We start from the raw sequence: 144,179 nt of genomic DNA, 5'->3' as shown, positions 1-144,179 counted from the left end.
ACAGTATAGTGTAGCTGTGCCCACAACATACAATACTTCTGTGGCTCTGGGAGCAGAAAAGGACAGAGGCAGGTTGAGGACAGATGAGGGCACAGGGCTTGCTCCCAGGCCATGCCAACTAAGGTTTCTGTCTGACGAACTCACCGACTCTTGGCTGGGGGTGTCTGATGTCAGATGGGGCTTACAGCCTTATCATCTCTCCCACTACATGAATGATTTCACTATGGAGGTATGTGGGAGCTTGGCTGTAAATTGTATCTTACGACCTCTCAGACCGTGTTCACACACCATAGGTAGTCTAGTGGTAGGAACCCATGCCACACTGAGATACCTTGACGGTGGTGCAAAAAGGCCCTGATATGTTCCTGACAGGAATACATTGGCTAAAGTCTCAGTTCTTAACATCAACTTGAGGGATTTTTAGCCAGTATTGTCAGTTGCATATCATTGTGGTGCACCTTTCGCAGTGATTTATGTATTTTTATATTTGCATATACATATTATCCCATCTTATGTAGGATGCTTTTGTGGTGCTTGTGGTCCGCTGCCGACATCCTCCATTGTATGCATTTTTGCTGGGGATTGCCGTTAGGAACGGATCACATGCGGAGGAATTGCTCCCCCGATTATAAACACGCCACAGTGTTTGGGGTTTTTGAGCATTTCCTCCCATTTAAGCCACTTTATTTTAGTTCTTTTTCTTGGGTGTCTGATGTCTCTTGCGACGAAGTCGAAGATCGAGTTAACGACTCAAGACCTGCTAGGTTTGTGGTCACGATTATTGATGGACGGACATCTAAAGGGACGGTTCGCGAACGCGATCGCTCGAGCTTGCTCAAATGTTCGCAAACCGCAGGTTCACGGCTGGTCCCATTAAATTTAATGGCAGGCGAACATGAAAAACCTCCAGGTCATATTTGCAGCCACAAAATACTTAGTAGATGTGCACACATAGTCCCACAACATGGACACTGACATACCAGAAGTATTAAGCGAATTTGCAATCGACAAGCATTCTTTTTTATTGGCAAAATTTCGGCTAAGTATTAATTGCAAGAGCACATGCGCTAGAAAGGCGTGGCCTACAGCAACTGGTTTGCACCGACTAGCAATTAGATGGATGCCATGGTTGGAGTGAAGTTCAACGATGAAGAGGAAAAACTCCTGGTGACTGTAAGTAATCTTACATTAAAGTAGTGTATTTGATTACATTTCACCTGCATGCCTGAACAATCGCTTTATATGCATAAAGAGTGTTATAAAAAAAATTGCCAGTGCGACCTTCTGCGATTCTAATTTTTCTTAAGTGCACCAAACTTCACATTTTATTAGGTCTCACTAGATATTATTGATTTTTGCACTAAGTATTCCTGTGACATCACACCCACTCTGTTAGTAGCATATTTGTATGGACAGCAAAGAAATAGATTTAACATGCACATTGCACATCCATTGTCATGCCGCACACTATATACCACACACACACACACACACACTATACCGCACACACACACGATATACCGCACACACACATGATATACCGCACACACACACGATATACCACACACACACACACACACTATATACTGCAAACACTCACTATATACCGCACACACACAGACACACACTATATACCGCACACACACACAGAGTCTATAGATTATAGTTTGTATCCTGTTGGTCAGGACTCAGGAGAAGCTTTCTTAGTCAGACCGCCAGTATTTGCTGGTTCATTTAGAGGAACCCAGGGTGCATCCCAGGGAGACGAACCAGCTGTACACCCCATACCGTACCGTCACTTCACTAGACAGGTACATCTCTGCTTAGCTGGACAGTATCTGATAGCTCAGACCCCACCCACATACAGTCGTAATACAATCCCATCTTCTAACTGTAACCCTGGGTTCACACCTGAGCGTTTTACAGCGCGTTCAAACGCGCTGTAAAACGCTCAAGACATGAAATCCAATGCTTCCCTATGGGAATGGTTCACACCTGGGCGTTTTACAGCGCGTACGAACGCGCTGTAAAACGCCCGACGCTCAAACAAGTACTTGAGCTTCTTTGGGGTGTTTTGACGCGCGTTTGTGGCCATAGGACACTGCAGTCAATGACACAAACGCGCGTTTACTATTACAAAAAACGCGCATAAAAACGCGCGACAAAGACGCGCGTAAAACGCGCGTTTGCGCAATGCTCAGGTGTGAACCCAGGGTAAAAGTAAGGCTGCATGCATACAAACCCGTCCTGCCGTCCTGCAGAGTGGACGAGCGCACGGCATCATTGGTTGCTAACTCGCTATGTCGCCGTGCGCTTCTTGCCGCCACCACTGTACAGTAATACACTTGTATAGATCATACAAGTGTATCACAGTACAGCGATGGTGGCCAGAAGCGCACGTCGTCATAGCAACCAATGACGCTGTGTGCTTATCCACTCTGCAGGACAGGTTTGTACGGGTTTGAAAAAACACGCCCGTGTGCAGGCGGCCTAAATCTAATATTTCAACCTCAAAGCATTAAATACTTTTTGGAGTTTACTTGAGTAAATTATTTTCCATTCTATTATTGTAAAAAATTGGGATTATATGCTTGCATTTTTCTCTTGCAGCCGATGTTGGGGCGGGGATATGACCACACCTGGTCCCACGCCGAGAAACAGAGGATAGTGCGGGAGTTGGCCTATGAAATGTGGCGCCAAATGGGTTGCAAACACCGCTGTCTGGCCATTATAAAAAAAATGGTCAGACATGAAGAAAAGACAGCCCCCGTTTATAAAAAGAATCCGGGACGAAAAATGCCCAGGTACATGCGTAAATAACTTTTGGATGTTTTGCCAACAGTTTGTAATGTATACAGTGCTAAGCAAAAGTATTCACCCCCTTGACTTCATTCTTTTTTTGTCGACTCACCCCCTGGAATTAACATGGATTGTTTGAGGATTTCCATCATGTAATTTGTAGAACATGCCCACAACTTAGACCTTCTTTTAAATTGGTAATTGTAAAGCATACAACTAATAGGACAAAATAACAGAAAAGGTCAATGTGCATAACTATTCACCCCCCTAAGTCAATACTTAGTAGAGCCACCTTTTGCGGCAATCACAGCTCCAAATCGCTTTGGATAAGTCTCTATGAGCAGTTGCCACATCTTACCACTGGCGATTTTGCCCATTCCTCCATGCAATACTGATTCTGCTCCTTCCAATTTGATGGTTTGCGCTTGTGAACAGCAATCTTTAAGTCTGACCACAGATTTTCTATTGGATTGAGATCTTGGCTTTGACTAGGCCATTCCCACACATTTACATGTTTCCCCTTAAACCACTCAAGTGTTGCTGTAGCAGTGTGTTTGGGGTCATTGTCCTGCTGGAAGGTGAACCTCCATCTTACCCTCAAATCACGCACAGAGTGGTACAGGTTTTGCTCAAGAATATCCCTGTCCATGTTTCCCTTAACTCAGTATATTCTTAGATAGCACCCCGCTTCAATATGTCGTTTTGGGGGCCACTGGCCACACCAGTTATAAAAAAAAATTCCTTTAAATTTTCTCACTGTGTGTAGCAGAGGTAACGCAGTGAAATCGGATACATTTCTGCAGCACACAAATACACTATTTGAAAAGTATATTCTTATATAACGGTGTGGGGAACTGCCACATGTGTCTATGCGATCACTAAAATAACTGTTTGCACTGGCGTTCAAAAAACTTTGCGGTGGTGCTCTTTCGGTGACTATAGTCCTTGCAATAATGTGTACTGGATAGAAAGAAAGCATCGTTGCACTCACCATTAATCTTGAATTGCAGTTGCAGTTTATTACATTGCTACACAAAAGTGGTGGACGCGGACGATACACAGGTGCATGAATCGGCTACAGCTGTTTCGTGCTGTCTTGCGCTTTGTCAAGCCACCTGTGATGTAGAGGGGAGGGGGCTATAAATACCCCCACCCCACATACGTCACTGTGTCCATATACAGTTGCAAGAAAAAGTATGTGAACCCTTTGGAATGGAATATGGATTTCTGCACAAATTGGTCATAAAATGTGATCTGGTCTTCGTCACAACAATAGAAAATCACAGTCTGCTTAAACTAATAACACACAAAGAATTAAATGTTACCATGTTTTTATTGAACACCCCATGTAAACATTCACAGTGCAGGTGGAAAAAGTATGTGAACCCCTAGACTAATGACATCTCCAAGAGCTAATTGAGTGAGGTGTCAGCCAACTGGAGTCCAATCAATGAGATGAGATTGGAGGTGTTGGTTACAGCCGCCCTGCCCTATAAAAAAAAAAAAAAACACACACACACCAGTTCTGGGTTTGCTTTTCAAAAGAAGCATTGCCTGATGTGAATGATGCCTCGCACAAAAGAGCTCTCAGAAGACCTACGATTAAGAATTGTTGACTTGCATAAAGCTGGAAAGGGTTATAAAAGTATCTCCAAAAGCCTTGCTGTTCATCTATAAATGGAGAAAGTTCAGCACTGCTGCTGCTCTCCCTAGGAGTGGCTGTTCTGTATAGATTACTGCAAGAGCACAGGCTGCTCAATGAGGTGAAGAAGAATCCTAGAGTGTCAGCTAAAGATTTACAAAAGTCTCTGGCATATGCTAACATCCCTGTTAGCGAATCTACGATACGTAAAACACTAAACAAGAATGGATTTCATGGGAGGATACCACAGAGGAAGCCACTGCTGTCCAAAAAAAAAAAAGTATGGTGGTGGGGGCATCATGGTTTGGGGCTGCTTTGCTGCATCAGGGCCTGGACAGATTGCTATCATCAAAGGAAAAATGAACTCCTAAGTTTATCAAGACATTTTGCAGGAGAACTTAAGGCCATCTGTTCACCAGCTGAAGCTCAACAGAAGATGGGAGTTGCAACAGGACAACGACCCATAGCATAGAAGTAAATCAACAACAGAATGGCTTAAACAGAAGAAAGTACGCCTTCTGGAGTGGCCCAGTCAGAGTCCTGACCTCAACCCGATTGAGATGCTGTGGCATGACCTCAAGAAAGCGATTCACACCAGACATCCCAAGAATATTGCTGAACTAAAACAGTTCTGTAAAGAGGAATGGTCAAGAATTACTCCTGACCGCTGTGCACGTCTGATCTGCAACTACAGGAAACGTTTGGTTGAAGTTATTGCTGCCAAAAGGAGGTTCAACCAGTTATTAAATCCAAGGGTTCACATACTTTTTCCACCTGCACTGTAAATGTTTACATGGTGTTTTTAATAAAAACATGGTAACATTTAATGCTTTGTGTGTTATTAGTTCAAGCAGACTGTGATTGTCTATTGTTGTGACTTAGATGAAGATCAGATCACATTTTATGACCAATTTGTGCAGAAATCCATATCATTCCAAAGGGTTTGCATACTTTTTCTTGCAACTGTATGTGAAATACAAAAAACATATACACTTAAAACTAAATCAAATGCAGACAGCCAAATAATTTTTATCATTTAACCCTAAAGGTCCCATGGTTTGCGTTCTGATTATCCATGCGGCTTCTCACTGTAAAAGGATGCGTTTCTTATCCCCTCCTCTCGTGGGGGGCTGGACTCTTTCAATACCTGCACATTTTAAAACTTCACTCCTCCCCCCATGTTCCGCATGTACAGGTCCTTCTAAAAAAATTAGCATATTGTGATAAAGTTCATTATTTTCTGTAATGTACTGATAAACATTAGACTTTCATATATTTTAGATTCATTACACACCAACTGAAGTAGTTCAAGCCTTTTATTGTTTTAATATTGATGATTTTGGCATACAGCTCATGAAAACCCAAAATTCCTATCTAAAAAAATTAGCATATCATGAAAAGGTTCTCTAAACGAGCTATTAACCTAATCATCTGAATCAACTAATCAACTCTAAACACCTGCAAAAGATTCCTGAGGCTTTTAAAAACTCCCAGCCTGGTTCATTACTCCAAACGGCAATCATGGGTAAGACTGCCGACCTGACTGCTGTCCAGAAGGCCATCATTGACACCCTCAAGCAAGAGGGTAAGACACAGAAAGACATTTCTGAACGAATAGGCTGTTCCCAGAGTGCTGTATCAAGGCACCTCAGTGGGAAGTCTGTGGGAAGGAAAAAGTGTGGCAGAAAACGCTGCACAACGAGAAGAGGTGACCGGACCCTGAGGAAGATTGTGGAGAAGGACCGATTCCAGACCTTGGGGGACCTGCAGAAGCAGTGGACTGAGTCTGGAGTGTGCAGGAAATGGGCTACAGGTGCCGCATTCCCCAGGTCAAGCCACTTTTGAACCAGAAACTGCGGCAGAAGCGCCTGACCAGGGCTACAGAGAAGCAGCACTGGACTGTTGCTCAGTGGTCCAAAGTACTTTTTCGGGATAAAAGCAAATTTTGCATGTCATTCGGAAATCAAGGTGCCAGAGTCTGGAGGAAGACTGGGGAGAGGGAAATGCCAAAATGCCTGAAGTCCAGTGTCAAGTACCCACAGTCAGTGATGGTCTTGGGTGCCATGTCAGCTGCTGGTGTTGGTCCACTGTGTTTTATCAAGGGCAGGGTCAATGCAGCTAGCTATCAGGAGATTTTGGAGCACTTCATGCTTCCATCTGCTGAAAAGCTTTATGGAGATGAAGATTTCATTTTTCAGCACGACCTGGCACCTGCTCACAGTGCCAAAACCACTGGTAAATGGTTTACTGACCATGGTATTACTGGGCTCAATTGGCCTGCCAACTCTCCTGACCTGAACCCCATAGAGAATCTGTGGGATATTGGGAAGAGAAAGTTGAGAGACGCAAGACCCAACACTCTGGATGAGCTTAAGGCCGCTATCGAAGCATCCTGGGCCTCCATAACACCTCAGCAGTGCCACAGGCTGATTGCCTCCATGCCACGCCGCATTGAAGCAGTCATTTCTGCAAAAGGATTCCCGACCAAGTATTGAGTGCATAACTGAACATAATTATTTGAAGGTTGACTTTTTTTGTATTAAAAACACTTTTCTTTTATTGGTCGGATGAAATATGCTAATTTTTTGAGATAGGAAATTTGGGTTTTCATGAGCTGTATGCCAAAATCATCAATATTAAAACAATAAAAGGCTTGAACTACTTCAGTTGGTGTGTAATGAATCTAAAATATATGAAAGTCTAATGTTTATCAGTACATTACAGAAAATAATGAACTTTATCACAATATGCTAATTTTTTTAGAAGGACCTGTATATGTTCAATTAGCCTAGTTGCCCAGTTCTTAGTTGTTATTGATTTTTTGTGCTCCCTAAAGCGTACATATAAGCACCTGTGTAATGTAAAACCTCCCACATGGGCAAAAGATCACATATACTACATACTGGGTTTTGCAATGTATGAATTGTTTAACTATATGTCCTACATTGCCCATCTGCAGATATTTCTGTTTATATACATATTCACACATAGACCAGTGTCCACATGCATAATTTTCTTTAGGAGCACTCTTTCCCAGCCAGTTATCAACTGGACGGGGAAGGTTGCTCCTAACAATGGCATCTCCTATAGTTTTGCTCCTACGGAAACTGACAATGGGATAATGGTCTACTTTGGCTGCCAGAGAGGCATACCTCTGTACCATTTGCCAATTGTTTAAAATGACTTTTTTAATTGTGGAGGCCATCGGGGAATAGTCGAACGTGAACACTGCTCTGTCTTCATCACCTTTGTTGTACTGTCTCCTCTTTCTCTTCTTTATATTTATGCTTTTGCCTAACATCTGCCTTTTTTGTATGATTTTTATAAATGCATTATTCACTACTCTCTGGGTAGCCCCTTTGCAGGAAACGTTTCTTCAGATCTCTACATTGTTCTGTGAATTCAGCATCATCTTTGACAATTCTGGCAAGAGGCATAAATTGGCCGTATGGAATTGCGGTTTTGATATGCGGCGGGTGGTAGCTTGTGTAGTGTAACAATGCATTTGTGGATGTTGCTTTCCTGTGGATGGTGGGATGTAACTGACCATCTCTCACCCTTATTTTAACATCCAGAAAATCCAATTCATCTTCACTCAAAGTGCTGGTGAATCACATATTCTTCTTTTTTGCGTTATTCAAATAATCCACAAATGCATTGAACATGTGTTTCTCCCCCGTCCAGACAATAAATATATTGTCTATATATCTTAAAAAAAACTTTGATGTACCGTATAAATGGGCTTTGGACGGTGTAAATGTGCCTCTCTTCAAACATGGCAAAAAATTAGCACAGAGGGAGAACCCGCGATGACTAAATTCCTACCTTTAAGGATACTAATACCATCATACTATACATGGCATGTCATCACATGTGATTGCTTAGTGGTTGTTCTAATACCTCTATTTTCCTTTGATCTTACAGCACTTATTAAGTATAAACTCTTGTTCTATCGAAAGTGCATGTAACAGTTATAACCAGTGAATAATAATGCGGTCTGTTATATGAGTGCTAGACACTTACAGTTATGTGCCCAGCTTGGTCCGTTTCTAGAAATCCACTGTTGGTGATGTTCCTGTTGTTGTCTCTGCTTTTATTATTTACCTAAGATCCACAAATCAGATTCACAACGACCTGGGCGCCCAATAATTAGTGGTATAGGCAGTCTAACCAGTAATCTGTCTAAATATGTGGACACCATTCTTCAAAAACATGTCCAAGAATTGCCGGCCTACCTAAAAGATACACAACATATCTTACAAATTTTGGAAACAGTAAAATGGGAACCTGATTACATCTTGGGGACACTCGACGTCACCTCCCTATATACGGTGATAGAAAATAACAAAGGAAAGGAAGCAGCCCAACATTTCCTAAACAAAGAGGGAAATATTCCAATAGAACAAATTGACTTCCTTGGGGAATGCATTTTATTTATTTTGGATCACAACTATTTTAAATTTGAGGACAATTTTTTTCCTCCAGACGTGGGGGACCACCATGGGGACCAGATTTGCGCGGAGCTTCGCTAATCTCTATATGGGAAGGTGGGAGGAGTTACCATCTTTCCCAAAGGCGAGCTCCGCGCGAACCTGGTCCTCTGGAGATTTATAGACGATATTGTTTTTATATGGAAAGGGGGGATGCCATCCCTACTAAACTTTTTAAATGAAATAAATAAAAATGATTTTTATCTACAGTTCACGTCCACGCATAGTACCCAGGAAATCAATTTCCTGGATTTAACTATTAAAATTCAGAACAATACAATACTAACCCAGACATACACTAAGCCGACAGACAGTAATGGCTTTATTGCCTTAGATAGTTGCCATCTCCCAGTATGGCTCAAAAATATTCCACGGAGCCAATACATCCGCTTACGGAGGAATTGCACTTTAAAGGAACAGTTTGAACAAGAGGCCAACAATCTGCAGAAAAAATTCCTGGAAAAGGGGTACAATGTCACCAAATTAGAGGAAATTAAAAATGAGGTTATGAAAATAGACCGACAATCACTTATCCAAAAAAATAAAAAAAATCAAGAAAAAAATTACTATTAGTGAGAAAAACACACTAAAGGATAATATTGAGTTCAATGTACCCATAATAACCCAATATCATGAAAAAGAATACGAGTTTAGACAAATCATAAAAAAACACTGGGACATTTTGAAGCATGATAAAATCATTGGGGAAAAATTACCAAAGGCTCCCAAATTCATTTTCAGGAAATCAAAAAATTTGGGAAATTTAATAGCCCCATCAGTTAGAACTACAACAGAGGGGAAAAACAAAAAAGTATCTATCCCAGATGACGAAAAAGGCTTTTTTCCCTGCAGAACATGCAAGGCCTGCCTAGCGTCTAAACAAAAAGATATTATCAAGGAAATTAACACAGATAACAATTCATACAAAATAAAAAATCACTTGTCCTGGTTTTCAAAGGGGGTCATTTATTATATAAAGTGTCCGTGCGGGAAAGTGTATGTAGGGAGAACAAAACTGAAGGTTAGAATATGGGAACATGTAAAAAAAAAAAATATAAGTAAAAAATTTGTAGGTCACCCACTATCACGCCATTTCAAGGAGAAACATAAGGGCAAATTTGAAGGCTCATCCTTTGGGGGTATTGAGCAAGTTAGGCAAGATCCCAGAGGAGAAGACTATGTAAAAGCAATGTCCCGCAAAGAGAGCGAGTGGATCTACAACCTAAACACCCTGGCTCCTACAGGCCTAAACCAAGAAATCAAATTATTTGCATTTTGTAAATTTCCCCATATACATAGCAATCAGTGAGACACCATGTAATGCCAATAACAAAAAGCCTATTAAAACAATCAGTCACTTTCCCAAACAAGGAGTCTGATAATCTGGGGAAAAACAATCCAAAAGAACCCCTGCACCCTCCTTTCTATGTCCCCTTATACCCTTTGAAGGTTTTGCATTGTTTCTATATTGTCCTGCAAACAAAGGACGTCTCCATGGAAACCAGTATGCTTAAAGATCGGCTCTACAGCTATCCCTGAGGAAGGAATATGTCTATTCCGAAACGCGTCAGAGGATTTGTGGACCCTAGAGGCTTCCATAGCTTCGGGTGTGACGTCACATCACAGGTTTCCAGGACGACAAACCTAATACGGCTGCTCTGTGCGCGCGCAAGCTACCGGCCAGAGCTACGCACGCCAGGCAAGCTGAAGACAGGACCAGATAGAGACAACAACAGGATCATCACCAACAGTGGATTTCTAGAAACGGACCAAGCTGGGCACATAACTGTAAGTGTCTAGCACTCATATAACAGACCGCATTATTATTCACTGGTTATAACTGTTACGTGCACTTTCGATAGAACAAGAGTTTATACTTAATAAGTGCTGTAAGATCAAAGGAAAATAGAGGTATTAGAACAACCACTAAGCAATCACATGTGATGACATGCCATGTATAGTATGATGGTATTAGTATCCTTAAAGGTAGGAATTTAGTCAGCGCGGGTTCTCCCTCTGTGCTTCTTTTTATACTAGGTCTTTTCCTATTCTGTGGGTCTTTTTTGGCAATTAACCCCACAGTAGAACCCTGCAGCGACGGGGCACACACACAATTCAATAGTGTGGGCTCACTCTCCTACTTCAGTGCATCCAGACGGCAGCGCGAGTATTTATTTATTGCTTTTGTATGGCTAAAAATTAATTTGCGAAGGTGCATGAGACTGGTGTCCCCATCGCGGTTCCAGACAATTGTTTAAATTATTCCTGGTTGAAACTGAAGGCGTTATGTGTCAGTATGAATGACAGAGAGTCCGTAACAAAATCAATGTATGGATCACTTTTACCTATCTTCCGCAAAATGTCGCGGACCGTCTCTTACCCCAGCTCTTGTGGAATCTTGGTATACAGGCTTTCCACATCCACCGCGGCTAAGAAAAAGCCATCCTGCCATTGTATTTCTCCCAAGGCCTCCCAAAAATCAGTGGTATCCTCAAAATATGAAGGAACCCCTTTTAACACCGGGTGCAGCAACCAATCCAGATATTGGGAAAGGGGTTCGGTCAAAGAACCGTTCCCCGACACAATGGGACGCCCGGGTGGGTGTACCACCGATTTATGGATCTTGGGTACTATATACCACACTGGTCTGATGGGGCACTGAGGGTAGAGTCCCTCAGCCATACACTTGGTCAAAAATCCTTTGTCTACATACTTCCACAATAACGCTTTAAGTTGTTGCAGATATTTTATGGTGGGGTCTGAGGTTTGGGGGGCATAGGTATTGGTGTCTCTAAGTTGTCTATCTTCCTCTTGCATATAATGAATTTTATACATCACAACCACATTGCCCCCCTTATCGGCTGGTTTGATAATGATCTCTTTACAATTCACTAGCCAATTTAGTGCTTTTTTCTCACCTTCGCTGAGATTAGATTTAATCTGTGGATATATCAGAGCCTTGGTTTCTTTTAAAACCTGCTTCTGTAATAGATACAGACTACCTCCAGCCGGCAAGGGGGGGGGGGGGGGGGAGTGGATTTTATCCCCTGTGTGAAGGGCTCTGATTCCTCTATGCCACCCTATGCCTCTGGATCCCCACTACTCTGTAGATCTAACAATGTGAGAACCACTTGTCTGTCCTGCTCCTCCACCCCATATCCTAAATGAAACCCCAAGGGGCCTATGAATGTGGATTGTGTTGTTTGTGCATGCTCTTCTTTGTTATATTTATTTGTCTAAAAATGTTTGAATAAATTCAGTTTTCTTATAGCTTTGAACATGTCCACTTCAAAATTTACTACATTAAATTCCGATACCAGTCCATAGTTCAAACCCTTGGATAATAATGAGAGACAATCACTGTTCAAAACAATATCAGTCAAATTCACCACATTATGTCCCAAAGGGGGATGGAATATCTCACCCACATCTAGTAGCGTCTCCACGCCACCTGCTTCCTCTTGTACCCGCTCTTGCGTGGCCCTGCGTCTTGTCCTCCCCCTTCGAGTCCTTCTCCTAAAGGGGATTGTTGTGTTGCTGTGTCTTGGCTCGATGTTTGTTCATCATTTGTATTCGCTCTGGCGCTGTTAAACTCCTCTGATGTGCTTGAGTCGGACTCAGAGGTCCAATAATCGCGTGATCGCTTGTTTCTCCTGCCTCGGCCTCTCCCATTGTAGCGTTTTCTGGCTGGTTTCCATTCAAAGACATGATTGTTATCAAAGTCATTTTTGTCCCGCAAGAATTTGTCTTTTTTGCATTCTTATTACTGCTTGTGTAGGCATTAAGTGTTTTTCCAACTTCTTTATAAACACTTTATATTGATTTTCTGTGCGTCTCATTTTCAAATCATTTTTTACTTTATTCAACTCCATCAACACATTATCATATTCTTTCTCATTGCGGGACAAAACCAATCGCATCAATTTAAAGGAGTGTTCAAGGTGTATGGATTTCCATTGTTCCATTGTAGTCATAAAACTGGGACACCTCTTTGTACATCCTGAGCCCCCTAGGGACTCTGTTTTGGACAACGTGGGATTTGAGGGAGTGGACCGTCCAGAACAAACGCATCTCTCTTTCTGCCAAATGTGTGACCTTCAGTTCCAAAGCTTTTATGCTCATAAGGCTACTTTCACACTAGCGTTCGGCTGTCCGCTCGTGAGCTCCGTTTGAAGGGGCTCACGAGCGGACCCGAACGCTTCCGTCCAGCCCTGATGCAGTCTGAATGGAAGCGGATCCGCTCAGACTGCATCAGTCTGGCGGCGTTCAGCCTCCGCTCCGCTCAGCAGGCGGACACCTGAACGGAGCCTCCGTCTGCATTAATATGATCGGATCCGTTCAGAACGGATCCGATCGAACGCTAGTGTGAAAGTAGCCTAACTTGTGTGCTGTCTTCACTTTCACACTGTGTAAAAAATGTGCCTGCGTCCACACGTCCTTCATTGATCGCTGCATCACATGAATCCAGTGCTACAAAATTTGTTATGTCCATCGTGATCTCGACACTCATGCTGCGTAGCGTGCACTGGCTGCCCGGAATCAAGATTCATAGAATGGTGTGGGGAACAAGAGATATTGCAGCCGGCGCTGCCACATGTGTCTATGCGATCACTAAAATAACTGTTTGCACTGGCTTTCAAAAAACTTTGCGGTGGTGCTCTGTCGGTGAATATAGTCCTTGTAATAATGTGTACTGGATAGAAAGAAGGCACCGCGGAACTCACCATTAATCTTGAATTGCAGTTGCAGTGTATTCCATTGTTACCCAAAAGTGGTGGACGCGGACGATACACAGGTGCATGAATCGGCTACAGCTGTTTTGCGCTGTGTTGCACTTTGTCAAGCCTCTTGTGATGTAGAGGGGAGGGGGCTATAAATACCCCCACCCCATATACGTCACCGGTGTACATATATGTGAAATACAAAAAACATATACACTTAAAACCAAATCAAATGAAGACAGCCAAATCATTTTTATCATTTAACCCTAAAGGTCCCATGGCTTGCGTTCTGATTATCCTTGTGGCTTCTCGCTGTAAAAGGATGCGTTTCTTATCCCCTCCTCTCGTGGGGGCTGGACTCTTTCAATACCTGCACATTTTAAAACTTCACTCCTCCCCCATGTTCCGCATGTATATGTTCAATTAGCCTAGTTGCCCCGTTCTTAGATGTTATTGATTTCTTGTGCTCCCTAAAGCGTACATATAAGCACCTGTGTAATGTAAAACCTCCCACATGGGCAAAAGATCACATATACTACACACTGGGTTTTGCAATGTATGAATTGTTTAACTATATGTCCTACATTGCCCATCTGCAGATATTTCTGTTTATATACATGTTCACACATAAACCAGTGTCCACATGCGTAATTTCCTTTACCCTAAGTTCACACCTGAGCGTTTTACAGCGCGTTCAAACGCGCTGTAAAACGCTCAACACATGAAAACCAATGCTTCACTATGGGAATGGTTCTCACCTGGGCGTTTTACAGCGCGTACGATCGCGCTGTAAAACGCCCGACGCATAATCAAGTACTTGAGCTTCTTTGGGGCGTTTTGACGCGCGTTTGTGGCCATAGGACACTGCAGTCAATCACACAAACGCGCGTCAAACGCGCGTTTACTATTACAAAAAACATGCATAAAAACGTGCGACAAAAACGCGCGTAAAACGCGCGTTTGAGAAACGCTCAGGTGTGAAAGCAGGGTTAGGAGCACTCTTTCCCAGCCAGTTATCAACTGGACGGGGAAGGTTGCTCCTAACAATGGCATCTCCTATAGTTTTGCTCCTATGGAAGCTGACAATGGGATAATTGTCTACTTTGGCTCCCAGCGACGCATACCTCAGTACTATTTGCCAATTGTTTAAAATCACTTTTTTAATTGTTTAATAAGTGTATATGTTTTTTGTATTTCACATATATGTACACCGGTGACGTATATAGGGTGGGGGTATTTATAGCCCCCTCCCCTCTACATCACAGGAGGCTTGACAAAGCGCGAAACAGCTGTAGCCGATTCATGCACCTGTGCATCGTCCGCGTCCACCAGTTTTTTGTAACAATGGAATAAACTGCAACTGCAATTCAAGATTAATGGTGAGTGCCACGGTGCTTTCTTTCTATCCAGTACTTATTGTTATATAGCACCCCTCTTCAATATGTGGTTTTGGGGGCCACTGGTCTATCACACCAGTTACAAAAAAAAAATTCCTTTAAATTCTATCACTGTGTGTAGCAGAGGTAACGCGGTGAAAGCGGATACATTTCTGCAGCACACAAATACACTATTTGAGTAGTATATTCTTAGATAACACCCCACTTCTATATGTTGTTTTTGGCGCCACTGGTCTATCACACCAGTTATAATACTATTTTATAATTGCGTTTGTCACTCTTTGTAGTTGTAGTATCGCTGCAGAACCGATCACCAGTCACAATGCTGCACTATACAAATCCACTATAATATGCTTTCTATATTAGAAAGTATATTATAAGTGTATTACACCCCTATATACTGCACACCAATCAATAGCACACCTATACCAGTCCTTAAAAGGACTTTTGTGGACCTATTAGCTAGCGATTTGTGTCACTATTAACCCTCTAACAGTCTGTCCCTGCTCCACACAGCAACCTCTCCCTACACTGACAAAAGACAGAATGTAAAATGGCAGCCAGATCGGGTCTATTTATAAGGCATGGGGTATGTCCATGTGCTGAAATGTCTAAATTGTCTGTCCTTTCCCACCTGATGGATTTGTCATGGGTCAAAGTTCTTCACAATGTAAAAGAATATGGCGTCAGCGAATATCGCCATATGCTTGCATGTCCGGTGAACCGCAAATGAGTAAATTTTGCCGCAAACCGACCGCCAGGGAAACCGCAAGGCCATCTCTAGTCGCGACCACTAGCTGACACTGGGAGCTCAAGCCTCTCAAAGTGACCCCTGATGCCACGGCCCCTTACTCTTCTGCGACCTCTGCCTGTGCCAGAGACATTAAGGACTCGGACACTCCCCTGTGCAGGGCCTGGCACTTCTGTGTTTGACATACTGTTAGATCAAATAAATAAAAAGGAAATTCAAACAACCCACAAAAGCCTTTACAACAGAAAAACTGCACAGCAGAGCGGCAAATGTGTTTTTCCTTTTTGCGCTAATACATGTCACAAAAGGCTTAAATGCAATAACTGCACCATTGAGCGTCAAATATATTTTTTATTTTTCCGCTAAAACACCCCACAATAGACTTTACTACAGATAAGTGCACCACACAAGAGCAAATAAGACAGAAATATTGCCTTGCAATAGGCCCTGTTAATGCCTGTATCAAACAGCACATGCATCCTAATAAGAACGGTTTGCTGGAATTACAGAGCTGGATAATGGCAATTTGGGTCCCCAGTCAGTGCTGCCAGGTCTAATAGGGATGTCGCTATTACCCAGGCTGTCACCTCCCTGAATGAACTCTGTTTAAAAGAAATGCTGTGGATTTATTCCTCCCTATCCTTTCCCTATGCCTTGAATAATTTTTTCCTGCACTTGTAAATCTTTCTTTTTTTTTTTTTCAGCACATTGACATTTTTTCTATCACTGTCCCTAGAGCCTGCAGACACCTCTCTCCCTGCACTACAGTACTCTGGTGAATAGCAGAATCTAAGATGGCTGTTGTATTTATAGGGCTGTGACATCACAGGGCTGGCCGACTGCTGATTGGCTGCAAGCATGTCCGTCTGGGTGATCCCGCCTTCCCAGAGCTATTTGCTCCATGTCCTCACACGTGCAGCAGCCATTTTAGGAAAAATGGGATTCGTTACCACGAAGCGTGAGGAAATTCGCATTTGGCGCAAATTGAATTTTTCCTGAAATTCTGATCGAATTCCACTTCGTCAGCTTTGATTCGCTAATCTCTAATCATATGCATACAAATTTTAAAAAAAGTACAATTTGTCCTTAAAAAAACAAGCCCTCAAATACCTATCTATATGAAAAGATAAAAAAGTTGACCAACAAATTGCAAGGGGCAAAAAAATAATTCTTGGTGCTTGAGGCCAAATGGCTTCATTTTTAAGTGGTTAATAATGAACATAATTTTGCTACTGCTGTACATAATCTAGAGCTCGTTGACAGGTCAATGAGAATATGGATTATTTTCTTAGCGGCAATCACTAGTCCTGTTGTGCTGTGTAACTGATACTATACAAGATCGCAGAAGCTGCTGTTTTCATGTTAGCTTTTCTTATAGATGGGTGAAATTCTCTGAGTGAGAACAATATTGATTTACCAGGATTTCTTCCATTTGTAGAGAAGAGCCTTGTGCTCAATCAATCTTACTTTAGATATTATAGACAGTGCATGACCCAGGATACCTGATATGATGGATTGAATTACATTAATACACTAACAACATTAGGTGTGAACTAAAAACTTCTGGGTCAGAGTGAAGTTCTACTGAACATATCGCCAGCAGTAAAGCTTTTGCTGTTTAATTGCTAAACATCACGATTTGAAAACCCCTTGCGGGTATGCATCATTAATGATATCACATAAAGCCGTGCTAATACCTCATGTCAAGAAGGAATACTTGAAATATTGTACCATTGGAACCAGTGATGTGCATAGAAGGGGCTTTATAGCAAAGATCAGAATGAGCTCCTCCTTATCATACTTGGGTTTGTTACCCAGAAAAGAATGTCATGGAGTTAGCACCCATTCTAATGACCTATGGCTATATTTCCATCTCTTTGCTTGCTAACAATGCACATCCTATGGAGACTGAAACCCACTTCTGGTTCTTGCCAAAAAATAGTTAGATTGGATAAAATGACGCTCGTTGCAACAACACTGCAGAAATCACCTATAAGAGTCGCTTTTCCCAAATCCTAATCAACGGCTCTTTAAACTCAGATAACCCAATGGCTTAAAGAGTAGAGATGGCCTTGGGGTTCGCCTGGCGGTCGTTTCACTGTGAACTTTGCGCGTCCGCGATTCGCGAAACATGCCAACATATGACGATGTCCGCAGGCTCCATATTCTTTTGCATTGCGCCGAACTTTGACCCATGACACATCCATCAAGTGGGACAGGACAGCCAATTGAGATGTTTCAGCACATGGACACACCCCCACCCTATCAAAGAACCCGATCTGGCACCCATTTTACATTCTGTGCTTTCCCAGTGTAGGGAGAGGTTGCTTTGTGGAGCAGGGACAAGCTGTTAGGGACACCAAACGCTAGCTAATAGGGCCACAAAAGTCCTTTTAAAGACAGGTATAAGTGTGCTATTGATAGGTGTGATATACCGAGGGGAGTGATCAAGGGGCTAGCCTAGGGTGTTTGGCACCCGAGGCGGGTCCTTTCTCTGGCACCCCCCTGCCCCCCAATACTTGACCATATACCTCTTATATCCAGGGACATCTCCTGTCATGTAGACCTTCTCTTTCCTCTTCTCCTCCGTTAGACCGCCATGACAAATTCTTTCAGCTGCATCTCGAGTTTGTAACACAGACACGTTGAATTTCTCAGTTTTTCCATCAACCTCCCCATCCTGTTGTCCCCACAGTGTCATTCTGCTGCCACCCTAAAAACCGTGCCCGTTGAGCCCTCCAATGCCCCAGGTACTATACTGCTGAAAAAATAGTGACCCCAGTAGACATAATTGGGGTCATTTATCAAACTGGTGTAAAGTAGAACTGGATTTCCAAAAGAGCTGTCAAAAATGAAAGGTGGAATCTGATTGGCTGCTATGGGCAACTAAGCAAGTTCTACTTTACACCAGTTTGATAAATTGCCCCAAATGTCCCTATAGTGTCTACAGCAGCTATAATGTCCCCTGGAGTGCCCCCAGTAATAATAACATCCTATATTGTGCTCCAGGTAATGATCCCTGTATAGTGTCCCCAGAAATAATAGAATTTTCCCTACAGTGCCTCCCAATAGCAATGCCCCCCACGCTGCCATCATATAGTAATTTCCCACACACTGTCCCTATAGTAATCCCCCATAGTAATTTACCCCCCACACACAGTAATTTCCCCCACACTGCCCCATACGGTAATTTCCTCAACACTGCTCCCCTCACAGTAATTTCCCCCACACTATTCCCATATAGTAATTTGCCCCACACAGTAGTTTCCCCCACACTGCCCCCCATATTAAGTTCCCCCACACAGTAATTTACCACACACAGTAGTTTCCACTGCAGTAATTTCCCCCACACTGCCCCCATATAGTAATTTGCCCCACACAGTAGTTTCCCACACACTGCCCCCACAGTAAGTTCCCCCACACAATTTCCCACACACAGTAGTTTCCCCCACAGTATTTTCCCCCACACTGCCCCCCATAGTAAGTTCCCCAACACAGTAATTTCCCACACACAGTAGTTTCCCCAACATTGCCCCATATAGCAATTTACCCCCCACATAGTAATCCCTCCCAGTTAGTTGAGTGGCTCACTCACCCTTCCGCTACTGCACCCTACTTGTTCTCTGTATCTGCACCCTCCTCACTCTCTGCTATGTGCACACCCAAAAACACCACCATCACCACTACCACCATAGCTCCTCCACTCGAGTCAGAGGAATTATGTTCCCATCCATTCCAGAACCTGTTGCTGCCAACTCCGAGATCTCAAATGTCAGTGGTGGTGAAGGTGACGATTTATGACGTGTCGATGGATGTCCTGTGGGTGCCCACAAGAGAGGAATAGAAGGGGAGTTCTGAGGGAGAGACAGAGCAGCAGATAGGGAGGAGAAAGAGGAGAAGCAGGCAGAGCTCACAGGGTACAGGGCACAGGAGGCAAAAACCAGACTGCAAATGTATCTGGAGTGAGCCATCCACCATGCACAGTCACATCTGGCGCTCCCAGGACGCAGGCACATGGCTCCGTAGTGTGGGCTTTTTTTTTTTTTTTTTTATGTGTCAGCTGTAGACAATAGTGTTCTCACCTGCAGCCTGTGCTGTCAACACATAAGTCGCTGTAAGCCCAACACTCTCCTAGAAACGACCGCCTGTCACTGCAAGTGGGGATAAGAGGAACACCAAGTAAACAAACAACAACAACAGGTAAACAGACTAGGCCCCAAAGCTAGGAAGGAGGGAATGGTAACCTCCTAACAATCCCTGAGCCTCTCCCTGACTGCTGACAGTATGAGCAAGTCCTGATGGTAAAATAAAAAATATATCACATGAAGTGGTGGACCAATATTAAAACATAACATTTAATAAATGTACGCAATAAAAAATGAGCCCCCAAAAAAATTTTATGTGCAATATACATTATATAAAAATTGCGCCTAGTCATCCAGTACTGTATGATAAGTGTGCAAAGGAATGACTAAATGCAAATGGCAAGAAGGAAATAGCAAGGACAGTAGCTAAGCGATAAGGTATTGGGTCTATGCCCCTATATATCCCTATATGCTAATCCTCCAACCCGTAAGATTAAAAGGGCCCTTCCTCTCTCTCCTAAAGACAGGACAGTGACTGCCCAGCTTCATCAAGATGTATAAGGAAATGAGAGGAGAAGCAATGATAGTAAGTAAAGGTATCCCAATGCATTTCTTTGGCTCAGGCCAAGTAATCAGGGGACAGATACATACAATTATGTTAAATATAATGCTAAGTGTAAAAAGTTTTATAAAGCGGGGATTAGTCGCCTAATAGGACTACTGAGTTGTCCGATGAAGTTCAGGTAAAGGTCAGCTGTACCGTTTCAGAGATTCTGCGTATGGCAGTCCATGGTGGCCTTCCGCGTGTGGCAACAAGTCCTGATGGTGAACGAACTCATACGCTGGAACCTAAGCCCTGCTGACATTGTAGCAAACCCTAACTTAGGGAGAGGGGAATGAGATGGCTGGTACCTTCCACCGTGAAGGGCCCAGCGTCTCCCTGAGACCTAGCAGCAACACACGCACAAAGGAGAAAACAGGAGGACTTAGCTTGAGACGAACGGGAAGTAGAGGAGCCACAAACAACCAGTATAGAACTCCAGAAGTAAAATATCAAACGCAAAGTCAGCAGTAAGAGGCAGACTTAAATAGAGCCTCTTAAACAGCTAACGAGCATAACCTATAGAGAGGTGGGATCCAGCCTACAACAACAAACAGAAAGGAAACACAGAAAGACCTGTAAGATAGCCTCACATGCTGCAAGTCTATCCGATCTTTTCAGATCTCTCACAGGGCAGGCAGTGACACGGCCTTAAGAAGGCAACTGGCCTCCCATCACTGAGCCCAGTGGGAGCAACGCTGTCAGAATCCACAAAGCCACACTCCTGGGCCTCCTTGTCCTGCATCTTCTCCTTCTCCTCTCTCCTCCCATATGTCCTCCACTCCACCTCCCACTGTTCCGTCATCGCGTTCATCTGGCAGAAGACAGTCTTCAGTGGCCCAAATGTTTAAGCGTAAAAAGTTGATGACGCCGGTTAACACTCTTGCCCAACGGCTGACAGCTGGCTTTTCGGAGCTGCTAGTCAGCCAACTATTGCCATATAAACTGTGGACTCGAAGGCCTTTAGAAAATTTGTGGAACTTGGCACAACGCATCTCAAAGCTATATGTCCACGTTCAGCGGCAAGTAAATATATCTCTGGCACACTGTGTCGGTGCCAAGATACATCTGACCACAGACACGTGGTCTATCAAACTCGGGCAGGGAAGGTACATAACTTTTACTGCCCACTGGGTGAACCTTCTGACAGCCGTCAAGCATGTAACCTGTGGCTCACGTGTGGATTTGGTGTTACCGCCAAGAATGGCATGCAGGCCTGCCTCCTCTTCTCCACCTCCTACTTCATCCTATTCGGCTGAATCCTTCTTTTCCACTGCTACCGCCTCTTCTGCTGCACCCCAAAGCTCCCCAGAACCTATTTGACGTCCCAGGTAAGACGTTGTCATGCTGTGCTGCGGCTGTTGTTCCTGGATGCCAAGAGCCACACCAATCCTGCACTGCTTTCAGCTTTGCGGTCACAGGCCTATCAGTGGCTAACCCCGCTAAATTTAAACAGTTGTTATAGTGCTGTGCGACAATAGTGCTAATTTGTTGGGAGCGCTGAAACAGAGAAAAATTACACACGTGCCATGCATGGCACACATCCTGAAGTTAGTTGTGCAGCGATTCTTTGCCAAATACCCCAGGGTCCAGGACATCTTGTGGCAGGCCAGGAAAATCTCTGGCCATTTTAGAAGATCTTACACGGCCATGGCTCGCCTTGCTGATGTTCAGAGGCGACACAACTTGCCTGTCAGATGCCTGATTTGTGACAGCGCAAAGCGCTTAAACTCCACCTTGTATATGCTTGATAGGCTGCTCCAGCAGCAACGTGCTGTTAATGAGTACCTGTATGAACTCTGCAGCAGGACAGGTTCTGGGGAGCTTGGTTACTTTTCACTGTGCCAGTGGCTGCTTATGCACGACGCATGCAGACTTCTGCGGCCATTTGATGACATGACCAAACTGGTCAGTGGCAGCCAGGGCGCCATCAGTAACATCGTACCTTACGCCTTCTTTCTGGAGCGTGCCCTCTCTGCCCTCTGACCCTACATTGGTCTTTAAAAAGAAATTGGATCAGTTATTGAAGGCAGCTAGGGAGATGTTCATCATTACTAAAAAGGAATATCAATTCTTGGAGGTTAGTCAACCAATTATTCCAACATTTTACATGCTTCCTAAAGTCCACAAGGACCTCCATAACCCTCCAGGGTGACCAATTGTGGCCGGCATTGGTGGCTTATGTTAACAGGCCTGCACCTACATAGATTTTTTTCCTCCAACCTATGGTTTTAGGATTATCATCCTATGTACGGGACTCTCCATCTGATTGAGATGCTGGAACATATTCTAATTACATCTGACGTATTATTAGTGACCTGTGACGTTGAATCTTTATATACCAGCAGCGCACACAAAGATGGTATTGGAGCTACTACCTATTTCTTGGAGAAATCGGATTCTGGGGAGCCAGCCCACCACACATTCTTAGTGAGTCTTCTGCAATTTATTTTACATCACAATTATTTTGTTTTTGATCGGATTTTTTTATAGTCAGGAGTCTGGAACGGCGATGGGGGCGTGTTGTGCACCCTCGTATGCAAACCTATTTTTGGGTTGGTGGGAGGAGGCATGCGTGTACCCGTCGCCGTTTTTCCGCGACTGTGTGGTGGGCTGGTTCCGTTATATTGATGATATTTTGTTTCTCTGGCAGGGTTCCAAGGATGCTTGTGTCCAATTCATTGATGCACTAATTGAGAACAATCTGAATATCCGTTTACACATAATATCTCAGAAGATGCAGTGGATTTTTTTAATCTAAAATTATTTTATTTCGAAAGAGCACCGCTACCAACAGTCTGCTACACTACTGGAGTTTTCATCCGGCGCATATGAAGAATGGAATACGACGTAACTGCACCTGGGTGACCGATTTCAGGTCAGCCTCAGTAGATTTGTCATCACGGTTTCGGAACAGGGGTTAGCCCAAGAAGCTGATATCCCGTGCCTATCAGGATGCTAAGGGCTCGGATCGAACAAAGTTGTTTACTCCCAAGCCCAAAATTAGAGATGGTAAGATACATCTCTTCACCCGCTACAATAATTAGTGGACAGCACTTTACAGGATTTTGGAGAATCATTGGTTCTTGCTCACGTCTGATCAAAAATTTACACCTTATGTGGACAATAAACCGAAGATTATTGCACGCAAGGCACCTTCCTTTAAGGATCAACTTTTACGGAGTCATTTCCAGCGCCCTTCACGGGGTTGAATAGAGGCGTCAAACTAAAGGGCACACATCCGTGTGGCCAATGTAATGTTTGTCCATTTATGCTGGGCAAGCACAATTTTCCAAATGATAAGGAGTGTATACGCCTTAAACAATATGTAAATTGCCGTACTAGAAATGTTGTCTATGGAATCATTTGCCCATGCAAGAAATTGTATGTGGGGCAGACTTCACTGGAATTGCGGAAACAGATCCAACAACATATGTCGAATATTGCTTTGGCTGCTCGGGACAGGGCTGAAAAGGAGAAACCACTTACCTCTGTGGCTACACACTTTTTGGACCACCATGTAGGTAAGTATAATGTCCTGCAGGTGGTGGGTCTAGAAAGGGTTTACTATAACAATAGGGGCACACATATGACACAATGTCTGCTTAAAGCTGAATCCTGTTGGATCTACAATTTGTATTGTTTGTCTCCGCAGGGTCTTAATGAAGAACTTTTGTTCACTGGCTTTTATACTAGGTAATGCACTGTATGTTTTGTTTTATTTATACACTTTCTTGTTCACTATTTTTTACAGATGATTTCTTCTTGCAAGTGAATGGTTCTCCTCCTTCTCTTCCCTGGAACATCTCTGCATCGACCATTTTTTGGATCGTCTGCCAATCCTCTGCTTGGATGCATTGTGGAGGACATCCCTTGTTCGTCCGATATACACCTTTTGTACTGTATTGATTTGATGAAGGATTTGTCCCCTACATGTCTTATTATGTGAAGTATCCCTCTTTGGTTCTCAGCTGAGAACTTTTACTTTGTGGGCGACAGGACAAAACACTTTCTTTCTAGCTATTTTTCTCTTTTCCCTCCCTCCTTTTTTTATTTATTTTTTTTTTTTCAGATATATTTTTACAATAGTTAGTAATAAAACTAATAATAATAACAAAAAAACTAAAAATATAATAAAAATAATAAAAAAACAAACAAAAATCAATAATATAAAAAATAAAAAATCAATAATACATAAAAAAACTAAAAATAATAAATAAATATAAAAAATAATAAAAAATTATAAATATAAAATTAAGGGAATGTATTTAATTAAACACAAGAAATAAGAAGAATAAATCATGTAGCTTGTTAAATTCTGTATAGATTAGTTAATATGAGCAATATTAAATAATGGACATAATTGATAGTGAATCTAAAGTGAAGGGTTAATATAAGGGATTATTTTTTTCTTTATATATATTAATCATGGTCATTAATAATATACACTAATTATGGTTATTGTGTTATACATTATACATTAGGTGGATTGTATGCACTCTTAATTTTTTTTTATTTTTTTGATAATTCACAAGCACAATTGATTATGCACTTATATTTGGGTTCACGTCTTCACTTGCCTTGCTATATGATATCTATTCTTTAGTTTGCTTCCTTTCCTGTTTTGTCCTTTCGCCCACATGGTTCTTTATGCGTGCAAGCCGCGCCTCCATTACGTCACGTGGCTTCCGGTCTATGGTACGCAGTGTGCGTTTCCTTATCCTGCCTGGCTCGGCTGCACGCATGCACAGACGGTATTTCCGCCCGCCGTCTGCCTTGGCGTGCACTTGCCTCTGTGTTGAATCCATATTGAAGACCAGCACCTCCTCTCCCTCCCCCGAGTGTGGGGGGCAGCAATTCCAATATACCACATGTACGCCCATACCACAGGTGATGATTAGCATTATTTCATTACTATGTATATATATATATATATATATATATATATATATATATATGAGCTCATATGCGATACAGAAACAGGCACCCCTGAGGATGCCAGCAGAGCCTGGAGATACGCATTGGGCTTTTCTTTCCCTGACCACCACGCATACTCCCACTATGTTACCTCAATGATAAGTATTTTATTCATATCATTCATTTTGACGGATTTCATGCATTTTAAATAGAATTTTACTTATTCATGTGGGAGGATGTTCATGGTTTTGAGGTGAGCCAGGGTGGCGCGTGGCACGTATTTGGTCCACATAGCTATCATTTATTGTATACAAACTACAAATTAGCGTGGTATTAAAAAGCAGAAAGTGCTCAACCCCATATGCAGTGGTGCATCTATACTGGGGTGTAGATCCTGCACTTGTGGCCCGTTGCTAATGGCAATCCCAAGCAAAAATGCATACAATGGAGGATGCCTGCAGTGGACCACAAGTACCACAATGGACATCCTACACAGGATAGCAATTGTGTGGATGTGATAAGCAGTCAAGCTCGGGCTTCTCAAGTAGCACGAGCTACTTGAGAAACCTTGGCGTGGTGCTCGGGCTCAGACATGTCCTCCAAGCAGGATATGTTGGCTAATTCTCAATTTTACACCAGTATGAGGGTTAGTAAGACCGCATAGTGCACCTGTCTCTGTTTTTGTTATGTCATTTTGACTGCTTATCACATCCACACAATTGCTATCCTGTGTAGGATTTCCATTGTGGTACTTGTGGTCTGCTGCAGGCATCCTCCATTGTATGCATTTTTGCTGGGGATTGCCATTAGCAACGGGCCACAAGTGCAGGATCTGCCCCCCCCAGTATAGATGCACCACTGCATATGGGGTTGAGCACTTCCTGCTTTTTAATACCACGCTAATTTGTAGTTTGTATTTTGGATTTTTGGAAACTCCTAGTTTGAATGTGCCTTTATTTCCATCCACAGGCAGCATTCTGGTGCACATGTGAGGCCCGGGCTATATCAGCCAGTCTTGGGTGGGGCTCAGAGCTCTCTGCCTCCTCCCATTGTATGCATGGTCACATGCTGGAGGTTACTAGGAGATTGCTTTGAGTCGGACCTTGCGCACCTGTATTTCGCCCACTGGCTCCTGGTATTGCCCATACGGCTCAGGTAGGTTTAGTGTTAGGTTCCCGAGCTACTTGAGAAACCTTGGTGTGGTGCTCGGGCTCAGACATGTCCTCCAAGCAGGATATGTTGGCTAATTCTCAATTTTATACCAGTATGAGGGTTAGTAAGACCGCATAGTGCACCTGTCTTTGTTTTTGTTATGATTTATTGTATACAATGATTTTAAGCCATTTTTGTTGTGTCTGTTGTCTTGAATAAATTAGATATTTTTTAGATGTGCGGCTCCTATTTCGGTATTCTTTTTCTTTTTTGGATCATATAGTATGCTTCATATCGCGTGCACTCTTATTTGAATATTGATGTGCCCCCGTCTTTTTGGATTACTTGGAGCGTGCATTGCATTGTGTTATTGATCAAGCCGTCGAGGAGCAGGAGCAGGAAGATGAGGAAGTCGCAATGCTGAATGAATTCCCGGGGGGGCTACTCCAACTGAGACAAGTCAGCAGGAGTCTTAAGAGGAGTCAGAGGAGGATGGTGGCGAGTGGGAAGGAGGAGGAGGAGCAAGAAGAGCAGACTTTGAGGGGGACTTTAAACTTTTCGGGGATCCCTGGTGTTGTTCATGGCTGGGGGGAGGAAACCGAGGACAACATTCTCCTGGGCGATGAGCAGGAGCCAGGGTGCTCCACAGCTTCCAATTTAGTGCAAATGGGGGCCTTCATGCTCCAGTGTTTGAAGAGGGACTCCCTTATAAAAAGCATAAAGAGCAAAGACCAGTACTGGGTGGCAACGTACTTAGACCCCCGGTACAAACACAAAATGACAGACATGTTACCATCATCACAGAGGGCTGGCAGAATGCAACATTTCCATGCCTTGCTGCGAGAGATGATGGCAGAGGAATTTCCACCCACAGCTAAACAGGTGCGGGTACCAATCCTATCGCACCTGCAAGAAGACGGCAGTTTGAAGATGTGTTGGTCACTTCAGATATGAGATCATTCTTGTAGCCAACCCATTGACAGCCGCCCTCAGGATCCAGCCTCAGGGATCGCCTAGACTGACAGGTATCCAACTACATTGGGTTAATGGCCGATGTGGACACTCTGAGAAGCAAGAAACCCCTGGACTACTGGGTGTGCAGGCTTGACCTGTGGCCAGAGCGGGCACAAGTTGCCATGAAACTCTTGGCTTGCACCTCATCGAGTGATCGTGACCGATAAGCGCACTTGCCTAACTCACGACAGTGTGGACTACCTCACATTTCTAAAAATGAATGAGTCATGGATCTCGGAGGAATTCAACACCTGTGGTCACCATGTTTAATTTAATTTCCTCATGCCAGCCCACACATATCCGCACCAGCCAAAACAAAGAATGGTCCTTGTTAGTGTTGACCAAGCATGCTCGGCCGGACTGCTCTTCGGCTCGAGTATCACTATGCTCGGCACATCGGAGTGCTTGGCTGAATACTGCGGGTGCTCGAGTACAATTTAATACAATAAAAGTCAATTGGAGAACTGAGCATCAAATCAGGCACCACCTGCTCTGAAGAAGAGAGGGTGTCTGGGTCACAAAAATAGGTTAGAAATTGATGGAAACCCCCATCAAAATGGTTTGGAACCAACATTAAAAGGGGGACTGGATGTGTCTTGCACTCCTATTATCTACAACATACAATAGACAACCACACAAAGACTATATGCAAGCCATCAATCTATCCATGAGACAGATGACAGGCTGAGTCAGCATACCTTACAATGGCAGCCTTGTGCACTATGAGACATTCCAAACCAGCTTTCATCTGACTGAGAGCCAATAAGCCTCAAAGTTACTTCTGATCTGTTGGATGGCTTGGTTGTACTTGCGCACCTAGATCAATATCATTAGGGTGACAAAAAGTTTTCTGATTGTCCTAACATAATATTCAATAACCTTTCTATACAGTTTTGTCATGTAAAAACTAATTTGCATAAACATGGGCATATGGGAAAGACATGCAAATGAGCAGAATCAGCATTGTTTTTTAGCTGAAAAAACATTTGCATGGAAAATTTGCGATCTACACTACTCATGACCAGCACAATCTATTGGTTTCATAGTCTTATGACAAGACTAATAGTCTTGTCATAAGACTCATAGTCTTATAGTCTTGTCATAAGACTCATAGTCTTATAGTCTTGTCATAAGACTATGAAACCAATAGATGGCACTGTTCATGAGTCTTGAATAGCGCCAACTATTGGTTTCATAGTCTTATGATAAGACTTTTAGTCTTGTCATAAGGCTATGAAACCAATAGATGGTGCTGTTTAGGAGTAGTGTAGATCGCAAATTTTCCATGCAAATGGTTTTTCAGCTGAAAAACAAGGCAGATTCAGTTCATTTACATTAGGACAATCAGAAAACTGTCACCCTAATGATATTGATCTAGGTGCACAGGTCCAACCAAGCCATCCAACAGATCTGTAGTAACTTTGAGGCTTACTGGCTCTCAGTCAGATGAGAGCTTGTTTGGAATGTCTCATAGTGCACAAGGCTGCCATTGTAAGGTATGCTGACTAAGCCTGTTATCTGTCTCACGGACAGATTTTTGGCTTGCACATACCTGGCTTTTAGCATATAGCCTTTGTGTGGTTTTCTATTGTATATCGTAGATAATAGGAGTCCAATACGCATCCAGCTATCCTCCTAATGCTGTTTTCAAACTATTTTGATGGGCTTTCCCTCAATTTTTAACCTTTTTTTGTGAACCAGACACCCTTTTCTCTTCTGAGCAGGTGGTGCCTGGGGTTCTCCCATTGACTTCCATTGTACTCGGGTGCTCGGTAGAGCACACGAGCATACCGATGTGTTCGGCCAGATCACCTGAGCACACTAGCACTTTGGTGCTCGATCAACTCTAGTCCATGTCTTATGTATATACAGCAGCATAAAAGGCCTTTAGTGTCAGGTGAATGCCAAATATTTTGGGGCCTGTACTGGCCTGCAGTTAGGTTTTTATCCAGTGACCGCCTAATGTACCTCCAGCCACATAATTACAAGTTATTTTTTGTCAGATGAATGTCTAATTTTTGGGCCTGTACTGGCCTACACTATAATTTGTATCCAGTGACCACCTAATGTACCTCCGGCCACATAATCACAAGTTTATTTCTGTCAGGTGAATGCCTAATTTTGTAGGCCTGTACAGGCCTACACTAAAATGTTTAGCCAGTGACCGTTTAATGTACCTCCAGCCACATAATCAAAAGTTATTTTCTGTCAGGTGAATGCCTAATTTTTGTGACCTGTACTCCAGTGGCCTACATTAAAATTTTTATCTAGTGACCGCCTAATGTACGGTACCTCCAGCCACATCATCACAAGTTATTTTCTGTCAGGTGAAAGCCTCATTTTTGGGGCCTGTACTGGCGGACAGTAACATTTTTAGCCAGTGACCGCCTAATGTACCTCCATCCACATGATACCAAGTTCTTTTCTGTCAGGTGAATGCCTAATTTTTGGGGCCTGTACTCCCGTGGCCTAAAATAAAAAATTTCTAGGCTCCAGCAGGGCACATTTTTGAGAGTTTCCCTTTAAGATGCATAAAAATTGCCCCTGATTAAAATACATTTTTTGTGTGGGAATTTTTTCCAATGACCCCCTCTGGTATGTCACTGTCCATGTTGTGGGACTAATTGTGCACTTCTAGTAAGTATTTGGTGGTTGCAAATATGACCTGAATTGGCTTCACTTTTTTGAAACTTTTGATATGTCATAGCGATATATCAAAAGTTTGTAGCGGTATGGGTACCCAGCACTGAGGTCCCCGTCTATGGCTAGGACAAGGAATTGGAAGCGCTCAGTCGAGTGTACTCCCCCTCGCAGCTGAACGTGATTGTAAAGACCTCTTCAGTAAAATGTAACAACTCTTTAAGGCGTGTATACCACAGAAGAACTTAGTTAGGTGGTACATATAGCTTGCGTGCTCCCCCTCTCATTGGTTGCTTGGTGCAAATAGTGGTAACAAGGAGCAGCACACTATATGTGCAGGGTTTTCTCTCCTGATTGTAGATGCCCAAAGGCAGAGATAGGTTTAGAGTAGTGTTGATCCCGAATATTCAAATTGCTAATTTTTATTGCGAATATCGGCACTTCGAGAATTCGCGAATATTATATTCTGAATTTCGAATATTTGAGATTTTTTTAAAATCAGTACACATGATCCCTCCCTGCTTCCAGCTTGTGGGCTAATGAGAAGGCTGCAATATCTTTGACTTTAGGAGTAGTGTTGATTGCAAATTTTCGTAATGAGAATTTTTGCAATGAGAATCAGTGAGATCGTGAAAACTCAGATCCAATGGTATACTCTAACCCCCAGGCGTTCCCATGGTGACGGGGACGCTTGTCCGGGAGGAGTATGCCAAAGTAAAACTACTGTACAGATAAAAAAATAATAATTACAAATTTTCTAAAAAACATATATTTTTTTTTTTATTTTTTTTTTTTATATTTCTATTATTCTAAAACAAGAATATATAGCAATACGAAAATTCACATTTCGAAAATTCTCATTATAAAAATTAGCATTACGAAAATTTGCAATCAACACTACTCCTAAAGTCAAAGTTATTGCAGCCTTCTCATTGGCCCACAAGCTAGAAGCAGGGAGGGATCATGTGTATTGGTTAAAAAAAATCTTGAATATTCACTATATTGCTATATATTCTTGTTTTAGAATATTACGAATATTCTAAAAAACGAATATAAAGCACTATATCAAATATATTAGTTTTTTTTAGAATATTCGTCTTATTTTCCATCTGTAGTCATGATTCCTCTCTGTTTAAGTTAAGCAGGGTGGAATCATGACTTCAGATGGAAAAAAAAGACTAATATTCTAAAGAACAAATATATTAGATATAGCGCTATATATTTGTTTTTTAGAATATTCGTAATATTCTAAAACAAGAATATATAGCAATATAGTGAATATTCGAGATGTTATTTAAGTTTTTTTTTTTTATCAGTACACATGATCCCTCCCTGTTTCTAGCTTGTGGGCCAATGAGGAGGCCAATGAGAAATGCTAATTTTCATAATGAGAATCAATGAGATCATGAAAACTCAAATCTGATGGTATATTCTAACCCCCACGCGTTCCCATGGTGACGGGGACGCTTGTCGGAGAGGAAAATGCCAATGTGGGACAACTGTACAGGTTAAAAAAAAAGATGAATATTCTAAAAACTAATATATTCATTTTTTAGAATATTCTAAAACAAGAATATATAGCAATATAGCGAATATTCGAAAAAAAAGCAAATGTAGAACAATTCAGCTAATATAGTGCTATAATCTTTTTTTGTTTTTAATAGTTGTAATTTTTTGCCACTCTAAACTTCAAATGAGAAAAAATTACAACTATTAGACAAAAAAGATTATAGCACTATATTAGCTAAATTGCTCTATATTTGTTTTTTTTTTATATTCCCTATATTGCTATACATTAATTTTTTTGATTTATTTGTAATATTCTAAAAAAAGAAGATATAGCAATATAGCGAATTATTATATTGCAAAAATTTGCATTACTAAAATTCTCATTGCAATCAACAATACTCCTAAACTCAAAGATATTGCAGCCTTCTCATTGGCCCACAAGCTAGAAGCTTATATATAGCACTATATCGAATACAGTTGCAAGAAAAAGTATGTGAACCCTTTGGAATGATATGGATTTCTGCACAAATTGGTCATAAAATGTGATCTGATCTTCATCTAAGTCACAACAATAGACAATCACAGTCTGCTTAAACTAATAGCACACAAAGAATTAAATGTTACCATGTTTTTCTTGAACACACCATGCAAATATTCACAGTGCAGGTGGAAAAAATATGTGAACCCTTGGATTTAATAACTGGTTGAACCTCCTTTGGGAGCAATAACTTCAACCAAACATTTCCTGTAGTTGCAGATCAGACGTGAACAACGGTCAGGAGTAATTCTTGACCATTCCTCTTTACAGAACTGTTTCAGTTCAGCAATATTCTTGTGATGTCTGGTGTGAATCGCTTTCTTGAGGTCATGCCACAGCATCTCAATCAGGTAGAGGTCAGGACTCTGACTGGGCCACTCCAGAAGGTGTATATTCTTCTGTTTAGGCCATTCTGTTGTTGATTTACTTCTATGATTTGGGTTGTTGTTCCTGTTGCAACACCCATCTTCTGTTGAGATTCAGCTGGTGGACAGATGGCCTTAAGTTCTCCTGCAAAATGTCTTGATAAACTTGGGAATTCATTTTTCCTTCGACGATAGCAATCCGTCCAGGCCCTAATGCAGCAAAACAGCCCCAAACCATGATGCCCCCACCACCATACTTCACAGTTGGGATGAGGTTTTGATGTTGGTGTGCTGTGCCCCTTTTTCTCCACACATAGTGTTGTGTGTTTCTTCCAAACAACTCCACTTTGGTTTCATCTCTCCACAGAATATTTTGCCAGTACTGCTGTGGAACATCCAGGGGCTCTTGTGTAAACTGTAAACGTGCAGCAATGTTTTTTTTTGGACAGCAGTGGCTTCCTCTGTGGTATCCTCCCATGAAATCCATTCTTGTTTAGTTTTTTACGTATCGTAGATTCACTATCAGGGATGCCAGAGACTTTTAGAGACACTCTAGGATTCTTCTTCACCTCATTGAGCAGTCTGCACTGTGCTCTTGCAGTCATCTTTACAGGACAGCCACTCCTAGGGAGAGTAGCAGCAGAGCTGAACTTTTTCCATTTATAGACAATTTGTCTTATCGTGGACTGATGAACAGCAAGGCTTTTGGAGATACTTTTATAATCCTTTCCAGCTTTATGCAAGTCAACAATTCTTAATCGTAGGTCTTCTGAGAGCTCTTTTGTGCAAGGCATCATTCACATCAGGCAATGCTTCTTGTGAAAAGCAAACTCCGAACTGGTGTGTGTGTTTTTTTTATAAGGCAGGGCAGCTCTAACCAACACCTCCAATCTCATCTCATTAATTGGATTCCAGTTGGCTGACACCTCACTCCAATTAGCTCTTGGAGATGCCATTAGTCTAGAGGTTTGCATATTTTTTCCACCTGCACTGTGAATGTTTACATGGTTTGTTCAATAAAAACATGTTAACATTTAACTATTTGTGTGTTATTAGTTTAAGAAGACTGTGATTGTCTATTGTTGTAACTTAGATGAAGATCAGATCACATTTTATGACCAATTTGTGCAGAAATCCATATCATTCTAAAGGGTTCACATACTTTTTCTTGCAACTGTATATTTGTTTTTTAGAATATTTGTTTTTTTTTTTCCATCTTAAGTTAAGCAGGGAGGAATCATGACTTCAGATGGAAAAAAAAGATTAATATTTTAAAAAACAAATATATTCAATATAGTGATATATATTTGTTTTTTAGAATATTTGTAATATTCTAAAACAAGAATATATAGCAATATAGCGAAGATTTTTTTTTTCAGTAGGTATGATACCTCCCTGCTTCTAGCTTGTGGGCCAATGAGAAGGCTGCAATATCTTTGACTTTAGGAGTGGTGTTGATTGCAATTTTTTAATGCAAATTTTTTTTATGAGAATTTTCGTAATGCAAATTTTCGTAATATAATAATTTGCTATATTGCTATATATTCTTGTTTTAGAATATTACGAATATTCTAAAAAACAAATATATAGCAATATAGCGAATATAAAAAAAATGAATATAGAGCAATTTAGCTAATATAGTGCTATAATCTTCTTTGTCTAATAGTTGTAATTTTTTTCTCATCTGAAGTACAGATTGGAAAAAAAATTACAACTATAAAAAAAGTATATAGCACTATATTAGCTAAATTGTTCTACATTTGTTTTGTTTTTTCGAATATTCATTGTATTGCTATATATTCTTGTTTTAGAATATTACAAATATTCTAAAAAACAAATATATTCCTTTTTAAAATATTCGTCTTTTTTTTTTACCTGTACAGTTGTTCAACTTTGGCATACTCCTTACCGATTAGCGTCCCCATCATCATGGGAACACCTGGGGGTTAGAATATACCATTGGATTTGAGTTTTCACGATCTCATTGATTCTCAGTACAAAAATTTTCATTACGAAAATTCTCATTACAAAAATTTTCATTACGAAAATTTACAATCAATACTACTCCTAACGAATATTCAAATACACAAATATTCTACGAATATTCTATGAATATTCTACAAAATATTCGCTAAATATTGCGAATTTTAATATGACCCCTGATGCTCATCACTAGTTTAGAGTAGGACCTGCCTGACTGAACAAAACACATCTGTGCCCAGATCTGTATATTGGCTTAGAATATCAGATTTTATCATATCAGAATGAGGGCTTAGTCTATATATAATGTTTGCATCTATTGTGTTAGTGCATAATTTTTCTGTAATTTTTCTTTTATAAATGTAGCCATGCACATCACATATTAATTTATTATATTGTGCAGAATGTTTTTTATCTGTTTTTGTGATTTTTGACTAGTTTGCACTAGGAGTTAGCATATTTTTTTAAATTAATTTTGTGTCCAACTAAAAATATATATTTTTAAATAATTTAATTAATCTCTGAATCAATTCTACACAAATCAAAGTTGCTCCTATTGGCCTGAAAATTATATGACACTTTGAGGTCTCCTAGGAATCTGGAATGCAATGACAGCAATAGCAAATAATTTCAGAGTCACTGTGATAGATATAGCTATGGGTAAACGCATGATGACTGTGTAAGCAAACAGCTTGTTTTAAAACAGTACGCCATTGCATGTGTTATGCTTTTTCATATCAAAATGTTTCCAAAAATTGTCCCTTATTTGGGCAGATGGTTTTTAAACATACAGTGTTACGGGGGGAAAAAAAACTGTGGTTTGTTGCAACCAAGCATCCAAAAATTATGCCTTAACACAGGAAGGTATTGAAACATGCATGTTAATGTTATCAAGAAAAAGTGGCTTATTCTGCACAAGAATACAAAATCTATGTGTCAATAAGCACAGATGGCCTGCCCATATTTATATACTCCCAAATGTTAATTGTCAGAAGAAACAATGGCTTGTTCTGAATGTTCTTAGAAAAATGATCCCTTGTAATTGAGAACAGCAGCAGTACAGTATGGAGGAACGTGTAGAGTAGTGGCATGTGGCAACAACTGTATCTGTAGCAACCCAGCATGAAACAGGCAAGACAAAAAATGAGTGTGCGGCTATTTAGATGTTCTAGTAGTTGTGACAGCTTTGTATTGTTAACAGAGGTGGCAGTACTAGAAGTGGCAGTAGGGGGATTAGCAGCAGGGAGTAGCAGCTATGGCTGTGGCGTTAGTGACAGCAGCAGCTATATGGTATGAAACATGAGGATAGGCCGGCAGACAGCAGCATGGTAATGAAAGCAGCAGCAGATATAAGGTACGGAACAAGATGGTAGACAGGCAGGCAGACAGCGAGACGATGGCTGCAGAAGCAGCCATACAATACAGAACAGGATGGTAAACCAGCAGACAGCGGCATGATGGTGGAAAGAGCAGCCATAAGGTACAGAACATGGTGGTAGGTAGGTAGACAGCAGCAGTGACATGATGTTGGCAGCAGACATATGATATGGAACATGATTGTAGGCAGGCAGACAATGGCAGTGAAATTTTAAAGTCGGCTGTCAATAGCTACAATCAGCAATGGCAGATCTAGTCATCAACCTCAGCAGGAGAAATTAAAATCCTGATGGATCCATGTCTCATTGATTTAGAAAAAAAGTGATATTTTGTACACTGGTGGAGGACAACTTAGTCAGTTTGGGTGTCACTATGCCCCTGAAAATCCTCTCTTAGATTACACTGCATGCTGGATAAGACAAAACAGATATAGCATACTAGACCAGTTCAGGCTACTGTTCCAATCTTCCTAGAAGGCCATGGGGTCAGGGTCCAGGTAGGACTGAACCTGGGTGTTGACTATGTGTTGGTATTGATGTACTCAAACTGACCCAGATAATACAGTTATCATCTCATTTATGCTGTGAAGTGAATGTTGCAAAATTTAAAACATAAACAACTAAATAGTATTGCTGTTTTTATTCATCTTCTCAAAAAGAGTCAACAAAAGTTTATGCATTCAGCAAAATGGTGCCACTTTTAATGGCCACATAGATGGAAAAAATAAAAAAGTTATAGCTATTGGAAAGTGATGAAGAAACATGGGACTAAAATATAATTATGGCCCCAAATGCATATAGGGGGAAGAGGTTAAATGAATAAATCACTGGTTATATGATTCTTTCTCACAAATATGTATATCAGTCTGCTTAGGTTTATTAGACTGCATTTTCACAGTGGTAGCCTCACTTTAATGTTAAATCAGTATGCTGCCTTCAACTCTCTTGTATGATTTTGCTAGTATTTGTTAAAAACTGGTAGGAAAGAATTGAAGGAGGTATTGAACAGGTCTGTAACGGACCGTTTCAGCAGACAAGGGGTTAAGATCCGTTTAGGCGATATGCCACTTTCTGAGAGACAGGCACAGCTACTGCAGAACACCAACCTCCCGAACTGGAACCTCGCAAATAGCTGTCAGCAGACGAACAGGAAAAGCGTACAGTCAGCTTACACTCCTGGCAATTAGTCTTCAACAGCATACAGGGAATCCCCCCAATAACGAGACAAGGCTCCGTCTTGAGGGTCAGCAGTGGTCTGATGTGCTGGCAGACCCAGCCTGGTTTTTATTACAGTTTTGCAAATACAGAACAGATACAACACATCCCCACAATGCATCATGGTTTCCTCCTCTCTCTCCCAGAGACAACCAAAGGCAATCCAATTATCTCTCAGGACAAAGGGAGATCACCAATACACATGTGGAGACAACAGGACAGACAACCACCATTTAAACACACAATGGCACACCCCCACAGCAAATACAGACATTTAACATATCCCCAGATAGCTCAAGTCAGAATGCATATCATTAGGTGAATGGCACTCAGAATACACGAATACAATAATATTAGCTATCTGGGTGCCCTCACATAACATACAATTTAACCGAACGCATAATAACATAAAATACAATTCTACAGACAGATTTAAGCTGTGCGGCCGGTCTGTCTTCTCCTTTAAAGTTACTATGGGCCATAATCCTGAGGAAAGAGGCCTTCAAACAGCCCCCTCCAAAACACCGTGGCGAGGGTGGTTTCGCCACACATCTCCCCCCCCCCCAGGGAAGACTAACCAGATACCTGACCTCACGCCGGTCGGTACCTGAGTTAGTCTGGCAGCCCACCCACAACCCAATACTGGACCTGTTGAATTTAGTAGGCTGTCTCTGTCCAGTGAATCCACCAAGGTTATATTGGTAGCTGGTACTCCCGGTCTCTGAGTTGCTCCCTGGCTTGGAGTGGAGGTTGCTTTGTGGGCAGGGATCAGCGGGACTCTGCCCTGGTACCAGCGCTACCATGGAAGAAGCCTGGTTGGAGTCTGGTTGCTGGAGGGGGAAACCGACTGTCTCCCCTTTGGCTAAACAGCCCGGTTGCTGGGGGACAGGAACAACTGTCCCTACCCCTTGTGCTGTAAGTGCAGAGACCACGGTCCCATCTGCACTGTTATGGGGCTTACTGTCTCCCCCTGGTGCGTTAATCTGCCGCTGGGGAGAGGGGGTAACGAGCTCCTCTCCCATACATACTTCCAGCCGCTGGGGAGGGCGACCGACCGCCTCCGCTCCCAATACAGTGTCCTGCTGCTGGGGAAAGGAGACTGGGCTCTCTATTCCCTGTAGGACACTCTGCCGCTGGGGGACAGGACCGACTGTCTCTGCCCCCTGTAACTCCACCTGCCGCTGGGGAATGGAGACTGGGCTCCCAATTCCCTGTACATCACACGGCCGCTGGGTAATGGAGACTGGGCTCTCAATTCCCAAAAAATCATGCTGCTGCTGGGGGGCAGGAACAACTACCTCTGCCCCCTGTAACTCAGCCTGCCGCTGGGGAATGGAGACTAGGCTCCCAATTCCCAAAAAATCATGCTGCTGCTGGGGGGCAGGAACAACTACCTCTGCCCCCTGTAACTCCGCCTGCTGCTGGGGAATGGAGACTCGGCTCCCAATTCCCTGTACATCACACGGCCGCTGGGGAATGGAGACTAGGCTCCCAATTCCCCAAAAATCATGCTGCTGCTGGCGGGCAGGAGCAACTACCTCTGCCCCCTGTAACTCAGCCTGCCGCTGGGGAGGGAGGCCGCTGCTCTCCCCTCCCTGCACTTCACACTGCCGCTGGGGAATGGAGACTGGGATCCCTCTGTCCCGCAACTGTAACTTCCGATGGAGGTCCACCCAACGTGGCAGCTGACCGTCACCTTCTGCCCGGTATAGTAGGGTCTTGAACACTAGACTCCTCACAAACTTCATGGATTTCTCAGCTGGATTGGGTCCGAAGAAGTTCAGCCGCAACCACATCATACGGTCAAATTCCTCCACAGAGTATCTGTACTCCACTGCTGGTTCCATCCTGGTGCTTTTAGGGTCGCTGTACTGAGACATGCGTTGCCCTTAAGTTGTAAAATCCAAAGAAATGGTGTCTCCTGTAGCTGTCCTTCTGGCTGTAGGAACGATCCCGCTGCTTGCCACCAATGTAATGGACCGTTTCAGCAGACAAGGGGTTAAAATCTGTTTAGGTGATATGCCCCTTTCTGAGAGACAGGCACAGCTACTGCAGAACACCAAACTCCCAAACTGGATACAAAATAGCACTCCAAACTGGAACCTCACGAATAGCTGTCAGCAGACGAACAGGAAAAGCGTACAGTCAGCTTACACTCCTGGCAATCAGTCTCCAACAGCATACACGGAATCCCCCCAATAACGAGACAAGGCTCCGTGTTGAGGGTCAAGCAGTGCTATGATGTGCTGGCACACCCAGCCTGGTTTGTATTACAGTTTTGCAAATACAGAACAGATACAACACATCCCCACAATGCATCATGGTTTCCTCCTCTCTGTCCCAGAGACAACCGAAGGCAATCCAATTATCTCTCAGGACAAAGGGAGATCACCAATGCACATGTGGAGACAACAGGACAGACAACCACCATTTAAACACACAATGGCACACCCCCACAGCAAATAAAGACATTTAACATATCCCCAGATAGCTCAAGTCTGAGTGCATATCATTAGGTGAATGGCACTCAGAATACACAAATACAATAATATTAGCTATCTGGGTGCCCTCACATAACATACAATTTAACCGAACGCATAATAACATAAAATACAATTCTACAGACAGATTTAAGCTGTGCGGCCGGTCTGTCTTCTCCTTTAAAGTTACTATGGGCCATAATCCTGAGGCAAGAGGCCTTCAAACAGCCCCCTCCAAAACACCGTGGCGAGGTTGGTTTCGCCACAAGGTCCATGAGCTGTATGGTTGGGTATTTCATATGGTGATAGGAGTAAGAGCTTTCTTGCATATGCAGAAGTTAAGAATTACAATTTCTTTAAATTTGATTCTGGAGAATTTTTACAGAAAGAGAGAGAGAGAGAGAGAGAGAGAGAGAGAGAGAGAGAGAAAGATTTCTTTCTGGAAAACTTTACACCATGGCAAATGGAACCAAATTTATAAACTCAGCTCTACTGCAATTGCTACATTCAGGTCATTTATATAGCCTATATGTTATAGAACTAAGTATTTTATTATATTTTATTATCAATTATTCATAGTGTAGAACCCTGTAATATATTAAAGAGCATTTTGGTGACTCGTTTTAAAGTCTAACAACCTCTTTCCCCTTGAACTCGAAAGAAAACTGTCTGAAAGAAATGGGGTTTCCAGGCCATATATATGAGTCATATCCACATTTAAAATTCTATTTTATTGTGAACCAGCATGCTTTTAATAGACCAACAGCTATGTTCATGAGTGATATGCATTAGTGATAGTATTTAGCAAAATATAAAAAAAAAATTATAATAATAATAATATCCCAATGGGATTTCGTAGATGGAGCTAGTTTGGAATAAAATATACAAGTAATCCATACAACAAGGGCAGAGCTGAATGTACTTTTATTTTAATCTTCCCTGTTGTAATTTAATTAGGCCCCTGGGTACTTCATTATCAGTAGACTATTCGCTGATGATATTGCAGCCGTATAATTCCACCATAAATTTTGCAAACTCCCTGGTTGTTACAGGAAAATAATGGTTATGTGAGCTAATAATTACCCTAAATTCTATTCCTCTGGAAGTTATGTTTATCATTGGGATCTGCTTGGAAATTATGCGTGTGAACCATGTCAACCGGTTTATTCGGTATCATTTCCATCTAGCCAGCACATTTCAAATTTTACTTTAAATAGGAAACACTGAGATCTTCTTACCAGTAAAGTGTTATTTTATCTGGCAAACTATAAATGTAACTAATCTCTCAGGGCCACCATCAAGGAAGTACAGATGGCCCTGTAGTCAAGGGCTCAGTCCAGAAAGTGGCCACCCACCTCCCATGAGTCATTGTGTGACACCTATTGAGTTATATGTATATATAAAATAAATAAAGTCAATTTAATAGACAACTATGGACAAATATGTGGTCTGTTAAGGGGGTTGTACACTTGTATTGTATTGACTTGTCATGTATTCTTTAAACAGTTTACAATATACAATGGCAAAATAAGTAATACTTAACTTACCAATCCTCCATTCTGATGCTTCCTGGTTCCCCATGGGTCTTTGTATCTTAATCTCCTTTAATTGGTAAATTAGCTGTAGCAATCTACTGTCAAGATCATGGAGACCAAAGTAGTGGACAGGAATTTAGTGCAGTGGCCACATAATGTACCTGCATTGGGACATTATCACTGGAAGTCATGATACACGAAGAGGTGGATGACTGGTAAGTGTTGGAATGGCACCATTGAGAGATTGGAAAGGCATATATTACTTCTTTTATTATTTTAGAACATTATTTTGCGACTTCTACAACATTTTGCGTGACCGGACAACCTCTTTATGTGGTACAGGTCTGAAAGAATATATAAAGGTCATATTACAAATTTTCCTATTTGTATTAAAGGAGACCAAAAATCTGGAATTGCATTGAAGACATCGAGTGCTGCAGTACTTCTCCCAAGTCCTTGATCATCAGGGGCCTGCTGGGCTAAGGCCTAACACTGCTGGCACAGCCAACTCATGAACTGTCCAAATTGGACCTAATGGCAGTGCTACTTCGTTTTGGATATTAAAGTGATGGAACATATAAGCTGTGAGTAAAAATGAGCAAATTAAAAAAAATAAAAATTCGGCCGGTTCCGCCAAATTTTCCTTTTTTTTATTTTTTGGATCTGAGGCAGGTAGCCAGAAGGAAACCGGTCTCTTTTGTCAAAGTGTTGGTGTGGCACAATGGATGATCTATTTTGATGCATCAGGCATTGGTGGGTGGAAATCCTGGCTGATTCACACCATGAAGACATCGAGTGCTGCAGTAATTCTCACAAATCCTTGATCATCAGGGGCCTGCTGGGCTAAGGCCTAACACTGCTGGCACCGCCAACTCATGGACTGTACAAATTGGACCAAATGGTAGTGCTACTTCATTTTGGATATTAACATGATGGAACATATGAGCTGTGAGTAAAGATGAGCAAATTTCCCAAAAATTTGATTCGGCCGGTTCGCCAAATTGTCAGATTTAATATTTTTTTAATCCAAATTTATTAGTGGCGAATAGCATAAAAAAATAGCTTTTTCCTCACAGCAGAGAGCCTTTATAGTGGTGTAGAACACTGTCCCTTGCAGTAACATGCACAGGGAGTCTGCTGTGGTAGTGAAACAATACTGTGAGTAGTATGACATGCAGATGACAGGCGCTCTTAGAATCACTGCACACTTAACTTATTTGGGAAGTTACGGGGCCAAAACTGACCAAATAACTCAAGTGTGAACTCAGCCTTACAGGTCAATGTTAGCACCAGGTATAAAGAACCGCGCAGAGGCCCAAGATCTTACTATAGCATGAAAGAGCACTCTCCATTTCACGAATTTACTGATTTCACATAGATTTCTACAGAACCTGTTTTATTAAACGCTTATACAAGTAGAGCCCCCACCGGCAGAGTGCAGTGGGTGTCAGCAGTAAGTTTGTTTTTAAAACCACTGATTATTTTGCCCTTACTCTGATCTGTCAGAACAATAACCCCCCAAAAAATGGATCCTGTATGTGGCTCATCTGCCTTCACTTGGTCAGCATTTGGTTTGTAATCCATCAATAATGCAAAAGCCAAAAAAAAACAGGAGTGGATTCAAACCAGAGATGACACATAAATCAAATATTTGCATGTCTTCTGTGTTTTCTACCCACTCCTGCTTTTGGCTACCAAATCATACGCCAATTCAGATGCTCAATAAGGACCATGTCATGCAGGCCTTTAGATGTTACATAGACAGGGTCAATTGTGTGTCTCATTTTTCCATCATTTTGACAGATCAGAAGAAGGGTAAAAATAATGATATTCTCAGCCAGACAGAAAGGCAAAATAGTGGCCCAGTGATGAAGTGGGGAGGGTGGGAACAGCATGAGAAGTCCACAGAGTGGCCTTATGACATAGTGGTGAGGTGGAAGCAACATGAGGAGACCACAGAGTGGCACAATGACAGAGTTTCGAGGTGGCGGGAGCAGCATCAGAAGGAGGCCACAGGGTGGCACAATGACAGTGTGGAGGTGGCAGCAGCAACATCAGGAGGCCACCAAGTGGCAAGGTGACATAGTGTTGATGTAGCAGCAGCATCAGGAGACCACAGAGTAGCAAGGTGACATAGTGTGGAGGTGGCAGCAGCATCAGGAGACCACAGAGTGGCAAGATGAGATAGTGTGGAGGTGGCAGCAGCATCAGGAGACCACAGAGTTACCAGGTGACAGAGTGGGAAGGTGAATGGCAATACCAGTACCAGCTGAAGATGGTGGGTGAAAGAAGGAACACTTGGCATCAGGTGGGTGGCAGCATCATAATAGTAGCTGAAACAGGTAGCCAGAAGGAAACAGGTCTCTTTTGACAACGGCACCATGGATGATCTAGTCTGATGCATCAGGCATTAGTGGGTGGAAATCCTGGCTGATTCACGCCTGATTCATTTTGCAGTCTCTCCACATTTTGGGTGGACAGACGAGTTCTTCTTGGGGTAACTTTGGCCTCTGCCACACTAAAAAGCCCGCTCTGATGCCACATTACTGGCCGGGCAGGAGGGCTTTTCCAGGGCAAACTCTGCCAGTTGCGGCCACAAATCATGTTTGATTGATCTTCAATGTGGGGTGGCAGGGTGCTGTCCAAGAATGAAAACACCTGCTGGTTCAGGTTCTTCTCCAGGTCTAGATGCTGCTGGTGAGTAGTTTCTTCACTAGGCAAGTGAAGATTGCTGCTTATTAGCGACTCTAGACTCAAGTTGCTACGGATGATGCTAGAACCCTCCCCCACCCTGCCACAGCAGCCATGGCAGGAGAACATGAGCGCAGAGGTCCCCCCGGTCATACCTGCGAGAGGATGGACAATGGCGCTGATAGGCATCTGCTAACTAACTACATAGGATGTCTCTATAGGAGTTTAGTTTGTCCTCCCTCTCAGCGGGTGTAAAAAAGGCCCCTATTTTAAAAAGATAGTGAGGGTCCAACAAGGTGGAGAGTCAGAAGTCAATCCTCTGCCGAATGCTGACAATTTGGCTGTTAACTATGCAAGCAAGTGAGCATGCATTGGTGCATTTGTGCAAGTGACTCGGAGGGATTCCTGCCTCCATCTCCACTGCAAACTGCCACGATGTGTCTGGGTCCTCTGCCTCATTTTCCTCATCACCCTGTAGCTCCTCTGGCTGCTCCTGCTCCTCCTCTCCTGTCACCTGTGTATAAAAAACACCCATTTCTCTACACATTGCTTGTGCTCCAATGTCCTCCTTCTCCTCCTCCAGTTCAGGCCCCAACAGGGCTCATGTGGTCATGAGATTTAGGCACCATGTCTCCAGGACATGAAGCTGTGGATTGACGTTGTTGATCCCGGAGTCCTGACGACTGACAAATAACGTGACCTCCTCATAGGACCAGAGCAAATGGCAGGTGTCACGCATGAGCTTCCACTGGTTGACATCGAAGTTCCACAGTCGAATACTCTTATCTGCTTGGATCAACAAGAAATCGTTTATGACTTTTCTCTGTTCGTGTAGACGGTCCAACATATGGAGGGTGGAATTTAAATGGGTGGAAACGTCTCATATCAGCCTATGTTGGGTGATGCCGTTCTGCCGCTGCAGCTCAAGGAGGGTGTGCTTTCCAGTGTACGAGTGGCTGAATGTCACGGCAGACAGGATACAAGATACACAGGATATAAACAAACCAGTGTCTAGGCAAGAAGCTGGGAATAGAGGTCACCTCCTGACAAATCCCTACCAGCTCTCCCTAGACTTCTATGCCCACGTTCAGACCCTGAAGTTGGGAATAACGTGTCCTCGTGCCTGGACTGAAGATTCCCTTGAATCCTTAAGATGGTGAAAGAGGGAAGGAGGCAGCCTGCTCTCAGGACCTGGAGGGGGCAGGCGTCTCTCTAACAGCCTAGACAGACAACCACAAGAAAACAAAACCAACTTATCTTTTACTGAGCAGGAACAGCAAATACTTCCTTCCTTCCTTCCTTTCTTCCTCTGAGCCAGACAGAAGCTATAACCCGCACAGGACACTGGGAGTGGGCATAATTTAAACTCAAACCAACAACCCCACCCAGTGCACCTGAAGGGAGGCGGATATAGCTCAATTCCAAAACAAAAACAAAAAGGCTACACAAGCGCTGCTAACCTGGCAGACCTCCGCACATAGCCTGAGCAGGGCAAGACAGTACCCCCCTTTCTACGGGTGACCTCTGGACACCCTGGCCCAACTTTATCCGGGTGGGATCTGTGAAAAGCCCTCACCAGTCGGCTGGCACTAACATCCACAGCCGGAACCTACATCCTCTACTCAGGGCCGTCACCCCTCCAGTGTACCAGATACTGAAGGGAACTCCAAAGAACTCTTGAGTCGAGAACCGCCATTGCCTTCCATCAACCAGAGCAGGGGGAGGAGGCAATGGCGATGGTTCCACCGGTTTTACATATTTCTTTAGTAAAGACTTGTGGAACACATCATGGATCCTCCAAGTCTGCGGAAGATCAAGACGAAACGCTACTGGATTGACCACCGCAGATATTTTGTAAGTTCCAATAAGTCTTGGACCCAGTTTCCAAGATGGTACTCTCAGTTTAATATTTTTAGTAGATAACTGTCATGGTCTTACCTTCTCACTGTTCTCCTTCGTTTGACATGTGCTGGCGGCCATCTTGGTTTCTGGGTTTCTTGTAGCCTCCCACCCTGCGGCTTCTCCTTCCCACTGGGAGGAGCTGGATGCCTAGCTCATATATATAGAAGGTCTGTGGCTTCAGTTCCTTGCTTGGTCCTCCTGTGTTCACATGCTTCTAAGACTGCTGCTGCTTCTGGTTCCTGATCCTGGCCTCGTCTGACTACCCCGTTGGTTCCTGATCCTGGCTTCGTCTGACTACCCTGCTGGTTCCTGATCCAGGCTTCGTCTGACTACCCTCCTGGTTCCTGACCTCTGTCTACGCAAGACCCTGCTTCGGTTTAGCCATCCGTTTGGACTTTTGCTACAGCTTGATTTTCAATAAAGCCTTCTTATTTCCACTTATCTCTTGTTGTACGTCTGGTTCATGGTTCCATGACATTAGGACCAAGCCATGAATTCTGACGGTACAGGGCCATCCTCGCTACCTACGCTGGTTGCCAGACTTGATCAGCAGGATCACCTGTTGGGTCGGTTCGCTGTGGCGTTGCAAACCCTGCTTGAACGCACGGCTCATTTCGCTTCCGTTGCCGATGGGTCGGTTGTCGCTCCTGGGCCCGCTCCTACTGCCGCTCCGGTTGTTGCGCCAGAGTCTACCCCGACACCTGTTGCTGCGCCTGCGGTGTCTCGGGGTATGACCGGTTCTGCCCCCCTTCCACAGCGCTTTGGGGGAGAGCCAACTCAGTGCCGAGGTTTCCTTAACCAGGTGGGCATTTATTTCGAGTTGCTGCCACATGCCTTTCCTACTGAGAGATCAAAGGTGGGCTTCTTGATCTCGTTGCTCTCGGACAAGGCCTTGGCCTGGGCCAGCCCTTTATGGGAGAACAACAATCCGGTGGTTGCCGAGTTTTCCGGTTTTGTTGCTTCTCTTCGGAAGGTATTCGATGTGCCGGCTCGTGCTGCCTCTGCTGCGAAGCTCCTTATGTCCATCAGACAGGGTTCACGATCCGTAGCTGAATACGCCATTGAGTTTCGTACCCTGGCAGCAGAGGTGGGCTGGAATAATGAGGCTCTGGTCGCTGCTTTCTCTCATGGTCTCTCGGATGCCTTGAAGGATGAGGTTGCAGCTAAGGACCTACCAGTGGAGCTCAAGTCTCTTATTTCTTTCCTGATTTTGATTGACACCAGACTCAGGGAGAGACCTTCCTTTAAGGAGAGCCTGCGGAGGTCTTCTAACAGATTGGCGCCTACGTTTGCTGTCCCACCCGTGCCTCCCTCTCCTCCCACGCCTCCTGGGGATGACTTGTCTGGGGGTGAACCCATGCAGCTGGGGTTTGCTCGCCTGTCCGAGGGGGAGAGGGTACTCCGGAGACGCGAGGGCCGATGCATGTACTGTGGTCTCGGTGGGCATTTTCGGTTGGCATGTCCGAACCGTCCGGGAAACGCTCGCACCTGAGATCCTGTCGGGGGCAGATCTTGGGTGGAGTCTCCTTGTCCCCGGTTTCCCGTGTTGACAAACCACTGATCACTGTTGTCCTCTCCTGGGTCGGGGGCTCGGTGACGACCCAGGCGTTGGTGGACTCTGGTGCTGGTGGTTTGTTCATTGATAGTGTGTTCGCTGCCGCCAATTCCATTCCTCTGCAGCCTCGAGGTTCCCCACTGGCTCTTGAGGCGATAGACGGCAGACCCCTTCTGCCGCCACACGTGACTCATGAGACCCTTCCAGTGGGGATAGCCATTGGTGCCGTTCACAGAGAGTCGGTCTGTCTCCAGGTGATTTCGTCTCCACACTACTCGGTGGTCTTGGGGTACCCCTGGCTCCAGAAGCATAATCCGACTTTCGATTGGAGATCGGCCGAGATCCTCTCGTGGTCACCGCAGTGTGGGGCTAGTTGCATCCATGGGCCTGTCAAGTTGCTGTGTACTTTCTCGGACTCTCTGTTGCCTCCTGAATACGAAGAGTACCGGGATGTATTCGATAAGGTGCGCGCGGTTGCCCTACCTCCGCACCGCCCATACGATTGTGCCATACAGTTACAATCTGGTGCCGTTCCTCCTCGTGGCAAAGTCTATCCACTGTCGGTAGCGGAGAATGAGGCCATGGAGGAGTACGTGAGGGAGGCGCTTTCACGCGGACACATTCGCAAATCCTCGTCCCCGGCAGGGGCTGGATTTTTCTTTGTGAAAAAGAAGGGCGGTGAGTTGAGGCCTTGCATCGATTACAGGGGTCTCAATCGCATCACGATCAAGAACGCTTACCCGATACCCTTGATTTCCGAGCTGTTCGATCGCCTCAAAGGGGCCACGGTCTTTACCAAACTCGACCTGAGGGCGGCATATAACCTGGTAAGGATCAAGGCGGGCGATGAGTGGAAGACCGCGTTTAACACCAGGACCGGTCATTATGAATCCTTGGTTATGCCCTTTGGGTTGTGCAATGCGCCCGCAGTCTTCCAGGAATTCATCAACGATGTTTTCCGTGACCTGTTGCAGCAGTGTGTGGTGGTCTATTTGGATGACATCTTGATATATTCTGAATCCATGGAGGCCCACATTATGGATGTCAGACGAGTGTTGCAACGGTTACGAGAGAACAGGCTGTTCGGTAAGCTTGAGAAATGCGAATTTCACCGATCCCAGGTAACCTTCTTAGGTTACATCATTTCCGCTGAGGGGTTCTCCATGGATCCTGAGAAGGTTTCGGCTGTCTTACAGTGGCCCCAGCCCAGTGGTCTCCATGCCCTGCAGCGCATTTTGGGCTTCGCCAATTTTTATCGGAAGTTCATCAGGGACTTTTCTATGCTAGCCAAGCCTCTCACGGATCTGACCAGGAAGGGCAGTAATTTCCAGGTCTGGCCGCTCGAGGCCATCCGAGCTTTTGAGGCTCTAAAGTCCGCCTTTGTGTCGGCTCCGATTCTGTCGCATCCCAACCCTGGGTTGCCCTTTGTCCTCGAGGTGGACGCGTCTGAGACGGGAGTAGGCGCCCTTCTGTCTCAGCGTAGAACACCAGAGGGTCCTCTGCTTCCTTGTGGGTTTTACTCCCGGAAACTGTCTTCCGCGGAGTGCAACTATCAGATTGGTGACAGGGAGTTATTGGCCATCGTGCAGGCCCTTAAAGAATGGAGGCACTTGCTCGAGGGATCGGTGGTTCCGGTTCTCATCCTGACGGACCACAAGAATCTGACCTACCTTTCTGAGGCCAAAAGATTGACACCACGTCAGGCCAGATGGGCTCTGTTCTTGTCACGTTTTAATTACGTGGTCTCCTACCTACCCGGTTCCAAGAACATCAGAGCGGATGCCTTATCACGGCAGTACTCCGAGCTGTCCGGGGAGGAGTCGATTCCGACTTTGGTCATACCTCCGAATCAGATCCTGGCCGCCATTCGCACCAGCCTGACCTCTCCCCTGGGTGAGCAGATTTTGGCGGCTCAATCTGGTGCTCCCTCTGGGAGACCCAACGGCAGGTGTTTTGTGCCTGAGGAGTTGCGCACTCGGTTGTTGCGAACCTACCATAACTCCAAGGCCGCGGGGCATCCTGGAAAGAATCAGCTGTCCTGGGCTGTTTCACGTCTGTTCTGGTGGCCTTCTCTACGTTCCGACATCGCCGCATATGTAGCGGCATGCTCCGTTTGTGCCCAGAGTAAGTCCCCTTGGCACCTTCCGTTGGGCCTTTTGCAACCCATAGCCACCGGGGAGCGCCCATGGTCACACCTGGGGATGGATTTCATTGTGGACCTCCCTGCATCCCGAGGCCATACGGTCATTCTCATGATTGTGGATCGGTTTTCCAAAATGTGCCACTGTGTTCCTCTCAAGAAGTTACCCTCTGCACAAGAGTTGGCCACGATTTTCGCCAGGGAGGTCTTCCGGTTGCACGGTTTGCCCAAGGAGATTGTGTCGGATCGGGGGAGTCAGTTTGTGTCCAGGTTCTGGCGCGCCTTTTGCTCCCAGTTGGGGATTCATCTCTCTTTCTCCTCGGCCTACCACCCACAGTCCAATGGGGCCGCAGAACGATCCAATCAGGCCTTGGAGCAATTCCTTCGTTGCTATGTCTCCGATCACCAAGACAATTGGGTTGACCTCCTGCCTTGGGCTGAGTTTGCCAGGAACACGGCGGTGAACTCTTCCTCTGGGACGTCTCCCTTCATGGCCAATTATGGGTTCCAACCTGCCGTGTTACCGGAGGTATTCTCTCCCCAGGATACTCCGGCTGTGGAGGATCACCTTTCCGTCCTACGTGCTTCTTGGGTACAGATCCAGAGGTCCCTTGAGGTCTCTGCGCAGCGCCAGAGACTCCAGGCTGATCGCAGACGAGCGCCCGCTCCTTCCTACCAGGTCGGAGACCGTGTATGGTTGTCCACCCGCAACCTCGACCTTCGAGTGCCCACTCCCAAGCTGGCGCCTCGCTTTGTTGGTCCCTTCCGAGTGCTTCGCAGGGTAAACCCGGTAGCCTATGCCCTTGCGCTTCCTCCTGGCATGCGGATCTCCAACGTGTTTCATGTCTCCCTGTTGAAGCCATTGGTGTGTAATCGTTTCACTTCCTCGGTTCCTCGGCCCCGTCCGGTCCAAGTGGGCAATCGTGAGGAATATGAGGTGAGCAATATCCTGGACTCACGCCTGGTCCGCGGTCGGTTGCAGTTTTTGGTCCATTGGCGTGGTTATGGTCCAGAGGAGCGTTCCTGGGTTCCCTCCGCAGATGTCCATGCTCCTGCTTTGCTCCGAGCCTTCCACGCACGCTTCCCTCAGAAACCGTTCCTTACTCCGCGGAGGAGGGGCCCTTGAGGGGGAGGTACTGTCATGGTCTTACCTTCTCACTGTTCTCCTTCGTTTGACATGTGCTGGCGGCCATCTTGGTTTCTGGGTTTCTTGTAGCCTCCCACCCTGCGGCTTCTCCTTCCCACTGGGAGGAGCTGGATGCCTAGCTCATATATATAGAAGGTCTGTGGCTTCAGTTCCTTGCTTGGTCCTCCTGTGTTCACATGCTTCTAAGACTGCTGCTGCTTCTGGTTCCTGATCCTGGCCTCGTCTGACTACCCCGTTGGTTCCTGATCCTGGCTTCGTCTAACTACCCTGCTGGTTCCTGATCCAGGCTTCGTCTGACTACCCTCCTGGTTCCTGACCTCTGTCTACGCAAGACCCTGCTTCGGTTTAGCCATCCATTTGGACTTTTGCTACAGCTTGATTTTCAATAAAGCCTTCTTATTTCCACTTATCTCTTGTTGTACGTCTGGTTCATGGTTCCATGACAATAACAACACCAGATCACCCACACACAGGTCCGGACCAGTCATACGTCTCTTGTCAGCCATTCGCTTATACCTCTCACCCATCTTCTCCTAATTCATCTGGATCCTCCGCCATAAAGAAGACAAGGCAGAAGAAAATCTCTCCTCCTCTGGCATCCCAGAGAAACTAGTTCCAGAAAGGGTACCAAACTGAGGATGAAAACCGTATGCGCCAAAAAATGGTGACCTAACCCATGGAATCCTGCCTACGGTTATTCAAAGCAAACTCTGCTAGGGACAAGAATGAGGACCAGTCCTCCTGATTCTCAGCCACAAAGCACCTCAAGTAGGTCTCCAGGTTTTGATTAGTACGCTCTGTCTGCCCATTCGACTGCGGATAAAAAGCTGAGGAGAACGAAAGTTGAATGCCAAGCCGAAAGCAGAACGCCCTCCAAAACCTGTAGACAAACTGCGTGCGACTATCAGAAACCACATCCGAGGGAATGCCATGCAATTTCACGATATTATCAACAAAAATCCGAGCAAAAGTCTTGGCATTGGGCAGACTGGCTAACGATACAAAGTGAGCCATTTTACTAAAGCGGTCAACAACCACCAAAATTACTGTTTTCCCGGAGGAAATCGGCAGATCCGTAATAAAGTCCATAGACAAGTATGTCCAAGGACGAGACGGAATAGACAAAGGAATAAGTGAATTAGCAGGTCAAGTATGAGCAACCTTTGACCTTGCACAGGTTTCACAAGCCGCTATGTAATCCTCAACACTCTTGCGTAACCCGGGACACAAGATCAAAGGTGGACTTACCACCAGGATGTCCAGCAAGGACAGTATTGTGATGTTCCTTGAATACCTTGTATCGCAGTTAGGGATGAGCGAACTCGAACTGTATAGTTCGGGTTCGTACCGAATTTTGGGGTGTCCGTGACACGGACCCGAACCCGGACATTTTCGTAAAAGTCCGGGTTCGGGTTCGGTGTTCGTCGCTTTCTTGGCGCTTTTTGAAAGGCTGCAAAGCAGCCAATCAACAAGCGTCATACTACTTGCCCCAAGAGGCCGTCACAGCCATGCCTACTATTGGCATGGCTGTGATTGGCCAGAGCACCATGTGACCCAGCCTCTATTTAAGCTGGAGTCACATAGCGCCGCCCGTCACTCTCTGATTAGCGTAGGGAGAGGTTGCGGCTGCGACAGTAGGGCGAGATTAGGCAGATTAACTCCTCCAAAGGACTTGATTAATCGATCGATCTGCAGCTGTGCATCATTGAGCTGCTGAAATTCAAATGCTCACTGTTTTTAGGCTGCCCAGACCGTTTGTCAGTCACTTTTTTCTGGGGTGATCGGCGGCCATTTTGTGTCTTGTGCGGTGCTGCGACCAAGTGCATCCAAGCTGCGACCAAGTGCATTTAACCCTCAATGGTGTGGTTGTTTTTTGGCTAAAGCCTACATCAGGGTGAAGCTGTCACACCAAGTGCATTTAACCAGCAATAGTCTGTTAATTTTTTGGCCATATACTAAATCAGGGGCAAGCTGCGCCCGTCACCAAGTGCATTTAACCAGCAATAGTCTGTTCATTTTTTGGCCATATACTACATCAGGGGCAAGCTGCGCCTGTCACCAAGTGCATTTAACCCTCAATGGTGTGGTTGTTTTTTGGCTAAAGCCTACATCAGGGTGAAGCTGTCACACCAAGTGCATTTAACCAGCAATAGTCTGTTCATTTTTTGGCCATATACTACATCAGGGGCAAGCTGCGCCCGTCACCAAGTGCATTTAACCCTCAGTAGTGTGGTTGGTCAAGCTGTCACACCAAGTGCATTTAACCAGCAATAGTGTGGTTATTTTTTGGCCATATCCCAGTCTAATTCTGTCACTAAATCCATACCGGTCACCCAGCGCCTAAATACTAGGCCTCAAATTTATATCCCGCTAAATCTGTCGTTACCGCTGTACTGTTGTGGCTGGGCAAGTTATTTAGTGTCCGTCAAAGCACATTTTTTGTTCAGGGTTGAAATACAATTCCCAATTTAGCAATTTCATAATTTAGTGGTTTCTGCTATATCAGAGCTATTTGAAATCTATCCCTAAAAGGGTATATAATATTCAAGGTGCACATAGGGTCATTCAGAATAACTTCACACACACCCGCTACTGTGCATTTCCAAGTCTAATTCTGTTAGTAAATGCATACCGGTCACCCAGCGCCTAAATACTAGGCCTCAAATTTATATCCCGCTAAATCTGTCGTTACCGCTGTCCTGTTGTGGATGGGCAAGTTATTTAGTGTCCGTCAAAGCACATTTTTTGTTCTGGGTTGAAATACAATTCCCAATTTAGCAATTTCATAATTTAGTGGTTTCTGCTATATCAGAGCTATTTGAAATCTATCCCTAAAAGGGTATATAATATTCAAGGTGCACATAGGGTCATTCAGAATAACTTCACACACACGCTACTGTGCATTTCCAAGTCTAATTCTGTTAGTAAATCCATACCGGTCACCCAGCGCCTAAATACTAGGCCTCAAATTTATATCCCGCTAAATCTGTCGTTACCGCTGTCCTGTTGTGGATGGGCAAGTTATTTAGTGTCCGTCAAAGCACATTTTTTGTTCTGGGTTGAAATACAATTCCCAATTTAGCAATTTCATAATTTAGTGGTTTCTGCTATATCAGAGCTATTTGAAATCTATCCCTAAAAGGGTATATAATATTCAAGGTGCACATAGGGTCATTCAGAATAACTTCACACACACGCTACTGTGCATTTCCAAGTCTAATTCTGTTAGTAAATCCATACTGGTCACCCAGCGCCTAAATACTAGGCCTCAAATTTATATCCTGCTACATCTGTCGTTACCGCTGTACTGTTGTGGCTGGGCAAGTTATTTAGTGTCCGTCAAAGCACATTTTTTGTTCTGGGTTGAAATACAATTCCCAATTTAGCAATTTCATAATTTAGTGGTTTCTGCTATATCAGAGCTATTTGAAATCTATCCCTAAAAGGGTATATAATATTCAAGGTGCACATAGGGTCATTCAGAATAACTTCACACACACGCTACTGTGCATTTCCAAGTCTAATTCTGTCACTAAATCCATACCGGTCACCCAGCGCCTAAATACTAGGCCTTAAATTTATATCCCGCTGAATTTGAATACAATACATTGGGCCAAATAATATTTTTGTTGTTGTGGTGAACCATAACAATGAGGAAAACATCTAGTAAGGGACGCGGACGTGGACAAGGTCGTGGTGGTGTTAGTGGACCCTCTGGTGCTGGGAGAGGACGTGGCCGTTCTGCCACATCCACACGTCCTAGTGTACCAACTACCTCAGGTCCCAGTAGCCGCCAGAATTTACAGCGATATATGGTGGGGCCCAATGCCGTTCTAAGGATGGTAAGGCCTGAGCAGGTACAGGCATTAGTCAATTGGGTGGCCGACAGTGGATCCAGCACGTTCACATTATCTCCCACCCAGTCTTCTGTAGAAAGCGCACAGATGACGCCTGAAAACCAAGCCCATCAGTCTGTCACATCACCCCCATGCATACCAGGGAAACTGTCTCACCCTCAAGTTATGCAGCAGTCTCTTATGCTGTTTGAAGACTCCGCTGGCAGGGTTTCCCAAGGGCATCCATCTAGCCCTTACGGGACCTCTCTCCTCTGCCTGGGTGCTGGGCCTAAATTTATGAAAATGGACTGTTGCAGTGGTGGGTGACGTGATGCCTGATTCTCTGCTATGATATAAAGACTGATTCTCTGCTGACATGAAGCCAGATCCTCTGTTACGGGACCTCTCTCCTCTGCCTGTGTGCTGGGCCTAAATATATGCCAATGGACTGTTGCAGTGGTGGCTGACGTGAAGCCTCATTCTCTGCTATGACATGCAGACTAATTCTCTGCTGACGTGAAGCCAGATTGTCTGTTACGGGACCTCTCTCCTCTGCCTGGGTGCTGGGCCTAAATTTATGAAAATGGTCTCTTACAGTGCTGGGTGACGTGAAGCCTGATTTTCTGCTATGACATGCAGACTGATTCTCTGCTGACATGAAGCCAGATCCTCTGTTACGGGACCTCTCTCCTCTGCCTGTGTGCTGGGCCTAAATATATGCCAATGGACTGTTGCAGTGGTGGCTGACGTGAAGCCTCATTCTCTGCTATGACATGCAGACTAATTCTCTGCTGACGTGAAGCCAGATTGTCTGTTACGGGACCTCTCTCCTCTGCCTGGGTGCTGGGCCTAAATTTATGAAAATAGACTCTTACAGTGCTGGGTGACGTGATGCCTGATTCTCTGCTATGATATGAAGACTGATTCTCTGCTGACATGAAGCCAGATCCTCTGTTACGGGACCTCTCTCCTCTGCCTGTGTGCTGGGCCTAAATATATGCCAATGGACTGTTGCAGTGGTGGCTGACGTGAAGCCTCATTCTCTGCTATGACATGCAGACTAATTCTCTGCTGACGTGAAGCCAGATTGTCTGTTACGGGACCTCTCTCCTCTGCCTGGGTGCTGGGCCTAAATTTATGAAAATGGTCTCTTACAGTGCTGGGTGACGTGAAGCCTGATTTTCTGCTATGACATGCAGACTGATTCTCTGCTGACATGAAGCCAGATCCTCTGTTACGGGACCTCTCTCCTCTGCCTGTGTGCTGGGCCTAAATATATGCCAATGGACTGTTGCAGTGGTGGCTGACGTGAAGCCTCATTCTCTGCTATGACATGCAGACTAATTCTCTGCTGACGTGAAGCCAGATTGTCTGTTACGGGACCTCTCTCCTCTGCCTGGGTGCTGGGCCTAAATTTATGAAAATGGACTCTTACAGTGCTGGGTGACGTGATGCCTGATTCTCTGCTATGATATGAAGACTGATTCTCTGCTGACATGAAGCCAGATCCTCTGTTACGGGACCTCTCTCCTCTGCCTGTGTGCTGGGCCTAAATATATGCCAATGGACTGTTGCAGTGGTGGCTGACGTGAAGCCTCATTCTCTGCTATGACATGCAGACTAATTCTCTGCTGACGTGAAGCCAGATTGTCTGTTATGGGACCTCTCTCCTCTGCCTGGGTGCTGGGCCTAAATTTATGAAAATGGACTCTTACAGTGCTGGGTGACGTGAAGCCTGATTTTCTGCTATGACATGCAGACTGATTCTCTGCTGACATGAAGCCAGATCCTCTGTTACGGGACCTCTCTCCTCTGCCTGTGTGCTGGGCCTAAATATATGCCAATGGACTGTTGCAGTGGTGGCTGACGTGAAGCCTCATTCTCTGCTATGACATGCAGACTAATTCTCTGCTGACGTGAAGCCAGATTGTCTGTTACGGGACCTCTCTCCTCTGCCTGGGTGCTGGGCCTAAATTTATGAAAATGGACTCTTACAGTGCTGGGTGACGTGAAGCCTGATTTTCTGCTATGACATGCAGACTGATTCTCTGCTGACATGAAGCCAGATCCTCTGTTACGGGACCTCTCTCCTCTGCCTGTGTGCTGGGCCTAAATATATGCCAATGGACTGTTGCAGTGGTGGCTGACGTGAAGCCTCATTCTCTGCTATGACATGCAGACTAATTCTCTGCTGACGTGAAGCCAGATTGTCTGTTACGGGACCTCTCTCCTCTGCCTGGGTGCTGGGCCTAAATTTATGAAAATGGACTCTTACAGTGCTGGGTGACGTGAAGCCTGATTTTCTGCTATGACATGCAGACTGATTCTCTGCTGACATGAAGCCAGATCCTCTGTTACGGGACCTCTCTCCTCTGCCTGTGTGCTGGGCCTAAATATATGCCAATGGACTGTTGCAGTGGTGGCTGACGTGAAGCCTCATTCTCTGCTATGACATGCAGACTAATTCTCTGCTGACGTGAAGCCAGATTGTCTGTTACGGGACCTCTCTCCTCTGCCTGGGTGCTGGGCCTAAATTTATGAAAATGGACTCTTACAGTGCTGGGTGACGTGAAGCCTGATTTTCTGCTATGACATGCAGACTGATTCTCTGCTGACATGAAGCCAGATCCTCTGTTACGGGACCTCTCTCCTCTGCCTGTGTGCTGGGCCTAAATATATGCCAATGGACTGTTGCAGGGGTGGCTGACGTGAAGCCTCATTCTCTGCTATGACATGCAGACTAATTCTCTGCTGACGTGAAGCCAGATTGTCTGTTACGGGACCTCTCTCCTCTGCCTGGGTGCTGGGCCTAAATTTATGAAAATGGACTCTTACAGTGCTGGGTGACGTGAAGCCTGATTTTCTGCTATGACATGCAGACTGATTCTCTGCTGACATGAAGCCAGATCCTCTGTTACGGGACCTCTCTCCTCTGCCTGTGTGCTGGGCCTAAATATATGCCAATGGACTGTTGCAGTGGTGGCTGACGTGAAGCCTCATTCTCTGCTATGACATGCAGACTAATTCTCTGCTGACGTGAAGCCAGATTGTCTGTTACGGGACCTCTCTCCTCTGCCTGGGTGCTGGGCCTAAATTTATGAAAATGGACTCTTACAGTGCTGGGTGACGTGAAGCCTGATTTTCTGCTATGACATGCAGACTGATTCTCTGCTGACATGAAGCCAGATCCTCTGTTACGGGACCTCTCTCCTCTGCCTGTGTGCTGGGCCTAAATATATGCCAATGGACTGTTGCAGTGGTGGCTGACGTGAAGCCTCATTCTCTGCTATGACATGCAGACTAATTCTCTGCTGACGTGAAGCCAGATTGTCTGTTACGGGACCTCTCTCCTCTGCCTGGGTGCTGGGCCTAAATTTATGAAAATGGACTCTTACAGTGCTGGGTGACGTGAAGCCTGATTTTCTGCTATGACATGCAGACTGATTCTCTGCTGACATGAAGCCAGATCCTCTGTTACGGGACCTCTCTCCTCTGCCTGTGTGCTGGGCCTAAATATATGCCAATGGACTGTTGCAGTGGTGGCTGACGTGAAGCCTCATTCTCTGCTATGACATGCAGACTAATTCTCTGCTGACGTGAAGCCAGATTGTCTGTTACGAGACCTCTCTCCTCTGCCTGGGTGCTGGGCCTAAATTTATGAAAATGGACTCTTACAGTGCTGGGTGACGTGAAGCCTGATTCTCTGCTATGATATGAAGACTGATTCTCTGCTGACATGAAGCCAGATCCTCTGTTACGGGACCTCTCTCCTCTGCCTGTGTGCTGGGCCTAAATATATGCCAATGGACTGTTGCAGTGGTGGCTGATGTGAAGCCTCATTCTCTGCTATGACATGCAGACTAATACTCTGCTGACATGAAGCCAGATTGTCTGTTACGGGACCTCTCTCCTCTGCCTGGGTGCTGGGCCTAAATTTATGAAAATGGACTGTTGCAGTGGTGGGTGACGTGAAGCCTGATTCTCTGCTATGACATGAAGACTGATTCTCTGCTGACATGAAGCCAGATTGTCTGTTACGGGACCTCTCTCCTCTGCCTGGGTGCCGGGGCCTAAATATCTGAGAATGGACTGTTCCAGTGGTGGGTGACGGGAAGCCAGATTCTCTGCTATGGGACCTCTCTCTTATTTATTTAATTTTTATTTTAATTCATTTCCCTATCCACATATGTTAGCAGGGGATTTACCTACATGTTGCTGCCTTTTGCAGCCCTCTAGCCCTTTCCTGGGCTGTTTTACAGCCGTTTTAGTGCCGAAAAGTTCGGGTCCCCATTGACTTCAATGGGGTTCGTGTTCGGGACGAAGTTCGGATCGGGTTCGGATCCCGAACCCGAACATTTCCGGGAAGTTCGGCCGAACTTCTCGAACCCGAACATCCAGGTGTTCGCTCAACTCTAATCGCAGTCCATCAGGAACAAACAACCTCCCTTGGGGACAAGAACCAGGAGCCCCCTCCTGGGCTCCCAACACCTCCATCTCCAATTCGGGATACAGAGCAGAGACCACGACTCCATCAGCCAAAATCAGATCAGGATCCTCTGAATCACATCCCCCAGGAAAACTGCGAGACAACGCATCAGCCTTGACGTTTTTAACCCCCGGGCGAAAAGTAACCACAAAATTGAACCTGGTAAAGAACAGTGACCATCTGGCCTGTCTAGTATTCAGACGCTTGGCAGATTGAAGGTAAGCCAAATTCTTATGATCCGTATATACTGTAACGAGATGGGACGCCCCTTCCAACCAGTGATGCTATTCCTCAAAGGCCAATTTGATGGCCAGCAATTCCGTATCTCCTACATCATAAATACTCTCAGCGACCGAGAGCTTCTTGGAAAAAAATAGCACACAGAACCCATTTGCCAGGGGATGAACCCTGCGACAGCACTGCTCCAACCCCCACCTCTGATGCATCAACCTCCACCACGAATAGCTGAGACACATGGGGCTGCACCAGAATGGGAGCAGATGCAAAACATTCCTTAATAGCTGAAAAGGCCTGCAATGCCTCATCCGACCAGACAGAGATATCGGCGCCCTTCTTAGTCATATCGGTCAGAAGTTTCACAATGGTAGAATAGTTCAAGATACATTTTCTATACTAATTAGTAAACCCCAAAAACCGCATCAAAGCTTTCTGATTCTCCGGTCGTTCCCATTCCAGAACCGCCCGGACCTTTTTGGGATCCATACGAAAACCAGAGTCAGAAAGCAGATATCCCAGAAACGGAAGCTCCTGCACAGAAAACACACATTTCTCCAATTTGGCATATAATTTATTCTCCCGAAGGATCGTCAAAACCTGTCTCACGTGATCATGATGGGTCTTCAGATCAGGAGAGTAAATTAGAATGTCATCCAAGTAAACTACCATGAACCTCCCCACAAAATTATGTAAAATGTCATTGACGAATCGCTGAAATACTGCTGGCGCGTTAGTTAACCCAAAAGGCATAACCAGATTCTCAAAAAGACCCTCGTACGTGTTGAAGGCAGTTTTACTCATCCCCTTCCTTGATTCTGATCAGATTGTAGGCCCCTCTTAAATCCAACTTGGAGGAACCTTGGCTCCAACAATCTGATCAAAAAGATCGGAAATCAAAGGAAGGGGATACGGATCACGGACCGTAATACGGTTCAATTCCCGGAAATCGAAACAAGGTCTCAGGATCCATCCTTTTTCTTCACAAAGAATAAACCCACTGTCACCGGAGACTCAGATGGCCTAATATGACCTTTTGCCAAACTCTCGGCAATATACTTCCGCATGACCTCTCTTTCAGGTTGAGAAAGATTGTAAAGTCGAGACTTTGGCAACTTAGCCCCTGGGATGAGATTAACTGGACAATCATAGTCACGATGAGGGGGCAATTCCTGAGCCCCACCCTCCGAAAAGACATCTGCAAAATCTGAGAGATACTGAGGTAAAGCCATAGTAGACACACCAGAGATAGATGTGCCAAGACAATTGTCCGAACAAAATCCACTCCAACCAATGATCTGTCTTGCTTGCCAATCTATAGTTGGGTTATGTTTTGTCAACCACGGTAACCCTAAGACTATAGGAGCGGGCAAGTCCTTCATGACAAAACAAGACATGATCTTAGCATGTGAATTGCCCACCTTTAACAGTATACCATGAGCAATATGAGTGAGACTCCTTTGAGAAAGAGGGGAAGAATCAATTGCGAAAACCGGAATCTCTCTTTCTAAAGTGCAAGTACTTAGACACAGATATTGAAGAAAAAGAAAATCAATAAGGTTTACCCCTGCACCACAGTCAATGAATACTTCAACAAAAAAAATTCTTGAGTCTAGCGCCACCATAGCTGGAAGGAGAAAACGAGTATTACAGGGAGCTTGCATACCTGCTTGCTCTACCACTCCATTCACACTACCAAGAGTCAGGGATGTTTATTTTTTCTCTTTAAGTAAACCTCTTTGTGATTCTTTCTCATCAACATGCGATTTAACAAAAGGACAAGCAAAAATAAAATGACTTTTTCCACAGTAATAACATAGTTTATGCAACATCCTAAAGTTCCTACTACCAGAACGGAGAGATACCTGACCCAACTGCATGGGTTCCTCCCCTACCCCAGAGTTACATGTCATATCACCCTGGGGAGCACGTGAGACGAAACCACTCACAGAAGGGATCCCTTGTGCGGAGGGAACCTTACACCTCTTTCTAATACGTCTATTAGGCTACTTTCACACTAGCGTTCGGGGCTCCGCTTGTGAGTTCCGTTCAAAGGCTCTCACAAGCGGCCCCGAACGCTTCCGTCCAGCCCTAATGCATTCTGAGTGGATGCGGATCCGCTCAGAATGCATCAGTCTAGCAGCGTTTGGCCTCCGCTCCGCTCAGCAGGCGGACACCTGAACGCTGCTTGCAGCGTTCGGGTGTCCGCCTGGCCGTGCGGAGTCAAACGGATCCGTCCAGACTTACAATGTAAGTCAATGGGGACGGATCCGTTTGAATATGACACACTATGGCTCAAATTTCAAACGGATCCGTCCCCATTGACTTTCAATGTAAAGTCTGGACGGATCCATCTGAGGCTACTTTGACACTTAGAATTTTTTTTTACAATATAATGCAGACGGATCCGTTCTGAATGGATCCACCGTCTGCATTATATGAGCGGATCCGTCTCAGACGGATCCGCTCTGAACACAAGTGCGAAAGTAGCCTAACCGTACTGCCAAAGACATAGCATTCTCCAATGTATCCGGGTACTCATGAAAAGCTAGGGCATCTTCAATCTCTCAGATAACCCCTGACAAAACTGACTATGTAACGCGGGGTCATTCCACTCTGACTCGGTAGCCCATCTCCTAAATTCAACGCAGTAAGCTTCTGCAGTATGTTCACCTTGTAATAAATTACACAATTTAGATTCCGCCATTGAGACCCGATCTGGATCATCATAAATTAATCCCAAGGCTTTAAAAAATTCTTCCACCGACTGGAGGGCCAGAGAACCGGCCGGCAGAGAAAAAGACCCAGGATTGCGCGTCCCCTTTAAGCAGAGAAATGATTATCCCTACCCTCTGACTCTCATCACCAGACGAAGATGGACGCAGTCGAAAATACAACTTGCATGACTCTTTAAAGCGGATAAAGTCATCCATACCCCCTGCAAATCTATCAGGGAGAGCGACTTTAGGCTCAGCATAAATTTGACTTCCTCCTATTGCACTTAATGCCAGAGCATTCTGACACCGTGTGGCCGAATTACGCAGATCCGCAACCTCCAGGGATAATCCCTGCATGCGATCAACTAGTGCATCAATTGACTCCATCTCAAAACAGCTGAGAAATGGCAGTCAAAGTATAGGCGGGTTATAATGTCACGGCAGACAGGATACAAGATACACAGGATATAAACAAACCAGTGTCTAGGCAAGAAGCTGGGGATAGAGGTCACCTCCTGACAAATCCCTACCAGCTCTCCCTAGACTTCTTTGCCCACGTTCAGACCCTGAAGTTGGGAATAATGTGTCATCGTGCCTGGGCTGAAGATTCCCTAGAATCCCTAAGATGGTGAAAGGGGGAAAGAGGCAGCCTGCTCCCTCAGGACCTGGAGGGGGCAGGCGTCTCTCTAACAGCCTAGACAGACAACCACAAGAAAATAAAACCAACTTATCTTTTATTGAGCAGAAACAGCAAACCCTTCCTTCCTTTCTTCCTCTGAGACAGACAGAAGCTATAACCCGCACAGGACTCTGGGAGTGGGCATAATTTAAACTCAAACCAACGACCCCACCCAGTGCACCTGAAGGCAGGCGGATATAGCTCAATTCCAAAACAAAAACAAAAAGGCTACACACGTGCTGCTAACTTGGCAGACCTCCGCACATAGCCTGAGCAGGGCATGACACTGAAATGCATGCAAAGTTTCCTGGCCATTTTTAGGATGTCTTGCAGATGGGTGAAGGACTTCAGGAACCGCTTGACAACTAGATTGAACATTAGTGCCATGCAGGGCGCATGGCTCAGCCCTCCTTGATGCAGCGACACCATGTTCTTCCCATTGTCGCCATATCAACATGGTTCCGATTTTGAGTTGTCATGGAGAAAGCCGGGATTCAAGTTCCTCCCCTGTGTGACTCCATTTGCCCAGACAAACGAGGTGCAGAACAGCATAACACCGCCATGACCTGCACAATTGTTATGCTGGAGAGGCACTATGAACTGTCCATGCAGTGGAGGCTGAGGACACAGTGGAGGATGAGAAGTCATAGGAGGACATTGTAGCAGGACCAACGGCGGTGTCACCTCGCCAAGTTGCTGGTGTGGCTGTGCAGGAACCACTTTCACTCAGTGGGCCATAAAGGACATGTATTGTCCCTGACCGTAGTTAAAGCTCCACACGCAGGCCCGGGCCTTTAATAAGGCAGACCAAGCGGCCGCCTTAGTGCGCTGAGAAGGGGGAGGGGGCGGAAAAATGAAACTTTTTATTTTTTTTCATAATCACTTGCATGCCGCCGGCCTCCTGCGGCTGTTCTCCTCTGTGTGGTGGTCTTCATATCTTCTCTCTAGGCTCCCGTGTCCTGACAAGTTGTTTGTGGACCTTTCCCATTCTGCCAATCAGTGGCCGCAGCTGTGTCACGTGTCAGGGCAGTGATTTCCTGCTGAGCCAATCACTGGTATTACACATGACACAGCTGTGACATGGAGGGGGTTGAAATGTGATATGGAGGGGGTTGAAATGTGACATGGAGGGGGTTGAAATGTGACATGGAGGGGGTTGAAATGTGACATGGAGGGGGGATAAATGTGCCATGGAGGGGGAGAAATGTGACATGGAGGGGGAGATGTGTGACACAAAGGGGGTGACGTAAAAAGCAGGGGGTGATGTGACATGGAGGGGGAGAAATGTGACATGAAGGGTGAGAAATGTCACATTTTTCCCCCTCTATGTCACATCACCCCCCATGTCACATTTCTCCCACTCCATGTCACATCACCCCCTGCTTTTTACATCACCCCCATGTCACATTTCTCCCCCTCCATGTCACATCACCCCCCTATGTCACATTTCTCCCCCCTCCATGTCACATTTCTCCCCCCTCCATGTCACATTTCTCATCCCCCTCTATGTCACATAACGCCCTCCATTTTACATCACCCCCACTGAGTTGTGGGGGGGGGGGGGGCGCAAAAATGTAGCTTCACTTATGTGTGCAAAAATCCTTGCACCGGCCCTATCCACACGTCAGCGCTGCCATGCACTTTGGCAGATACCGACAGGCTCAAGGACTGGCCCACCTTCTGTCTACATGTGTGTGCGAGGCTGGTACTGCATTTTTGGCAAATAAATGACAGCTTAGGACTCTCCACCTCAGCTCATCACAAGCCATCAATTCTCTAAAAGGTGCAGAGTCCACCACTTGGAAAGGGAGGGACTGCAGCACCAGGAACTTGGCCAGGAGTACATTTAGCTGGATAAGTGGATGAGTGCACGCATACTGTTGTCTTTTGGCAATCGCTTCTGTGATCGATTGATGACGGAATGACTGACGAGGAGTAGGAGGAGAAGCAGGAGCATGAGGACAAGCAAATGATGGAAAGGACAGATCCTTGACTGCCTGAAATTGGGTGCGTTCCACTGGGTGATGCAGTGGTTCAGCGGAGGCTGGACCACCACATTGGAGCCCGAATTCTCCCAGGCCACTTTATTGTGATGCTGCATATGTTGACGCAGGGGCCGTGGTGCCATCATTTGCACCCTGGACAAGCTTCACCTTCTGCTCACAGATTCTACAAAAGGCAATGCTCACCTCCTCTAGCGGCTTAACAAAAAACTGCCACACCGCTGAGTAGGTGATTTTACCCCCAACACTGCGCACTGACTGACTGCTACTGCCGCTGCTTCCGTGTGCCCCTGCACCACTGTTTTTCGGGCAGGTAGTCTCCTGCGAAGCGGATAGTCTACCCCGGGCACGTTTGGCTCCTGACCTCCCACTGCTGCCACCCTACTGACTCCCGGCCACGCTAGCCACTTGCTGGCTCTGCCGCTGCCTCATGGGCAATCTGCCACCTTCTTCTCTCGATGATGATGAAGCCGCTAATTCACTCGGCTCCCAAGTGCGATCAGCTACATCATCATCATCATCATCGAGTGCTGTCTGCACATCACTGATGCCCTCCTCAATGGTCTCTGAGTCAGGAGCCTGACCGCTCGCAACACCAGCTCCCATGCCACTCTCCTCATCACTACTTGCCCCCCTACCGGAGGAAGCCGCGGATGTCTCCTCCACATCTTGGCTGGCCAGTATCTGCTGACTGTCCTCTAGTAGCTCGTCCTCACTGTATAGTGTAGCTGTACCCACAGCATATAATACTTCTCTGGCTTAGGTAACAGAAAAGTACAGAGGCAGGTTGAGGACAGGTGAGGGCACTCACCGAGTCTTGGCTGAGGGTGTCTGATGTCACTTGGGACGAAGTGGATGACCGAGTCAACCATTCAAGAACCTCTGGGTCGCTGATCAAGACATGACTGCTAGATGACACCAGGAGCTCAGGCCTTTCACTGCAACTCCTGCCACGCCCCCCTAGTCTGCTGTGACCTATGCCTGCGCTAGAAACATTTAGGCCTCTGCCACTCCACTGTGCAGAGCCTGGCACTTCTCTGTCTGACATACTGTTAGATCAAATAAATTAAAAGCAAATTAAAACACCCCAAATTTTCTAATGGACGCCAAAGAATGCTTTAGAACATGTAAGTACACCGCTGAACAGCAAATAGGCTCTTACTTTTTTTCCACTTATACACGCCACAAAAGGCTTTAGAAAATATAACTGCATCGCTGAACGGCAAATGATATATAATTTTTTTACACTAATACACACCAAAAAAGGGCTTTAGAACATATAACTGCACCGCTGAATGGCAAATAGGCCCTTATTTTATTCCACTTATACACGCCACAAAAGGCTTTAGAACATATAACTGCACAGCTGAACGGCAAATAATATATATTTTTTGCCACTAATACATGCCAAAAAGGTCTGTAGAACATATACATGCACCGCTGAATGGCAAATATATATATATTTTGCCACTTAGGAACGCCAAAAAGGGCTTTAGAACATATAACTGCACCGCTGAATGGCAAATATATTTTTTGCCACTAATGCACGTTAAAAATTGCAGAATTTTCTCACTTCACCACACAACAGCAAATACTTTTTTTGTGCGACTAATACACACAAAAAAAGGGCTTTTGAACATATAACTACACCGCCGAACGTCAAATATGTATTTTTTGGCACTAATAAACGTCAAAAAGGAATGCAATTTTCTCACTTCACCACACAACGGCAAATACTTCTTTTGTGCCACTAATACACACCAAAAATAGCTTCAGAACATATAACTGCACCGCTGAACGGCAAATAATTTATATATATTGTTGTCACTCATACACGCCAAAAAGGGCTTTAGAACATATATTTGCACCACTGAACGGCAAATAGGCCCCTATTTTTTTCCACTTATACACGCCACAAAAGGCTTAAGAACATATAACTGCATCATTGAACTGCAAATAATATATATTTTTTTGCCACCAATACACGCCAAAAAGGGTTTTAGAATTAGTAACTGCACCGCTGATAGGCAAATAATATATATTTTTGTGCCACTAATACACGCCAAAAAGGGCTGTAATTTTGTCACTGAACTTCTATACAGCAAAAAAATAATAATTAAGTCTTTTCTACCACTGTCCCTAGCGCCTGTTGATGTCTCTGCCTGCACTAAGTACACTGGAAAATGGCTGAATCCAAGATGGCTGAGGCGATTTATAGGGCTGTGACATCACAGGCTGGCTGCTGATTGGCTGCATGCATGGCATTGTGGGTGATCCCTTATTCCCAGAGTTCCTTGCTCCATGTCCTTACACGTACAGCAGCCATTTTAGAAACTAGGGTAAAGGAGAAGGCCACCTCCTATAACATCCCTAATCCAAGTCCTTATTAACTATCAGTATGAACTGACCTCGATGGTAGAAAAGTTACACAGGAACCTAGAGTGCTAACACACCTGTATGGCCCTGGTATAGTGACAGGACTTGTCAAAACCTATTACTTCACCAGAAGTATGAACAGGAGTCTCTCAGGCCTAGATACAAAAGACAGGGAAATACAACAAACAAAATACAAATAGGGAAGACGACACTTAACTTCACATGGAGCAAAGGCAGCGGCAGGAGCTCATACGAGATTCAACAACCAGCTAGCCCGGAGTCCAAAATATGAAGCTATAAACCGCACCCCAAAAGGGGTAAGCAGTAATAAATAGGGAAGTTAAATGACCAAACCATCAACACCTGCCAGAGGTCTGGTCATACAAAAACAACACAGACACAAATGATCCACAAGGAACCATTCAGATTAACCCACGTGTTGCCAGTCTCTCTGATCTCCTGGCACCTGTCACGGGAGTGTCTGTGACAGATTAGTCACCATGAAGTGTGAGGAAATTCTGAGCGAATAATTTTTTTCCTGAAATTCGGATCAAATTCCACTTTGTCAACTTTATTTTGCTCATCTCTAGCTGTGAGGGTTTAGTCATATTAAAGTATAGAGCCAAAATATTTTGAATGGAAACCCTGAAAGCCCTATCATGATAAATAGGGATGAACATCTACATACAGGAATTTCATCATCCAGTTTTGGGGTTTGGTTTTCTGTGCGCATTATTGTAAAAGTATAATGCACCAGAATGTTTTTATACGTTTTTACTATATATAGAGGAGGACGTACTTTCAATATACAAAAGGTTTAAACCTTGACATTTGTTTTAGTTCTCTTATGTAAAGCCTCAAGCACATAGATAAATGACATCCATGTTGTATTGATCCATGTAGTGCCAATAGACTGCTATGAGTCCATACTGTTCTTTTGTATGCATTGCATTTGTGACAGTCAAATACAAACTTTAATTACTGCAGTTATTTTCTAGGTTTAAAACAACACCCATTTTTTTGCAGGACCCTACATCTGGGGCCATTACTGCATTTGTCACAGTGAAATAGAACCTTTACATACTTCAATTATATTCTGGATTAAAAAAAAAAAACACCAATTTTCTGCAAGATAATACATTTTGGGTTCTTTGCTGAATTTGTGACAGTCAAATGCAAACTTTAAATACTGCAGTTTTCTGGGTTTAAAAAAAACACCCATTTTTTGCAAGACCCCAATACCCCACATTTGCAGCCTTTGTTGCATTAGTGACAGTCAAATACAAACTTTAAATACTGCAGTTATATTCTGGGTTTAAAAAACACCCATTTTTTGCAAGACCCTACATCTGGGGCCATTGCTGCATTTGTCACATTCAAATACAAGCGTTAGATAATGCAGTTATATTCTAGTATTAAAAAAACACCCATTTTGGGCAAGATAATATATTTGCGGCCTTTGCTGCATTTCTGACAGTCAAATACAAACTTTAAATACTGCAGTTATATTCTGGTATTAAAAAACATCCATTTTAGTCCAGACCCTACATCTGGTGCCTTTGTACATTTATCACAGTCAAATACAAACGTTAGATACTGCTGTTATATTCTGGTATTAAAAAAAACACCCATTTTGGACAGGATAGTATATTATTTTTTAAATTTGTGACAGTCAAATACAAACTTTAAATATTGCAGTTATATTCTGGGTTTAAAAAAAACACCCATTTGGGGCAAGACCCTACATCTGGTGCCTTTGCTGCATTTGTCACAGTCAAATATAATCATTAGATACTGCAGTTATATTCTGGTATTAAAAAAACACCAATTTTGGGCAAGATAATACATTTGCGGCCTTTTCCGAATTTCTGAGAGTCCAATACAAACGTTAGATACTGCAGTTATATTCTGGTATTAAAAAAACACCCATTTTGAGCAAGATAATAAATTTGCAGCCTTTGCTGCATTTGTCACAGTTAAATACAAACGTTAGATACTGCTGTTACATTCTGGTATTAAAAAAACACCAATTTTGTGCAAGACGCTACATTTGGGGCCTTTGCTGCGTTTGTGACAGTCCAATACAACCAGTCAATACTGAAGTTACATTGTTGGTTGACAAATAAAAAAAAATTGTGACTGTGAAGTAATTGTATAAAATTCACCTGTCACACTGATGTGTCACCTCAAGAAATGTTTCCTCTTTATGACACCGGCACTGCCTTACACACAGTGAACTTAATTGTTGACTATTGGCGATTACATTGTCATCTGACATAAACCCTCTGTTGGTTTGGTGGGTGAACGCAAAGAATGAGGAGAGTGTCAAATATGGATGCGACCCCGGTTGTGGTGCTGCTGGTGGGGCTCCTGTTGCAGTGAGAGGACGTGGTCGATCTGTGCCAGCTACAGGCACAAGTGAAACACCTTCCTCAGGTGCGAGAAGGCGTCAGAACCTTCAGCGTTATTTGGTCAGGCCAAATGCGGCTCTACGAATGGTGAGGCCAGAACAAGTAGTACAGGTGATAGTAGATTGGGTGGATGACAGTGCCTCCAGATCATTCACATTGTCTTACACCCAGTCTCCTGCAGCCCATGTCCATCATTCTTTCACCTCACCTCAAGTCATAGAGCAGTCTATTCTGCTTTATGATGACTCTGCTAGCAGGGTTTCCCAGGGCCATCCACATAGCCCTGTCCCAGAAGTGGAAGAGATTAATTGCACCGATGCCCAACCACATAAGTTTCAGGATGAGTACATGGGAGGACCACCGCAGCACGTCTCAGGTAATGACGAAACATAGGTGCCAACTGCTGTGGCGGTGGTTGCACAGAGCCACCAGCACAGCAGAAGAAAGAGCAGAGCGCAAAAGTGGAGCGGCCATCCCCTTGACAGTACGCCTGCTACTTCCCACCGCACCAAGGGACTGAGCACACCAAAGCCAGCTTCAAGGAGTTCCCTGGTGTGGCAGTCTTCAGACAATGTGCTGATGAGAATACACGAGTGGTTTGCACGCTGTGCAATCAGAGCCTGAAGCGAGGCATAAACATTCTAAACCTGAGCACAACCTGCATGACCAGGCATCTAAGTGCAAAGCATGAGCTGCAGTGGAGTAGACACCTCAAAAACCAAGAAAGGTCTCTGGCTCCTCCTGCTTCCTCTTCTGCTGCAGTCTCGGCCTCTTCACCCCCCTCTGGAGTGACAGTGGCACCTGCCACCCCTCAAACAGAGGATCTGCCAGCAATGCCACCACCTGGGTCACAAAGCATCTCCACAATGTCCCATGGAAACATTCAGCTGTCTATCTCCAAAACACTGTAGCGAAAGAGGAAGTACCCCCCTACCCACCCGCGATCCTTGGCCCTGATTGCCAGCATTTCAAAATTACTGGCCTTTGAAATGCTGTCATTCCGTCTGGTGGAGACGGAGAGTTTTAAAAGCCTTATGGTGGTGGCTGTCCCACAGTACGTCGTGCCCAGCCACCACTACTTTTCCAGGTGAGCCATCTCTTCCCTGCACAACCAAGTGGGGGACAAAATCAGGTGTGCACTGCGCAACGCCATCTGTGGCAAGGTCCACCTAACTACAGATACGTGGACCAGTAAGCACGGTCAGGGACATAATATCTCCATAACAGCACACTGGGTAAATGCAGTGGAGGCTGGTCCTGAGGCGGATAGCAGTTTGGCGCATTTCCTTCCACCACCGAGGATCGCAGGGCGCTTCTCTTTGTCTCCTGTTGCTTCCTCTTCCTACTCTGCTTCCTCATCCTCTACCGCCAGGGCCGGCCTTAGGTGTTCAGGCGCCCTGTGCGAGATAACCTTGTGGCGCCCCCCCCCCCCCCCAAAAAAAAAAAAACACTGCTTGTTGCTGGCATCATGGCATAGGCTGGCTGACTATCCAACCAAGTAGTTACCAGCCCTCACACCCCAAAGGCCGGTGTAATGTTATACTTCCCTAGTTCGTGAGATTTCCCTACCCTCGTCACTTCCGGTCGCACCGGACATGACGTGAGGAGGTGTGCCGCGCAGGCGCACAACGACAGGTTAGGGAAATTTCACAGCAGAGTGCGCATGCGCCAGGAGCCTCGCCGGCGGTTAGGGTAGGGAAAAACTATGGGCCAATGCGCAGGCGCAGTGATCGGATGGATGTTCTCAGCTGAACACCGGCCGACACTGCGCATGCATCGGGAGCCTCACCAGCGGTTAGGGAAGGGAAAAATTACGTACGGGCCAGTGCTTTTTCCCTACCCTAACCGCTGGTGAGGCTCCCAGCGCATGCGCAGTGTCGGCCGGTGTCCAGCTGAGAAAATTCGTTTCCAATGTAGTATTAATAACTAAACAATTAAATAATAAACATATTGCATTGTCTACTTACCGCCAGGACAATTAGATGATCTGGACTCTGGCTGCAGTCTGGCTCTGGGGACTCCATTGTCACTCTCTTCCCCCCCCCCCCTCCCTCTCTTGTCACTCTTTCCCCCCCCCCCCCCTTCCCTTGTCACTCTCATTATCCCCCCTCTCCCTTGTCACTCTCATTATTCGGCCTCTTTCACACGACAGTATGTCCATTTCAGTGTTTTGCGGTCCGTTTTTCACGGATCCGTTGTTCCGTTTTTTGCTTCCGTTGTGGTTCCGTTTCCGTTCCGTTGTTCCGTTCCGTTTTTTCCGTATGGCAAATACAGTATACAGTAATTTCATATAAAAAATTGGGCTGGGCATAACTTTTTCAATAGATGGTTCCGCAAAAAACGGAACGGATACGGAAGGCATACGGATGCATTTCCGTATGCATTCCGTTTTTTTGCGGACCCATAGACTTTAATGGAGCCACGGAACGTGATTTGCGGCCAAATATAGGACATGTTCTATCTTTAAACGGAACGGAAAAACGGAAATACGGAAACGGAATGCACACGGAGTACATTCCGTTTTTTTTGCGGAACCATTGAAATGAATGGTTCCGTATACGGACCGTATACGGACCGCAAAAAACGGCCCGCAAAACGGAAAAAAAAAACGGTCGTGTGAAAGAGGCCTTCCACCCGCCCTCCCTTGTCACGCTCATTATTCCCCCCCCCATCACTCTCATTATTTCCCCCCCCCATCACTCTCATTATTCCCCCCCATCACTCTCATTATTTCCCCCCCCCATCACTCATTATTTCCCCCCCCCATCACTCATTATTTCCCCCCCCATCACTCATTATTTCCCCCCCCCATCACTCATTATTCCCCCCCCATCACTCATTATTTCCCCCCCCCATCACTCATTATTCCCCCCCCCATCACTCATTATTCCCCCCCCCATCACTCATTATTCCCCCCCATCACTCATTATTCCCCCCCCATCACTCATTATTCCCCCCCCATCACTCATTATTCCCCCCCCCATCACTCATTATTCCCCCCCCCATCACTCATTATTCCCCCCCCCATCACTCATTATTCCCCCCCCATCACTCATTATTCCCCCCCCCATCACTCATTATTCCCCCCCCCATCACTCATTATTCCCCCCCCCCATCACTCATTATCCCCCCCCCCATCACTCATTATTCCCCCCCCCATCACTCATTATTCCCCCCATCACTCATTATTCCCCCCCCATCACTCATTATTCCCCCCCCCCATCACTCTCATTATTTCCCCCCCATCACTCTCATTATTTCCCCCCCCATGTCACTCTCTTTCTTTCCTCCCCCCTTGTCACTCTCTTTCTTTCCTCCCCCCTCCCCCCTTGTCACTCTCTTTCTTTCCTCCCCCCTCCCCCCTTGTCACTCTCTTTCTTTCCTCCCCCCTTGTCACTCTCTTTCTTTCCTCCCCCCTCCCCCCTTGTCACTCTCTTTCTTTCCTCCCCCCTCCCCCCTTGTCACTCTCTTTCTTTCCTCCCCCCTTGTCACTCTCTTTCTTTCCTCCCCCCTCCCCCCTTGTCACTCTCTTTCTTTCCCCCCCCCCATGTCACTCTCTTTCTTTCCTCCCCCCTCCCCCCTTGTCACTCTCTTTCTTTCCTCCCCCCTTGTCACTCTCTTTCTTTCCTCCCCCCTCCCCCCTTGTCACTCTCTTTCTACTCCCACCTGGCTCCACCTCTAGTGTAGCGTGGCCGAGCTCTGTTAGGTCCGCGGTACAGGAGCATTTGTTTCCTGTACCCGGCCGGACTGAAAGGAAGTGCACACTAAGTGAGCACTTCCTGTCAGTCCGGCCGGGTACAGGAAACAAAAGCTCCTGTACCGCGGACCTAACAGAGCTCGGCCACGCTACATTAACAGGCGCAGGATTCTTTAGAGCGGCAAGCGCTCAGCCTCAGCCACTCAGGCGGCGCAGAATGAGGGGCGCCGCCAGCCGCCCCCAACTTATATAAGTAACTTTTTTTTTTTTAAACCGCAACGGGCGCCGGGCGCCCCCTGCTGAATATAGGAGGAGGGGGGGGGGGGGAGAAAACATAAGTGCCGCCTCGCCTGCCCATATTACATTGCGGGCTGTCGGCCGCCCGGCGCCCCTGTTGCTATGGCGCCCTGTGCGGCCGCACAGCCCGCACACCCCAAAGGCCGGCCCTGTCTACCGCCTCCTCATCCGGTATCAGCGTAACACCTTCAACCACCAACTTCAGCACAGGCAGGGGTAAACAACAGGCAGTTTTAAAATTTATCTGTTTGGGGGACAAACCCCACACCGCGCAAGAGCTGTGGATGGGCATGGAACAACTGACCGATGAGTGGATGGTGCCAGTGAGCCTCAAGCCCAGCCTGGTGGTGTGCGATAATGGGAAAAATCTTGTAGCAGCTCTGGGCCTAGCCGGTTTGACGCACATCCCTTGCCTGGCGTATGTGCTGAATTTGGTGGTGCAGAGGTTCCTTAAAAATTACCCCGATATGTCAGAGCTGCTGCAGAAAGTGCGGTCCGTCTGTGCGCTCTTTCGGTGTTCTCACCCTGCTGCTGCTCGCCTGTCAGTGCTGTAGCGTAACTTTGGCCATCCTGCTCACCGCCTCATATGCGATGTGCCCACAAGGTGGAACTCCACCTTGCACATGCTGGCCAGACTGTGCGAGCAGCAGCAGGCGATAGTGAAGTTTCAGCTGCAGCACGCACGGGTGAGTCGGTCTGTGGAACAGCACCACTTCACTACCAATGACTGGGCCTCCATGCGAGACCTGTATGCCTTGTTGCGCTGTTTTGAGTACTCCACCAAAATGACCAGTGCCGATGATGCCATTCTCAGCGTTACTATCCCACTTCTTTGCCTCTTTAAAAAAATGCTTTGGGCGATGATGGAAGAGGATGTGACACAGGAGGAGGAAGAGGCATCATTTCCAAGGGTTTCAGGCCAGTCATTCACAAGTGGCTCCGAGGGTGGGTTCCTGCACCCACAAACGCCAGGTACACAATTGTCCAGCAAGGGCACAGTTCTGGAGGATGACGAGGTGGAGGATGATGAGGTGGAGGAAGACGAGGTGGAGGATAAGGAGTTGGAGGAGGAGGAACCATGTTCACAGCAGGGTGGCACCCAAACCAGCTCATGGCCATCACTGGTGCATGGCTGGGGGGATACAGAGGACACAGACGATACAACTCCCACATAGGACACCTTTTTGTTGCCTCTGGGCAGCCTGGCACACATTAGTGATTACATGCTGCAGCATCTCCGCAACGAACGCCGAGTTGGCCACAGTCTAACTTGTGCTGATTACTGGGTGGCCACGCTGCTGGATCCCCATTACAAGGACAACTGACCATACTTAATTCCGTCACTGGAGCGTGATCGTAAGATACGCAAGTACAAACGCACGCTGGTAGATGCGCTGCTCTTGGCATTCCCACCTGACAGCGTGGGCACAGTGGAAGCAAAAGCCGAAGGCAGAGAAGGAGGAAAAGTTCGCCAGGCAGGGTTAGCCTGGCCGAAATGTGGAAAAGCTTTGTCAGCACGCCACAACAACCAGCACCACCAGCTGATATGGAACATCTTAGCATTTGCAGCCCTCTAGCCCTTTCCATTACTTTTTTAGAGCCATTTTAGTGCTCCAAAGTTCTGGTCCCCATTGACTTCAATGGAGTTCAGGGTCAAGTTCAGGTCCCGAACTTGAACTTTTTTGTGAAGTTTGGCCAAACCCGTCGAACCCGAACATCCAGGTGTCTGCTCAACTCTAGCATTAAAGTGATTGGCTGGCTGAAACACTTAATTAGGTGCTATATAGCACCCAATGACACGTGTTCGGATCAGTCTTAGTCAGGAAAAGCTGGAGAGCAGAAGGGAGAGATAGTGTAGGGATTGCAATAACAATATTTTAGTTTTTATACTTGTTATAGACCGAAAAGTTATTTTAAGGACTATTGTGTGTGGCAGCAATACATATACAGTTTCAAGAAAAAGTATGTGAACCCTTTGGAATGATATGGATTTCTGCACAAATTGGTCATAAAATGTGATCTGATCTTCATCTAAGTCACAACAATAGACAATCACAGTCTGCTTAAACTAATAACACACAAAGAATTAAATGTTACCATGCTTTTATTGAACACACCATGTAAATGTTCACAGTGCAGGTGGAAAAAGTATGTGAACCCTTGGATTTAATAACTGGTTGAACCTCCTTTGGCAGCAATAACTTCAACCAAACATTTCCTGTAGTTGCAGATCAGACGTGAACAAAGGTCAGGAGTAATTCTTGACCATTCCTCTTTACAGAACTGTTTCAGTTCAGCAATATTCTTGGTATGTCTGGTGTGAATCGCTTTCTTGAGGTCATGCCACAGCATCTCAATCAGGTTGAGGTCAGGACTCTGACTGGGCCACTCCAGAAGGTGTATTTTCTTCTGTTTAGGCCATTCTGTTGTTGATTTACTTCTATGATTTGGGTTGTTGTCCTGTTGCAACACCCATCTTCTGTTGAGATTCAGCTGGTGGACAGATGGCCTTAAGTTCTCCTGCAAAATGTCTTGATAAACTTTTGACTAATGACATCTCCAAGAGCTAATTGAAGTTAGGTGTCAGCCAACTGGAGTCCAATCAATGAGATGAGATTGGAGGTGCTGGTTACAGCTGCCCTGCCCTATAAAAAACACACACCAGTTCTGGGTTTGCATTTCACAAGAAGCATTGCCTGATATGAATGATGCCTCACACAAAAGAGCTCTCAGAAGATCTACGATTAAGAATTGTTGACTTGCATAAAGCTGGAAAGGGTTATAAAAGTATCTCCAAAAGCCTTGCTGTTCATCTATAAATGGAGAAAGTTCAGCACTGCTGCTGCTCTCCCTAGGAGCGGCTGTCCTGTAAAGATTACTGCAAGAGCACAGCGCAGACTGCTCAATGAGGTGAAGAAGAATCCTAGAGTGTCAGCTAAAGACTTACAAAAGTCTCTGGCATATGCTAACATCCCTATTAGTGAATCTACGATGCGTAAAACACAAAACAAGAATGGATTTCATGGGAGGATACCACAGAGGAAGCCATTGCTGTCCAAAAAAAAACATTGCTGCACGTTTACAGTTTGCACAAGAGCACCTGAATGTTCCACAGCAGTACTGTCAAAATATTCTGTGGACAGATAATACCAAAGTTGAGTTGTTTGGAAAAAACACACAACACTATGTGTGGAGAAAAAGAGGCACAGCACACCAACATCAAAACCTCATCCCAACTGTGAAGTATGGTGGTGGGGGCATCATGGTTTGGGGCTGCTTTGCTGCGTCAGGGCCTGGACGGATTGCTATCATTGAAGGAAAAATGAATTCTCAGGTTTATCAAGACATTTTGCAGGAGAACTTAAGGTCATCTGTCCACCAGCTGAAGCTCAACAGAAGATGTGTGTTGCAACAGGACAATGTCCCAAAGCATAGAAGTAAATCAACAACAAAATGGCTTAACCAGTAGAAAATACGCCTTCTGGAGTGGCCCAGTCAGAGTCCTGACCTCAACCCAATTGAGATGCTATGGCATGACCTCATGAAAGCGATTCACACCAGACATCCCAAGAATATTGCTGAACTGAAACAGTTCTGTAAAGAGAAATGGTCAAGAATTACTCCTGACCGTTTTGCAGTCTGATCTGCAACTACAGGAAACGTTTTGTTGAAGTTGTTGCTGCCAAAGGAGGTTCAGCCAGTTATTAAATCCAAGTCTTCACATATTTTAAATGTTAATGCCATTGTATTTCATATGTTATATTTATGCATTACCCATCCCATAGGCTGTGTATGGAGTGGAAGGTTTTTAGTGGCAGGTAAGGCACCACTGACTTCCTCTCTAGGAGAAAGTAGGAAGTGTCGTGTGAGCTGCAGACCTGTGAATAGCTAAAAGGGAGTGTGGAGCTGAATAACAGGGAGGCTAGTTGTCCCTTTGAATTACAAGTAAAAAGGGACAATTTATATGCCAGCCGTTGCAATAAAAAAGACCTTTCAAAAGCTTTAGTGTGCATCCAAAAAGAGGACTGCAGAACACCTTGTTCGAGAGGGTAAAAACACTTACATTGAGGCTAGAGACATCCCTGCATGTGGTGGGGAATCACAAGCTTCCAGATTACCACCATATCAAACAGGACAGAAAGGATCCACTGTTTTCCAATGAGGCTACTGGGGTATCTAAGCTTATCCAGAGATGGAAACATTGCACCTTTTAGGCCTGGAAAGGAAAGATTGTAAGGGGAAGAGATTAGCCCTCCATACACAGCCTTGGGAATTGCATATACTAATTGTGGAAACTAAATTTGATGTAAAACGTGCCTGTGTGACTTATCCATTTACTGATGCAGCAAAGTACAGTATATTGAATTAATTTCAACTAACCCACCCTCATCATTACTTCTTGCACTACTACTACATTACAAAATGTCATGACAACTGGGACCCTGCCTTGCACCTCAAAAGCTTCACCTAAACTATCATCAGGCAGAAGAACGCCAGAGCCACAGTGTGCCCCGAAACAGTGCTCCCTTTCCATCAGTGCATGCCGGTCCAAGGAGCTTTGGAACCATGAGTGCTAAAACTACTACTCCCATCCAGCCACACACTCACATAAACATTCCTGCGGCTGGGTTTGCTGCAAGACCAAGATGTATTTTGCATTCTGCTGCTTTAATTACATTGTAGGATTAGGAGATTCCTGGATTTCTTATTGTTTTGTAAAGGAAACACTTACAGTACTTGTCAAGGTGTCTTGAAGGGGCTGCAGACTTACTTAAATGATTTTTCATCTGAATGCCCTCCGTTGTGGACAGCATGATAATCTCTCCTCAGGAGTGAACTTGACAGTCTTTGTGCTACTTCTGTCTTTGTCCTTTTGAGTACCTATTGTCTCTGTCTGTTCACAGCTAGAATATAGATCGCATAAATGTCCTTTGAGGCAATATGTCTTTCTGTTTACATACATTATTCATTGATACCCTAATGATGAATTTGTTTAAGTAAACACACTCACTGTCAGGAATGTTTTCCATCTTGTGAATTAGCTACAGTGTGATGTCAAAGGGAAAAATAAAACATTATCATTACTTCTGTAGTTATGTATTTGTTAACTTAACTATAATCTGAAATAGACGCTAAAATAATAAATCTTTATTCATAAATCTGTTTAAAATACGGGTAACACCTAAAACAAGGCCAAGGTCTAATGAAAAGGTCCTCTGAACACCAAACGTTTAACCCCTGGTGTGGGGTAGGTGTATAGTCAGAGAAACCAAAGGTGATATTGGATTATTCAGGCTGCTATATGCCAAAAGCCTGTAATTAGTACACCAAGGGCCAAGTGGAAAGTTATGTGCCACTCTTCCAATATAGCCACATTCGCAGAAGCGCACAATAATCACAATACACCTACAAAAAATGCTACAGGGAGCACTAGCCGTCACAACCTATGTGATATTTACCCAGTGCATAGATAGCAACGCACATGTGGTATGAAGTAAGACTCGTGCCTAGGACAGTAGGGGATGCCAAGCTGTAGGTAGAATGTTAATAGTGACATTCACCTATAGCTTATTACATGGCCATCACCTCTGCCAACATGCACAAATCCTTAAAATCCTATGGTCCCAAATTCAAAGTGTTGCTTGCTCCCAGGGACTTATATGGCAAGCAAACACAGAGAAGTTCTCCCCCCCCCCCCCCCCCCAGCTTCTGGTGTAATAGCGCACAGTGGCGCATGAACGAGGCACTGGAGAACATATGCTTAATATGCAGATTTAGTATGCAGGCTCGACACGTTTCAACATAACAGTTTCATCAGGAGCTATCAGGTAGACAGACTAAAGCAAGGTAGGTTAAGTGGTGTGACCACACTGGAGTTGTGTGGCGCTGGGTTCGACGTAGTATGGCCGTAGACCCACCCCCAGATGGAATGGAAAGCGCAGCCAAAGCAACCCAGGGAGTGGGAGTGGGACAGGCTTCCATAAGCTCCGCCCTCCAGTCTATACCCAGCAGGGTGAGCGCTCCCGATAAGGTGATAGTACCTAAGTGAATAGGGGAAACCAAACTGGCGTAAATAAGGTCACAGGAGTGATTGGGACAGCAAAGACAAAAAGAGGATGGGGAGCATTGATGAGCGGCAGGGGAAATATTCAAATTTGTGATATTTTGCTAATATTTGGGCAAATATTCGTCATATATTCGAGAATTTGTGATCTTCAGTTATTATTTTCTTGATTCCATTGTGCTTCTTTCTGGAGAAGAAATTAGTCAAAATCGCCCCCTCTGGGAGAGGGCTGGAACTTTTCGATCCCCTGAAAGCGCAACACCCTAACATCACCGTCATGGCAGCTCATGACGTGTCGCGCAACAGGGGTGTCTGTCATTACGAACATCCCCGAGGTGCTCACCAATCATACGTCTAAATTCACATATAGTCTTGCCCACATATTTGACCCCGCAGATGCAGGAGATCAGATCTATTAACCCTGCAGTTCTGCAATTGATAATGGACTGTATGTGGTACGTTTTGGAATCAGACATACCCGTGAAAGAGTTTCCAGTGCCAATGAATTCACAGGCCACACAATTGCCGTATATAAAAGTGCTGGTCTGGCCATGGGCAAGCCAGCTACTAGGGGTAGATGACTCATATAGGCTGCGTACCAAGAGGTCACACAGGTTGCAACCCCGTCTGTATGTAATTGACGGTGCATACCCTACCAGATGACCAATATCTGGGTCTGCCTGCGAAATGCCCTAATGCTGTCCCAGTATCTGTCACACCTCCTGGTGAGCCGCATCAATTGTGCCCATGATACAGATTGTGCCATTCATCTCCTCCCTAGATCAAGGATGCAAAAGTGATTCCCTATTGCTGCCTAAAGCATGTTGATAGGCAGACTTTAGTCCCGGTCACGGGTAACCCTGCCATTGGAATTTATTGGTGAGGTCACTGGCATCGCTTTGGAAATCAGAAATGGTAGAACTGTTTTGTCGGACCCGTAAGAACTGGTCTTTTGGAATGCTGCATTTTAGTGGTTGTGGGTGCCAGATATCCCACCTTAATCCCACCAACTCTTTGATGATATGTAGGTCCAGAAACGTAATGGTGGTTTCGTGTATTTCAGAGGTGAAAACAGGCCTAGAATATTGTTATTCAAGTCCCCTATGAAACTGACAAATTCCCCCTTAGACCCCCTCCAGAAGATAAGTATATCATCGATATACCTGGCCCAGAGTTTAATCAGGGCCGACCACTTTGCCATGTCTTCACCAAAGACGATCTCCCTCTCCCACCATCCCAGGTACAGGTTGGCATACGTAGGGGCGCAGGGACTACCCATGGCCACACCCCTGAGCTGGTGGAAGAGTCGACGATCAAACATGAAAACATTGTGTTCTAGTATAAATTTGAGCAGGGACACCACAAATTGGTTGTGTGGATGGAATTGTCTGCCCCTTTCACTGAGAAAAGCACTGATCTTATCACATTCCGTGGAGTGGGCGATACTGCTATACAATGCTTCCACGTCCAGGCTAGCCAAATACATCCCAGGTTCCATGCATACGCCATCCAGTTTTTTCAGGATGTCCATGGAATCTTGCACGTACGATGGCAGTGATATAACAAAAGGGCGCAGAATAACATGGATGCCCTTATATAAAGTGTCTTAAATTGTATGGAAACCGGCAGTGCCCGCCACTATAGTTCTACCCTTAAGGGGGGGGGGGGGTAACCCCCTTGTGAATCTTGGGCTGACTCTAGAAGCAGACTACCTTCGGATGTGTGGGCAACAAATAAGCGAATTCAGTTTGACTGGTAAGACCTTCCTTAAGAGCGCTGGTGAGTATGTCGTGTAGCCGTTTCCAATGTTCATTCAATGGATTTGAGGGAATCACTCAATAGCATTCCTTATCCCCCAAAATCGTCAGACACATGTCAGCATAGTCCTTCTTGTCCGTAATCACAATATTGCCCCCCTTGTCTGACGGTTTTATAATGATGGAGGGGTCCCGTTCTAGGCCTCTAAGGGCTTTGGTCTCCACGGGAGTGAGGTTACTTTAACTCCCTCTATATCCCTCTAATCTATTCAGCTGATCAGAGACCACTTTGAGAAAAGTGTCAATGGGGGTATTGTCATTATTGGGAGCCATTCTGGAGGATACTGGCCTGAAGGTAGTAAACCGGCCATGACTTTTATCTCTTTCTCCCTCCTCCAACAAATCAGCTAATGACAGAAAATTTTGAAGATCTGCCATATCAATTCCTAATTGCCTTTTTGCTTATCAGCTGGCTGTGTGGTGCTCATTCTCACGGCCATACTAGCGCCAGACGCCGCAACACACAACACCAGTGTGGTCACACCACTTAGCCTACCTTGCTTTAGTCTGTCTACCTGATGGCTCCTTATGAAACTGTCATGTTGAAACGCGTCGAGCCTGCATACTAAATCTGCATATTAAGCATATGTTCTCCAGTGCCTTGTTCATGCACCACTGTGCGCTATTACACCAGAAGCTGGGGGGGAGAACTTCTCTGTGTTTGCTTGCCATATGAATCCCTGTGAGCAAGCAACACTTTTAATTTGGGACCATGGGAATTCAAGGATTTGTGAATGTTGGCAGAGGTGGTGGCCATGTAAAAACTATAGGTGAATGTCACTATTAACATTCTACCTACATCTTGGCATCACCTAATCTCCTAGGCACAAATCTTACTTCATACCACATGTGCGTTTCTATCTATGCACTGGGTAAATATCACTTAGGTTGTGATTGCTAGTGCTCCCTGTAGCATTTTTGTAGGTGTATTGTGATTATTGTGCGCTTCTGCGAATGTGGCTATAGTGGAAGAGTGGCACAAAACTTTCCACTTGGCCCTTGATGTACTAATTACAGGCTTTTGGCATATACATAGTAGCCTGAATAATCCAATATCAACTTTGGTTTCTCTGACTATACACCTACCCCACATCAGGGGTTAAAAGTCTGGTGTTCAGAGGACCTTTTCGTTAGACGTTGGCCTCTTTTTGGGTGTTACCCGTATATTAACCAGAGTTATGAATAAAGTTTTATTATTTAGCTTTTTAGCGTCTATTTCAGGCAGTGATTAGTAGTTATATATTAGACACACACCCTTCTATCTTTAGTCTATGAATCTGAACTATAATTTCAATGAATATTTTTTCCTTTTTTCTTACATATTCACCAGTTGAAACAATACTTTGCAAATGTGTTATTATTTTGATTATTTTTACTTTTGCGCTCATTTATTTATTTGTTTTCCTTGTCCCCTTTTTATTTAATATAAACATTTATTATATTTTTTATTTATTTATTATACTTTATTGTATTGTATTTTTTATAAACATTTGTTTCATTTATTTATTTTACATCTGTTTTTATCAAATTTTTCACACTTTTTTTATTTCTTTTTTACATGTTAACAAAATGGCTGCAGAAAATAAACTTAGCTCTGTAAATATGGATTTTTTTTCCACTGAAGTACTGATTGTAAACGTTATTACCATTCAATAACAATCCTTTGCTATTCCTTATATGACATGAAACATTTAGGAAAGCATACAATTTTGGAATGTCTCAACATAGTCTATGTATGCTAACCAGACACAATGTCAATTGCATATAAAAATATGTTACAATCTGTACTGTATTATTAGAAATGGTCCACAGAATAATAATTTGTCAAAGTATCGTTCATTTCTAAGAATCTGAATCTCTGTTGACAAGTTATAATTAATATGGCTGAACTTCCTGTTATCCCTGGGGCAAAAATGGCTACCACAATAAAAGAGAAACTTGCCAATAGGTAAAAATTTTGACTACAGCTTTAACTTTTCAATTTATGTACACTAATTGCATCATCTTAATTTTCGGGTGAGAATCCTCTATAAAAATCATACAAGGAGTTATATATCCAACACATATTTAGCTGGAAGGAATAGCAACAGTAATTATCTGGCCTCAAGTGATGCTGGTAAAATCCCATGGATGCATTGACTTCCAGGGGGATGAGATCTCCGTGACTAACCAGATGTTTTGAAAGGTGACATTTGTTTCATCCATGTACAAAGGCTTGGCTTCTGTTTGTTGTAATATAGAGATCAATTGAGGCTTCATATAATTGCTTATGGAATCAGATCATGTAGATAGAAAGCTGCAGGATTATCAGACAGAGCAGGAGCCGACAGAAGTGAATAATTATCAAAAAAATTAGCTTGTGGATTCGTAAGACACTGTTATTAAGCTGCATATTACTCCCATCAGGGATATTTGTACATTCATCTACAAAAATAGCCTTTCTCTGCTTTTTATTCAAAGCTTTTTTTCTCTTTACTTTACTATTCATTACTTATAGTAGAGAGAGTAAGACAGGTAGTTTGGTATCAGTGATGTAACTAGAAATAGCTGGGCCCCACAGCAAATGTTTGAACGTCCCCCCCACCTCCTTCCTCCGAAACTTCTTCATATCTACCCCACTCCTGTGACTAGTCCAGGATCACTCTCTCAGACCTGGTCCAGTAGCTGCTCTGTCCATTTCCTGTCAATAAAATCTTTTCGTCCTCATCCTGGTGGGCCCCTTCTGAGTTTGGGCCCCAAAGCAGCAGCTTCCCCTGCTTCCCCTATAGCTATGCCCCTGTTTGGCATCTTCCTTATTTGTGTTTTAGTTAATGAGGGGTCCACTGCTTAGGATAGAATGGAGAGGGGTTAGAAAAGGTATCTTCTCAAATAGAGAGGCTACAAAGAGCATCTCCCCATCTTTATGCCCTGTCTTGCAGTATACAAACATCCTAGGAAGGTGTTCCCACAAATTACAATAGCTTGCCTGTTTCAGCATATTGTAAAGAGGACCCTCTAACAAAATAGACTTTTCTAGGGGTTGTCCAAAATAGAAAATACCTTTAAGTAAGCAGCTTTTGTTTTTTGGAATACAATGAAAACAATGTTTTTATAAAGAAAAAAAAAATTCTATTAATTCACCATCATAGCTCATAAAATAGGTATATATACTATTTTTTGTTACTTTATGTAGGATTTATTATGAAGTGATTTTTATAATACAATTTAGAATTTTGTGAAAACAGTATAACAGAAATATGCTTTAGAATATGACATCAGAAAGGCTTCTATTTGATGGCTGTATATTGATATTATTTCAGCACTGTACGCCAATATTTGGAAGCGTCATGAGACAGATACAGTAAATAGATAATGAACAAATAACTGCATTCAAATTAAATATAGCACATAAAGGACAATTGCCACCTACTGTTATTTTCATTATTAATTCTGTTTTAATGTGAACCATCAGAACATGGCAAATCACATGGGATGTATTATCATTTACTATAAATCATAGGGGGTACATTTTTACACTACAGTACACTTTTACACTGAACACTTGCATGTATAACAGCACATCACAAATAACAGGCCACCTATTTATAGTCAAATGAACTCCAGGCCCCTGCAGTCATTCAATGACTTTGCTAATATATAATAAATGCTTTACATCTGTGAACATAGCAGGAATACACTACATTATTCAAACCATTAATCCTGACATTTTTGTTTAGACTCTGCTAAGTTATAAGGACATTCATTGATTTATGATACAGAATATCACTCATACAGTATGAACATCTCATGGTTGATTGCTCTAAAGCAGTGATTGAATGAATACAAATTTTATGCAAATTTACATCAGCCTTATTTCAAGGAATAAATATCACTTAGCAGAAAAAGCTATGCAAAACAAAAAAATAAAATAAAATAAAAATATTATTATTATTATTATTATTATTATTATTATTATTATTATTATTATATTATTATCATCATTAACTTACCACTAGGGGCATAGCTATAACTTTTAAAGGCTGTGGTCCACAATTAATACTATGAATGCCCCTAGATTCTTGAATAAATTGTTCCAAAACGTGGTGTACTTTGTTGCATTTTGGCAAATCTAGGCTTAGAGAAATTGTCATTGTCAACAGTCATACAGACATACAGAAAAATAGTTGGGACCTCATGGCAAAGAAAGCTTGGTCTAATATGCAACATTTAGCATTGAAATTGCACCACAACTCTTGTGTAAGATTTATTTTTAGTCTAAGCCAATAACTACTGTAGTTGGTATAGAGTGGGACTTAAGTGTCTATCCATGTACCACATTTATCATCCATCCTGAGCACCTGTGATAAATCTGGTGCAGGTCTAAGTTTACACCATCTATAGGATTAGTAAATCTGGCTCAGTATCTCTTGTATTGGTTGCATTTAATTTTAGTTTTGATGGATTAAATATGTGTGTAGAATAAAAATAATGTATTTATTTTATATGCTACACTTTGGCTACTTATTGTGTTTTACTGAAATACACAATAAGTATCCAAACAATCCAAATAAGTACACTCGAGTTACTTAGTATTTGAGTGTATGAAGTAACTCACCTTTGGCTGTGAAACAACCCCATATCATCAGGCTTCTTCCACAGAACTTGAAAGTTCCTTAATTTTCTCGATCCATTAGCCCCCTTTTCCCTTGTTTCTTCCAGATCAATTTGCACCCATCAGAGCCCAGTCTACTTACTTTCATCTCAACGCTCCAAATCACCCATTTCCAATCTTCTACTGTCAACTCTTCATACTTTTTTGCAAACTTGAGCTGACGCTTCTTATGACAATATTGAAGTTGAGGCTTCTTCAATTTTTTTGGGGCCACCATTCCAGACTTGTGTAATGCATGGTGCTTGCATGGATGTCTGTGATCTCACTATTACAAAGCATATGAGCCACTTCCACTGTCGTGTTTGTTGCACCAGAATTCATAGACCTTGTGATGAGCCGACTTGTTGATTTCGATATTTTGCCTGGACGTCTATATTTTGGCTTTGTAATGGATGGATGGACTCCATTTTGTATTCTTCAAACTGTCATGACACTCACATGGAAATTTTCTTGGCCAAGATACCGCTATCAATGAGCTGGATGATTGTCAAGGCCTCTGTTGTGTGCGTCGTGACACAGTTGCCATGCATGCTGCTGCCTGCGGCAATGTGTTGTTGCAGCATGTAGGTAGCTCCTCCTTTTCCATAGGTACTTCCCTGTCTGGTGCCGGAGGGGTTAATTATCTGGCTGGTGTGGGTTTAGGTGTGTCTTGGGTGTGACCTCTTGGCTCTTTAAATGTTGTGTTGTGAGCTTGATGTCAGTGGCCCTTCAGCCTTTGTGTGAGCTGGAGTGCTGCTTCTATCCTGGATATACCATCTGTCCAGTAAAAGGGCCTCCTAGCAAGACATCAATGTCACCTTGATGTCTCCCCTATGTCTTTATCTTCCCCTGTATCTATGTTTGGTGTGGGTTATGTGTGGGGTCTGTTGTATGTCTAGTGGTTGTTACATGTCTGGCTTGTGGGAATGTAAGAACAGGTTGTAATTTGCAGTATACAAAAAGAAAAAGATTGTTCCACTTCCAGGAGCAAAACAGTAACAATGCAGTTACATGACAAGAATCTGCATAACTAATCATATGCTAAAGTCCAAGTCCAATTGATGTATGAGATAGCCAAGATTGTCTATAAAATTATGATAGTTTTATATTCAAAGCTGTAGTGGATTGTGAGATATGGAGCCTGAAAGTCAAACGTTCAAAACATTGTTACCCAACCTTTTATTGCCCCCATCCCGGGCGGAAAGAGAAGGAGAGGGGTTGGGAGGAGAGGAAATATAAAAAAAAAGGCTAAGCTTGAGACAACTTTTTCTTACTCTGAGGCTCCCCCTTGCCATGCGCTGCATCGCGCATGGCAAGGGCTTTTTCTTTATTGCTGAGTATGCTAGGAGGAGACTTCCACCAAGCAGTGATCCAGATGCCACCGGCACAAATGGGTGGTCTTATAGTGCTGCCCTATGCCACAGCGAGCCTAGGGCAGAGCTATAGGCCACCTATTTGTTCTGGTGATATCACCTGGATCACTGTTAGATGGAAGTCTCCACCTAGAATAGATAAACCTAAACAGGTCTTGCCCTGTGTGGTGCAACGCAGGGCAAGGGGGAGCACTGGACCAATAAATTCTCTGATGTTCCACTCTAACATGCTAAAAGAGTGAAGAGGAGGTTATGTCCAGGAACAGCTCTGAACCTAGACAACCCTTTTAACTAAATACAACCATTTGTCTATAACCATCACTTTAGCTTAAATCCTTCATCACATTGTGATCAAACCATGTAAAAATAAAAGTCTGATTAACCTTTATTTACTGTTCTGGAACCCGGTTAACAATAAATCATCTCCCAAAATCCAAATCTTTGAAGGAGAGAGCAATCTGACTTTTTCCTGCTACTTCTTCAACTATTATATGCCATAATTTAATTATTCGAGCAATTTCATAATTGATGTAATAACTCTGGGTCAGAAAACTGTGGATATCAACAGTTGCATTTTTGTCATATTTTGGAGAATAATACACCCTGTGAACAATGTTCAATTGAACAAGGCAATGGTTTTTATTTTTAGTGATTTTATTGATATTTTGAGATCTATTTGACATGTTTAATTCCCCAAACCTTAGCAGGCCTCTCTCCTATCTGACCTTGCTACTAAAAGGTTTGTTTGCTCTAATATTAGTTGATATTAATTTACAAGTTTATAAAGTATTTTTTTTTTCCATTGCCTGTATCAATTAACATCTTTAAGATCCCTGAGGCACTTTATGGAAGCTGCAAAGAATGGGAGTAAAAAGAAAAATAGAAAATGATTCATAGAATAATACATTCTCCAGAGATAGAACAAACAGCACCTTTCACAGAGACCAGAGGACTCTATGTATAGACTTTTTTATGTGTTTTGTTTTTCCTGGAGCCTTATGTAGGCCTCAAGCAATATAACAGAGCCGACTTTGTCACTGCCATCATTATGTTGGCTTGAAAGGCCAACATATTGTTCTTCGATTTATTGTTTATAATTCAGCGTATCCTTCTTCTTCTCCACCCCCTTTTTTCTATACTCTACTCCTCCTACAGTTTTGGGGGTGCATACGCCAAACTTTCCACACTTCTTCGACCTATAGCGAAGTAAGTTGCTTGTGCTTTAATTTTCAATCCCACCCTCCGGCAGACCACCGAAGACCCCTTTTTTGCCTTTGAATTTGACAGGGAACATTTTCAAATTGCTCCCACTCACACAGTTTTGAAGCTACAGTCCCCACCCTTTGTGCCTGTGGGGCGGCCCCCCGAAGACCCTACTTTTTGCTATAGACTTTTATTGGAAAATTGTAAACTTTTGCCACCCGTACAACTTTGAAGTTAAACTCACCAAACTTGGGTCACTTAGTCATGGGGTCAACCTGAAAATTTCTGTAACATTTCAGGGACTCTAAAAAGTGGGTGAAGCCACAAACAATCAATCAGATTTTCCCTATTGACTTCAATGAGAAAATGTAAAAGAATGTCAGGCGAAAAACATCAGATTTCTTTGATCGATTTAAATGGGAAAAATAAAAAATGTGCCTATTCTCACATTATTGATGTCATGGACCGCAAATATTGCAAATGTGGTCATTGGGTGTTTCCACTTAAAGGTTAGAAAAAGTGGGCGGAGCCACCAACAACCAATCAAATTTTACACATTGATTTTCAGTAGAAAAAAAAAATAAACTGCTGCCATTTTTACATGTTAAATGCCATAATTCCCAAACCTTAAAATGTTAGTCACTGGATGACTGTGGTTCACAATTAGGATAAAAAGGGGCGGGGAAACAACAGCCAATCAGATTTCACTTATTGACTTCAATTAAAAACTTTCAAAGACTACCATTCACAGGTTTAAAGCCAGAGGCCCCAAACTTGGCACAGACCATGACTGGGTGACTGGGGTTAAAATTTTGAAGAATGGGTGGAGCTTAAAACAGGCAATAAAATATTACCTATTGCTATTCAATGGGAATATTTAAATTGCTGCCATTCTTACACTGTGGGTGGAGCCAAACACAGCCAATCAGATTGTTTTATATGGGAAAAACAAAAAATGCTGCCATTCTCACATTATTGATGTCAAGAACCTCTTATATCACAAATGTGGTCATTGGTTGTTTCCGTTTCAAGGTTATAAAAAGTGGGTGGAGCCACCAACAACCAATCAAATTTCTATCATTGATTTTCGATAGAGTGCTACTCCTTCCACAGTTTTAGTAGTACAATTACGAAACTTTGTACACTTCTTCAGCCCATAGCCGTGTAGGCTGCTTGTGCTTTGTTAAGCAATCCCAACCTCTGTGACCCTGGGTGGGCCCCTCAAAGAGCCCATTTTTTTCCATAGGCTTTCCTTGGAAAATTTTAAACTTTCGCCACTCAAACAGCTCTGAAGCTAAACTCCCCAAACTTGGGTCACTTAGTTATGGGGTCAACTTTCAAAAAATTTGTCAAATTTTGGGGACTCAAAATGTGGGGGGAGCCACAAACAACCTATCAGATTTTCCCTATTGATTTCAATGAGAAAATGTAAAAAAAAGTAATTCTTACAATATGAAAGCCAGAGTTCTCAAACTGGCACCGTGGGTCACTGGGTGAGTGTGGATCGAATTTATGAAAAGTGGGTGGAGCCTTCAACAGCCAATCACATTTCAGCCATTCAATTTATATGGGAAAATTTAAATTACAGCCGCTCTTAGACTGTTAATGGCAGGGCTCTAAAATTTGGCACAGTCAGTTATTGGGTGACTTGGGTTCAAATTTTAAAAAGTGGGTGGAGCCACAAACAGCCAATCAGATATCAAGGCAACATCCTGTTATTATTCTTCTCCGCCCACCCTTTTTCTATATGCTATTCCTCCTACAGTTTTGGGGGTGCATACACCAAACTTTCCACATCAAATTTCACTCATTGATTTTCAGTAGAAAAAAATAAAACTGCTGCCACTTTTACACGTTAAATGTCATAATTCCCTTAAAGTGTTAGTCACTGGGTGATTGTGGTTCACAAATAGGAAAAAAAGGGGCAGGGTAACAACAGCCAATCAGATTTCAGCCTTTGACTTAAATGAAAAAAGATAAACTGCTGCTATTATCACAGTTTAAATGCCAAATGTCCCAAACTTAGCACAATTTCTCACTGGGTGACTGCGGTCAAAATTTAGGGAAAGTGGGTGGAGCCTAAATTTCACCTATTGACTTTAATGTAAAACTTTCAAATAATGCCATACTCACAGTTTTAAAGTCAGAGGCCAATAACAATTCAGCCATTTGTTTTATATGGGAAAATTTAAATTGCCGCCACTCTTAGACTGCTACGGGCAGGGTCCTAAAATTTGGCACAGTCAGTCATTGGGTGACTTGGGTTAAAATTTTAATAAACCAGGTTAAACAGACTTTGCTTATATCTCTAGCGTTTTCAAGCTAACACCCTGTGGTTTCTTCAGAAACGACACCATCTAGTTATATTTTTCACCCTGCAATGATAATGAGATGGGTCTACTGACTCTGCCCTACACAGCAAAGCTCCAGAAGAATGAATTTCATGGCATTCTTAAAGCAAAATTACATTTTTAATTGTTATTTATAGCATTAATACACTATTATTCAGGCAAAGATGGCATAAAGAATGGCACATTAGTACAACCACTGGGTCAGCACTGGACATTTTTTTGTCGACTTGAACCTTTTTCTGCAATAATTTTGCAGACCTTGATGTGTGTAAAACAATAGATAGCAAATACAATTTCAGGATGCTCTAAAACAGGTAGGAAATGAGTGTGTGGCTGATTACTGCATGGTTTTATGTTGTGCGAATACGTGTGCATTTGCATATAGATTGACAGATTCGTTTTACCAAATAACCCTCTCTACCCTATGACTATCATGTATGAACAAAGCATCAGATTTTATATGCAGCTCATCTAGTAGAGATATGTCTATCGATTTTATCAAGTCTAAATTCTACCCTAATTACTGAAAAATATATCAAATTCGGTACATTCAAACTTCTTCAGATCTGTTTGGGTAGAATATTTCTGGAGAGAGAACGAAAGAGAAAGAGAGACAGAGAGGGAAGGATGGAGAGTGATAGTGAGAAAGATTGTTCGGGCAGCGAAATCTCTTTCGATTGGGTTGAATTGATTGATACCCAAATAGAATGAATCGGTCAAAAGGAATTTTAGAAAATGTATAAAATTATAAATTTATAAAAAGTACTCACCTCTAGTCCTCAGTTTAATGAAAATCATGCATTATATTAAATATTCCTGCAATCAGCACTTCTGCATCTGCATCTGTATAAGTTTCTACATCTGCATCTGTAAATGTCTTCTTTACCGGTCATGTATTATATATCTCTTGCAGGATGGAATCTCTGAGTAGAACTTGCTCTGACGATAACTAATGTGACACATTCCACACTAAGACCCTATGTATTACATTTTTGAGACTTATTGAAGTTCCCTCAACTCAAAAAAATTTACTTTTTAATCTTCACCATATTAAGCCCTTGAAGAAAGAACAAAAAAAAAAGTTATGTTATCCTCTCATGAATAATTGCCATTAAATATAGACTTTACTGTCTCCATTGACAAGAAGAAGAGTGTGGTTTTGCTGAATACAATTTTGTACAATGCAAGATAGAATAAAAGAACAAGGGTCAGGCAAATAAGTCTGTCTGGCAGAGGGTTCTGCAAAGTGTCCTCGGAAATGTTTGTTAAGTGAAGTAAAAATGAAGAAACAATTAATGCTTAATGTATTTTCCCATATCCATTAACTCTTAGAGACAGGATCATAACTTGTAGCTTCTGGACCCCAGTCTGTACTAGGGTTGAAGGGGGAAGGTACTCTGATGTTGGAAATTACCATAAACATTTATCTGCAAACAGGAAAAAATGTTTTATTCTTACTTAGAGGTCAAATCCTTTTAATAGTTACTATTAGTCCTAGTCCACATTTATTTTATTTGGTCAATAGCCAAAATGAGGAGTGGAACCTACACAGAGATAAGGTGTGATGGAAAGATCTGCACCTGTTTTGTGTTTTTGACCCACTCCTGGTTTTGGATCACAATCACTGAGATGTGAACTAGGCCTCACTATGAGTGGTATACGAGGGTAATTGTATAATTGCAGAATCAATATACAAGTGGTGCTGCTCAAATCTATTACATAGAAGATAAGTAAAATTGGATTTACTTTAGATTTACTTATTTATTTTATTTTTTGGCCATTACTTCACCAGTGTTTTCTATGCTGTTTGTAGACCTGCATTTCCTACCTCTGCAAAGTATGACCCTCTAGTCTCTTGCACAAGTTTTTTATGTTATTTTTTTAATTTTTTGGGGTGTGTGCCCTCTATTGTATTGTATGTATATAACAATTGGAGGAGTGCATGCAGAGTAGTGCATTCTTCTAGTGATTATGGAGTAATATACATGAGAGACTGACTATACTTACAATAAAAATACACAGAGAAATACAGTAATACATACAACGGGCATCATCTTGGCTCAGTGTTTGGCACTGTTACCGTGCAGAACTGGGGTCCTGGGATTGAATCCAGCCGGGGACAACATGGGTAATATCTACATGATGCTTGTATGTACCCCATGTTTGTGTGGTCTCTTTCCATACTCCAAGAAAAAAATTCATAATGACAGGTAAAGTTAGAGTTTAGATTATGAGCCTCAATGGTGGCAGGAACTGATGCCAATGATGACAATCTCTGTACAGCGCTGTGGAATATATTGCTACTCTATGTAAGTGCAGTAAGCATGACAGATATTGAAAGATAGAGTATAATGGAAAATAGTTTTAAATGCTTATATGCTGCTAGGGGATGTGATGAGCTAAAGATTATGATCCATTGTCTCATTATAGCAGAATATTGTGTCAACTTACTATGCACACTTACCATAGGATGATCAGCTCTGGAGCACAAACTGCTGCTTTTGAAAATGACAAACTAGTCTTTAAAGACTTTTTTCTTTTAGATGGTGATGTGTTTCTTAAAGGGCTTGTTCACTTTGTACAATCACTTTTGCTTAGAAAGTTCCCCTGAAATTAAGCTGATACCGTAGGGTTGTGCTGCTGAGCTGCTGATTAGCTGTAATCAGTGGACATTCTTGGTAGCAGGTGTTCATTTTCTCTGCAGCACCACCGCAGGGTAAAAAAAAAGCATTGCACAGTTCTCATTGACATCAACAGGCAGTCCAAACGTTGAGTTACTTTTTGCAGTTGATTGATCTGCTCTCTTCATAATAGATGATGGTTTTGGACAGGAGACCCTATCTATTAAATCAGAATTGCTTAATAGTATGTTTGAAAATATTTTAAACCAGTCAACATTTGGCAAAAGTCCTGACTGCTTTCCACTATAGTCTATGGGAATACTGAGGCCACGTAAAGTCAGAAGGCAGAAGCCAATTTAATAAATTCTTTATTAAAAATAAATAAATAATGTGCATTGTTCCTTGGCCTCTGCGGAACATCATGTTGAAAACTAAGTGAGAGAGTCCTATCCATGTCCTTATTAAGCCCCCGTCAAGCCTTTATAAAGTTAAATTTGCAGCAACAATACTAGGCTCCCATGTAGAGGCAGTATGACAAAACTGCACATGTCCTGGCTACATGGTATTTACATCTGAAATGCATCTTTCAAAGTGTTTAACCTATAAAGATCTCATGGTTAATTGCCAGATTGCAGATCTGTGACAGTTTGCAGTAAAAGGCATGCAGCTTTGTCACACAGTAATTGGTCATGTGGCACACTACCACAACGTGAGAAACCAGCCATAGGCCTTTCACACGTCAGTGAATCATGGATGTGTTCTAACCATGGTCTTCACAGACAGCACACATATTCATTGACTTTAATGTGTAGTTTTCCACAGATTGTGGGCATGTGGTGACACCATGAAAGCTTGTCCTAACTTAGTTCATGATTACGGATCCTTCAAGCTCACCACAACATGGATGCCATCCGGCTTGGTCCATGGTTTTTATGGATCTTTGCTAAGGGATGCTTAGGAAATTAATTTTCAGCCTAGCAATGTCCATGGAATACTGATGACACGCAAAGGACAAAAAAACAGACACATAGATCAAACGTGGATCCTTCACAGATGACCATCTTGTTACCGATGCCATCATGAACGTGTAAAAGAAGTTTTAAAGAGAGAGGCTTCCAGCAAAAACATTTCATAAGACTTGTACTCTAAAATGTACATAGAATGTTGGCAGTAAAATAATACATGTAGCTTTGAAAAGGTTGTAAAAGAACCAAAATTGTAAAGCAAGGATGATTTACTTGCTTCCTGGTGCTGGCTCCCAGCTCCATCTCCTCCAGACTCCGCAGGGCTTCCTAGGTGTCAACAGCCAGTTTGACCAATCACTGTCCGCAACAGAGACCGGATTCCCTTGTGTCAGGTGACCATTTGTCATGATGTAAGTGGAGCCAAACCTACCCCCCTTACTCTTGCTACATATTTTATTAATGTCTCTTGTTATTTTTCAAAGCATATGTTACAAGCATGTATGGTGGAAATAAAAAATTAAAAAATACTATGAACTACTCCCAGCCCTCCATGGCTGACAGAGTAGAAGGAATCATAAGTTGCACTGCTTATCTCTGTCTAATTGTCAGAATGTGACAATTATACAAATACTACTGCAAGTTTCTATAGACATGTATTACGTGTATTCCATATAGAATTTTAACACATGACAACCAAGTATTAGCATGTGCAAATAATTTAGAGGAAAAAAAACAAACTGAGATAAATTATCTGCCTTGTTACCATCTGTGGACTTTTGGTGAAATATGGTACATTGAGATAAAACAGTCAAATTAAGCAGTCACTGGCCAAGAAAAGCCGGTAATGAATGTCTGTCTGATACAAGGACAATTAACAAGGCTATGCTGCAAGATTCTGTCTAGGGACCCATTCTTTTTCTTTCTTATATTAATGACCTACAAAATACGTGCAGGATCTCCAAAGTCTATCTATATGCAGATGACATTGTGCTATTATGTAGGGATAAAGTTGTAAAAGTAATTGAAAATAACCTAAATCATGACATGGCAAATTACACCCTGTGGATTTGAAAACATAATTTAACCTCGAAAACCTTAAGAACTTCATCCATTCTCTATTTGATCAATCCAAAATATGACTAACATTGGTCCAACGGGGAAAACATCACATTGTGGTCATGCTTTTTTATTGTATAAACTCTAGGGAGAATGGTTATAATAATAATTATTACTGAGTGAATTATTGCTGAAGGTTCAATACATTATCAATTCAAGACTGCCATGCTCTGCCATCTAAAACTATATTTTTTCTTGATATTTTTTTCTTATATAAGGAACAGATTTTGAACTTAAGTTTTAATACTTTTTACTTTATTTTTACATTTTGGAGTAATATAAAGTAATATAATTGCATATGTCCTGAAGGAAAAGTCCATGCCTTAGAATTAATGGGTGGACAGGGGGAGGGGGGCAACCCTATCAGACCACTCTCATAAATCATATGGCGTTTTGTTAAACCAAAGCATTAACACAGATTTTTGATCACACAACATTTACCACCTTTCCACAGGATAGATGATACATAGCTGATCACTCAGGACCCCACCACTAGAAGCCACACAGATCAATAAAACAGGGATCCCTCACATCAGGACTGGAATGTGGAAAAGGCATCACTGAGTCCAGAAATGCCAGAACTATTAAGAATATGAAAATGGCTATATGAATATTTTTTTTTTGAAAACATTGTAGTTTTTAGAAGGTATCAAGTAAAAAATTAAAATGCAAAAACAAAAAGTTAGCCCAGGTTTTAAAGGGGTTAATTGAAACACACAGTATGATCAACGATCTATGTGATAGTAAGGCATGAATTAACTGCTTTGGAAATGGTTTAGCTCTCACCAATTAGACAATGTGTTCCTTACTCAGACACTTAGATAACCCAAGAGACTGTTTTTGAGTAAGACTCCTAGACTGGAAAAATCAATATTTAAGTCATGGTCTTTTAGATATGTGTACTTGCAGAATGACAACACAGGCATTGTTTTCTTCATGCTCTGCCTTATGGTTTTTGGTGGCCACAAAAATGCAGAACTACAAAAATAAAATAAAAAACAATACAAAGAAACTGTGCCAATGATCTATGAGCTAAATGTTACTATGCCAAAAAGGATGTGACACTTTCTGAAAAGACAAATCATAGCATCATAAAATATTTATTTAATCAGTGACCTAGTTCAAAATCAGCTGCTTAGCACCACATACAGTAAGGGCTCTTTCACACTTGCGTTCTTTTCTTCCGGCATAGAGTTCCGTCGTCGGGGCTCTATGCCGGAAGAATCCTGATCAGTTTTATCCTAATGCATTCTGAATGGAGAGAAATCCGTTCAGGATGCATCAGGATTAGAGTTGAGCGAACACCTGGATGTTCGGGTTCGAGAAGTTCGGCCGAACATCCCGGAAATGTTCGGGTTCGGGATCCGAACCCGATCCGAACTTCGTCCCGAACCCGAACCCCATTGAAGTCAATGGGGACCCGAACTTTTCGGCACTAAAAAGGCTGTAAAACAGCCCAGGAAAGAGCTAGAGGGCTGCAAAAGGCAGCAACATGTAGGTAAATCCCCTGCAAACAAATGTGGATAGGGAAATGAATAAAAATTAAAATTAAATAAATAAAAATTAACCAAAATCAATTGGAGAGAGGTCCCATAGCAGAGAATCTGGCTTCACGTCACCCACCACTGGAACAGTCCATTCTCAGATATTTAGGCCCCGGCACCCAGGCAGAGGAGAGAGGTCCCGTAACAGAGAATCTGTCTTCATGTCAGCAGAGAATCAGTCTGCATGTCATAGTAGAGAATCAGGCTTCACGTCAGCCACCACTGCAACAGTCCATTGGCATATATTTAGGCCCAGCACCCAGGCAGAGGAGGGAGGTCCCGTAACAGAGAATCTGGCTTCATGTCAGCAGAGAATCAGTCTGCATGTCATAGCAGAGAATCATGCTTCACGTCAGCCACCACTGCAACAGTCCATTGGCATATATTTAGGCCCAGCACACACACAGGCAGAGGAGAGAGGTCCCGTAACAGAGAATCTGTCTTCATGTCAGCAGAGAATTAGTCTGCATGTCATAGCAGAGAATGAGGCTTCACGTCAGCCACCACTGCAACAGTCCATTGGCATATATTTAGGCCCAGCACCCAGGCAGAGGAGGGAGGTCCCGTAACAGAGAATCTGTCTTCATGTCAGCAGAGAATCAGTCTGCATGTCATAGCAGAGAATCAGGCTTCACGTCAGCCACCACTGCAACAGTCCATTGGCATATATTTAGGCCCAGCACACACACAGGCAGAGGAGAGAGGTCCCGTAACAGAGAATCTGTCTTCATGTCAGCAGAGAATTAGTCTGCATGTCATAGCAGAGAATGAGGCTTCACGTCAGCCACCACTGCAACAGTCCATTGGCATATATTTAGGCCCAGCACCCAGGCAGAGGAGGGAGGTCCCGTAACAGAGAATCTGTCTTCATGTCAGCAGAGAATCAGTCTGCATGTCATAGCAGAGAATGAGGCTTCACGTCAGCCACCACTGCAACAGTCCATTGGCATATATTTAGGCCCAGCACCCAGGCAGAGGAGGGAGGTCCCGTAACAGAGAATCTGTCTTCATGTCAGCAGAGAATCAGTCTGCATGTCATAGCAGAGAATCAGGCTTCACGTCAGCCACCACTGCAACAGTCCATTGTCAGATATTTAGGCCCAGCACACAGGCAGAGGAGGGAGGTCCCGTAACAGAGAATCTGGCTTCATGTAAGCAGAGAATCAGTCTGCATGTCATAGCAGAGAATGAGGCTTCACGTCAGCCACCACTGCAACAGTACATTGGCATATATTTAGGCCCAGCACACACACAGGCAGAGGAGAGAGGTCCCGTAACAGAGAATCTGTCTTCATGTCAGCAGAGAATTAGTCTGCATGTCATAGCAGAGAATGAGGCTTCACGTCAGCCACCACTGCAACAGTCCATTGGCATATATTTAGGCCCAGCACCCAGGCAGAGGAGGGAGGTCCCGTAACAGAGAATCTGTCTTCATGTCAGCAGAGAATCAGTCTGCATGTCATAGCAGAGAATCTGGCTTCCCGTCACCCACCACTGGAACAGTCCATTCTCAGATATTTAGGCCCCGGCACCCAGGCAGAGGAGAGAGGTCCCGTAACAGAGAATCTGGCTTCATGTCAGCAGAGAATCAGTCTGCATGTCATAGCAGAGAATGAGGCTTCACGTCAGCCACCACTGCAACAGTCCATTGGAATATATTTAGGCCCAGCACACACACAGGCAGAGGAGAGAGGTCCCGTAACAGAGAATCTGTCTTCATGTCAGCAGAGAATTAGTCTGCATGTCATAGCAGAGAATGAGGCTTCACGTCAGCCACCACTGCAACAGTCCATTGGAATATATTTAGGCCCAGCACCCAGGCAGAGGAGGGAGGTCCCGTAACAGAGAATCTGTCTTCATGTCAGCAGAGAATTAGTCTGCATGTCATAGCAGAGAATCAGGCTTCACGTCAGCCACCACTGCAACAGTCCATTGTCAGATATTTAGGCCCAGCACACACACAGGCAGAGGAGGGAGGTCCCGTAACAGAGAATCTGGCTTCATGTCAGCAGAGAATCAGTCTGCATGTCATAGCAGAGAATGAGGCTTCACATCAGCCACCACTGCAACAGTCCATTGGCATATATTTAGACCCAGCACACACACAGGCAGAGGAGAGAGGTCCCGTAACAGAGAATCTGTCTTCATGTCAGCAGATAATTAGTCTGCATGTCATAGCAGAGAATGAGGCTTCACGTCAGCCACCACTGCAACAGTCCATTGGCATATATTTAGGCCCAGCACACACACAGGCAGAGGAGAGAGGTCCCGTAACAGAGAATCTGTCTTCATGTCAGCAGAGAATTAGTCTGCATGTCATAGCAGAGAATCAGGCTTCACGTCAGCCACCACTGCAACAGTCCATTGGCATATATTTAGGCCCAGCACACACACAGGCAGAGGAGAGAGGTCCCGTAACAGAGAATCTGTCTTCATGTCAGCAGAGAATTAGTCTGCATGTCATAGCAGAGAATGAGGCTTCACGTCAGCCACCACTGCAACAGTCCATTGGCATATATTTAGGCCCAGCACCCAGGCAGAGGAGGGAGGTCCCGTAACAGAGAATCTGTCTTCATGTCAGCAGAGAATCAGTCTGCATGTCATAGCAGAGAATCAGGCTTCACGTCAGCCACCACTGCAACAGTCCATTGTCAGATATTTAGGCCCAGCACACAGGCAGAGGAGGGAGGTCCCGTAACAGAGAATCTGGCTTCATGTCAGCAGAGAATCAGTCTGCATGTCATAGCAGAGAATCAGGCTTCACGTCAGCCACTACTGCAACAGTCCATTGGCATATATTTAGGCCCAGCACCCAGGCAGAGGAGGGAGGTCCCGTAACAGAGAATCTGTCTTCATGTCAGCAGAGAATCAGTCTGCATGTCATAGCAGAGAATCAGGCTTCACGTCAGCCACCACTGCAACAGTCCATTGGCATATATTTAGGCCCAGCACACAGGCAGAGGAGAGAGGTCCCGTAACAGACAATCTGGCTTCATGTCAGCAGAGAATTAGTCTGCATGTCATAGCAGAGAATGAGGCTTCACGTCAGCCACCACTGCAACAGTCCATTGTCAGATATTTAGGCCCAGCACACACAGGCAGAGGAGGGAGGTCCCGTAACAGAGAATCTGGCTTCATGTCAGCAGAGAATCAGTCTGCATGTCATAGCAGAGAATGAGGCTTCACATCAGCCACCACTGCAACAGTCCATTGGCATATATTTAGTCCCAGCACACACACAGGCAGAGGAGAGAGGTCCCGTAACAGAGAATCTGTCTTCATGTCAGCAGATAATTAGTCTGCATGTCATAGCAGAGAATGAGGCTTCACGTCAGCCACCACTGCAACAGTCCATTGGCATATATTTAGGCCCAGCACACACAGGCAGAGGAGAGAGGTCCCGTAACAGAGAATCTGTCTTCATGTCAGCAGAGAATTAGTCTGCATGTCATAGCAGAGAATGAGGCTTCACGTCAGCCACCACTGCAACAGTCCATTGGCATATATTTAGGCCCAGCACACACACAGGCAGAGGAGAGAGGTCCCGTAACAGAGAATCTGTCTTCATGTCAGCAGAGAATTAGTCTGCATGTCATAGCAGAGAATGAGGCTTCACGTCAGCCACCACTGCAACAGTCCATTGGCATATATTTAGGCCCAGCACCCAGGCAGAGGAGGGAGGTCCCGTAACAGAGAATCTGTCTTCATGTCAGCAGAGAATCAGTCTGCATGTCATAGCAGAGAATCAGGCTTCACGTCAGCCACCACTGCAACAGTCCATTGTCAGATATTTAGGCCCAGCACACAGGCAGAGGAGGGAGGTCCCGTAACAGAGAATCTGGCTTCATGTCAGCAGAGAATCAGTCTGCATGTCATAGCAGAGAATCAGGCTTCACGTCAGCCACTACTGCAACAGTCCATTGGCATATATTTAGGCCCAGCACCCAGGCAGAGGAGGGAGGTCCCGTAACAGAGAATCTGTCTTCATGTCAGCAGAGAATCAGTCTGCATGTCATAGCAGAGAATCAGGCTTCACGTCAGCCACCACTGCAACAGTCCATTGGCATATATTTAGGCCCAGCACACAGGCAGAGGAGAGAGGTCCCGTAACAGACAATCTGGCTTCATGTCAGCAGAGAATTAGTCTGCATGTCATAGCAGAGAATGAGGCTTCACGTCAGCCACCACTGCAACAGTCCATTGGCAATATTTAGGCCCAGCACACAGGCAGAGGAGAGAGGTCCCGTAACAGAGAATCTGTCTTCATGTCAGCAGAGAATTAGTCTGCATGTCATAGCAGAGAATGAGGCTTCACGTCAGCCACCACTGCAACAGTCCATTGGCATATATTTAGGCCCAGCACACAGGCAGAGGAGAGAGGTCCCGTAACAGACAATCTGGCTTCATGTCAGCAGAGAATCATTCTGCATGTCATAGCAGAGAATCAGGCTTCACGTCACCCAACATTGGAACAGTCCATTGGCATATATTTAGGCCCCGGCACCCAGACAGAGGAGAGGTTCATTCAACTTTGGGTAGCCTCGCAATATAATGGTAAAATGAAAATAAAAATAGGATTGAATGAGGAAGTGCCCTGGAGTCCAATAATATATGGTTAAGGGGAGGTAGTTAATGTCTAATCTGGACAAGGGACGGACAGATCCTGTGGGATCCATGCCTGGTTCATTTTTATGAACGTCAGCTTGTCCACATTGGCTGTAGACAGGCGGCTGCGTTTGTCTGTAATGACGCCCCCTGCCGTGCTGAATACACGTTCAGACAAAACGCTGGCCGCCGGGCAGGCCAGCACCTCCAAGGCATAAAAGGCTAGCTCTGGCCACGTGGACAATTTAGAGACCCAGAAGTTGAATGGGGCCGAACCATCAGTCAGTACGTGGAGGGGTGTGCACATGTACTGTTCCACCATGTTAGTGAAATGTTGCCTCCTGCTAACACGTTGCGTATCAGGTGGTGGTGCAGTTAGCTGTGGCGTGTTGACAAAAGTTTTCCACATCTCTGCCATGCTAACCCTGCCCTCAAAGGAGCTGGCATTGACACAGCTGCCTTGGCGACCTCTTGCTCCTCCTCTGCCTTGGCCTTGGGCTTCCACTTGTTCCCCTGTGACATTTGGGAATGCTCTCAGTAGCGCGTCTACCAACGTGCGCTTGTACTCGCGCATCTTCCTATCACGCTCCAGTGCAGGAAGTAAGGTGGGCACATTGTCTTTGTAGCGTGGATCCAGCAGGGTGGCAACCCAGTAGTCCGCACAGGTTAAAATGTGGGCAACTCTGCTGTCGTTGCGCAGGCACTGCAGCATGTAGTCGCTCATGTGTGCCAGGCTGCCCAGGGGTAAGGACAAGCTGTCCTCTGTGGGAGGCGTATCGTCATCGTCCTGCCTTTCCCCCCAGCCACGCACCAGTGATGGACCCGAGCTGCGTTGGGTGCCACCCCGCTGTGACCATGCTTCATCCTCATCCTCCTCCACCTCCTCCTCATCCTCGTCCTCCTCGTCCTCCAGTAGTGGGCCCTGTCTGGCCACATTTGTACCTGGCCTCTGCTGTTGCCAAAAACCTCCCTCTGAGTCACTTCGAAGAGACTGGCCTGAAAGTGCTAAAAATGACCCCTCTTCCTCCTCCTCCTCCTCCTCCTCCTCCTGGGCCACCTCCTCTTGCATCATCGCCCTAAGTGTTTTCTCAAGGAGACATAGAAGTGGTATTGTAACGCTGATAACGGCGTCATCGCCACTGGCCATGTTGGTGGAGTACTCGAAACAGCGCAACAGGGCACACAGGTCTCGCATGGAGGCCCAGTCATTGGTGGTGAAGTGGTGCTGTTCTGTAGTGCGACTGACCCGTGCGTGCTGCAGCTGAAACTCCACTATGGCCTGCTGCTGCTCGCACAGTCTGTCCAGCATGTGCAAGGTGGAGTTCCACCTGGTGGGCACGTCGCATATGAGGCGGTGAGCGGGAAGGCCGAAGTTACGCTGTAGCGCAGACAGGCGAGCAGCAGCAGGATGTGAACGCCGGAAGCGCGAACAGACGGCCCGCACTTTATGCAGCAGCTCTGACATGTCGGGGTAGTTGTGAATGAACTTCTGCACCACCAAATTCAGCACATGCGCCAAGCAAGGGATGTGCGTCAAATTGGCTAGTCCCAGAGCTGCAACGAGATTTCGCCCATTATCGCACACCACCAGGCCGGGCTTGAGGCTCACCGGCAGCAACCACTCGTCGGTCTGTTGTTCTATACCCCGCCACAACTCCTGTGCGGTGTGGGGCCTGTCCCCCAAACATATGAGTTTCAGAATGGCCTGCTGACGTTTACCCCGGGCTGTGCTGAAGTTGGTGGTGAAGGTGTGTGGCTGACTGGATGAGCAGGTGGAAGAAGAGGAGGAGGAAGCCGAGAAGGAGGAGGTGGCAACAGGAGGCAAAGAATGTTGCCCTGCGATCCTTGGCGGCGGAAGGACGTGCGCCAAACAGCTCTCCGCCTGGGGCCCAGCTGCCACTACATTTACCCAGTGTGCAGTTAGGGAGATATAGCGTCCCTGGCCGTGCTTACTGGTCCACGTATCTGTGGTTAGGTGGACCTTGCTACAGATGGCGTTGCGCAGTGCACACTTGATTTTATCGGATACTTGGTTGTGCAGGGAAGGCACGGCTCTCTTGGAGAAGTAGTGGCGGCTGGGAACAACATACTGTGGGACAGCAAGCGACATGAGCTGTTTGAAGCTGTCTGTGTCCACCAGCCTAAATGACAGCATTTCATAGGCCAGTAGTTTAGAAATGCTGGCATTCAGGGCCAGGGATCGAGGGTGGCTAGGTGGGAATTTACGCTTTCTCTCAAATGTTTGTGAGATGGAGAGCTGAACGCTGGCGTGTGACATGGTTGAGACGCTTGGTGACGGAGGTGGTGGTGGTGGTGTTGGTGGTACATCCCCTGTTTGCTGGGCGGCAGGTGCCAACGTTCCTCCAGAGGCGGAGGAAGAGGCCGAGGCGGCAGCAGCAGAAGAGGCCGAGGCGGCAGCAGCAGAAGAGGGAGCAGGGGGAGCCTGAGTGACTTCCTTGGTTTTAAGGTGTTTACTCCACTGCAGTTCATGCTTTGCATGCAGGTGCCTGGTCATGCAGGTTGTGCTCAGGTTCAGAACGTTAATGCCTCGCTTCAGGCTCTGATGGCACAGCGTGCAAACCACTCGGGTCTTGTCGTCAGCACATTGTTTGAAGAAGTGCCATGCCAGGGAACTCCTTGAAGCTGCCTTTGGGGTGCTCGGTCCCAGATGGCGGCGGTCAGTAGCAGGCGGAGTCTCTTGGCGGCGGGTGTTCTGCTTTTGCCCACTGCTCCCTCTTTTGCTACGCTGTTGGCTCGGTCTCACCACTGCCTCTTCCTCCGAACTGTGAAAGTCAGTGGCACGACCTTCATTCCATGTGGGGTCTAGGACCTCATCGTCCCCTGCATCGTCTTCCACCCAGTCTTGATCCCTGACCTCCTGTTCGGTCTGCACACTGCAGAAAGACGCAGCAGTTGGCACCTGTGTTTCGTCATCATCAGAGACATGCTGAGGTGGTATTCCCATGTCCTCATCATCAGGAAACATAAGTGGTTGTGCGTCAGTGCATTCTATGTCTTTCACCGCTGGGGAAGGGCTAGGTGGATGCCCTTGGGAAACCCTGCCAGCGGAGTCTTCAAACAGCATAAGAGACTGCTGCATAACTTGAGGCTGAGACAGTTTCCCTGGTATGCATGGGGGTGATGTGACAGACTGATGGGGTTGGTTTTCAGGCGCCATCTGTGCGCTTTCTGCAGAAGACTGGGTGGGAGATAATGTGAACGTGCTGGATCCACTGTCGGCCACCCAATTGACTAATGCCTGTACCTGCTCAGGCCTTACCATCCTTAGAACGGCATTGGGCCCCACCATATATCGCTGTAAATTCTGGCGGCTACTGGGACCTGAGGTAGTTGGTACACTAGGACGTGTGGATGTGGCAGAACGGCCACGTCCTCTCCCAGCACCAGAGGGTCCACTAACACCACCACGACCATGTCCGCGTCCCTTACTAGATGTTTTCCTCATTGTTATCGTTCACCACAACAACAAAAATATTATTTGGCCCAATGTATTGTATTCAAATTCAGCTGGATATAAATTTGAGGCCTAGTATTTAGGCGCTGGGTGACAGGTATGGGTTTAGTGACAGAATTAGACTTGGAAATGCACAGTAGCGGGTGTGTGAAGTTATTCTGAATGACCCTATGTGCACCTTCAATATGATCTACCCTTTTAGGGATAGATTTCAAATAGCTCTGATACAGCAGAAACCACTAAATTTTTAAATTGCTAAATTGGGAATTGTATTTCAACCCAGAACAAAAAATGTGCTTTGACGGACACTAAATAACTTGCCCAGCAACAACAGTACAGCGGTAACGAGAGATTTAGCGGGATATAAATTTGAGGCCTAGTATTTAGGCGCTGGGTGACCGGTATGGATTTAGTGACAGAATTAGACTGGGATATGCACAGTAGCGTGTGTGTGTGAAGTTATTCTGAATGACCCTATGTGCACCTTGAATATTATATACCCTTTTAGGGATAGATTTCAAATAGCTCTGATATAGCAGAAACCACTAAATTTTTAAATTGCTAAATTGGGAATTGTATTTCAACCCAGAACAAAAAATGTGCTTTGACGGACACTAAATAACTTTCCCAGCCACAACAGGACAGCGGTAACGAGAGATTTAGCGGGATATAAATTTGAGGCCTAGTATTTAGGTGCTGGGTGACCGGTATGGATTTAGTGACAGAATTAGACTGGGATATGGCCAAAAAATAACCACACTATTGCTGGTTAAATGCACTTGGTGACGGGCGCAGCTTGCCCCTGATGTAGTATATGGCCAAAAAATGAACAGACTATTGCTGGTTAAATGCACTTGGTGTCACAGCTTGACCAACCACACTACTGAGGGTTAAATGCACTTGGTGACGGGCGCAGCTTGCCCCTGATGTAGTATATGGCCAAAAAATGAACAGACTATTGCTGGTTAAATGCACTTGGTGTGATAGCTTGACCAACCACACTACTGAGGGTTAAATGCACTTGGTGACGGGCGCAGCTTGCCCCTGATGTAGTATATGGCCAAAAAATGAACAGACTATTGCTGGTTAAATGCACTTGGTGTCACAGCTTGACCAACCACACTACTGAGGGTTAAATGCACTTGGTGACGGGCGCAGCTTGCCCCTGATGTAGTATATGGCCAAAAAATGAACAGACTATTGCTGGTTAAATGCACTTGGTGACGGGCGCAGCTTGCCCCTGATTTAGTATATGGCCAAAAAATGAACAGACTATTGCTGGTTAAATGCACTTGGTGTGATAGCTTGACCAACCACACTACTGAGGGTTAAATGCACTTGGTGACGGGCGCAGCTTGCCCCTGATGTAGTATATGGCCAAAAAATAAACAGACTATTGCTGGTTAAATGCACTTGGTGTGACAGCTTCACCCTGATGTAGGCTTTAGCCAAAAAACAAACGCACCATTGAGGGTTAAATGCACTTGGTGACAGGCGCAGCTTGCCCCTGATGTAGTATATGGCCAAAAAATAAACAGACTATTGCTGGTTAAATGCACTTGGTGTGACAGCTTCACCCTGATGTAGGCTTTAGCCAAAAAACAAACGCACCATTGAGGGTTAAATGCACTTGGTGACAGGCGCAGCTTGCCCCTGATGTAGTATATGGCCAAAAAATAAACAGACTATTGCTGGTTAAATGCACTTGGTGTGGCAGCTTCACCCTGATGTAGGCTTTAGCCAAAAAACAACCACACCATTGAGGGTTAAATGCACTTGGTCGCAGCTTGTGCTGGCGCACCACAAGACACAAAATGGCCGCCGATCACCCCAGAAAAATGTGACTGACAAACGGTCTGGGCAACCTAAAAACAGTGAGCAATTGAGGATCAGTAGCTCAATGATCCACAGCTGCAGATCGATCAGTTAATCAAGTCCTTTGGAGGAGTTAATCTGCCTAATCTCGCCCTACTGTCGCAGCCGCAACCTCTCCCTACGCTAATCAGAGCAGAGTGACGGGCGGCGCTATGTGACTCCAGCTTAAATAGAGGCTGGGTCACATGGTGCTCTGGCCAATCACAGCCATGCCAATAGTAGGCATGGCTGTGATGGCCTCTTGGGGCAAGTAGTATGACGCTTGTTGATTGGCTGCTTTGCAGCCTTTCAAAAAGCGCCAAGAAAGCGTCACAAAAGCGCCAAGAAAGCGACGAACACCGAACCCGAACCCGGACTTTTACGAAAATGTCCGGGTTCGGGTCCGTGTCACGGACACCCCAAAATTCGGTACGAACCCGAACTATACAGTTCGAGTTCGCTCATCCCTAATCAGGATGTCTTTAGTTCCGGACCGGAACGTTTTTTGGCCGGAGAAAATACCGTAGCATGCTGCGCTTTTTGCTCCAGCCAAAAATCCTGAAGACTTGCTACTTGCTGCTTGATGAAGTGGCTTAATGTTCAATCTTGGAAGTTCTAGAGATTAAATAAAGCATCACAAGTTGCCAACTTAAATCAGTGAGGTGTACAAGTAATGTATGGTGACTCCAGGTACCTTAGATCTAGAACCATAATAGGTTAGGGATTTTTCATAGATACTATTAAAGAGGTTGTGCACAAATTTCCAGACTACTCAACCTGACAGACCCATGTTGGTGATAACACTTAGACTACTTTCACATCTGTAGCCTGGCTTTTTGGCCAACTGTTTCGGCCAAGAATGGCAGAAATTAGCTGGGCAAAAAATGCTGTTTTTGTTTAGCCGATTACTATAGTCAATGAGGTCTGGTGGTCGGCAGGTGGAAGTATCTGGCAATGCCAGATCTGAAGAAATCCAGCAAGCTGTTTGGGCATAGAAGGTGTGACATTACCCTTACCTGATCCCCGGTACTAGGTCTCAGCTTGTTTACTCCCTGGTCAGAAATTCTTGTCTTGGTTCCCTCTATGTAAACTTTCAGTTTGAGCCTGCTTCAGACCATCACTGGATGGCACAGTGATCTGCTCCCCTTTGTGACCATTTCATATGAGGTAAGTGGAGCAGCTGGACAGTAATTGACTACAGCGGCATCAAGCCTAAAAAACACCTCAAAGATTTATTTTACCTTTTTAGGTAATCCGTCTGACAAATGCATTGCAATGCCGTCTCTCCGGTGTCATCCGGAAAAAAATATCTGGTATTTATTATTTTCACATTTTTGAAGGTCTGCGCATGCGCAGACCGGAACACCGAATCCGTCAATGCAGCAATTTTAATGCCGGATACATTTCAATGGAAATTAATGCGGCAAGTGTTCCTGAATTTTGGACAGAGAAAATACCGCAGCATGCTGCAGTATTTTCTCCAGCCAAATACCATAAGAGAGACTGAACTGATGCATCCTGATGCATACTGAATGCAATTCTCTCCATTCAGAATGCATTAGGATTAAACTGATCAGTTTTTTTCCGGTATTGAGCCCCTAGGATGGAACTCAATACCGGGTGAAAGTACCCATGAATTGTAAATTGTATGATGCCATTAAACAATAAAACTTGTAATGCAAAAAAGCCCTCATATGTCTATGTGAATGGAAGGCAGGAAGGAAAAACTGAAAACTGTGGCCTGAACTAAATTAGCTCCATGTTATACATAATTTCTCCCTGTTGGGGTGCTACAAGGAAAATAGAAACCTGCTTGTGGGTTTTTCCACTGTTTTTATTTTAGCTGATTGCTGTGCATCCTAGCACATGTAACTTTTTGATAAGTTTATAGCTAGAAGACCGTTCTGCAAGATTTTCCAAAGGAGACAGTCCATTTTAAAAAGCAACTTCATTCTTAAAATTTTACTTTTGCAGCATTTTATTTCAGTGATGACAAAAATATATTCTGTGCACTGTATCTGGCAGTATACGCTTCATGTAATGTGATCTCAGTTGTCAACGATTTCCACGCACAATACGTTACCTTTGACAGCATATGTAGCTCTATGCCTGACAGCTAAATATTGAATAATAGAAAAGATAAAGTAACTGTAGGAAACCATCATTTCACCCAGGCTGATAATGTTGACCAGTTTACAGAAAAGGTTCTCTCACATAAAAAATAGAATGAGGTGCAATCACAATTGAATAACAGTAACACAAGCTGTGGATCATTTGCCGGAGCACTGCGATAAAATGATGAATATACTGATTTAAGGCAAAAGTTCATATTGAGCTTACCTAAACAATGACCTTCGTGGGAGATTGAAAATGGGAGATGTATGATTGAGTTGTTGTTTTATAGGATGAATGGCTTGTTTTAAAATGTCCAGAGATAACCTCCATCTTCATGCTTGAAAATTCATCTCTAGGGTTCAGCACTGGAAATTAGTTGAATATCTCTCCAAATTCATATTGTCCTCTGGATTATAGATGAGGTGTTATGAAGCCAATTGATATGAATCTTTTAGGATTAGAACAACCCTTGACAACTACGTAGATATCTTTGATTTCATGACCACACTACTCTTCTAAATTAGGTTAATACATTAAGAAATCTGTAGTACTGCCACTATATGATGCTGTTTACCATGGCTTTTTATTGCTGGATTTTCAGGAAGGTACTGTACCTTAAAGCTAATGTCTACCAATCCTGTTTCTTTGTGCTTTACTTCTTAAAGTGACCCTCCAGTTCAAGAAATATATTTTGCATTTACTGGGGAACGAACAGAATACTTATATTGTGACCTTCTTTCTGCTTTTAAGCTGCAGATTGTAACTTACTTACCTGTCCGAGCTTCAAACTGTGTGATCCTCAGCCTCGGCATGTCGGCACCAGGAGAGACACACTTCTGAGCCACATCCCCTGGTGACGTAACTGCACTCTTAGCAACAGGATGCAATGCTCTGTTTCTCCCTGCAGCATGCATGTGCTGGGGGAGATTAGCAGTGGGCTGACCCATTAAACACTCAGTCAAGAACCTATCAGGTTCTGATCCAGGGACTCGGCACTCTATTTAAATCCCTTCCTGACCATACACCAGTGTCAGTAATAGTCTCTGATACACTAGCTGTGTTCCTGGTTCATGCTCCTGTGCTTATGGGTTTTGACCAATTTACATAATGTATTTCCAGCAGAATCAATAAACATTGATATAATGGGGGTAAATATATTACATAGTTTCCAGCATTGTACAATTAAACCCCTAAAAATTACTTTAATGGTATACGTTAAAAAGGATCCCAAGAGGGTCCGCTAGATCCAAACTATTTGGTGTACAAACAAAAATTATTAAGTGACCGATAACCACATCCAGAATGAAAATTAACCTGGGGTATGGGAAAGTTTGTCCCTACATCTACCCCTATCCTAAAAACCTTAGCCCAGGGAGGGCTCCTGATGGTGGAGACCCCCTGTCCGCGTACCTATACTGCTAGCCCTTCCTGTTCCCTATGGGGGTGTAGCAGAATTGGTAGACAGTTATCCCAGGTAAGAGATATGGATAATAAATTACCAACTATATGAATAAACTGGATGGGAAATGAAAGGAAAAGAAACACAGAACATAGTACAGACAAACACAAAAATACACTTAATCAGGGTTGACATTATAGTCATACGCCTCAGTTACCTCGACGCGTTTCACCCACGTAAATACTGTGGGATCATCAGGAGGTGTAGTTATACAGTTAATCTATACAAGACTTTATATGTGACTAAATAGGTGCCGGTGCAAGACCGGGTCACATAAAAGAGGTGCTCAAAGATATGTGCCGGCTGAAAAGCCAGATCGCACAAGTGAGATAAACGCTCTACATATAATTAAAGATTGAAACGGGGATATGTTTATATCAATGATACTTATGCCTGTTTCGGACTCCATCCAGTACAGATAATGTTATCCACATCCTATATGGGGCAGGAAACAATTATAAACCACGGTCAATTTCAATGTTTAAACATCTAGATGTATATGAAATCACTGGTAAGTGCAGACTCACGGTTCAGTAGATAGAGTGGACCACAGTTAATTCTCTGTTATTCCCCTGCCATGATTACTTGACAGAACACACACTGAAAATAAGGTGCATCATCAGCTTTGAGCATTGATACTAGCGCTCAATAGACACAGAGAAATCAAAGACCTCTGGTTAAAAAGATGCCATACTCACATGGTGGAGTCTCCCCTATGCTCTATATCCCCCTGGTAGGCGATTTACTCACTGGTGCGCAGGCTGTATTTAAAAGAACCGCCGCATCATGCCACTGGCGATCAATTCGATTCCACCTTAGCCCCATTTCCTGCTGTTGGAACGCATATGCGTTCCAACTACCGGAAATACTCGTTCCTAGGGGCAGGGCTATACGATCATTGCCAGCGCCGCCCTTCTAAGTGCTGGAACGCATATGCGTTCCAAAGAGCGACTTCTGGTCTTCCGGCCTCCCTCCAGTTCCTGTGTGTGCATTTATGTGAGATGCGGTGCGCTCCATGTGATGATCTCCTCCCTGATAACTGATACCAGGCAGAGCTCAAATCCTGTCCAAACATATAGACCTTTAGTTTAATCAGGGTTATGATGTAATTTGGCAAGCCTGGGATCCTCTAATATGCTGTAATTAATTGACGTATAGTTATGGCTATAGTGCATGATCTTATAATGTACCGTAAAACTTGTCATACTGACTCCTTCATATTTATGGAGGTATGTCTTATATGCATATATATTTATATATTGCCCATACCATTACCAGCATATATAAGAGGACAGAGTGGAGCATACATTGGGCACCGGGCTCATACAATGCCTTACATTTACTGCAGCGGGGTACATATGTATATGATTATGATGTTCTCATGATGCGAAGGCTTAAAAATACACGTTCCGGCATATTTCACAATTAATTTTGATGTATACATCCTTAAGGAGGGTAACCAAGGTGCATGGTTACCTCAGGACAGTGATCCGATAATGAATCACTAGTGTCCAATCTGATATAACATTATATTTTTCATGCTTTACGCATGTGGTCTAATCTTCAGTACATTTCTTAAGTCACATGATGCTCGGCTTATAAAAACGGAATAGGGATATCACGGACTGAGTCGCACTTCATAAGAAACAGGTGAATGTCAGCCTTTCGTTGATACCTGTGCGTGCCTGAGATCGAAATCTGTGTATCTACACACATTCCTTCTGCAGGATTTTATTGTCCCAGTTCCCACCTCTGGGTGAGGGTGGTATGAGCTCCAAAACAGAGAATTTTAAACAGAGAGGGTCCCCTCCATGTACGTCATTGATATGAGAAGCTACTGGAGTGACTTTTTTATTGATGACATCATTAACATGTTCGCAAACTCTCCTACGTAGCTCCCTTATCGTCTTCCCTATATAATCTTTGGGGCAGGGACATTGGCAGATATAGATAGCCCCTTTACTGCGACAACTGCAGAAGTCCCTGATATCAAATACCTGTCCGGTGGCTGTGCATGTTATGGTTTTGGCCGTAGATATATATTGGCATGCTTTACAGGTTCCGCATTTAAACATCCCTAGGGGTTTGCGGTCCAACCATGTGCCCTCCCTGGTAGGGGGAGCGTAATGGCTATGGACCAAACGGTCTTTGAGGCTTTTGCCCCGTCTGTAACAGACACATGGTTTTTCGGTTAAAATATCTGATAGATCGTGGTCCATCCGCAAAATGGGCCAGTATCTATTGAGCACCTTCATCGCCTCTTGATTGGCAGAATCATAGGTAGAAACGATACGAGGTGGTTGCACTGTATCTGCATCTCTCGGTTTCGGGACCAATAGTTTAGTGCGATCCTGTGCCACTCCATGTTTAAATGCTAGGTTCAGGGGTTTCTGTGGGTAACCTCTTTCTTTGAACCTGGATTGTAATTTCCTTGCTTCGCTAAAAAAAGCTTGATTGTCCGAGCAGTTCCTCCGTGCACGGAGATATTGCCCCCCCCGGTATCCCTCGTTTGAGGGGAGCCGGGTGGTGACTATCCCAGTGCAGGAGGGAATTGGTAGCGGTCGTCTTTCTAAACATATTGGCAGTTAGCCTGTCACCATCAATTGTAACACGCACATCCAGGAAGTGCGTGTTACAATTGATGGTGACAGGTTAACTGCGACTCAGTCCGTGATATCCCTATTCCGTTTTTATAAGCTGAGCATCATGTGACTTAAGAAATGTACTGAAGATTAGACCACATGCGTAAAGCATGAAAAATATAATGTTATATCAGATTGGACACTAGTGATTCATTATCGGATCACTGTCCTGAGGTAACCATGCACCTTGGTTACCCTCCTTAAGGATGTATACATCAAAATTAATTGTGAAATATGCCGGAACGTGTATTTTTAAGCCTTCGCATCATGAGAACATCATAATCATATACATATAGAACATAGAAACATAGAATGTGTCGGCAGATAAGAACCATTTGGCCCATCTAGTCTGCCCAATATATCTGAATCCTATGAATAGTCCCTGGCCCTATCTTATATGAAGGATAGCCTTATGCCTATCCCATGCATGCTTAAACTCCTTCACTGTATTTGCCGCTACCACTTCTGCAGGAAGGCTATTCCATGCATCCACTACTCTCTCAGTAAAGTAATACTTCCTTATATTACTTTTAAACCTTTGCCCCTCTAATTTAAAACTGTGTCCTCTTGTGGTAGTTTTTCTTCTTTTAAATATGCTCTCCTCCTTTACCGAGTTGATTCCCTTTATGTATTTAAAAGTTTCTATCATATCCCCTCGGTCTCTTCTTTCTTCCAAGCTATACATATTAAGGTCCTTTAATCTTTCCTGGTAAGTTTTATCCTGCAATCCATGTACTAGTTTAGTAGCTCTTCTCTGAACTCTCTCTAGAGTATCTATATCCTTCTGGAGATATGGCCTCCAGTACTGCGCACAATACTCCAAGTGAGGTCTCACCAGTGATCTGTACAGCGGCATAAGCACTTCACTCTTTCTACTGCTTATACCTCTCCCTATACATCCAAGCATTCGGCTGGCATTTCGTGCTGCTTTATTACATTGTCTTCCCACCTTTAAGTCTTCTGAAATAATTACTCCTAAATCCCTTTCCTCAGATACTGAGGTCAGGACTGTGTCAAATATTCTATATTCTGCCCTTGGGTTTTTACGCCCCAGGTGCATTATCTTGCACTTATCCACATTAAATTTCAGTTGCCAGAGTTCTGACCATTCTTCTAGTTTTCCTAAATCCTTTTCCATTTGGCGTTTCCCTCCAGGAACATCAACCCTGTTACATATCTTTGTGTCATCAGCAAAAAGACAAACCTTACCATCGAGGCCTTCTGCAATATCACTTATGAAGATATTAAACAAAATTGGTCCCAGTACAGATCCCTGTGGAATCCCACTGGTAACATGACCTTGTTTTGAATGTTCTCCATTGACTACAACCCTCTGTTGTCTGTCACTCAGCCACTGCCTAATCCACTGAACAATATGGGAGTCCATGCTCAATGACTGCAGTTTATTGATAAGTCTTCTATGTGGGACAGTGTCAAAAGCCTTACTAAAATCTAGATATGCGATGTCTACTGCACCTCCACCGTCTATTATTTTAGTCACCCAGTCAAAAAAATCTATAAGATTTGTTTGACATGATCTCCCTGAAGTAAACCCATGTTGTTTTTCATCTTGCAATCCATGGGATTTTAGATGTTCCACAATCCTATCCTGCAGTAAATGTAAGGCATTGTATGAGCCCGGTGCCCAATGTATGCTCCACTCTGTCCTCTTATATATGCTGGTAATGGTATGGGCAATATATAAATATATATGCATATAAGACATACCTCCATAAATATGAAGGAGTCAGTATGACAAGTTTTACGGTACATTATAAGATCATGCACTATAGCCATAACTATACGTCAATTAATTACAGCATATTAGAGGATCCCAGGCTTGCCAAATTACATCATAACCCTGATTAAACTAAAGGTCTATATGTTTGGACAGGATTTGAGCTCTGCCTGGTATCAGTTATCAGGGAGGAGATCATCACATGGAGCGCACCGCATCTCACATAAATGCACACACAGGAACTGGAGGGAGGCCGGAAGATCGGAAGTCGCTCTTTGGAACGCATATGCGTTCCAGCACTTAGAAGGGCGACGCTGGCAATGATCGTATAGCCTTGCCCCTAGGAACGAGTATTTCCGGTAGTTGGAACACATATGCGTTCCAACAGCAGGAAATGGGGCTAAGGTGGAATCGAATTAATCACCAGTGGCATGATGCGGCGGTTCTTTTAAATACAGCCTGCGCACCAGTGAGTAAATCGCCTACCAGGGGGATATAGAGCATAGGGGAGACTCCACCATGTGAGTATGGCATCTTTTTAACCAGAGGTCTTTGATTTCTCTGTGTCTATTGAGCGCTAGTATCAATGCTCAAAGCTGATGATGCACCTTATTTTCAGTGTGTGTTCTGTCAAGTAATCATGGCAGGGGAATAACAGAGAATTAACTGTGGTCCACTCTATCTACTGAACCGTGAGTCTGCACTTACCAGTGATTTCATATACATCTAGATGTTTAAACATTGAAATTGACCGTGGTTTATAATTGTTTCCTGCCCCATATAGGATGTGGATAACATTATCTGTACTGGATGGAGTCCGAAACAGGCATAAGTGTCATTGATATAAACATATCCCCCTGTTTCAATCTTTAATTATATGTAGAGCGTTTATCTCACTTGTGCGATCTGGCTTTTCAGCCGGCACATATCTTTGAGCACCTCTTTTATGTGACCCGGTCTTGCACCGGCACCTATTTAGTCACATATAAAGTCTTGTATAGATTAACTGTATAACTACACCTCCTGATGATCCCACAGTATTTACGTGGGTGAAACGCGTCGAGGTAACTGAGGCGTATGACTATAATGTCAACCCTGATTAAGTGTATTTTTGTGTTTGTCTGTACTATGTTCTGTGTTTCTTTTCCTTTCATTTCCCATCCAGTTTATTCATATAGTTGGTAATTTATTATCCATATCTCTTACCTGGGATAACTGTCTACCAATTCTGCTACACCCCCATAGGGAACAGGAAGGGCTAGCAGTATAGGTACGCGGACAGGGGGTCTCCACCATCAAAAGCCCTCCCTGGGCTAAGGTTTTTAGGATAGGGGTAGATGTAGGGACAAACTTTCCCATACCCCAGGTTAATTTTCATTCTGGATGTGGTTATCGGTCACTTAATTAATTTTTGTTTGTACACCAAATAGTTTGGATCTAGCGGACACTCTTGGGATCCTTTTTAACGTATACAATTTACATAATGCTCTGAATTGTGTTTGTCTGTCTTGTATGTTAGACCGTCTCTGCACTTATATAGCGTAGGGACCATCAACCAGTTGCTGTCTAGCGATCTAGGGCTTGTACTGCAAGTAGTTAGGAGTTACAGATGGGTACTAGCATTAGGACTTTCCTTTCTCTGTCCCTACCTACAGTCGCTATACAGATCCCTTGATTCCTGGGCTCCTTTGTTGTCATCCAGGACGGTTGCACTGCTTCTCAAACTACCTGATGCACACTTTGCACTGGTAATTCAAGATACTTCCTGCTTGTCGAGTGAGCCGTGGCAGCCAAGCTGAGGACAGCAGAAAGTGTCTTGACCTACCAAATGCACAGTGTACACCAAGTAGTCTGTAAAGCAGTGTGGCCATCCTGGATGGCAGAACAGAAGTACATTGTTGAATCTGCAGTAGAAAAGATGAGGAGGGCACCATATATATTCTAATGTTCCCAGTTAATGTTACACAGTTAATATGATTTATTTTTTCTTGAACGGGAAGATCTCTTTTTAATGGGATCTTCTCATTATGGACATTTACCACATACACAGGAAATATATTTTTGCTATGGGCCCCACCACTGTTACCTTTACTAATAACTGAAAGTCCCAAGCCACTGTTTCTTTCTTTCTGTATGTATGTGCAGAGGAGGAGATTGACTGGAGTGGTGGTCATGCATGCATCCTGCTGCTCTATTCAGAAACAGGATTCTGTATAGACTTTGAATGGAGAGCAGTTTACATACGTGGTCACTGCAATTCGTTCCACCTCACTGCAGTCATACAGTGAGGAGGAACAGGAATCCGGGACCCTTGTTCTAGTGATTGATGGGGGTCAAAGTAGTGGTGCACCCAGTGATCAGACATTTATCACCTATCTTGTTGACAGGTGATATATTTTCTTTGTGGATGAACCACTTTAATATATATTTAGAGTGATTGGAGCTCTATTTTTTCTGATACTAAGCTCCAAATCCATGACAAAGACAACATGGAAGATTTATCATGTGGGGAATTGTTAAAGTCAGTTTTGCAGGAGTCTGAGTTCTTGTAATTTGTGGTACATTTATCAAATGCTGTCTGATGGCAGATACATTTGGTGTATCTATAAGTGTAACACTTTTGTCTTGAGATGTTACACCAGTAAATTGTGATCATTTTTGCAACTTTGTAAAACTTGTAGTTGATAAACTTGGCTTAATCAGCTCGATAGGCTGACCATACCCAAGTTGGCAAATATGGCCAAAAAGTCAAAACATTCTATTTTGCAGTTTCTTGAAGTCCAGAATTCTAGAGTGCAGTGTTTGATAGATTCCCCCATAGACTGAAATAATGCACTATCACTACACGGAGGTTTGTTGTAAAATGCATTGTTTTTATACATTAAACTCATTAAAGGGGTTTTCTGGGATTTTAATATAGATGACTAGTGTTGAGTGAAGTGAAGCATTCAAAGTGGAATTCGGTCCGAAGTTTAGGAAAACTTAAATTTGCAACAAATCTGAATTTCCTAATGCTTAGTGGTAACAAATCAGTTTTTCCTATGGTGGCTGCACGTGTTACAAAGTGAAAGTAAGAAACCCAGGAAAGGGAGAATATCCATAATGCTGTGCAGCCAGCCAGTCCACAGATAGCCATCCCCTGTGATTTCATAGCCTTATAAACCCCTTATCCCGCACATTCTCCACCATAATCCTGTGAGCTAAGCATAGGGAGTGTTACAATACTGGTAATAAACAAAAGTGATGGCTGGCACTCCACTATATAATATCTTCGGTGCTCAGTGATGGAGATTTCCTCCAATAATAATATAAAATAATTCACGGCACTCGAAATCTTGAAATGAGTGAAACAAGAATCTTTTTATTATTTTGAAATGCCACCAATAGACATCAGTTATGAGGGCCAACGTTTCGGTCCTCCCGGACCTTGTTCACGGCCTATTAATTATAATAGCACACAATCAATACATTGAAAAATTAAACTGAAATTTTTAGGCAAAAAAGAAAATTTACAAACATCTAGGGGCAAGTCATACGTGTATCTATATATATAATATAATATAATATAATATCCTATATTATGGTATTTAAAGCTGCAAATATACATTAAAAAAATTGATAAATAAACTGATCATGGGATAGTAGTCACAGAAATTTGTCAATAGATGGTCTATATCCAAGACATTAGAAAGTATCAAAGTAGCGAGAGCAAGTACATAAGAACACAAGAATTACGTCAGAGATGTTCAGAATAGAAATATAACATAATTTTAGGTATAATGTTAGGTGTAAAGGCTCCATGGAACAATCGCAATCTGAACATTTGTATATAGAGGAAAGGAAGAGGGCTGCAGTCAATTGAACCATTAAGTCTATGTGGGTGTCAGTGCAACAATAGTTTAACTTGCTGGATAAGTATAAATCACTTAGTGGTTTGAAATAGAGAAAGTACTGGACACACACGTAGAGTAATGCATAGAATAAAGTACATAAATTAGTATCACTTACATACTTCAAGACAAGCTGATTAGAGGAGAGTGGCGTTGCGCTAGGTGGCCTGTACATGTCCGGTATTTATGCTGAGTCTGGTCTTGCGATGCTGGAGGGACGTCATAGAACCGGATGTCTGCATTCACAATCGGAATAGCGGAAGTCCGGTTATTTGTATTATACAAATATTTTCATGAGAAAAATTCGTAAATGAAAATAATCGCAAGTGGAAAAAATCGCAAGTGGAAAAAATCGCAACTGTAAAAAAATCGCAAATGAAAAAAATCGCAAATGAAAGGATTTTTTCGGATCGAGAAACAGGACCATCGATTCCTAATGCGAAAATTACACAAAGTTTGTTTAGAACACTGAATTAGAGTATATGTTGTTGAGTTGGATTCCAACCTAGTATCGGAGAGCAGACTACAGACAAAATCGATGGGTCAAGTAACAAATAGTGATTACAGACATGTAGATATATTAGTATATTAGATGTTCATATTTGAAATATATTAATTGACATTGATAGATTAGTTCATTAAATCTAACGGACATGAACAAGATACTATAGTTCCATAAAAAAGTCCTACCTGTGGACACAGTCATTTAGTCTGCAATAGTCATATAAAGGAAAAAGGAAGAAAAGAGAATATTATAGTTCATTGTATATAAAATTCAAAATCACGATTTAAGCCTAAAGGAGCTAATGTCTTTAATTCGTGAATCCAATATGATTCACGGTTTTGAAGTATCAGTTTGCGATTTCCGCCTCGACGTGACAGGGGAATGTGTTCAATAATTTGAAACCTGAGTTGACATATGTGATGACCGGCCTGAATAAAATGATAAGGTATTGGGAGTTCTGTTTTTTTGCAACGAATGTCAGATTTGTGTTTGCTGATGCGGTCTCTCGCACACTGGGAAGTCACCCCAACGTAAGCGAGGCCGCAACGTAAGCGAGGTGCACGAATAACCGGACTTCCGCTATTCCGATTGTGAATGCGGACATCCGGTTCTATGACGTCCCTCCAGCATCGCAAGACCAGACTCAGCATAAATACCGGACATGTACAGGCCACCTAGCGCAACGCCACTCTCCTCTAATCAGCTTGTCTTGAAGTATGTAAGTGATACTAATTTATGTACTTTATTCTATGCATTACTCTACGTGTGTGTCCAGTACTTTCTCTATTTCAAACCACTAAGTGATTTATACTTATCCAGCAAGTTAAACTATTGTTGCACTGACACCCACATAGACTTAATGGTTCAATTGACTGCAGCCCTCTTCCTTTCCTCTATATACAAATGTTCAGATTGCGATTGTTCCATGGAGCCTTTACACCTAACATTATACCTAAAATTATGTTATATTTCTATTCTGAACATCTCTGACGTAATTCTTGTGTTCTTATGTACTTGCTCTCGCTACTTTGATACTTTCTAATGTCTTGGATATAGGCCATCTATTGACAAATTTCTGTGACTACTATCCCATAATCAGTTTATTTATCAATTTTTTAATGTATATTTGCAGCTTTAAATACCATAATATAGGATATTATATTATATATATATAGATACACGTATGACTTGCCCCTAGATGTTTGTAAATTTTCTTTTTTGCCTAAAAATTTCTGTTTAATTTTTCAATGTATTGATTGTATGCTATTATAATTAATAGGCCGTGAACAAGGTCCGGGAGGACCGAAACGTTGGCCCTCATAACTGATGTCTATTGGTGGCATTTCAAAATAATAAAAAGATTCTTGTTTCACTCATTTCAAGATTTCGAGTGCCGTGAATTATTTTATATTACAATACTGGTAGACATGGCTGGAATCCGGTGGCCAGATGGAATAAGCCAGGCGCAGATATGAACTGTAGAATTGTAGCCCATAGTGCAGCTTGAAGTGTAGATCAACAGGTGATAATTCAGCAAAGAGTAGAAACAGTCTGGGTAAGACGGTTCTGAGGAGCAAGAGACTGTAAAGAGTCACAATACTCGAGCAATGGTTGAATTGCCTCATGGGTATAAGTAGGCCCAAACAGGAAACAAGATGGCTTCCAATTATCACACATAAGCCATCTTTGTTAACGGCAAATAATAAGACAAACACAGCAGCCTCCAGTGGTGAGTAGAGGAATTGCAATACAATAGTTCAGACTGAGTGAAACAGTGGCCATTAGTGGAAAATTATATAAATACATCAGGATTATGACAGGGAGAGATGTGGCAAGCGCTCTTGCGCTATGAACAGTCTTGTTGAAAATGATTAATACAAGAATATTGGAGAGGAAGAGTGCAGGGAGAGTGCGGGAAGACTTATTCTGCATGAGTTTTATTTATTTATTTCTACATTTACTTATTCCTACATCAGCCATAAACTAGCATATGTAATTTAATACTAAAAAGATAGGATCCTTTATTATTCCAGTGCCAGCATGCCAACCAATACCATCAAGTCTTAGTGATGACCATCCTTATATTTATCTTTTATCCTTCAGAGTCTTCATTTCCAAGAAAAATCAACAAGATTGAGAGAGAGGAGGAGCTTCCTGATGACTTATTCTCATCAATATTAGATGATGTAGAAAAGGAGGAAAATCAGATGGCAGAAGAAGGGCTCCCACCTGTAGGGCAGGAGAGTGCTGGGGTTGGAAAAGTGGGATGCCAGAGCTGAACAAAATTCAGTGTTTACTGTCAAATAACCTGCAGGAGATTGCAGGCAAGAACAGCAATAATATTGTCCCCCCACCTAACCAACTGAATTTCATACCAGCAACAGCCCCTGTTTAAAGGTGCCACGTGACTATCAACAGTCAAGACAGACTATACAATGCGGTCTTTATTATTAAATGAAAAGCAGCTGATGGCTAATTTGCCATGCAGTTCTTAACCACAGCATGGCCTCAACCCACCCTAAGCACAGCCGCTTAATATGGCCATACCCTAAGCCAGAGTGGCCTGGTATCCCTATACCTGATTTATAGCAATTTGTGACAACTTAATTTGGAACAAATCAAATTTCTTTGCTAACTTTGGAAAAGTTACCAAATGAAATTTTTTATAACTTTGCTTATCTCTATTGATGACCTCTCCTCAGGGTAGGTCATCACAGTGGTGTACTAAGGGGTGGGCATGGGGGGCGGTCCGCCCAAGGTGCCGGCTCCCAGGGGGGTGCCAGAAGCAATGAAAGCTTCCATCAATACAGATGGAAGTGCTCATTGCTGGAGCGCTGGGAGCTGCGGTCCTGTCATTCACCACTCAGCTCCTGCGCTCCTCCCCTCATTCAGGGCGGCGGAGCACAGAATGGTGAAGCAGGAAGACTTCTCCCCGCTCCACCATTCAGCCTTCAGACACAGATCATGTTGCCAGCCTGTGTGGGCGGAGCCGGAAGCCCAGAAATCTGCATAAGCTCTGCCCACACAGTGCTGCAGAGCAATCTGTGCCTGCAGGGAAGAGAGGTATGTTAGCTTCAGGAACGGGACAAGATGAGGAGTTGCTGTTTTTTTTTTTAATACATAGGGAGCACAAAGAGCTTTATTACTATGGAGGGGGCACAGAGGGCTTTATTACTATGGACGGGGCACAGAGGACTTTATTACTATGGAGGGGGCACAGAGGGCATTACTACTATGGAGGGAGCACAGAGGGAATTACTAATGTGAAGGGGGCACAATGGGCATTTCTACTATGGAGGGAGTACAGAGCCAGAGGGCATTGCTACAATGAAGGGGGCACAGATCAGAGGACATTATTACTAAGAAGGAAGCACAGTGGGCATTATTACTGTGAAGGGGGCACATTGGGGATTTCTATTATGGAGGGGGCACAGAGGGCATTACTAGCACAGTGGCCATTGCTACTATTAATGGGCACAATGGGTATTATTACTGTGAAGGGGGCACAGTGGACATTATTTCTATAAAGGGGCACAATGGGGATTATTACTGTGAAGGGGACACAATGGGGATTATTACTGTGAAGGGGGCACAAATAGGGCATTACAACTGCAAAAGGGGCACAGAGAGGGCATAACTACTGTGAAGGAGGCACAATGTGGGCATAACTACTGTGAGGAGGCACACATCTGTACAAAACTACTGTGAAGGTTGTACAATGAGGGCAATACAACTGTGAGGGGGTACCATTTTTTTAAAGTATTGGGGGGGGGGGGTGGTGCTAGAGAGAGGACCCGTACCAGGTGCCAAATAGAGATGAGCGGCAGGGTCTATATTCGAATTCACAATATTTAATGAACATTTTGTAAAATTTGAGATTATTTTATTGAATGTGATGCAAATTCGTAACGCGAAATACAGGCGTGGGTCACTTTGGCTACATTTTTCAAGCTGGTAGAAGTTTCATGAGTTTCTCCTGAGACTGGAGAAAATGGTTGCCATGGCAGAACATTAGAATAGCATATGTGCAGATAGAGTCAAGTGCTCCACTTTATACGCGATTGCGCTAATCGGCAATGATTAGAATGTTTTTTTGCACTACGCGCAACTTCACATTTTAGCAGGTCTGACTACAGATTACTGATTGGTGCACTAAGTATTGTTGTGAACTTGACATTGCTTCCTTCTCATTGGCCCACAAGCAAGAAGCAAAGAGGAATCATGTGTTCAGATGGAAAAAAAATGATGAATATTCTATATAACGATTACACTATATTCAAAATATTTGTGAATTCTCGAAGTGGTGATATTCGCGATAAAAATTTGCTATTTGAATATTCGCGCTCAACACTAGTGCCAGACACCCTAGGCACGCCACTGGGTCATCAATATCAGATCGTCTGAGGTCCAACACCCGTGTGAGTGCAGCCTTCAGCAGTCCAGCTGATCGGCGGGTGTGCCAGGTTTTGGACCTCCACCGATGTGATATTGATGACCTATCCTAAGGATCGATCATCCAAATAAAAATCCCGGAAACCCATTTAATGATAAATGATTCCTCTTCCCTATAGATATATAATAAATCTATTGCAATTCAACCATTTCTAGATTTGCTGATCAAATTCAAGACATTTGGAAAGGGATTCTAGGGGTATCTGGAACTTTTTACCTTACATGATGATCATGTACTAAAATTATAATTTTTTGCTTATTACTGTTAAGATTTACAACATCCAACAATAATTGATAATGAGTTTTAATCCTAATATTGTCTAAAGATTCAAGAATCAACCTATTCAAAGTCAACCAAAATAAATCTTAATAAATTGGGGAAAATCAACTCATATTGATATTGAGGAATAGTATGGGCCCAAAAAAATCTACAGTTGCATATTAACCACTTCAGCCCCCCTAGCTGAAACACCCTTGATGACCAGGCCACTTTTTACACTTCTGCACTACACTACTTTCACAGTTTATTGCTCGGTCATGCAACTTACCACCCAAATTAATTTTACCTCCTTTTCTTCTCACTAATAGAGCTTTAATTTGGTGGTATTTCATTGCTGCTGACATTTTAACTTTTTTTGTTATTAATCGAAATTTAACTAATTTTTTGCAAAAAAATGAAATTTTTCACTTTCAGTTGTAAATTTTTTTTTAAAAAAACAACATCCATATATAAATTTTTTGCTAAATTTATTGTTCTACATGTCTTTGATAAAAAAAAATGTTTGGGTAAAAAAAAAAATGGTTTGGGTAAAAGTTATAGCATTTACAAACTATGGTACAAAAATGTGAATTTCCGCTTTTTGAAGCAGCTCTGACTTTCTGAGCACCTGTCATGTTTCCTGAGGTTCTACAATGCCCAGACAGTAGAAAACCCCACAAATGACCCCATTTCGGAAAGTAGACACCCTAAGGTATTCGCTGATGGGCATAGTGAGTTAATAGAATGTTTTATTTTTTGTCACAAGTTAGCGGAAAATGATGATTTTTTTTATTTATTTTTTCCTTACAAAGTCTCATATTCCACTAACTTGTGACAAAAAATAAAAACTTCCATGTACTCACTATGCCCATCATGAAATACCTTGGGGTGTCTTCTTTCTAAAATGGGGTCACTTGAGGGGTAGTTATACTGCCCTGGCATTTTAGGGGCCCAAATGTGTGCGAAGTAGTTTGCAATCAAAATGTGTAAAAAATGGCCTGTGAAATCCAAAAGGTGCTCTTTGGAATGTGGGCTCCTTTGCCCACCTAGGCTGCAAAAAAGTGTCACACATCTGGTATCGCCGTACTCAGAAGAAGTAGGGCAATGTGTTTTGGGGTGTCATTTTACATATACCCATGCTGGGTGAGAGAAATATCTCAGCAAAAGACAACTTTTCCCATTTTTTTATACAAAGTTAGCATTTGACCAAGATATTTATCTCACCCAGCATGGGTATATGTAAAAAGACACCCCAAAACACATTCCCCAAATTCTTCTAAGTACGGCGATACCACATTTGTGACACTTTTTTGCAGTCTAGGTGGGCAAAGGAGCCCACATTCCAAAGAGCACCTTTCGGATTTCACAGGCCATTTTTTACAGATTTTGATTTCAAACTACTTTGCACGCATTTGGGCCCCTAAAATGCCAGGGCAGTATAACTACCCCACAAGTGACCCCATTTTGGAAAGAAGACACCCCAAGGTATTCCATGAGGGGCATGGCCAGTTCCTAGAATTTCAAAATTTTTGTCACAAGTTAGTGGAATATGAGACTATGTAATAAAAAATAAGAAAAATAAAAAATCATCACTTTCCGCTAACTTGTGACAAAAAATAAAAAATTCTAGGAACTCGCCATGCCCCTCACGGAATACCTTGGGGTGTCAAGGTATTCGCTGAGGGGCATATTGAGTCCATGAAAGATTTAAATTTTTGTCCCAGGTTAGCAGAAAGGGAGACTTTGTGAGAAAAAAAAATAAAAAATCAATTACAGCTAACTTATGCCAAAAAAAAAAAAAATTCTATGAATTCGCCAGGCCCCTCATTGAATACTTTGGGGTGTCTTCTTTCCAAAATGGGGTCACTTGTGGGGTAGTTATACTGCCCTGGCATTTTAGGGGCCCAGATGCGTGAGAAGTAGTTGGTGTGTCATTTTACATATACCCATGCTGGGTGAGAGAAATATCTCGGCAAAAGACAACTTTTCCAATTTTTTTATACAAAGGTGGCATTTGACCAAGATAATTATCTCACCCAGCATGGGTATATGTAAAATGACACCCCAAAACACATTCCCCAACTTCTCCTGAGTACGGCGTTACCACATGTGTGACACTTTTTTGCAGCCTAGATGCGCAAAGGTGCCCAAATTCCTTTTAGGAGGGCATTTTTAGACATTTGGATCCCAGACTTCTTCACACGCTTTAGGGCCCCTAAAAAGCCAGGGCAGTATAAATACCCCACATGTGACCCCATTTTGGAAAGAAGACACCCCAAAGTATTCAATGAGGGGCCTGGCGAATTCATAGAATTTTTTTTTTTTTTGGCATAAGTTAGCTGTAATTGATTTTTTATTTTTTTTTCTCACAAAGTCTCCCTTTCTGCTAACTTGGGACAAAAATTTAAATCTTTCATGGACTCAATATGCCCCTCAGCGAATACCTTGGGGTGTCTTCTTTCCAAAATGGGGTCATTTGTGGGATGTTTGTACTGCCCTGGCATTTGAGGGTCTCCGCAGTCATTACATGTATGGCCAGCATTAGGAGTTTCTGCTATTCTCCTTATATTGAGCATACAGGTAATGAGATTCTTTTTTTCCATACAGCCTCTGGGCTAAAAGAAAAAAATGAACGGCACAGATTTCTTCATTCACATCGATCAATGTGGATGAAAAAATCTCTGCCAAAAAAAAAAAGGATGTGGATGAATAAATCATTGCCGGGATTTTTTAATTTTTTTATATACAAAGTGTTTGCCAAAGCATATGAACACCGCCGCCTCCTCAGCTCATATGCCTCGGCAAACGTATCTTTTACTGCAGAGGAGAAATCTCGTCTTGCAGCGCCGCATACACCGACTTTTGTGTAATCTGACAGCAGCGCAATGCTTTTGTCAGAATGCACATCAGTGCTGCAGCTAGTCGATCGGTTGGCCCACCTGGAAGGTAAAAAAAAAAAACAGGCCGCAACGCAATAAATATTATTAACTTTATAATAACCTTTGAACAGAATATATAAACTTTATTTAACTTTTGGAACTGAACGTTAACTTTTTTGCTTACTGGTGGTTTTTTTTGTTTTTGTTTTTTAACTTTATAGGACAAACCTCTCCTTCCCCATGTGGCGAAGTACATTATGCACTTTGTCCCAGGTGAAAGGAGAGGTTTGCAGCAGCTGTGTGTGAATGGGCCCTAATAGCCCTGTGTACCTGTCCTGTGAGATGTGATCCCTATGCTAAGTGTACCTGTGTGTGGTACTTCCGGAAACACTCCCCTAAGCATAGGGCAGGGTGGTCAGGGCAGTCAGGACAGAAATAACGGGTGTCATGCCTTATTCCACTCCTGCTACAGACACAACATCTTTTTCGGGGTGACGGTTGGGTTGAGGTACCAGCAACGACATTGGGGAAATGTCGCTCGTGTAGACTGCTAACTACACTGGTCGATAGGGCCACGGAACCTCCTGGATACAGGAGGTTCTCGATGATCTCTTCCTGAAATTTGAGGAAGAATCCTGTTCTCCCAGCCTTACTGTAGAGAACAAGACTATTATATGCAGCCAATTGAATCAAATATACAGACACCTTCTTATACCAGGGTCTGGTGCGTCGGGAAACTAAATACGGAGCCAACATCTGGTCATTGAAGTCCACCCCTCCCATGTGAAGGTTATAGTCGTGGACTGAGAGGGGCATTTCAATGACACTGGTTGCTCGCTCAATTTGGATTGTCGTGTCTGCGTGAATGGAGGAGAGCATGTAAACGTCACGCTTGTCTCTCCATTTCACCGCGAGCAGTTCTTGGTTACACAAGGCAGCCCTCTCCCCCCTTGCAAGACGGGTGGTAACGAGCCATTGGGGGAAGCCCGCGCGACTAGTTCGCGCGGTGCCACAGCAGCCAATCTGTTCTAGGAACAAATGCCTGAAGAGGGCCACACTTGTGTAGAAATTGTCCACATAAAGATGGTACCCCTTACCAAATAAGGGTGAAACCAAGTCCGAGACTGTCTTCCCACTGCTCCCCAGGTAGTCAGGGCAACCGACCGGCTCCAGGGTTTGATCTTTACCCTCATAGATCCGAAATTTGTGGGTATAGCCTGTGGCCCTTTCACAGAGCTTATACAATTTGACCCCATACCGGGTGCGCTTGCTTGGGATGTACTGTTTGAAGCCAAAGCGCCCGGTAAAATGTATTAGGGACTCGTCTACGCAGATGTTTTGCTCAGGGGTATACAAATCTGCAAATTTCTGGTTGAAGTGGTCTATGAGGGGCCGAATTTTGTGGAGCCGGTCAAAAGCTGGGTGGCCTCTGGGACGGGAGGTGGTGTTGTCGCTAAAATGCAGGAAACGCAGGATGGTCTCAAATCGTGCCCTGGACATGGCAGCAGAGAGCATGGGCAGAATCCCAGGGCCGAACCGATCTGAGCTGTCTCAACCCGAACTCCAGACTGGGCGGTGAAAGGGGGAACTAATGGTGCGGCTGAAGTTGGGGACTGCCAATCAGGATTTGCCAGCACCTCAGGGACTCTAGGGGGTCTACGGGCCTGTCTGTGCGGTGGCTGCGACGGGGTAACTATTGCACGTGCCACCGTACCAGCTTCAACTGCCCTTCTGGTGCTCGCCACTTCACCTTGTTGTACGGCAGTGCTGGTACTAGGTCCAGGGAGGGCTGCGCTGCTGGTGTATGCCTCACCACGTAATCCGACAGCGCCAGCCCCACTCTGCTGCCCTTGAAGCGGATCCTGCACAACCTGTGGTCTAGCAACACGGGGCCGGGTAGGCCTGGTGCTATCAGGGACCTCAACCTCCTCGTCCGAACTTTGGGTCAGAGAGCCACTGCTTTCTACAGGTTCATATTCTGACCCGCTAGATTCATCAGATGAGGGTTCCCATTCCTCATCCGACTGGGTCAGAAGCCTGTAGGCCTCTTCAGAAGAATACCCCCTGTTTGACATTTGGGCTACTAAATTTAGGGGTATTCCCTGAGACTACCCAAGAAAAAAAGCAAGCCCGTCTTACAAATGGGAGGCTAGCGAAGTACCGGAGGCCGCTGTGGTTGATAAAAAAATATCAAAACTGATTTTTTTTTATTGCCGCAGCGCTTGTAAAGTGATTGTGCAGTGATCAAAAAAAAAAATTGTCACTGCGACGGGAGTGGGTGAACGCACGTGTGGGCGACCGATCAGGTTTTGGGTGGAGGGCGAACTAAGGTAAAACTGATACTAATATAGATCTGACTGTGATCAGTTTTGATCACTTACAGATACTATAAAAGTACAAAAGCCGATTAGCGATACGCTAATCAGCGAATAAGTGACTGCGGTGCGGTGGGCTGGGCGTTAAACGATCACTAAACTACCTAACCAAGGGGCCTAAACTATCCCTAAAACCTAACAGTCAATACCAGTGGAAAAAAAAAAGTGACAGTTTACACTGATCACTTTTTTCCCTTTCACTAGTGATTGACAGGGGCAAGAAGGGGTGATCAAGGGGTTAATTGGGGTTCTGGGGGTTGATCTGGGGCTAAGGTGTAGTGTTTGATGCTACTCACTGTGATGACTGCTCCTCTGCTGGAACCAACCGACCAAAAGGACCAGCAGAGGAGCAGGGAAGCCATTTAACACATTATATTTACAAATATAATGTGTTAACTGGCTTCTGAATGGAGATTTTAAAAATCGCCAGCCTGCCAGCAACGATCATTGGCTGGCAGGCTGGTGACGAAATAGTGCTTGAACTTTTGCCGAACAGACCGAAATCTCGCGTCTCGCGAGATAACGCACGGATGCGTCCAGGAGGAATGAATCGACCGCCTCCAGGACGCATCCGTGCGTTAGGCGGTCCAGAGGAGGTTAAGGATCTGTACAAACAGACCCATAATGCGATGACTGCATGAAGCCTAAGACATAGGGGGGAGTTTATCATAAAAATAATATTTGAACTCAGTTTTCCTTGAGTCTGTATTGGTGTATTTTGTAGCAAATTTTTCAAACAGCACACATTACTTGTTAAATTTTGAGCATCTTTAAACCTAACACTTTTGTCTATCATTATTTTTATTTATAATTAAAGTGTCAACAATTCCATGCCACTGTACATATGAAAAGGGGTGGACATACATATATATAAATATAACAATTACAATAAGCATGAACGAGACAAGTTACTAACTGGTACCGAAGGAGAGAGGATCCTGCCTGTGAGGACTTACAATCTACAAGGTATGGGGAAAGGATACAGTTGGCAAGTGTAAAACTGATTATTCGGTGGTATAAGGGCAACATGGTTACTGTAGGTTGTAGGCTTATCTGAAAAGGTGGGTTTTCAGGCTTCTTTTGAAGTTGAGCAACTGATATTTGGGGGTAGAGAGTTCCAGAGTATGGGGGATGCAGAGGAGAAATCTTGGAGGTGATTGTGGGAAGAGCAGATAAGAGGATAGTAGAGGAAGAGATCTTGTGAGGATTTGACAATAAGTGTGGGAAGGTATCGGGAGATCAGGTCACAGACGTATGGAGCGGAACTTTGTGGACAGCCTTGCATGCCATAGTTAGTGTCTTGTACTGGATTCTCTGCACAATAGGAAACCAGTGAAGGGATTGGCAGAGAGAAGAGACAGGGGAGTAATGGGGGGATAGGTATATTAGTCAGGCAGTAGAGTTGGGGTTAGATTGGAGGGGTGCGAGAGTGCACAATTCATCTGGATTGAAAGTACTTTTTCTCAAGAATGATGCCATGGATTGATAAGTGAAAATGTAATTATCATTACATAAAACTGAGCTAGCCCTACAAGGCATTGTTTCTGTTCAGCAGTGATTTTCCTGGTGACATATTTTCTTTAATGTGCACACAAAATGACCGCTTCCACATTTATACAGTACATTCATAGAATTGTATAACTATTCAAACTCTGTTTGTAGAAGTTTGTCAGAATATTTTTTTGGCCATGAAAAAAATGGGGAAAAAAATACTGATATACAAACATGATTATTGGAACACAAACATGTAAAACCCATTTCCAACTCATATTAAATATGATGTGCAATAGCTCGAAGCAGGTTGAGTAGCTAGATTTAAAAATAAAACTCAGATCTTCAACAGAAAGCAATAAGACCTCCCATCCGTGTCAGCAAGTGATGTTTTCACACATCAATTTGCAATGCACAGGGGAAAAAATCTACAAGGGGGTGTGATGCATTCTGGGCATGGAGCCAAACAAAATTCTGCACTCTTCAATTTTCTGTCAGTTTTTTCCCTTAAACAAAGCAAAGAATAGTACAAAAAAAGGAATCGTCTTCAGTGTAAAATGTCAACATTCTGATTAAAGCAAACATAAGCTATTCAGAGCTCTACATAACATCAAATAGTAGGAAGAATGGGAATGGGAATCAGACTCTGATGAAGCGGATGTATGGACACTAATCTGCAGCTGTCGGTGATACAGCTGTAGGCCAGGACGAAGAGTAAATAAAAAGAAGGAAAACTGAGTTCAGGAAATTTTTCAATATATTGACTCCTGACACCATATGATGCCATTATAGATCTTCACCCGCCTCAAGCGAATTATTAAATTAATATTGATCGACAAAAACAGAGTCCCGCTTAGACTTCTTCAACATCCTTCCTTGTGACCTCCCATCTAGCTCTCTCAAACCCTTCTGATCTATCCTTAACTCTGTTACCTGGTTAATCCACCTCTCCCCTAGTTTTTCCTCTTCCTCCCGCCTTTGTCAATCCCTTCAGTGGTTCCCCATTGCCCAGAGAATTAAGTTTAAAATACTCACAACTACATAAAAGGCCATCCACAACTCATTCCCTCCTTATATCTCTCACATGCTTTCCGGATACAACCATACACGTAATCTCCAATCCTTACAGGTCCTCCTTCTTTGTTCTACTCTCGTCTATGCTTCACACAATTGTCTACAAGAATTTTCACATGCCTCCCCCCTACTTTGGGACTACCCCAGCACATCAGATTCTCCCCCAACATCCAAACCTTCAAAAGCAACCTGGAAACCCGCCTACAACCTACAAAGTCCATAAAAACAAAGAAATAAATGGGGCGACACTCACCAATGTAAATCCTTAAAAGTATTCCTTTATTTGTACATGGAGCACTTCAGTACAGCACATTGGGGCGGCACGCATTACTCCCACACATAGTAGCGGCGTTTCGCGCAGATACGCGTTTCTTCAGGCCACTGATATCAGCGCATACTCTCTTGCTGCCTTTTTAAATACCCCGAGGTAGCAGTTGCCTTAGACACACATGACGCCATCATTCCATGTCAACAGTAATATACAGGTTATTACAAGAAGATGCTCAGATCATTTCTGTCATTCAAGCCTAATTGGCCTAACGCTCCTGTACGTATGATCCACTTGGCTTCTTTTTGTAATAACAAACGGTGTCTGTCCCCACCTAGCAGTGAGTTAGGAACCAACACTATACCAGCAAACCTCAGGGTTTTTCAACTCCCTCTATGTGCCTCTCTAATGTGTTTAATTAATTTGGGACACCCTTTTGCAGATTGTACGGAGTTAATATGTTCCCTAACTCTTTCGAAGAGACACCTGATAGTCTTCCCTATATAAAAGTGGCCACAGTGGCATGTAATTAAATAAACTACAAACGTACTCCTACATGTTATAACGTTTTTAACCTTATGGTGAACACCTCCAAACTCTAACACTTTCTTTTGTGAGTTAAACTTGCAAAAGGAACAGTTCTCACACTTGAAGTTTCCCTTAGGCCTACTATCACATAGCCAATTATTTCTTGTTTCATCTATAAACCGGCTAATGACTATTTTATCCCTAAGGGCCCATTCACACGACCGAATGTACGGATCCGTACCCGTACATTTTTGCGGAATGTCTGCGGATCTATTCATTTCTATGGGCCCTCAAAAGATGCGGACAGCATACCGTGTGCTGTCCGCATCCGTTATTCCGTATCGCTGCTCCGCAAAAATAAACTTCAATGTCCTATACTTGTCTGCAGAAAACGTTCCGTGGACCCATACAAGTCTATGGTTCCACAAATATGTGGATCACAATGGAAATCGATGTCCGCATATTTATTGACCCAGCCCCAAAATCAGAATTTATACATTTCCAGACAGGTCTGTCTGGACTGAACCAGATAGAGAAAATCAATCTTTGGAGTTGGAAGTGAAATTAAAATTTCCTTGAAATGGCTTTTTTCTCTGTTGAGAATATGATTGTTCTGATCCAGGAGAGAGAGGAGTTATGGGACACTCGCTCAGAATTGTAACACGACCGTGTCCTCAAAGATAGGTCGCGGTGCGAAATTGCGGAAAAAACTTATGCCGGACGAGTGGGCCAAGGGAGATAGCAAAGTTCATAAAAAGCTTGGTAAGTAAATGTAAAATTTAATATTTCATAATTTTTTTTTTTTTTTTAATTGTGTTTAGGTTGTCTAGCTTGTGCAGCATGCTCTGAGAAGTTTGCAAACTTCTCAGAGCATGCTCCACTGATATTCAAAGTGCACGAGCATGATTTCATTGTATTCTAGTGTACATGCATCTACACTATATAAAACATACTTATTTAAATATATTTTATTAATTTTATTATATAATTTTCTATATTAATTAATTTGATTTCAACTTGATTTCGCAGTTAAAAAGCTTAAGACAAGATGGCATTCTACCCGTGATCAATTCAGACGCGAGGAGAGAGTCCAGAAAGAGCGAAGGGGGACAGTGGTGGCAAATCCGTTTTTTTTTATTTGTGTTCGGTAAAGCTATCAGAGCGACATAAAGTAACCTATAGCAGCAGTGAAGGTGTGGCGGTACTGCTTATTTGATAGGGCAGCCTAAAGGGGGCCAAAAAGAAAGACAAACAATAAGCTGCGATTATACATGTATTTGAAATATCATATTCAAAATAACAACTGCTGAAAAGCCTGAGACATTTCTACGCAAGGATTGGTAATGTAACGAGAGTTGCATGAAGACTTCCATCTACCTAATATTTTGATAATGTGGACGGGTATGTTATTCTTGGACGTGGCTGAAGCAGCCCCGATTCTGATTGAGTGACCTGTAATAGTTGAGGGGTTCACCCCGAGGGGCGATAATAACATACTGATGTATTTAAAAAAAGATCTGAATACTAATGGTTTACTCTCTAGAATTCCAGATAATGCTCTAAACACCGGCCCTGTCAGAGGTTTCCGTTTAGATTTAGTACTCGGAATTGAACTCCGTATGCCCTTCAAAATGACCTTAACTGGGTATGCTAAAAATAAAGACGGCTTATCTGGATATAGCAGGTACCAATGATGTTGAATGCGCGCTAAATATATTTTTATAGTATTGTAGGATAGTTTTAGATCTAAATGGCAAAAAGCAACAAAAGCCAGTATGTAGGAAATGTCCCCTAGATTCGATTGAGGGTATGTCCCCTTAAACTTATTAAACCTGGCCCACTCTGTGCTGTAGATCCTCAACATATTGTAAGACAGTGATTTGTTCAGTGACCTGGCTGTTTCCAAGTGCTCGTTTAGTCCATGAACAGTAGTCTGTGGTGTGGCGTAAGAGCCGGTAACGGATCTGCTTCTAGGGAGATCTGGAAAATAAGTTTAAAATTAAGCCGAAATTTAAAAGACTTTACCTGGGCCGTCAATATTTTTTTCTGCAACTGGCACGTGAAGATCCGTGAATACCCTGCGCAAAACTTCTAAGTCACTAGGAGTACGTGATGCAGGTTCAATTAGGAGAAAATCATCAAGATAATGGACTACATGTTGTGCGTTGAATGTATTCTCTAGGACCCAGTGTAGACTTTTAGCGAATTGGTCAAACAACCGTGGGCTAGATTTGGACCCAAAGGTCAGCTTGTTGGCAAAGTAGTATGACCCTCCCTATTTAATGCCGTGCCATCTCCACAGTTGAGGTTGTATTGGTAGTAGTTTGAAGGCATCTTTAATGTCCGCCTTTGAATGCCACGCCTGGGCCCCAAGAGATAAAATCACTTGAATGGCTTTGTCTATAGAAGAATATTGCATAGCAAACTCTTCAGATGGTATCAATGACTTGAGACTGGGAATTGCTAATGAATGCGTAGCTGATAAATCGAATATGAGACGTTTTTTATTAGAAAATTTGCCACTGACTATCCCAATGGGGTTAATTCTCCAATTCTCGAAAGGAGGCTGACAAAAAGGACCTATGATAAAACCCTTTTGAAGCTCTGCCTGGATGAGTAGCGAAACTGCCTCCTGATCCTTGCATGCTGACTGAAGATTTTTGCATTCGTATGAGGTTTGGGGCAATGCTATCTGACCAGTATGAAACCCGAACGTCAGACCATTTATTATGAATTCGACCCAGGCAGGCCCAGGATGACCTGACAAATAAACTGCCAGCAAGTCTGTATTGACTGAGCCAAGTCATGCTGGGTTGGCTCCCTTCTGGGGTAAGGAGACTCATTGGTGTGCCCTGAAACAAATAGCGCAGAGATGTAACAGTCTGCACTGAGTATAGAAACAACCTGCAGTATTGAAATTATTACAAATTTGGGATTTCCCTAAATATTTAATGGTCCGGCCTAGTTTGTCCACTCCGGCGGCTGACTTGCCTGGTGGAATGTCAGATGTATATCTAGTATTTGCGCTGGTTGAGGGTAGGCTAATTGTAGCACACCATTCTGCCGTGTGAGAGTACGAGCCACAACTAGTACATGCGGGAGCTTTCAGAACAGCGAAATACCGGCAGAATAATTTGGTATCGATAACCGACCAATCTAAGGTGCGCTGAAATTGGGTTAGCATAGCTGCGGCTTTTGCTGAAAAAGAACGATGATATTCATAAAAGGCGGAGCCTCCGTATTTATGCCCTAAGTTAACCACCTTATATAAGTATAAATCTAGCTCCTGCCTACGGTTAGGAGCCACCGAACACACCACGTCCCTATATAGACTAAAAACCAGGACGAATTCGGTGATACTAGGTTTCCTATTCAACCTGGCGTCCCTAGATTTCAGAATTACAAAAACTTCACCGCAAGCTATCGTTTTGTTGTCGGGAACTTCATGGGTTGCAATGAGTAATGACGCCAGGTTTACATCCTTACCGTCAAGTATATCTTTATGGATGTTAGTTGGGATAAAATGTGCAGGAGCTATGTCTGGAAAAATAAGTGGGAGACTTGTGGCGGTAGACTCAGGAGTTGTGGAAATTGTTGGACCCTGCGTACCTGTATTAGCGGTGGCTGCGCTACCCTCGACTGCCTTCTAATCTAGCTTGGAAATTGGACATGGATGAGGCCATGCTGTTAATAGCTATGTGCACTTGGGTTAAAGAGGTCTGAATTGTACTCATAGAAACTGATTCTTGGCTAGAGCCTGCAGACTCAGAGTTGAGAGGGCAGAATAACTCTGCTTTCCTAGCGGACGCTGGGTACGATATCCCCCTTTTAGTTAATTCTGCTGTAATCCTAGGCACAGTCCAAGATCTTATGGAAGGAGTTGGTTCTTTTTGAGGATACACGCTTCTCTGGGATGAGGTGGAATCTTGTGCATTCCCGTCCTGAGAGGGATCCATCTAAAAACAAACATGTTTTCACAAGAACCCCCAAATATGTAACTCGTTATGCCGTCACCAAACTCGTGCTAGTGAATATTCTCGTGAGCAGAATGCGGGTATATGTGCCTAGACGTGCAACATGCCGATGGCGTATTGGTACCTACAATATGTTTTAACTAAAACCTGTGCACCTATCGTGACAACCACCGTGAAGACCTGAAACAATGCGCATGTTTATGGAAAATGTAATATTATATTTTTTTTTTATTATTATTATTTATATATATTTTTTAAAACATGTTAAATCTTATTCTTTAGTACCTAGTTGTTCCCTAACCCCTACTGTGAATGTACTAATATATGTAGTACCTGGTAATAATCGTAGCCGCCAGTAGAGGTCGGTGTGGACTATGCAAGTTGATATGCAGTACTTGTAACCTGGTAATAGCATCGCTCACCACTAGCGATCGCTATGGACACAGGAGACAAACATATTCGACCCCGAACATGGTAAGCAAATGGTCGCATAACTTAGACGGGAGCGAGACATGAGCATTTAGCAATGAGAACAAGGGGAATGATCTTACCTTCAGCGCCTGCCCTACCCCCCGAACCGTACCGTGCAGTAGTACTCCCAATGCTGAATAAAAGCCTCGTTTGTGATTACAAATTAACCTTGCTGAAAAAAGACGCAACATCCCTTCCTCCACCGGATGCCATGAACACCATTCGGCCGTACGTATCGTGAGAGGGAGGCCCGCTACCCTTAAAGGGAGTCTTTCACGCCGATTGACCCTATTAACCTATTAACACACTTATGTCTACGGCATCCCCCCTATTTAAACTGTTCTTACCGTTAGTTCCCTGCTAGCGTCATTCGTCCAAAAAACGAGGCTGTGAAGGTGCCCAGGGGCGGCCTTACAACGGCCGGTGCCCAGGCCCCTGGGTCATTTTCATACCAATTCACTCCCCCTCCTCCGCGTCTGCCCGCCCATCCGCCGCGTCTGCCCGCCCATGGTCTCTTCTCTATCTTTCCTCCTACTGTCCGTAATCCCGCGCATGCGTCGATGACCGCAATATCGGCGCGTGCGCATTGTATGACCACAGTCTGGCCTAACTTGCCGGTGCCGGCGCATGCGCACAGTAAACTGTGATGCCCCGGCCAGACTGTGGTCATTCAATGCGCACGCGCTGATATCGCGGTCATCGGCGCATGCGCGGGATTACGGACAGTAGGAGGAAAGTTAGAGTAGAGACCATGGGCGGGCAGATGTGGCGGATGGGTGGGCAGACGCGGAGGAGGGGGAGTGAATTGGTATGAAAATGACCCAGGGGCCTGGGCACCGGCCGTTGTAAGGCCGCCCCTGGGCACCTTCACAGCCTCATTTGCATACGGAATAAAAGTGTTTTTTGGACGAATGATGCTAGCAGGGAACTAACGGTAAGAACAGTTTTAATAGGGGGGATGCCGTGGACATAAGTGTGTTACAAGATTAATAGGGTCAATCGGCGTGAAAGACTCCCTTTAAATAGGGCGTGCAGGAGCCTCCCCTCACACAAATCCAGCAAATTACATTTGCTTTTACTTATACACCAAGCAATTACAGTTCCTTAAACCTATTTTTGAACTAAGAACGTAATTATTTCACATTTTAATATTGAATGTTGAATATAAAAAAAACTAATATCATATTAATAAATATATATATTTTTTAAAGAACTGTTGACAGTCTTGTTGAAGATGCAGCTGACAGTCACCAGTCAACGTAAAACATTTTGTGTATGTCCCCTCAAGAACGCTCCTCACCAGCACAAACTCCTCCAATGCCAACTACACCTCCGCCACAGATTCAGACTACTCCACCGAATATTGGCGACAGACTTTCCAGTAAAAGGAAAATATCAACTCCTCCTCAGCCTGTTTCAGGATTAAATACTCGAGACATGGTAGACTGCCATGTCCTTGAGTATTTATCCCGAAATAGGCCTGAGTGTCAAGAGGACTCAATTATGTTGGGTATGGGGCCCTTTTTACAAAGAGTTCCAAAGACACGTCAACAAATGTGTGTTGCATCATTAGCAGCTGTACTTGAACTGTTTGCAGGGCCTCGTATGCCAATGGATGTTTTCAATTACTTAAATGATGCTCGCAAACAGCTTCATGTCCCTGCTGCTACTCTGACCCTACCACAGCAGCAGTTACAGCCTGCAATGTTTCAACCAACAAGGGTCTACCCTGAGGCCTCTACCTCCCCAACCGAGGCTTATTCTTTTTGCAGAGATCTGTATGAGTTATGATGTTTTCATTATATAATTGTGAATAAAAATTTTAGTTTTTGGAGATCTGTTAACTGAAAACCCAATTTTTGGTATCATTGATTCTCACCTATAGGGGCATTAGACCCCTTTCACATGAGCAAGAATTCCACATGAATAAAATGCGTGAGTGGAACGCATTGCACCCGCAATTAATCCTGACCCATTAACTTTAATGGGGCTGTGTACATGATTGTTGAATTTCACACATCACTTGTGCGTTGCGTGAAAATCGCAGCATGTTCTATATGCTGCGTATTTCACGCAACCAAGGCCCCATAGAAGTGAAGGGGGCTGTGTGAAAATCGCAAGCATCCACAAGAAAATGTGAATGCAGTGTGATTTTCACGCATGGTTGCTAGGAGATAATCTGGATGGGGACCTGATATTTTTTATTTCCTATTATAACATGGTTATAATCGAAAAAAAAATGCATAATTAATAAATAATGCTAAGTAAAATAAGGGATGGAGGGGTGAAAGAAATTGTTTAAACTCGCATCATCCACTTATTTGCACAGCCCGGCTCGTCTACTCTCTACTTCTTTAAGGACCTGGTAGGAAAAGGACCTTTGGTGACGTCACCACGCTAACCATGACGTCAACAAAGGTCCTTTTCCTACCAGGTCCTCAAATAAGAAGAAAAAAGACAAGCTGGGCTGTGCAAATAAGTGGATGATGTGATTTAAAAAAAATTCTTGCACCCCTCTATCCCTAATTTACTTAGCATTATTTATTAATTATGATTTTATTTTCCATTATAACCATGTTATAATGGGAAATAATAAAATATACAGATTACTTAAACCAAACCCAATCATGCCTGCAGCCTATCACAAGAATGGGGGAGGGAGACACCTCTACCTCCCTTGTCCTGCTGCAGCACAGCCATCGCTGTCAGAGTACCAAATATTCAGTTATTAATAACACATGTATATAAAGGATTGCTCTTGAGCCTAAATAACTAAACAAGGTTACACAATCTCCGTCAAAACAGACAAACATTGAATATGTCATCAATGTCTGATCTGTTATGGTCCCACTACATTAACCACTTAGCGCTACGCTAACGCCGAAAGGCGTCATCGCGGCGGCTCTCCCAGGCTACGCTAACGCCAATAGGCATCATCTCGCGTGAGCCGAGATTTCCTGTGAACGCGCGCACGCAGACGCGCGCGTTCACAGGAACGGGAGGTAAGCGAGTGGATCTCCAGCCTGCCAGCGGCGATCGCTCGCTGGCAGGCTGGAGATGTGATTTTTTTAACCCCTAACAGGCATATTAGACGCTGTTTTGATAACAGCATCTAATATACCTGCTACCTGGTCCTCTGGTGGTCCCTTTTGTTAGGATCGACCACCAGAGGACTCAGGCAGCTCACTAAAGTAGCACCAAACACCACTACACTACACTACACCCCCCCCTGTCACTTATTAACCCTTTATAAACCACTGATCAGCCCATATAGACTCCCTGATCACCCCCCTGTCATTGATCACCCCCCTGTAAGGCTCCATTCAGAGGTCCGTATGATTTTTACGGATCCACGGATACATGGATCGCATCCGCAAAACGCATACGGACGTCTGAATGGAGCCTTACAGGGGGGTGATCAATGACAAGGGGGTGATCACGCATATAGACTTCCTGATCACTTCCCTGTCATTGATCACCCCCCTGTAAGGCTCCATTCAGACGTCCGTATGATTTTTACGGATCCACTGATACATGGATCGGATCCGCAAAACACATGCGGACGTCTGAATGGAGCCTTACAGGGGGGTGATCAATTACAGAGGAGTGATCACCCATATAGACTCCCTGATCACCTCCGTCATTGATCACCCCCCTGTAAGGCTCCATTCAGACATCCGTATGATTTTTACGGATCCACGGATACATGGATCGGATCCGCAAAACACATACGGACGTCTGAATGGAGCCTTACAGGGGGGTGATCAATGACAGAGGGGTGATCACCCATATAGACTTCCTGATCACCCCCTGTCATTGATCACCCCCCTGTCATTGATCACCCCCCTGTAAGGCTCCATTCAGACGTCCGTATGATTTTTACGGATCCACGGATACATGGATCGGATCCGCAAAACACATACGGACGTCTGAATGGAGCCTTACAGGGGGGTGATCAGTGACAGGGGGGTGATCACCCCATATACACTCCCTGATCACCCCCTGTCATTGATCACCCCCCTGTAAGGCTCCATTCAGACGTCCGTATGATTTTTTACGGATCCACGGATACATGGATCGGATCCGCAAAACACATGCGGACGTCTGAATGGAGCCTTACAGGGGGGTGATCAATGACGAAGGTGATCAGGGAGTCTATATGGGTGATCACCCCTCTGTCATTGATCACCCCCCTGTAAGGCTCCATTCAGACGTCCGCATGTGTTTTGCGGATCCGATCCATGTATCCGTGGATCCGTAAAAAATCATACGGACGTCTGAATGGAGCCTTACAGGGGGGTGATCAATGACGAAGGTGATCAGGGAGTCTATATGGGTGATCACCCCCCTGTAAGGCTCCATTCAGACGTCCGCATGTGTTTTGCGGATCCGATCCATGTATCCGTGGATCCGTAAAAAATCATACGGATGTCTGAATGGAGCCTTACAGGGGGGTGATCAATGACAGGGGTGTGATCAATGACAGGGGGGTGATCACCCCATATAGATTCCCTGATCACCCCCCTGTCATTGATCACCCCCTGTAAGGCTCCGTGTAGACTTTTTTTGGGCACAAGTTAGCGGAAATTTTTTGTTTGTTTTAGTTTTTTCTTACAAAGTCTCATATTCCACTAACTTGTGTCAAAAAATAAAATCTCACATGAACTCACCATACCCCTCACGGAATCCAAATGCGTAAATTTTTTTAGACATTTATATTCCAGACTTCTTCTGATGCTATAGGGCCCCTAAAATGCCAGGGCAGTATAAGTACCCCACATGTGACCCCATTTTGGAAAGAAGACACCCCAAGGTATTCCGTGAGGGGCATATTGAGTCCATGAAAGATTGAAATTTTTGTCCCAAGTTAGCAGAAAGGGAGACTTTGTGAGAAAATACAAAAAAAATCAATTTCCGCTAACTTGTGGCAAAAAAAAAAATTCTAGGAACTCGCCATGCCCCTCACGGAATACCTTAGGGTGTCTTCTTTCCAAAATGGGGTCACATGTGGGGTATTTATACTGCCCTGGCATGTTAGGGGCCCGAAAGCGTGAGAAGAAGTCTGGGATCCAAATGTCTAAAAAAGGAAATTTGGGCCGCTTTGCGCATCTAGGCTGCATAAAAGTGTCACACATGTGGTATCGCCGTACTCAGGAGAAGTTGGGGAATGTGTTTTGGGGTGTCATTTTACATATACCCATGCTGGGTGAGATAAATATCTTGGTCAAATGCCAACTTTGTATAAAAAAATGGGAAAAGTTGTCTTTTGCTGAGCTATTTCTCTCACCCAGCATGGGTATATGTAAAATGACACCCCAAAACACATTCCCCAACTTCTCCTGAGTACGGCGATACCAGATGTGTGTCACTTTTTTGCCGCCTAGGTGGGCAAAGGGGCACACATTCCAAAGAGCACCTTTCAGATTTCACAGGTCCTTTTTTACACATTTTGATTTCAAACTACTTACCACACATTTGGGCCCCTAAATTTCCAGGGCAGTATAACTACCCCACAAGTGACCCCATTTTGGAAAGAAGACACCCCAAGGTATTACGTGAGGGGCATGGCGAGTTCCTAGAATTTTTTATTTTTTGTCACAAGTTATCGGAAAATGATGATTTATTTATTATTATTTTTTTCCCTTACAAAGTCTCATATTCCACTAACTTGTGACAAAAAAAAAAAAAAATTCAAAATCTGTAAAAAATGGCCGGTGAAATCCTAAAGGTGTTCTTTGGAATGTGGGCCCCTTTGCCCACCTAGGCTGCAAAAAAGTGTCACACATCTGGTATCGCCGTACTCAGGAGAAGTTGGGCAATGTGTTTTGGGGTGTCATTTTACATATACCCATGCTGGGTGATATAAATATCTTGGTCAAATGCCAACTGTGTATAAAAAAAATGGGAAAAGTTGTCTTTTGCCAAGATATTTCTCTCAACCAGCATGGGTATATGTAAAATGACACCCCAAAACACATTCCCCAACTTCTCCTGAGTACGGCGATACCAGATGTGTGACACTTTTTTGCAGCCAAGGTGGGCAAAGGGGCACACATTCCAAAGAGCACCTTTCGGATTTCACCGGTCATTTTTTACACATTTCGATTGCAAAGTTCTTCTCACACATTTGGGCCCCTAAATTGCCAGGGCAGTATAACTACCCCACAAGTGACCCCATTTTGGAAAGTAGACACCCCAAGGTATTTCGTGATGGGCATAGTGAGTTCATGGAAGTTTTTATTTTTTGTCACAAGTTAGTGGAATATGAGACTTTGTAAGAAAAAAAAAAAATTATAATAAATCATCATTTTCCGCTAACTTGTGACAAAAAACTAAAAGTTCTATGAACTCACTATGCCCATCAGCGAATACCTCAGGGTGTCTACTTTCCGAAATGGGGTCATTTGTGGGTTTTTTCTACTGTTTGGGCATTGTAGAACCTCAGGAAACATGACAGGTGCTCAGAAAGTCAGAGCTGCTTCAAAAAGCGGAAATTCACATTTTTGTACCATAGTTTGTAAATGCTATAACTTTTACCCAAACCATTTTTTTTTTACCCAAACATTTTTTTTTAATCAAAGACATGTAGAACAATAAATTTAGCGAAAAATGTATATATGGATGTCGTTTTTTTTGCAAAATTTTACAACTGAAAGTGAAAAATGACATTTTTTTGCAAAAAAATTGTTAAATTTTGATTAATAACAAAAAAAGTAAAAATGTCAGCAGCAATGAAATACCACCAAATGAAAGCTCTATTAGTGAGAAGAAAAGGAGGTAAAATTCATTTGGGTGGTAAGTTGCATGACCGAGCAATAAACCGCTAAAGTTGTGGAGTGCTGATTTGTAAAAAAGGGCCTGGTCACTAGGGGGGTATAAACCTGTGGTCCTTAAGTGGTTAAAACGCTATTTAAAAAAATATAAATAAAGTGAAAAAATTTAGAAGGCAGACAACATAAAAGCTTTATTAATTAAGTATACTCTATTCTCCTTGTAGTTGAGTGGCCACCGTCAATATATTATAACTGAGCACACTCATATTGTAAAAGTTAGAAGAGTAGAG

The sequence above is a fragment of the Bufo gargarizans genome, chromosome 1, assembly GCF_014858855.1.
Source record: "Bufo gargarizans isolate SCDJY-AF-19 chromosome 1, ASM1485885v1, whole genome shotgun sequence".
Classification (NCBI taxonomy): domain Eukaryota; kingdom Metazoa; phylum Chordata; class Amphibia; order Anura; family Bufonidae; genus Bufo; species Bufo gargarizans.
This window is presented reverse-complemented; position numbering follows the sequence as displayed.